This window comes from Oncorhynchus mykiss, chromosome 8, assembly GCF_013265735.2.
Source record: "Oncorhynchus mykiss isolate Arlee chromosome 8, USDA_OmykA_1.1, whole genome shotgun sequence".
NCBI classification, from domain to species: Eukaryota; Metazoa; Chordata; class Actinopteri; order Salmoniformes; family Salmonidae; genus Oncorhynchus; species Oncorhynchus mykiss.
Genome location: NC_048572.1, coordinates 52,904,948 through 53,022,529, shown reverse-complemented (window position 1 = coordinate 53,022,529; position 117,582 = coordinate 52,904,948). Strand labels below are relative to the sequence as shown.

General features: G+C 42.2%; 7 protein-coding genes and 1 long non-coding RNA gene across 18 annotated transcripts; 5 read left to right on the top strand and 3 right to left on the bottom strand.

Moving 5' to 3' along the window:
* Positions 1 to 383: 383 nt before the first annotated feature.
* On the top strand, positions 384 to 3,024 carry LOC110529119 (zinc finger protein Gfi-1). Its single transcript, XM_021611261.2, has 6 exons — positions 384 to 573; positions 831 to 1,019; positions 1,270 to 1,664; positions 1,805 to 1,942; positions 2,069 to 2,234; positions 2,410 to 3,024. Exons 1-6 carry the CDS (start codon positions 462 to 464, stop codon positions 2,586 to 2,588), a joined length of 1,179 nt encoding a protein of 392 aa, XP_021466936.2. The 5' UTR covers positions 384 to 461; the 3' UTR covers positions 2,589 to 3,024.
* Positions 3,025 to 4,425: 1,401 nt separating this feature from the next.
* LOC110530096 (zinc finger protein Gfi-1) lies at positions 4,426 to 7,352 on the top strand. The gene is made up of 6 exons (XM_021612908.2): positions 4,426 to 4,601; positions 4,859 to 5,047; positions 5,299 to 5,693; positions 5,834 to 5,971; positions 6,101 to 6,266; positions 6,441 to 7,352. The coding sequence occupies exons 1-6, from the start codon at positions 4,490 to 4,492 to the stop codon at positions 6,617 to 6,619; spliced, it is 1,179 nt and encodes a 392-aa protein (XP_021468583.1). The 5' UTR covers positions 4,426 to 4,489; the 3' UTR covers positions 6,620 to 7,352.
* A 106-nt stretch (positions 7,353 to 7,458) lies between these two features.
* On the bottom strand, positions 7,459 to 21,370 carry rpap2 (RNA polymerase II associated protein 2). Of its 4 annotated transcripts, none has more exons than XM_021612904.2 (12): positions 21,136 to 21,370; positions 20,077 to 20,134; positions 13,145 to 13,259; positions 12,775 to 12,873; positions 12,611 to 12,676; positions 12,410 to 12,498; positions 12,259 to 12,294; positions 10,903 to 11,986; positions 10,622 to 10,707; positions 10,296 to 10,376; positions 9,411 to 9,479; positions 7,459 to 8,153 (listed from the first exon to the last, which is right to left on the bottom strand). In XM_021612904.2, the coding sequence occupies exons 1-12, from the start codon at positions 21,176 to 21,178 to the stop codon at positions 7,970 to 7,972; spliced, it is 2,010 nt and encodes a 669-aa protein (XP_021468579.2). In that variant the 5' UTR covers positions 21,179 to 21,370; the 3' UTR covers positions 7,459 to 7,969. The 4 variants fall into 4 exon arrangements, with proteins under 4 accessions (XP_021468579.2, XP_021468580.2, XP_021468578.2 ...); XM_021612905.2 differs by having other exon boundaries at positions 20,086 to 20,134; positions 21,136 to 21,369; XM_021612903.2 differs by lacking the exon at positions 21,136 to 21,370 and adding an exon at positions 20,408 to 20,644 and having other exon boundaries at positions 20,086 to 20,134.
* Positions 20,861 to 22,931, top strand: LOC110530097. Its single transcript, XR_005052899.1, has 4 exons — positions 20,861 to 21,090; positions 21,543 to 21,720; positions 22,191 to 22,297; positions 22,613 to 22,931. It is a non-coding gene; the product is annotated as an uncharacterized LOC110530097 (long non-coding RNA).
* A 5,209-nt stretch (positions 22,932 to 28,140) lies between these two features.
* hfm1 (helicase for meiosis 1) lies at positions 28,141 to 54,334 on the bottom strand. Of its 4 annotated transcripts, none has more exons than XM_036985649.1 (40): positions 54,193 to 54,306; positions 53,209 to 53,313; positions 52,970 to 53,082; positions 52,435 to 52,720; positions 51,745 to 52,177; positions 51,557 to 51,598; positions 51,335 to 51,405; positions 51,119 to 51,251; positions 50,712 to 50,863; positions 50,036 to 50,113; positions 44,560 to 44,715; positions 44,058 to 44,258; positions 43,844 to 43,932; positions 43,694 to 43,737; positions 43,458 to 43,559; positions 42,101 to 42,246; positions 41,814 to 41,908; positions 39,719 to 39,852; positions 39,217 to 39,264; positions 39,020 to 39,100; positions 38,648 to 38,739; positions 38,366 to 38,472; positions 38,232 to 38,279; positions 37,907 to 38,004; positions 37,642 to 37,776; positions 36,652 to 36,737; positions 36,345 to 36,428; positions 36,008 to 36,165; positions 35,588 to 35,691; positions 35,201 to 35,410; positions 34,990 to 35,052; positions 33,296 to 33,420; positions 33,019 to 33,086; positions 32,598 to 32,704; positions 30,613 to 30,693; positions 29,938 to 30,405; positions 29,605 to 29,677; positions 29,327 to 29,432; positions 28,992 to 29,128; positions 28,141 to 28,869 (listed from the first exon to the last, which is right to left on the bottom strand). In XM_036985649.1, exons 5-40 carry the CDS (start codon positions 51,812 to 51,814, stop codon positions 28,803 to 28,805), a joined length of 4,059 nt encoding a protein of 1,352 aa, XP_036841544.1. In that variant the 5' UTR covers positions 51,815 to 52,177; positions 52,435 to 52,720; positions 52,970 to 53,082; positions 53,209 to 53,313; positions 54,193 to 54,306; the 3' UTR covers positions 28,141 to 28,802. The 4 variants fall into 4 exon arrangements, with proteins under 4 accessions (XP_036841544.1, XP_021468569.2, XP_021468570.2 ...); XM_021612894.2 differs by having other exon boundaries at positions 28,142 to 28,869; positions 51,909 to 52,177; positions 54,193 to 54,334; XM_021612895.2 differs by having other exon boundaries at positions 28,142 to 28,869; positions 51,909 to 52,177; positions 53,209 to 53,298; positions 54,193 to 54,326.
* Positions 54,335 to 54,706: 372 nt separating this feature from the next.
* LOC110530094 (zinc finger protein 644) lies at positions 54,707 to 73,529 on the top strand. 4 transcript variants are annotated; one of them, XM_021612898.2, is made up of 8 exons: positions 54,707 to 54,979; positions 55,628 to 55,729; positions 56,521 to 56,621; positions 65,227 to 67,786; positions 71,072 to 71,638; positions 71,801 to 71,926; positions 72,136 to 72,241; positions 72,507 to 73,529. In XM_021612898.2, exons 2-8 carry the CDS (start codon positions 55,684 to 55,686, stop codon positions 72,700 to 72,702), a joined length of 3,702 nt encoding a protein of 1,233 aa, XP_021468573.2. In that variant the 5' UTR covers positions 54,707 to 54,979; positions 55,628 to 55,683; the 3' UTR covers positions 72,703 to 73,529. The 4 variants fall into 4 exon arrangements, with proteins under 4 accessions (XP_021468573.2, XP_021468574.2, XP_036841546.1 ...); XM_021612899.2 differs by lacking the exon at positions 56,521 to 56,621; XM_036985651.1 differs by lacking the exon at positions 65,227 to 67,786 and having other exon boundaries at positions 54,708 to 54,979.
* A 9,311-nt stretch (positions 73,530 to 82,840) lies between these two features.
* On the bottom strand, positions 82,841 to 88,957 carry LOC110530091 (volume-regulated anion channel subunit LRRC8D). 2 transcript variants are annotated; one of them, XM_036985648.1, is made up of 2 exons: positions 88,414 to 88,957; positions 82,841 to 86,728 (listed from the first exon to the last, which is right to left on the bottom strand). In XM_036985648.1, the coding sequence occupies exon 2, from the start codon at positions 86,724 to 86,726 to the stop codon at positions 84,171 to 84,173; it is 2,556 nt and encodes an 851-aa protein (XP_036841543.1). In that variant the 5' UTR covers positions 86,727 to 86,728; positions 88,414 to 88,957; the 3' UTR covers positions 82,841 to 84,170. The 2 variants fall into 2 exon arrangements, with proteins under 2 accessions (XP_036841543.1, XP_021468568.2); XM_021612893.2 differs by having other exon boundaries at positions 88,108 to 88,956.
* Positions 88,958 to 105,092: 16,135 nt separating this feature from the next.
* LOC110530090 (transcription initiation factor IIB) lies at positions 105,093 to 116,163 on the top strand. Its single transcript, XM_021612892.2, has 7 exons — positions 105,093 to 105,230; positions 106,595 to 106,707; positions 113,815 to 113,948; positions 114,242 to 114,388; positions 114,564 to 114,693; positions 115,023 to 115,304; positions 115,618 to 116,163. The coding sequence occupies exons 1-7, from the start codon at positions 105,214 to 105,216 to the stop codon at positions 115,749 to 115,751; spliced, it is 957 nt and encodes a 318-aa protein (XP_021468567.1). The 5' UTR covers positions 105,093 to 105,213; the 3' UTR covers positions 115,752 to 116,163.
* The last annotated feature ends 1,419 nt before the right edge of the window (positions 116,164 to 117,582 follow it).

Here is a 117,582-nt window from a genome sequence, read left to right as displayed (position 1 = left end):
TGAGCCTTGTTGCATGGGCCATGATGAAGGGAGGGTTGGGGCTTAAAAGTCACAAATAGTCTAAATATTCCACATTATAGCCTAGTCAAGGGAAAGTTCCAGTAAGTTTATACCCATTTTAACCCGTCAACCACGGTAAAATATAAACCAAATACGATCATGTCATCTGATTCTGAACTAACGCAAATGTCACCTGCCATTAAAGGAAATAACTATGTGCTCTCTAAATGATGTTTTAGAAAATATAATAAATTGTGGTTTACAATCACAAACGGAGACCGTGGGGGGCAGTGGTCCCTTTGGCCACCTGCCTCACATGCTCACAAAACCTTGTAAACGCGCATGTGCCTTTTCAACCAATGGTGTTCAAATCTTTCCGGAGATAAAATAGGCGATGTGGACGGAGAGGATGTCATCACAAGTGACCAGGGACCTTGAGAGTCACGCAGCGAATAGTAACCATGCCGAGGTCATTTTTGGTGAAGAGTAAACGGGCACATAGCTACCACCAACCCCGATACCTGGATGATGAGTACATACAACTGGATACTAATGTATCCCTTATATGCGCAGGTGCGTCCATTTATGATGTTGCAGTGCTTTGAATAAATGTCATGCGTAATTGTTATCCATGAGCCTTTACGCACACAAGGAATAATTAGCCTACGTTTGTTATAAAAAACCTACCTGTAATGATACGTTTCTCATTTCGCTAAATTCGCGTGGAATGTATTATGTTTCACTTTAGAATTCACAACTACAATATAAATCTGAGACGGATATTATGAGCTTGAATTAAGTGCTAATCTTTGCTTTCTCTGAGACTGTAGAGCGCAAACTGCAGGTTGAGGGGAGCTGTGACGCGCAGGATGCTCATAACCATGGCAAGCGCTCCCCCGAGTCCTATCTAATGCGCACGGCTGACCTGTTATCCACCTCCCCGCTGAGCCACGAGGGCAACGTGTGCGACCGCTTCCCGGACTATGACTACTACTGGCGCCCTCCATCTGCATCACAAGGTCTGTATTTACAGTTTGTTGTGATGTCTATCTTTGCTCTGTCCTTGGTCACCATTACGCATATGCGCAATGCATCTCCAAACATGGTTATCTGAGAATGTCCCTCAGCTTTTAATATTTATCACTTTTCATCCTGCCCCAATGGGTTTTACCTGCACATTAAAAGGGTGTATTATTGAGTCATTATTGGCTATTTTTTGTAAACAGTATATGGAAACGTGACGACTCATATAGTCCAAATGTTTTCCAGATTCGGAACCATGTTTCACTCCGTCAGTAGACAACGCTCAACCTTTCGCCATTCCATTCCGTCCTTATGTATGGACTACCTACTCTGGTTCCAAGCTCAGGCACCTTGTGCAGCGAACATACCAACAGAATCTCTCCACAACTCTGGAGCCTGACACACAGATGGGTATCGATGGATCCGAGGATGGTGCCTCCAACTCCCCCATTTACGCACAGCGGGGCCCGCACACAGGATTTTACCGGGACTTTGGGTCTACGGTGTTCCCTACCTATAAAATGTGGGACTCCGACCAATTATACTCGGACCTCAAGGTCTCTAAGATCAAGTCTGAATCCGATCTCATCTGTTCCCGTATAGAGCCAAGCAGATCGTACAAATGCATTAAGTGTTGCAAGGTAAGACTATCCATACTCCTCCACCATAATGCATACTAAGGTAAATTGTTCGATTTGAATGAGATGGTTTCCACTAATAAACACATTCGGCATCAATATGGTAGGCTATTAACTATGATCGCTTTCATCTTCTCCAAAAGGTCTTCTCGACACCGCACGGGTTGGAAGTTCACGTCCGTCGGTCGCACAGCGGAGCACGACCCTTCACCTGTGGAATGTGTTGGAAAACATTTGGGCACGCAGTGAGCTTGGAACAACATAAAGCCGTTCACTCACAGGTAATTAGGGCTTAAATGCCTCCGTATTTGCTAAAAAAAAAAAAACGTAAACGAAACCTAAATTGTAGATGGAAACAAGTCGCACTCACATATACTTGACTTTCTCACATTTGACCCGATTCTCAGGAGAGGAGCTTCGACTGCAAAATCTGTTGCAAAAGCTTCAAGCGATCGTCCACGCTGTCCACGCACCTGCTCATCCACTCGGACACGCGCCCCTACCCCTGTCAGTACTGCGGTAAGAGATTCCATCAGAAGTCGGACATGAAGAAACACACCTTCATCCATACAGGTGAGAGATTACGCTCCCACGTTCATTATTTAAAAAAATGATATACACGGTTTTGTATTAGCCAATTATTCAAAAGTTTCTAAGTCAGACAATTACGAGAAGAATTAACAGCACATCAATATGGAGAGCTCAAATGGACACTTTCATAATGAAACTTGTTTGTTTACATTATCAGGTGAGAAACCGCACAAGTGCCAGGTATGCGGGAAGGCCTTCAGTCAGAGCTCCAACCTCATCACGCACAGCCGCAAGCACACGGGCTATAAACCCTTCTGCTGCGACCTCTGCGTCAAGGGATTCCAACGGAAAGTGGATCTGAGGAGGCACAAAGACACACAACATGGATTTAAATGAAAAACCGCGAACAGCAAAAATTGTGCTGGAGGATTGAGAAGAAAATAGGCTAATATGGAAGTAAATATGTCAAATTTCAGAGGAAGGATTAACGAATTAATTTGAATAGTATATGCAATTATGTCAATTTCAAAATACATTTATGCAATACTAGTTTTGTTATAGGCCAAATTGTCTTTAACATTTTACACAAAATACATGATTTAGAAGTGTTGGTTGTGATGCCCAACTAGGCATATTTATATTTGTGCTTAATCTTTTGTTTTTTTCCCTGGCAGAAGAAAACGATTAAATGCAATACTACTCAGCAATTTCATGCTTAGTAGGCTATTTGTGAAAATGTCACGTTCTGACCATAGTTCTTTTGTGTTTTCCTTGTTTTAGTATTGGTCAGGACGTGAGCTGGGTGGGCATTCTATGTTTGTCTATTTCTATGTTTGGCCTGATATGGTTCTCAATCAGAGGCACGTGTTAGTTATTGTCTCTGATTGGGAACCATATTTAGGTAGCCTGTTTTGTGGGTGGTTGTTCCCTGTCTTTTATGCACCAGATAGGGCTGTTTCGGTTTTGCCACGTTTTGTAGTTTGTTCATGTTAAGTGTCTCTTATTAAAGAACCATGAACTTCAACCACGCTGCGTTTTGGTCCTCCTCTCCTTCCCAGGAAGAAACCCGTTACACTGTGGGAGATGTTAGTTGTAACTCAAATTGCCCTGTCAAAAGAAATATAATAATCTAAGAGCGGTTAAGCAATTTCGGCTGTTGGGTATCGAGCATATGTTCCAACTTTACCTTTCTCAAGTTGTTCTACAGGTACAACCAACAACGTTATTTCATGGCCGAGAAATCGATATCACTTTGCTTTCAGGCAATCTTGAACACGAAATTCCTCGCAATGGTTTCATTTGAAGCGTTCTGATGTCTGAAATAGGCAAAATAACAACATCTCAGTTCACTCCGACTTTTGTTTAATCAGGGAGATCCTACTGAAATCATATTTGGGCCTTGCCATACATTGGCATTTGAATATTAAGAGCTTGAGAGGACATTTAGTTATTGACTTAGCCCTGTTCTGTTCAATGTTCTCTACCTATATAGTACTCTAAATACGCCAATTTAATGTTAAGTTAAAAAATAATACAAGATTAAAAATAATAGCTCACACTATTCAAAGCAATGAGGTTTCGGGAACTTTAAAGTCAATCTGAGTCATCTTTTTGCAGATAGAACCTTATATTTCCAAGCTTTCGATATGATACATTTGGACGAAGTTATTGGATCAATCTGGATGAATGAGCCAGCACGTTAACTGACGAAGGCTCTTGTAAGGGATACCTCATGTCCGAATCTACAGGCTGCTACATGGAGTGCGTCATTAACGGGATATCATCGCCGGTGAGCTCTGATTGGAGGAGGTACCACAGGATCCGTTTACGTCGACATGAGCCTTGTTGCATGGGCCATGATGAAGGGAGGGTTGGGGCTTAAAAGTCACAAATAGTCTAAATATTCCACATTATAGCCTAGTCAAGGGAAAGTTCCAGTAAGTTTATACCCATTTTAACCCGTCAACCACGGTAAAATATAAACCAAATACGATCATGTCATCTGATTCTGAACTAACGCAAATGTCACCTGCCATTAAAGGAAATAACTATGTGTTCTCTAAATGATATTTTAGAAAATATAATACATTGTGGTTTACAATCACAAACGGAGACCGTGGGGGGCAGTGGTCCCTTTGGCCACCTGCCTCACATGCTCACAAAACCTTGTAAACGCGCATGTGCCTTTTCAACCAATGGTGTTCAACTCTTTCCGGAGATAAAATAGGCGATGTGGACGGAGAGGATGTCATCACAAGTGACCAGGGACCTTGAGAGTCACGCAGCGAATAGTAACCATGCCGAGGTCATTTTTGGTGAAGAGTAAACGGGCACATAGCTACCACCAACCCCGATACCTGGATGATGAGTACATACAACTGGATACTAATGTATCCCTTATATGCGCAGGTGCGTCCATTTATGATGTTGCAGTGCTTTGAATAAATGTCATGCGTAATTGTTATCCATGAGCCTTTACGCACACAAGGAATAATTAGCCTACGTTTGTTATAAAAAACCTACCTGTAATGATACGTTTCTCATTTCGCTAAATTCGCGTGGAATGTATTATGTTTCACTTTAGAATTCACAACTACAATATAAATCTGAGACGGATATTATGAGCTTGAATTAAGTGCTCATCTTTGCTTTCTCTGAGACTGTAGAGCGCAAACTGCAGGTTGAGGGGAGCTGTGACGCGCAGGATGCTCATAACCATGGCAAGCGCTCCCCCGAGTCCTATCTAGTGCGCACGGCTGACCTGTTATCCACCTCCCCGCTGAGCCACGAGGGCAACGTGTGCGACCGCTTCCCGGACTATGACTACTACTGGCGCCCTCCATCTGCATCACAAGGTCTGTATTTACAGTTTGCTGTGATGTCTATCTTTGCTCTGTCCTTGGTCACCATTACGCATATGCGCAATGCATCTCCAAACATGGTTATCTGAGAATGTCTTTCAGCTTTTAATATTTATCACTTTTCATCCTGCCCCAATGGGTTTTACCTGCACATTAAAAGGGTGTATTATTGAGTCATTATTGGCTATTTTTTTGTAAACAGTATATGGAAACGTGACGACTCATATAGTCCAAATGTTTTCCAGATTCGGAACCATGTTTCACTCCGTCAGTAGACAACGCTCAACCTTTCGCCATTCCATTCCGTCCTTATGCATGGACTACCTACTCTGGTTCCAAGCTCAGGCACCTTGTGCAGCGAACATACCAACAGAATCTCTCCACAACTCTGGAGCCTGACACACAGATGGGTATCGATGGATCCGAGGATGGTGCCTCCAACTCCCCCATTTACGCACAGCGGGGCCCGCACACAGCATTTTACCGGGACTTTGGGTCTACGGTGTTCCCTACCTATAAAATGTGGGACTCCGACCAATTATACTCGGACCTCAAGGTCTCTAAGATCAAGTCTGAATCCGATCTCATCTGTTCCCGTATAGAGCCAAGCAGATCGTACAAATGCATTAAGTGTTGCAAGGTAAGACTATCCATACTCCTCCACCATAATGCATACTAAGGTAAATTGTTCGATTTGAATGAGATGGTTTCCACTAATAAACACATTCGGCATCAATATGGTAGGCTATTAACTATGATCGCTTTCATCTTCTCCAAAAGGTCTTCTCGACACCGCACGGGTTGGAAGTTCACGTCCGTCGGTCGCACAGCGGAGCACGACCCTTCACCTGTGGAATGTGTTGGAAAACATTTGGGCACGCAGTGAGCTTGGAACAACATAAAGCCGTTCACTCACAGGTAATTCGGGCTCAAATGCCTCCGTATTTGCTAAAAAAAAAAAAACAACGTAAACGAAACCTAAATTGTAGATGGCAACAAGTCGCACTCACATATACTTGACTTTCTCACATTTGACCCGATTCTCAGGAGAGGAGCTTCGACTGCAAAATCTGTTGCAAAAGCTTCAAGCGATCGTCCACGCTGTCCACGCACCTGCTCATCCACTCGGACACGCGCCCCTACCCCTGTCAGTACTGCGGTAAGAGATTCCATCAGAAGTCGGACATGAAGAAACACACCTTCATCCATACAGGTGAGAGATTACGCTCCCACGTTCATTATTTAAAAAAATGATATACACGGTTTTGTATTAGCCAATTATTCAAAAGTTTCTAAGTCAGACAATTACGAGAAGAATAACAGCACATCAATATGGAGAGCTCAAATGGACACTTTCATAATGAAACTTGTTTGTTTACATTATCAGGTGAGAAACCGCACAAGTGCCAGGTATGCGGGAAGGCCTTCAGTCAGAGCTCCAACCTCATCACGCACAGCCGCAAGCACACGGGCTATAAACCGTTCTGCTGCGACCTCTGCGTCAAGGGATTCCAACGGAAAGTGGATCTGAGGAGGCACAAAGACACACAACATGGATTTAAATGAAAAACCGCGAACAGCAAAAATTGTGCTGGAGGATTGAGAAGAAAATAGGCTAATATGGAAGTAAATATGTCAAATTTCAGAGGAAGGATTAACGAATTAATTTGAATAGTATATGCAATTATGTCAATTTCAAAATACATTTATGCAATACTAGTTTTGTTATAGGCCAAATTGTCTTTAACATTTTACACAAAATACATGATTTAGAAGTGTTGGTTGTGATGCCCAACCAGGCATATTTATATTTGTGCTTAATCTTTTGTATTTTTCCCTGTCAGAAGAAAACGATTAAATGCAATACTACTCAGCAATTTCATGCTTAGTAGGCTATTTGTGAAAATGTCATATTAATCAATTCCCATTCTATTCCAGCTTACATTAAAAATAGTGTGACAGTTATAATTTAACAAAATCCAATATACATTTTTAATGGCCCCTTATCTTTTGTAAAGATAAAGGCTTAAGTTCTAAAGTGCAGGAATCTAAACCAAACATGCTAAAATATATTCTTAATGAATAGTAGGCCTGTCAGTGAGTTGAATGAAGGTGGTGCAGTGGAATTGTCAATTGTTTAAACCTTCTGTATCAACACGTTCTTGAAATGAGCAAGGGAAAAAAAATGAATATACTCACACCCACAAAATTAACATTTTTACTCAAGGCCTACAAGCAAAATGCTTCAGAACTACTAGGCTTTATCTGTATGATCCTAAAATGTTTGAATCAAATACAATTAGTCACGCTCATTTCCCATTCGTGCGGCTACCTGGTCCAAACCAAATATTATCAGACACACGCTTTAACACACTTGGAACAAATGACATTACACTGCCATAAACTTCATGTTAAGGAAGTTGGGAGAAACAGCATCACTTTTATTGCACCATCCTCTTACAGTTAGGCAACATAGTCGACAACACATGACGTTTTTAGACAAAGTGTAAAACCTGAGTGTGATTTTATTTGGTTGCACAGGGTTAAACATTGGAGGCGTGTAAACTTTAAATATTTGATTTAGACATTTACAGCATCAGATTCACTGTATCAAAAGATTCACTCAACTATGCACTAGTGTAAGAATTTATGTTTGAAAACAAGTCTTGTCAGTGATACGGTATGCCTACACAGTCTTCATTTTAGGGAACTACAACATCAAGCACTGTATGTACATTGCCCGAGAGAAGACGAGTCATTATTTGACTCTTAATTTTCAATAACAGAACACAATCAACCAACAAATAGAAAACCGAAAAAGCAACCAAAATAAATATAAAGGATAACCGGACTGACTCCCCTTCCCCCACAGTTCTTATAATAGGGGACAATGTTGTCCAGAAGAAGAATAGACTTTCAGTGATTTGTCTGCCGTTTCTCTGTGTGCTCGTGTGGACAGAGCTCTGCGGTTCTGAGTAGCTGGACCAGGCTCTGCAGGTCCCGGTCCAGCAGTGGGAGCTCCTGCATCAGAGTAGAGAGGTAATCGACTGAGGCTGGCCTCTCCAGGGCCTCCCGCACCACTGGGGATACCTCTGATAACCTGCAAAACAAACAACACGGTCAGGGAAAAAAAACGAAGGCCTCTGTAGTAAAGAAGTAATAAGTACAATAATTCTAGATGGCAGTAACGGCTAACTTGACCATTTCAGAAATCTCATCAACAGCGAAATGCACGTTTTTCAAAGTTTAAGGGCACATTGACCAGGATTTGGGAGCGACTGGAAATCCACCGCATTGCCTTGTGAACAGGTATAATGCTTTACGGTGAGCTTATAGCGCAACGCAAGACGTGTTCATAAGAGTCTCTCTCGTAGGCGTCTTATTACGACCGCGTCTGAATGCTCAGGGCTAAGTAACAGAGATTGTGAGTCAGTCAACCAAACTGCGCCTGAGAGCAGCGCCACTTTCAAATCGTTGTGAGAGCCGTCAGTTTCGTCAGCATCTTACTCGATAGAGCGTGTTGCTTTACTAGTCAGCGACTACAGGACTGGATCAAGACCACTTTAGTAGATCAGGTAATATTAGATAGAGACGGCAGTCCCCCCCCCCATTTATTTTGACCTCTATAAAATCAAGGCTATAAAATCTCTCATCTCTGGGGGGGTGCACACAGTGGGTCTGCTAGGGATGGGGTGGAATGTTTCCCAGGGCCTGCCTGTGTGTGTGGTCCCTGGCTGGGGGGGAAATCAGGTGGATGAGGTAAGGCAGAGAGGTGTCTGTGTGTACACAAACGGGAGCAGCATGGAACTGTCCCACACAGCGCCTGCTAACGCCCTGCCCGGGGAAGTGGCGCACACACACACACACACGCCATCTGGCACAGGGCACACAACGCAAGGGAACGCAAACACTGTAGATTGGAGATGCCACACACACAAACCATATACTGTATACCGCACTGTGTGTGTAAATATCAAAGACCACCATAAACATGCAGGCGCACACACACGTAAACCTTTGCTTTGCTGCATCTATGAGGGCCTGTGTATGCGTTTTTCAGAATAATGTACACATTCTCTGCATATGTTGATAAATGAAATCATAGTTTAACAGGTTGACTTCCAGTTTGTTTGCGATCTATCAAAGAGGACATCCAAAATAACACACACACACACACACACACACTTCTCTGCAGTGCACCCCGGGCACACACACACAGAGATAAATCCCTCTAGGTAGAGTTTGTTGAGAGGGTGTTCCTTCAGGGATTTCTCTCTCCCTCCCTGGTTTCCTCTGTACTGATCCTAGGCTCTCCAGCTGTTCCTGCAACAGGACAAACACGGGAAGAAGCACTTACAAATGGAGGAGCACCACTGCAATCAGGGTCCACTCTGGGCCTTTGTGGATGATGTTGGTGTTTGTAAACCTGCCATGGAAATAAAAGAGACAATATAGTAAAATAAATAATCTATAAAACAGCACAGGTTTTGAGAAGCTGAAAGAAATGAGTACTGCCATTAGGCCTGACAACACTATGATTCTCCATTAAATAAAATAAAAACAAAGTCGAGAAATATCTGGCCTTTCCTTCAACTTGGCAGTCCAAATCACCAGTCCAACCATATGTCAGAGACAAAATCATACAGACAAAACAATTATAGTTGTTCGATATGACAGTTTGTTGTTGGAGCTCAGGGGGCCTGCAGGACTCAGGAGCTAGTGGTGAATTCCTGGAAACAGGCATCTTACTAAAGGTGTGACAAGTGGTATGCTATTCAAAAAGACAAAAACCTCTGAGCTAGAGGAAGTCAATAGCACTCTGCCAATCACTGCTTCCTGTTGACTGCACCTAAAAATCAGCCAATCCGACCCTAGTTAGTGCCCACGACAGGAGCGGAGTTCATTTCTGGCCCGTTTGGAGCTCCCCAGAAAGTCCACGCAGTTCGTGGAAGCCTTGATACCACATTACTTCTCCATAAATACCGTACTTACAGTGTCTCATAGTAGGAGTGCTGATCTAGGAACAGCCCCCCCCCCCCCCCCCCCCCCCCCCCCACCTGTCACATCATCTTATTCATTATGATCTAAAAGAGCAAAACTGATCCTAGATCAGCACTTTTACTTTGTTACGGTTTATGAATACATGCCCAGGTAAAATACTGACTGTACAACGTTCCAGTCTCCCAGACGCAGTCTGGGGACGTTGTAGAAGGTGTGTTAAAAAGGTCACACTGGCGCTGACCTGAAGGTTCTGACCAGCCTGTTGAGGTCACTGGAGACGTCAGTCATGGTGAGACGCAGAGGACCCACGATGTCTCTCAGGCTTCGGACCGCAAAGAGAAACAGACAGAACAACTTTGTTTACTTTCTTCATATGAGAAGACGCTAAGTTAAATTCACCAAGTTTAAAGACTGAGCTAGTCCTCTTCAATGCTTCTGTAATATTGCTGTTTGTCAATTGTCAGCACATCGGGTGACCATATATTCATCGCAGAAACCCAGTTCTTTGTACTTTGAAAACCGTTGCAGTGTTTTTATACACACACACACACACACACACACACACACCCTTTAGTGAGCTTCTCCACTGTAATCCGTTTCTGGATGAGGTGCTGGGCATGGGAGTCAACCAACGGGAGTGCCCCACCCTGGTTCTGGAGAGGAGGACAGGAATACAATGAGTGAGTGAGACAGACAGACACACAGAGACAGGGAGAGAGACAGGGAGAGAGACAGGACGATAGACAGGACGACAGACAGGAGTTTCATGTCACATCTCTCCAATGCTTATACAGAGTTCCCTCATCTGGACACTGGCAGTTGCTACAATACACTCCTGCCCCACTCACCTCTGAGTCGCCGCCTCTGGCATGTTGTTTCCCTGACACCCGCTGGACTTCCTTCGTCCCTTCGTAGAACTCCCTCACCCTCAGCCCCATCTCCTCTGTCTCCCTGCGTAGGGTGTCGTAGTCTGGGGCCGGGGCCAAGGGCCTTCCTGGACCCCCTTGGGAGTCAGTCTCACGTCCCTCCCCACCATCCTTCACAATGTCCTCCAAGTCATCTTCATCTAGCTCTTCTTCCTCCTCCTTCTTTGTTTCTATCAGTGTTTTACTAAAGTGGTCTGGGCCATATAGGAACTTCATAGTCTCCTCAGTCATCCATTCAGTGAAGGTCCTCCTTAGGCCTTCTAGAAGGTTCAGCCGGACCGAGACAGGTTTAGTCCCGGCTTCGTGGCCCTTGAGGAGCCCCCGGAGCCCCTGGGCTCCCCTTCTGCTCATGCCCACCTGTGTGATGTTGATGCCAGGCTGGGTGGGCTGTGCTGGGTCCCCCTGTGGACTGGGGTTTGGAGCTGGTTCTTGATTCTGTACACTGTAGGCTGTTAGTGCAGAAGACGTAGCTGTGGCTGGGTCTCGATCCTGTATTGTAACTTGGCTCAATAGCTCTGCAGCTTCCTCCATAGACTGGCCCTCTGGCGACCCTCTCTCTCCCAGGAAAGATTGCTGCTCACTCTGGTGGTTCGTATCTGTGGTGTGCTGTTGGCGTCCATCTGTCCCATTGCTTGGCTTCCTTTGTGCTTTCTGTGATTCTTCTGTATTCTCCTCCTTGTCTTCCGCCTCGTTTGTTTGTATTTGCTTGGGCACCGTTGTGTCCTTCCCTCCCGACCTTCTCTCCCTGTCCTCCCCCTCTCCAGGTTCCCTACCCTCCCCTTCGGCGGTGCGCTTGGGCAGATCGCCCCAGTGCACCCTGGGTCCCCGTCGCTGGGAGACCACGCTTGAGACAAAGTCGTGTTCTGCGTCGCTGTCGTCGCTGTGGCCGGCTGTAGGGGAGCGCCTGGGGTCCTCTGGGGACACGGAGTCCAAGGGAAGGGGGTTCTCCACATCGACCTCTCTGAGACGCCTCTCAGCCAGCCTCACCTCCTCTCCGGTGCTACCGCTAAACAGAGGGGGAGGGAATCCAGGGGAAGTCAGTCAGTCAAGCAAATCACTCAATCGATATATCAATGGTTCCGTAGTTAAAAAAAAAAAGGATGTTCACAGTCTGCGAATTACTACATTTTTATGCCGTAAATGATTGAGGAATGGATTTGATAAATAGATCGATACCTATCCATCCATCCAAACCTTCTAAATCAGTTGAATGACAGCTCCACATCGTATCAATTCATCCAGACTGAATGACATTGTGGGAAAAAGTTGTGTACTTACCCATCTCCTTTCTTCATTAATTTCACATCTGGGGGGCTGAAAATGACGAGAGGAGTTAACATTTAGGTCAAATTTGGACCTAAAGAAAAATGGCTGCCTACCTCAGCATATATATATATATCAGTGCTGAAGTAAAACAGTGCAGGCTTACCTCTCGTGCTGCCTCAGCCACAGAGGGCTCTTTGATATCTGCAGCTCAAAGGACTTGGAGGCTTTGTAGCAGAAGTTACTGCAGAAGCTCTAGGTCAGAGAGGGAAAGGGCCGCGTTTCGGTCTTACGTCAGTCACGTTCTTTCGCAGTGCTGGGCACAACACAGCAAAGTATCTGACTCTGTGTCTGACTGAGCACTTACCTTGCGTTCCGTGATGTCATAGACTTTATTGGTTTTGGTGGAAATTTTGAACTGTTGAGTGGAGACCTAGTAAAAAAAAAAAAAAAAAATTATACCTTTTGACCAATCATGAACTGGAAGGCAAGTAAAAAAGTAAAGCCCTTTAGAAATACACAAATCCTTACCTTGCCCAGTTTGTTTGAACAGACAGGATAACCGCACAGCTTCACAATGGACCTCTCCTCAACTGTGTCTTTGTAATTGGCAGTAGTGATCAACCTTGCCTGCAAATCAGACATTGAAAGGAACATCATGAACACATGGCAGATGCCCCACACCACCTCAAAATAACAATGCCGTGCTCCTCCACCAACTGATATCTATGGACAGTGACTGAATCTTTCCACGAGGTCACAGATCCTCTTCTAATTTACAAGACTGGAACCGCTCCAACTCTGCGTGCTTCATTCATTCGCGGTCACCGTCTTACCCACGGCTCGCCCTGCAGCATTGACCATAGGAGGTAGACAGCGTATTGACCTCCATGGTACTCACACAGTCAACCAGGAAGTCGTCTGCTACGCTGTCCTCCAAGAGACGCTCCACCACCTGCAGAGCCCTCTTCTCCAGATCCAGCTTCTCTCTCAGGGTCTCCCTCACTGCCTCTCTCCTGGGTTTAGGGAGACAGTGGTTCTACGCGGTCAGCGCCACAGTCAGAGAGACGCATTGGGGGGGGGTATGACCATATCAGAGACAAACACTGCTCACAAATGGGAGTCCAGCAACACTGGTAATGGTATTCAACCCCCCAAAATATGAAGACAACAGCAACCTTCATATGTTTGGGAACCACTGTCACATTGGCCTGAAATCCAGACCCGTTTTGCGCTAACATTCCACTCCTTGTACTCGTGTCATATTGACAAATTGTTTGGCATGACAAGGCGTGGTTTGTTCAGTGTCTTCAGAAAGTACTCACACGCTCCCCCCCCCCCCATGTTTTGTTGTGTTACAGCCTAAACGTAAAATAAGTACAATTGTGATTGTGTCCTGTCAAAGTGAAAATATGTTTTTAGAAATGTTTACAAATTAAAAGATGAAAATGTCTTGAGTCAATAAGTATTCCACCCCTTTGTTATCACAAGCCTAAATAAGTTCAGGAGTAAACATTTGCATAATAAATTAGATGGACTAACTGTGCAATAATAGTGTTTAACATGCTTTTTGAATGACTACCTCATCTCAGTACCCCAAACATACAATAACCTGTAAGGTCCCTCATTAGAGCAGTTCATTTCAAACACAGATTCAACCACAAAGACCAGGGAGGTTTTCCAATGCATCCACAAAAAAGGCACCTACTGGTTAATGGTTAAAAAAATTTAAAAGCAGACATTAAATATCTCTTTGAACACGGTGAAGTTATTAATTACACTTTGGATGGTGTATCAATACACAGTCACTACAAAGATACAGGCGTCCTTCTTAACTCAGTTGCCTGAGAGGAAGGAAACCGCTCAGGGATTTCACCATGAGGCCAATGGTGACTTTAAAACAGTTACAGAGTTTAATGGCTGTGAGAGGAGAGAACGGATTAACAACATTGTAGTTACTTCACAATATTAACCTAATTGACAGAGTGAAAAGGAAGCCTGTACAGAATAAAAATATTCCAAAACATGCAACCTGTTTGCAACAAGGCACTAAAGTAATACTGCAAAAAATGTGACAAAGCAATTAAGTTCTTGTCCTGAATACAAAGTGTTATGTTTGGGGCAAATCCAATACAACACATTACAGAGTACCACTTCATATTTTCAAGCATAGTGGTGGATGCATCATGTTATCGGTATGCTTGTCATCGGCAAGGACTAGGGACATTGCTGGATCTAGGGAATGATACCAAAACATGTCTGCATCATTGAAGGTCCCCAAGAACACAGTGGCCTCCATCATTCTTAAATGGAAGAAGTTTGGAAGCACCAAGACTCTTCCTAGAGCTGTCAGCCCAGTCAAACTGAGCAATCGGGGAGAAGGGCCTTGGTCAGGGAGGTGACCAAGAACCCGATGGCCACTCTGACAGAGCTCCAGAGATCCTCTGTGGAGATGGGAGAACCTTCCAGAAGGACAACCATCTCTGCAGCACCCCACCAATCAGACATGTATGGTAAAGTGGCCAGACAGAAGCCACTCCTCAGTAAAAGGCACATGACAGCTCACTTGGAGTTTGCCAAAAGGCACCTAAAGGACTCTCAGACCATGTGAAACAAGACTCACTGGTCTGATGAAACCAAGATTGAACTCTTTGGCCTGAAAGCCAAGCCTCACGTCTGGAGGAAACCTGGCACCATCCCTACGGTGAAGCATGTTGGTGGAAGCATTATGCCGTGGGGATGTTTTTCAGGGACTGTGAGACTAGTCAGTATCGAGAGAAAGATTAACGCAGCAATGTACAGAGAGATCCTTGATGAAAACCTGATCCAGAGCGTACAGGACTTCAGACTGGGAAGAAGGTTCAACTTCCAACAGGACAACGACCCTAAGCACACAGCAAAGACAACGCAGGAGTGACTTCGGGACAAGTCTCTGAAAGTCCTTGAGTGGCCCAGCCAGAGCCCGGACTTGAACCCGATCGAACATCTCTGGAGACCTGAAAATAGCTGTGCAGTGACAGACCTTGAGAGGATCTGCAGAGAAGAATATGAGAAACTCTCCAAATACGGGTGTGCCAAGCTTGTAGCATCATACCCAAGAAGACTTGAGGCTGTAATCACTGCCAAAAGTGCCTCAACAAAGTACTGAGTAAAGGGTCTGAAAATGTATGTATGTGAATGTGATATTTCAGATGTGCAAACATTTCTAAAAACCTGTTTAACCATTATGGGGTATTGTGTGTAGATTGACGAGGGAAAAAAAACAATTTCATACATTTTAGATTAAGGCTGTAACGTAACAAAATGTGGAAAAAGTCAAGGGGTCTGAATACTTTCTGAATGCACTGTAAATAACGAAAAGCAAAACATACAACAATCTCATGCTCACCCCTGATTGGAGGACCTCAACATTTTTTACACGTGTATATCAATTCCACCCGTCAGACAGCCACAGATCAACCCATCTTTCCCAGTAAATCATCATTCTACCATTTCCTTCTGCAATACATCCCTCCATTATATCACGGTGTCTCATTAGGGACTAGAACCTCCCCATCTGCAACATGTCTGCCCGAAATTGCCCCAAAAATCTATATTTTTTTTTACCCAAGAGCACAATATCTCTTGTTGACTGACTGTGGTCGTTCAACTCCCCCAGCAATACAGTTTGCAGGTCCAACCACACCCTGATATTATGGCATAACAACCATTCCTGGACCTGACTCCAAAAACAAGCCAGCGATGGACAGTACCAAAAGAGATGCTCTATTGATTCTGGTTCCACAAGGCAGACTCTGCACCGGTCTGACTGTTGAACACCCCATATACTGAGCATTATTTTTGTAGTGAAAATGTCATATAATAGCTTAAAATGAAAAGAGTGAATTGATTCATCGGTTGTTGCTTTGTATATCAGTTCATAAACCCGATGCCATGGTATTGGGGCAACTATCTTGAATTTTATGTGGCATAGTTGTTAACCCTCTAGACCGTAAGTGAAACTGATACATTTTACGATTTATATTAGTCATTTTAAGCCATTTATTTAAAGAAATATTGGTTGCAGACAAACTAATTAATTCCTTTTTCTAAGTAATTGCCTTTTCCATTTTTGTGACAGCAATGAGTTGGTTATAATTTTGAATTGAGCATACATTTCCATACACCTGAATGAATTGGTTGCATGACATAATTCTACCCTAGTTGTTTACAATGTCATTCATAAACATGATACCTTTTTTATACATTCTCTCCAAGACAATTGGTTTATCCTTTATCAGTACATCGGAGTTTAGCCATATTATTTGCTGTAATACAGATTAGAGTTAGACCGATTAATCGGAATGGCCGATTAATTAGGTCCGATTTCAAGTTTTCATAACAATCGGAAATCAGGCAATAATAACCAGAGGTCGACCGATTATGATTTTTCAACGCCGATACCGATACCGATTATTGGAGGGCCAAAAAAGCCGATACCGATTCCGATTATTGGAGGACCAAAAAAGCTGATGCCGATTAATCGGCCGATTAAAAAAATGTATATGTAATAATGACAATTACAACAACACTGAATGAACACTTATTTTAACTTAATATAATACATCAATAAAATCAATTTAGCCTCAAGTAAATAATGAAACATGTTCAATTTGGTTTAAATAATGCAAAAACAAAGTGTTGGAGAAGAAAGTAAAAGTGCAAAATGTTCTATGTAAGAAAGCTAACGTTTCAGTTCCTTGCTCAGAACATGAGAACATATGAAAGCTGGTGGTTCCTTTTAACATGAGTCTTCAATATTCCCAGGTAAGAAGTTTTAGGTTGTAGTAATTATAGTGATTATAGGACTATTTCCCTCTATACCATTTGTATTTCATATACCTTTGACTATTAGATGTTCTTATAGGCACTTTAGTATTGCCAGTGTAACAGTATAGCTTCCGTCCCTCTCCTCGCTCCTCCCTGGGCTCGAACGAGCAACACAACGACAACAGCCATCATCGAAGCAGTGTTACCCATGCAGAGCAAGGGGAACAACTACTAGAAGGCTCAGAGCGAGTGACGTTTAAAACACTATTAGCACGCGCTAACTAGCTAGCCATTTCACTTCGGTTACACCAGCCTCATCTCGGGAGTTAATAGGCTTGAAGTCATAAACAGAGCAATGCTTGACGCACAACGAAGAGCTGCTGGCAAAATGCATGAAAGTGCTGTTTGAATGAATGTTTACTCGCCTGCTTCTGCCTACCACAGCTCAGTCAGATACTTAGATACTTGTATGCTTGAATGCTCAGTCAGATTATATGCAACGCAGGACACGCTAGATAATATCTAGTAATATCAACAACCATGTGTAGTTAACTATTGATTATGATTGATTGTTTTTTATAAGATAAGTTTAATGCTAGCTAGCAACTTACCTTGGCTTACTGCATTCGCGTAACAGGCAGTCTCCTTGTGGAGTGCAATGAGAGAGAGGCAGTTCGTTATTGCGTTGGAGTAGTTAACTGTAAGGTTACAAGATTGGATCCCCCGAGCTGACAAGGTGAAAATCTGTCGTTCTGTCCCTGAACGAGGCAGTTAACCCACCGTTCCTAGGCCGTCATTGAAAATAATAATGTGTTCTTAACTGACTTGCCTAGTTAAATAAAGGTATAATTTTTTTATTTTTAAATAAATAAAATCGGCGCCCAAAAATACCGATTTTGGAATGTTATGAAAACTTGAAATCGGCCCTAATTAATCGGCCATTCCGATTAATCGGTCGACCTCTAATATTAACCAGGTGAAATTGTGTCACTTTTCTTGCGTTCATTGCACGCAGAGTCAGGGTATGTGCAACAGTTTGGGCCGCCTAGCTCATTGCGAACTAATTTGCCAGAATTTTACGTAATTATGACATAACATTGAAGGTTGTGCAATGTAATAGCAATATTTAGACTTAGGGATGCCATCCGTTAGATAAAATACGTAACGGTTCCGTATTTCACTGAAAGAATAAACGTTTTGTTTTCGAAATTATAGTTTCCGGATTCGACCATATTAATGACCCAAGGCTTGCATTTCTGTGTGTTATTATGTTATAATTAAGTCTATGATTTGATAGAGCAGTCTGACTGAGCGATGGTAGGCACCAGCAGGCTCGTAAGCATTCATTCAAACAGCACTTTCGTGCGTTTTGCCAGCAGCTTTTCGCAATTCTTCACGCATTGAGCTGTTTATGACTTCAAGCCTATCAACTCCCAAGATTAGGCTGGTGTAACTGATGTGAAATGGCGGGGTGCGCGCTAATAGCGTTTCAAACGTCACTCACTCTGAGACTTGGAGTAGTTGTTCCCCTTGCTCTGCATGGGAAATGCTGCTTCGAGGGTGGCTGTTGTCGATGTGTTTCTGGTTCGAGCCCAGGCGAGGAGAGGGATGGAAGCTATACTGTTACACTGGCAATACTAAAGTGCCTATAAGAACATCCAATAGTCAAAGATATATGAAATACAAATCGTGGAGAGAGAAATAGTCCTATAATTCCTATAATAACTACAACCTAAAACTTCTTACCTGGGAATATTGAAGACTCAAGGAACTTAAATGTTAGCTTTCTTACATGGCACATATTGCACTTTTACTTTATTCTCCAACACTTTGTTTTTGCATTATTTAAACCAAATTGAAAATGTTTCATTATTTATTGGAGGCTAAATTGATTTTATTGATGTATTATATTAAGTTAAAATAAGTGTTCATTCAGTATTGTTGTAATTGTATTGTTGTAAATTAATCGGTATCTGCTTTTTTTTGGTCCTCCAATAAATCGCTATCGCCGTTGAAAAATCATAATTGGTCGACCTCTAATACAGATGCTGCCTCTTCTGGGAGTATAAAATTGGAATTCTAACCAACTCTGTATAGCTTCAATTCAAAATAAGGACAAACTGCCTCCTGAGTGGCGCAGCGGTCTAAGACCGGCCGGGCACCTGCAAGCTGACTTCGGTCACCAGCTGGACGGTGTTTCCTCCAACACATTGGTGCACATTGGTCTTCTGGGTTAAGTGATTAGTGTGTCAAGAAGCAGTTGCGGAGGACGCATGGCTCTCGACCTTCGCATCTCCCGAGTCCATAGAGGAGTTGCAGCGATGGGACAAGACTGTATCTACCAATTGGATATCACGAAAATTGGGGAGAAAAAGGGGTAAAAAGTACAAAAATAAAATCAAGAAGGGGAATTGCAATAGTGCTAAGCACAGGCAAAATCCTAAAGGAAAACCTGGTTCAGTCTACTTTCTAGCAGACACTGGGAACAAATTCACCTTCCAGCAGGACTTTAACCTAAAACACAACGTCAAATACACACTGGAACACTTACCAAGATGACATTGAATGTCCTTCAGTGGCCTAGTTACAGTTTACATAAATCTGCTTGAAAATGGTTGTTTAGCAATTATCAACAACCAACTTGACAGAGCTTGAACAATTTTTTTAAGAATAATGTGCAAATATCGTACAATCCAGGTGTGCAAAGCTCTTAGAGACTTACCCAGAAAGACTCACAGCTGTAATTGTTGCCAAAGGTGATTCTAATGTGTATTGACTCGGGGGTGGGAATACTTATATACAGATATTTCTGTATTTTATTTTCAAACAATTGACAAAATGTAAAAAAACAAACATGTTTTGACTTTGTCATTATGCAGTAGTGTGTAGATGATTGATAAGAAAAACATATTTAATCCATTTTAAATTTAGGCTGTAACACAACAAAATGTGGAATAAGTCAAGGGGTATGAATACTTTCTGAAGGCACTGTAACTAGCATAAGAGACTGGTACCCAGGCTCACGTTAAATACCTTCTTGCTTCCTCTGCAGCGGCCTGTGCTTCTTTGACACTCTTCCCATCTGTCAAATAAGTGAAATTAGGTGTCAGTGCTCATATAAGGAAGTTGGCTGTATACTGTAATTTACCCATAAAAGTAACGTTAGCCAGTTAACGTTGTGCTATGGTTGCATTTGCAGCTTGCTAGCTAAATTAGCTAGAGCTACGTAAACACAACCGAAACGTTAGTTGAAAGAACGATAGCTTCGTTTCCATCACTTTTTGAGGACCCACAGAGACCCAACAATATCTAAACAGTGTTAATACCGGTCTGATGATATCTTATAAAAACAAACCCCTTTTGCCTGGTTTTGAAGAGCGAGCGACTCTTTTTCGTGGCTCGTTCTCCATGCTGGTAAAATGTTTTGTCACAGATAGAACAATGAGACAGATATTTCTCTGGATGTATTAATGTGAAGCATCCGGTTGGCGTTTCCACTAACTACCAAATATGGTAGTGAGTGGAAGTCCACTGGTGGGCAGTGGGAGACGATAGAACGAGATGGATTTTGGCCGGCATTCTGCAAATCTTCTCATCAACTAAACATTTGGTGTCAATACAGTTTTCGGTTCCCAAAACTAAAATCTGTTATGAACAGAACGGACTACGTTTTGTAGACTTCACCCTTTGCAAAAGTGTTTTTTATTAAATCGCGCTGTTTAGGAGTGCAAAGGCGAAGTGAGTTATTGCACACGCGCACTTCAGAGTAGGCGTTCCCTAACGGAAATATGCAGCTGTCACTAAAACATGCCGATTGGATATCGCTAGAGCGTGCTTGGCTCTGCCCTCCTCCTTGCTTGTTCTAGTATGCCCACTATGACTCATTTGTTCCCGTTGGAATCGACAAGCTGTGGTCTATCTTGGTTTAGTTATACAAATATTTGGTTTTGTGCTAATTTTTACAATAAACCGACAGCAAGCATCAGAGTCAACGCAGCAAAAACACATGCGATTTATTCAGTCTCAGATTATTGAAATGTAAGGAACAATTCCCCAAATTCATTAAATCGAGTAATACTTTACCATGGAAATAAGCCTGTAGATCCTTTGTAGCATTATGAAGCATTACAATAATTGAGGGATTTTACCATTCCTTCCTTGTTAATTTAGGATCTAAGACACTGTAACTCAGTGCAAGAGGCATCTTTCCCCCTCACATGAGTGTTTAGCGATGTTGTCCAGAGATGTGTAAATCATGACTCTTGAGTCCCCGCTCAGGCAAATTAGTTCCAGTCGAGCGTTGTGTAAAATGACTTGTCTCACGCGCCAGACTTCCTCCCCAGGCACGGATTCTCTGTATTGCCTATGTGCTCTGTGCAATAGCTTGGGGAAGACGTTAGTAAAGGACAAACCAACCTAACCCCCTTGCCATCGCTTTTTTTCTATTTTTACCCTCTCTCTCTCTCTCTTTCCCTATCCATCTGCCATAGCAAGCCATCCAGCATGACAACTATACGATTGAGGATTACGAAAAAGGATGCCTGATGAAGACCTAAGGGTCAAAACGTTGTTATAAATAAATATCACCTGGGAGCATGAGAAGCAGTGTGCAGCGTTTTCCTTTCTGTTTTCCAGGTTTTGCGTATTGTCATAGATTAGGAAAATAAGGTGAGCTGAAGATTGAACCAGACATCAATACCAGGTGTATTTATTTGGATGTATTGTGCCGCTTCTCTGGTTGTGGAAAATCTTATAGTTTGGGCCCTGAGGTTTTCCTGACCACATGATTTGACCAGGGAAAACTCTGGGCCACAATTATGGTATTGGCTGGAACCTGCTGGGTCCTCTGTTTTAAGATTTTGTTGAAGAAAGAGGACAATCTTAATCACCGTCTCGCCGCCATCACACACCTACTGGAAGTCTGTCTACATGTTATAACCATTATAAGTTATTACTCCAAACACTGGTCTAATATTGTTTTTTAGGATATAAAATGTAAATGTTTGCGAGCCTGGCCCCAGATCTACTGTATTTGTGATGTATTCCCACCATAGGAGTTGGCAAGACAGTACAAACAGATCTGGGATACATGGCTTAAGATTTGAATAACTGCTTCATTATTGTCTGTGATTGGTCAGGTTTGCAGTCCCAATGAGCTGCTGGTTGGCTTGCTTGAGCAGGTGGAGAAGACCCTGACTCCGTCGCCGAGACAAGTCTTCCTCCTGCTGCAGCCCACTACAGAAAGGTGAGGAACGGGATGGATTGTCTGAATGGAACATCCTCCATGTTGTTTGATATTCTTGATGATCCTCTCCCATACCTTATTTCCTACCACTTTTTAATCCACACATCCCTTACCCTACCCACTTTCTTACCTCTTTCCTACTGCAGCTATAATACCTTCCTCCTCACGTCCTCTCCTCTCTGACCAACCGTCCTACCCTTTGCCCCTCTTCACACTTCCCTATCTACTCCATCACTCTCTCCCACCCATTCCCCACCCTGACCCCTCTCTCTTACTGTCCCCACCTTTTCACCCTCCCCCTCTTCATTGTTTCAGCTGGGCAGCCCGGAAGGCCTCCTCGGTGGGCGTGGCTCTCGCCACCCTGCTGGGCCAGGTGGCCAGGCTGCCTGTGCCCCAGACCAAGGAACAGGAGGAAGACGACATGTTCGGCCCGTGCAGCTGCTGGTCGGCCCTCCTGGTCTTCTTCAGACCCTTTACGGGAGGCCGGGCCGAGCCGGCAGGCCGGTATTACCAACAGGACGCCCACGGTCAAAGAGGATGAGCTGAGGACAGAGACGCGTTCTATCTCCTAGAGATTAATGTACTTTGGTGTGAAAACTACAACTCAATCGCAGAACAACAGCGAAGGACCTTGTGAAGATGCTGGATGAAACGGGTACAAAAGTATCTATATCCCCAGTAAAACAAGTCCTATATCGACATAACCTGAAAGGCTGCTCAGCAAGGAAGAAGCCACTGCTCCAAAACCGCCATAAAAAAGCCAGACCACGGTTTGCAACTGCACATGGGGACAAAGATCATACTTTTTGGAGAAATGTCCTCTGGTCTGATGAAACAAAAATAGAACTGTTTGGCCATAATGACCATTGTTATGTTTGGAGTAAAAAGGGTGAGGCTTGCAAGCCGAAGAACACCATCCCAACCGTGAAGCACGGGGGTGGCAGCATCATGTTGTGGGGGTGCTTTGCTGCAGGAGATCCTGGTGCACTTCACAAAATAGATGGCATCATGAGGCAGGAAATTTATGTGGATATATTGAAGCAACATCTCAAGACATCAGACAGGAAGTTCAAGCTTGGTCGCAAATGAGTCTTCAAAATGGACAATGACCCCAAGCATACTTCCAAAGTTGTGACAAAATGGCTTAAGGACAACAAAGTCAAGGTATTGGAGTGGCCATCACAAAGCCCTGACCTCAATCCTATAGAACATTTGTGGGCAGAACTGAAAAGGCGTGTGCAAGCAAGGAGGCCTACAAACCTGTCTCAGTTACACCAGCTCTGTCAGAAGGAATGGGCCAAAATTCACCCAACTTATTGTGGGAAGCTTGTGGAAGGCTACCTGAAACGTTTGACCCAAGTGAAACAATTGAAAGGCAATGCTACCAAATACTAATTGAGTGTATGTAAACTGCTGACCCACTGGGAATGTGATGAAATAAATAAATGCTGAAATAAATAATTCTCTCTTATATTATTCTGACATTTCACATTCTTAAAATAAAGTGGTGATCCTAACTGATCTAATACAGGGAATTTTTACTAGCATTAAATGTCAGGAATTGTGAAAAACTTAGTTTAAATGTATTTGGCTGAGGTGTATACTTCTGACTTCAACTGTATTTATGGCCTTGTGTTTTAGGTTATTGTCTACTAAAAGGTGAATTTGTCTCGCAGTGTCGGTTGGAAAGCAGACTGAACCAGGTTTTCCTCTGTGCTTAGCTCCCTTTCCTTGTTATCCTAAAAAACTCCCTAGTCCTTGCCGATGACTCATAACATGATGAAGCAATCACCATGCTTGAAAATAGGAAGCGGTACTCAGTGATATGTTGTTGGATTTGTCCCAAACATAACGCTTTGTATTCAGGACCAAATTCAGTTCTTTGCCACATTTTTGGCCGTATTTAGTGCCTTATTGCAAACAGGATGCATATTCTGGAATATTTTTATTCTGTACAGGCTTCCTTCTTTTCACTCTGTCAGCTAGGTTAGCAATGTTGCTTCATCTTCAGCTTTCAATCACCGCCATTAAACTCTAACTGTTTTAGAGTCACCATTGGCCTCATGGTGAGATCCCTGAGCGGTTTCCTTCCTCTCCGGCAACTGAGCTAGAAGGGACGCCTTTATCTTTGTAGTGACAGGGTGTGTTGATACGCCATCAAAAGTGTAATTAGTAAGTTCACCATGTTCAAAGGGATATTCCATGTCTGCTTTTTAAATGTTTTACCCATCTACCAATAAGTGCCCTTTCTTGTCGAGGCATTGAAATCTCCCTAGTCTTTGTGGTTGAATCTGTTTTAAAATGAACTGCTCAACTAAGGGACTTTACAGGTAATTCTGTGTGTGGGGTACAGAGATGTGAGAGTCATTCAAAAATCATGTTAAACACTTATTGCACACAGAGTGAGTCCATGTAACTTTTTACTCCTGAACTTAAGCTTTCCATAACAAAGGGGTTGAATAATTAGACTCGAGACATTTCAGCTTTTCAGTACTAATTAACTTGTACAAATTTGAATATAAATATTCTCTGAAGGCAGTGTATGTATAAATCACAAGTCTGTCTTTCACTGTTTCTTAGATTCACATGGATGACATAGCTAAATAATTATTGTGGACAATAATATGCATTGACTTTACTAAATAACTATGGTGGATAATATTGTGAACAGTATACTTTGGGAAACAAGATGCATTATGACTATAAAAACAACTTTTTGTCAAAATGGAACTAAAAATAAGCTGGACTCAAACCTTCCACTATTAAATCATGTTATGTAATTACGAACTCAAACGTATTGATGTGAAAGTTGAATTGTATTTATGTTAACTATTTATGATTGTAAAATGTGAAAAATGTCAGATTTGTTTGAAATAAATACAATTTAAGCAGGACGATGACAACTGGAATAAACCCATCAAACCAACTCTTGAAGTTTGTAGTTGTCTATAAAAAAAAAAGTTTCTCAAAATATTTTGCTCTATATTTTTACTCTTAAGTGTAGAAACTATAAACGCAACATGGAACAATTTCAAATATTTTACTGAACAACAGTTCATAGAAGGAAATCAGTCTATTGAAATAAATTCATTAGGCCCTAATCTATGGATTTCACATGACTGGGTGGTCCACCCACTTGGGAGCCAGAAAAGGAATAACCCCCCCCCCCCTCAGACGATCCCGCAGGTGAAGAAGCCGGATGTGGAGGTCCTGGGCTGGCGTGGTTACACATGGTCTGCGGTTGTGACGTCGGTTGGACATACTGACAAAATCTCAAAAATTATGTTGGAGGTGGCTTATAGTAAAGAAATTAACATTTAATTCTCTGGCAACAGTTCTGTTGGATATTCCTGCAGTCAGCATGCCAATTGCATGCTCCCTCAAGTTGAGACATTTGTGGCTTTGTGTGACAAAACGGCACATTTTAGAGTGGCCTTTTTATTGTCCCCAGCACAAGGTGCACCTGTGTAATGATTGTGCTGTTTAATCAGCTTCTGGATATGCCACACCTGTCAGGTGGATGGATTATCTTGGCAATGGAGAAACGCTTGGGATCGTAAGAGACCAGCCACCCGGACAGCTGATCAAACTGAGGAGTATATCTGTCTGTAACAAAGCTTGTTGTGGGGAAATACTCAATTTGATCGGGTGGGCCTTGCTCCCATGTGGCTGGGCCTATGCCCTCTCAGGCCCACCATGGCCGCACCACTGCCCATTCATGTGAAATCCATAGATTAGGGCCTAATGAATTTATTTAAATTGACTGATTTCCTTATATGAACTGTAACTCAGTAAAATAGTTGAAATTGTTGCATGATGAGCTTATACTTTTGTTCAGTATAGATTGGTAAGTTAGCGGCCAGCTACCTAAACTTGTAATTATGTACAGGGGACCCCCATTGATTTTCACTCAGATGTTTTGAGCCCCACCTGTTTAGCTAAAAAAAAATATATATATATATTTGCATGTTATTTTGACATGAATACGTGTCACATATAAGTTTGCAAACGATGTTTTAAAAAAATGTAATAATTTGTTAATAAAGTCATATACACACATGGTTTCTTTGTTGCTTTCTTTAGTGATAGAGCTCCAAAATGCAGGTGTTTCAGCCTAGCTCAGTGCGTTTTGTGGTGGGGCAGCCAGCAGACAATACGGAGCGTAGGGGTTGGTAATGTTCTCTAGTTGCACCGCGATTGGCTCAGTGTTCTGTCACTCATGGGGACACTACGTCACTGCAAAATCTACGGGTAGAGCTCGAAAATTCATGCCCCTTGGGTGCTGCCATAGATTTACATTACAAGTGCCCATCCAAGAAGGCTCAAGGTCATTGGCCACAGATAAAATGTCAACATCATACTTTCAAAATCCTAGCTAGAGAGCTAGACAAGCAGTCATCATCATGAACCAAGTCGACAATCTACTGGCAAATCCTTTTCATATCAAGAGAAATCATATATTTGTTTTTTCTTTTGTACCTTTATTGTACTAGGGAAGTCAGTTAAGAACAAAATCCTATTTACAATGACAGCCTAGGAACAGTGGGTGAACCGCCTTGTTCAGGGGCAGAACGACATATTTTTACTTTGTCAGCTTGCGGATTTGATCTAGCAACCTTTCAGTTACTGGCCCAACACTCTAACCACTTGGCTACCTGCGCCCCGTATCGGTGCTCATTGGCCATTGGAAATCAGAAATTCAACAATGAGTGGTTTGGAAGGAATCAGTGGATAACTGTAAGCGTTGCAAAGCAATCACTAGCCTGCTATTCAGTGAAGTCTGGGTTTAAGAGTCTCTTTTCCAAGCTTAAAAGGATAAACATTCACATGCAACACCATGGGCCAGAAAATGTTAAATACATTTGCCATGCTGTCAATCCTGCATGACTTCTGCCATGTTCAAAACAACTGAAAAAATAGGAACAGGAAAATCTCAGACTTCAGTGAGTTCAAGACAACTGGGAACCCGGAAAAAACAAGCTCTGACTGGGAAAATAAGTTTTGAACAGTCATCCAACTCGGAATTCCAAGGGATATTGGGCTTCTTTTTAGAGCAACCTTTTCCCGGGTTCCCAGTTGTCTTGAAAGCACCATAAATCCAGAGAATGCCGGACTTTGATTACAAAATTTGACCACAAGAATAACTGCCGCGCCACTGTCCTGTTCAAGTGGGCACTGCACAACAAAGTCCAAAAATGTCTTATATGCTGCTGCAGAAATTATGTAATATGTGAAGGGGATATGTATACTGTGTTTAAGAAAGTAATACTAAGTATATGTTGTGTAGTAAGCTGTTAGTAGCCCATGTGCCTCACCCTAATAATTTGGTCCCTTTCCCCCTCACAACTTAGCCTACTGTTCTGACTTGGTGGTGCACATGTATCATATAGCCTGTTTTAGAGAAATGTCATCATCGAATATTGTAAGATACTGTCTTCTATACTGTCTTCTTATATGCCCCCTTTACTTATCCTACGGTTCTGACTTGGTGTACAGTGATAATTCTGTAAGAACGCCCCATGTTCTGAATTTTGTCACTGTATATTTCAAAAGTGCTGAAAGAATAGTTCTATTGACAACATCCGTCTTAGCTTGCTCATTAAAGTCTTAATTGAAATTACGTATAGCCTCTTATCGTTCCCTTATGCCATAGTTTGTACATCTCAATTGTCCGTAGAAACCACACTTGTTGCAAGTCAGCCATATCAGCTATGTTTTAAAAAAAGGCAGTAAATGAGAATGAATTAACTGTTTCGCTGCCAGACAAGGCTCCGCTGATGACCAGGTGTAGCAGTGGTAAGGATTCACTCCATTGTGCTGGAAAGAAAGCTCTGCTGTTGGGACAGGTTTATGTAGGCCTTAACAGTTTGTGGGCACCGTGTGTCACCGTCATAGTGCAATTAATGTATTGTTTAGTGTTGTGTAGTGGCTTTGCTGGCATGCATCAACAATAACAACAAAAAATAACATTTGAGTTTTCCCCACCAAGACTTGTATGCTAAAATCGCCACTGTGTACGAACAATCATGATCTGCCCAATTCTATACAACCATGAAAATAACATTCAAAACCAAATAATTCCTTACTAACTTCTACCCCCCCAAAAAACGAAATACCACTCGCCAGCCCCCCTACCACATTAAACTTTACCCATATCATGTGGAAACACTCCACTCATAGGATTGTCCACGCACACGCGTTTTTAAGGTTTGATACTTTCCTAGATGTCAATATAAAAATTATAATATTTAGATATAATCCCCTCAGACTTCCTCTGAATAAATATTGTGTTTATTCAATTAAGTACATAGATATATAATACTTTTTTGACCACCTGCTAATGATGATTGAATGTTCCTACTCCTGAATGATAGAAACATTTTCAAATAGGATCAACAGTAAATCTAACAGTTCATCTCAAACAGCAAACAGTATAAATAAAGTATAACATACACAGTAACATGAAACATTGTCATGGAACCTGTCCATACAACTATAAACACTTCTAAAATAGTCCATCAAATATACCCATGAATGCATCCACTTCCTTGCTGTTGTCCTCTCCCTGGAGCCTGCAATGATGAGGAATCATGCTATCTATCAATGATATAAAGTTAATGCATAATCTGCTTACAAGTTGTATTGATAAAAAGTAAAGGAAATGAACTATTCTTTCGCTATAGTTCCTCCTTACCTTTTGCCAGTCGCATTGCCATTGTTTGGGGTAGTCGTCTTTGAGAAGAAATCAAACTGTCCTCCCAGCGGAGCCATGCTTGTATCAGTCTGTTTTGTGAAGGAGGGTGCTTTCACAGAGGGTTCACTGAATGTCCTCTGCAGATGGAAAATATTACTTTTCAAATGTGTTTGGAAACAAATGGGCTAAAACATTTAAAATAATGTGGTTTGTGTAAAAACCTTTTCATTCAATATCATAACAGAAGCCTTGGCTTTGTCGTCAGTTTAATTTTGATGTCAGATTCAGCATTGAGATGAAGTCAACTGAGTTGCTAGGGGTAGTTAGTAACTCACTGTGGCCTTGTTGTCAGAGTGGCTCCAGGGAGCAGAAGCCTGGAGGTTATGTGGTCTGACTGAGAGACTAGTAACTGCTATCTGAGGAATAACTGGGGAGGTTGACCTTGGACACACAAATAAAACATGACATTTTACATTGATAATCATTTAGTTTAGGACACATTTGTCAAGTATTTACAGATATAGGATCTTAATTTGATATCGATTTAATTCAGTGTAATGACAGTGGTTTGACATCTTGTGACACAGTGAAGTTTGGTACAAGTAGAACTTACCTGAGTGGGGCACAGGACACAGTGAAGCGGGGTTTGGGTTGTACATAAGTGGATGGTAGTGGCGTTGAGTGACCTGAAAACACATGTCCATCATTTCATAATTAATTGAAGATCAGATTAAAATTACCAATCAAACTGTAATTGATGAACAAAGGGTTGGGGTCAATTCTATTTCAATTCAGTTAGTTCAGGAAGTAAAGTGAAATTCTGATTTCAATTCCAATTTTTCTTAATTCTTTTCAATGAGGAAGAATTGGAATGAATGTTTACTTCCTGAATTGACAGCATTTTAATTAAATTGACTCAAACCCTGGATGTTCTGTAGTAGAATACCTTTCAGCTTGTCACGGTCAATCCCCTGAGTGTTAGCTACAGTGGTGCATGATGTCTCACTGGCGTGAACTAAGTTGTCATCGTCAAAATCATCCCATTCGTCTCCCAGGTCAAAGGTCACGCTGGGGGTGTGTGACGACGAGAGGAAGCCACTGTCATCGGTCAAGTCTACGATGGGACTCGGAGAGTAACTCCTGCTCTGGCTTTGGGGAGTGCTGTAACCGCTAGTCTGGCTTTGGGGGGTATTGTGACTCTGGGTTTCCTCCCTACTCTGGTTTTGAAGGGGGAAATGACTTTGGGGGTAACCCATGCTATGGGTTTGGTGGGTGCTGTGGCTCTGTGGGTAACCCGTGCTCTGGCTTTGAGTAGTGCTGTGGCTTTGGGAGTAACCCATGCCCTGGCTTTGGGGGGTGCTGTGGCTGAGTGACCCTCCGTTGTATGCACTGGGTTTCCTCCACATTGAAGTGCCTGAAAACACAGATGTTGATTAATGTTGAGAGATGTTGATGTAAAATGTATGTCTGTTTGCAGTGTTTGAAGTAAGTAGTCTACTGGAAAATAATATGATGTGCATACAGTATTGAATCTACAAGGGAGTACGACTTGGAATCATGGGATGATTGTAAAAAAATAAAAATATAGTATGACATAGTTTTATTAACTGAGAAGTCCTACTTTGTGACTCTGTAGGGGTTTGTAGGGGTGGTTCCTCTTCTCCCATTGTCTGATATATGTCTTCCAGGTAGTCATTATACTCTGTAGAGAGATATCCTTTGAGTTACTCCTCTCAAGCGTCCATTAACCACCATTACTTTTCCACACTGCTGTATACTGGCAGCCCGCATGGCCCCTTTTTTGTCGATCAATTCCCCCCCCCCCCCCCCCCCCCCCCCCCCAAAATGAATAATTAATAGAAATATGTTGAGAGTAGATCTTAAAAGAAAATGACTAAATTAAAAGTGAAAGTTACCCAGTAAAATACTACTTGAGTAAAAGTCTAAAAGTATTTGGTTTTACATATACATGTACGTAAGTATCAAAAGTTAATGTAATTGCAAAAATATACTTAAGTATCAAAAGTAAAAGTATAAATCATTTCAAATTGCTTATATTAAGCAAGCCAGCTGGCACCATTATCAAATTGTTTAATTGTACAGATAGCCAGGGGCACAATACAACACGCAGACATAAATTACAAACAAAGTTTAGTGAGTCGACCAGATCAGAGGCAGTAGTGATGACCAGGGATGTTCTCTTGATAAGTGTGTGAATTGGACCATTTTCCTGTCCAGCTAAGCATTCATAATGTAATGGCTGAGTACTTTTGGGTGTCAGGGAAATTGTACGTAGTAAAAAGTACATTATTTTCATTAGGTATGTAGTGAAGTAAAAGTAGTCAAATATAAATAGTAAAGAGTTACAATAGTAGAATACACAAGGTGCAATTTTCGAAATTTGGTTGTGCATCAGCATCTTTTCTCTTGTTATGTCAGTCACTGAAAGCAAAGAAAATGTATACTGAACAAAAATATAAACACAACATGTAAATTGTTAGTTGCATTTTTCGTGAGCTGAAATAAAAGATCCCAGAAATGTTTCTCACATTTTGTGTGCACATTTTTTAAAACATCCCTGTTAGTGAGCATTTCTCCTTTGCCAAGATAATCCATCCACCTGACACTTGTGGCATATCAACAAGCAGATTAAACAGCATGATCATTACACAGGTGCAACTTGTGCTGGGGACAATAAAAGGCCACTAAAATGTGCAGTTTTGTCACAACACAATGCCACAGATGTCTCAAGTTTTGAGGGAGTGTGCAATTGGCATGCTGACTGCAGGAATGTCCACCAGAGCTGTTGGTAGAGAATTGAATGTTAATTTCTCTACCATAAGCCACCTTAAATGTTGTTTTACAGAATTTGGCAGTACGTCCAACTGGCCTCACAACCGCAGACCACCTGTAACCACGCCAGCCCAGGACCTCCACATCCGGCTTCTTCACCTGCTGGATCGTATGAGACCAGTCACCCGGACAGCTGATGAAACTGAGGAGTATTTCTGTCTGTAATAAAGCCCTTTTGTGGGGAAAAAATTATTCTGACCGACTGGTCCTGGCTCCCTAGTGGGTGGGCATGGCTGCGCCCCTGCCCAATCATGTGAAATCCATAGATTAGGGCCTAATGAATTTATTTCAATTGACTGATTTCCTTATGTGAACTGTAACTCACTAAAATCGTTGAAATTGTTGCAGGTTGTGTTTATATTTTTTGTTCAGTATAGATTGGTAAGTTAGTGGAGAGCTATCTAAACTTGTAGTAATCATGGTCAAATTACACACTGGGACACCCCCATTGATGTTGCTAGTTACTTTCACTCAGATATCGTATTAAAAACTCCAAATATTTCTCTACGCCCATGGCAAAATGTGTAGGATTGCAGGAAATGAACTGTAAAACATATATTTTTTTATCTCACTGTCGAGTTGGGGGGCCACTAAAAAGCTAGGGCCAGCTCTGACTGCATGTGTGGGTATGGATGAGGGTACGCAGACACACGAGCCACTGCGGCCCCTTATGATGAGTTCAGATTTTTTGTGGCCCCCACCCCATCAAAGTTGCCCATCTCTTCTCTAGAGGGATTCTGATACTAAACCTACCATGGTCATAGTTCTCAAGATATGCCATCTCTTGGGGCGTTGCAAAGTCCTCAGCTGATTCCACACTCTGTTGTATTGTTGAAGCGCCGTAATGATTACCTACAAACCTTCAAAACATTTTAAGAAAAGATGAGGAAAGTGTCAGATACAGTTTGCATTGGTAATCAATTAACTCTGGGCGGCAGGGTAGCCTAGTGGTTAGAGCGTTGGTTGCAAGTTCAAATCCCCAAGCTGACAAGGTACAAATCTGTTGTTCTGCCCCTGAACAAGGCAGTTAACCCACTGTTCCTAGGCTGTCATTGAAAATAAGAATTTGTTCTCAACTGACTTGCCTAGTTAAATAAGGTAAACACTTAAAAAATTTAAAAAACTCCAACCTGATGAACTGTATGTTTTGGATGTGGAAAAAGAGTGTATGTACCTACAAGCAGCAGGCGTATAAGAAAAGTGCTGAATGTTCGTAGCCCCAGTCCTACCACTCATTCTCATCTAAAGGAACAAGCAACAGGCAGACAAAACACAAATTCAGTTGACACATAAAACATTTAAAAAAGCTAAAACATGTCACGCCTTAGATTTCAATGCATGATTTATGCCAAAGTATGAATGAGTCTTGTGTGAGTCTCTTAAGTTAGAATTCAGCCCAAAGGGGTTATATTTTAAAGGACTGCTGCAGTTCTTGTCAGGTATTCTCTCACTTTGAGGCGTTTGACTGGAGTCTCCGTCAGTGTATCACTCCTGGTCTTCAGGTCTTGGAGGTAGGAGGAGAAACTCGAATGCTGATTCATAGGTCTCTTCAGAACCACCGGCACTCCATTTTGACCTGGGAAACATAATTAGGATATGAAAATACAGCGCCTTCAGGAAGTTGACCCCTTGACCTTTTCTACATTGTGTTGTGTTACAGCATGAATAAAAAATGTATTCATTTTACATTCTTTGTCACTGGCCTACACATAATAGCCCGTTATATCAAAGTGGAATAACTGTGTGTTTTTAGAAAAGTTTACTCAATATGTCAATAAGTATTAAACCCTTTTGTTATGGCAAGCCTAAACAAGTTCAGGTGTAAAAATGTGCTTAACAAGTCACATAATAAGTTGCATGGACTCACTCTGTGTGCAGTACGTGTTTAACATGACTGCTGAATGACTACCTCATCTCTGTACCCCACACATACAATTATGTGTAAGGTCCCTCAGTAGAGCAGTGAATTTAAAAAACAGATTCAACCACAAAGACCAGGAATGTTTTCCAATGCCTCACAAAGAAGGGCACCTATTGGTAGATGGGTAAAAATGGAAAAAAAGCAGACATTGAATATCCCTTTAAACATGGTGAAGTTATTAATTACACTTTGGATGGTGTATCAATACACCCAGTCACTACAAAGATACAGGCATCCTTCCTAACTCAGTTGCCAGAGAGGAAGGAAACCGCTCAGGGATTTCACCATGAGGGCAATGGTGACTTTTAAACAGTTACAGAGTTTAATGGCAGTGATAAGAGAGAACTGAGGATGGATCAACAATGTTGTAGTTTCTCTACAATACTAACATAATTGACAGAGTGAAAAGAAGTAAGCCTGTACAGAATACAAATATTCCAAAACATGCATTCTGTTTATGGCAAAGCAATTAAGTTATTGTCCAGAATACAAAGTGTTATGTTTGGGGCAAATCCAATACAACACATTAGGGAGTACCTCTCTCCACATTTTCAAGCACAGTGGTGGCTGCATCATGTTATGGGTATGCTTGTAATCGTTAAGGACTAAGCACAGGCAAAATCCTAGAGGAAAACCTGGTTCAGTCTGCATTCCACTAGACACTGGGAGATGAATTTACCTTTCAGCAGGACAATAACCTACCACACAAGGCCAAATCTACACTGGAGCTGCTTACCAAGAAGACAGTGAATGTTCCTTAGTGGGCGAGTTGAAAATCTATGTCAATTTGACAGAGCTTGAAGAATTTTGAAAATAATACATGGGTAAATGTTGCACAGTCCAGGTGTGAAAAGCTCTTAGAACACACCCAGAAAGACCCACAGCTGTAATTTCCACCAAATGTGCTTCTACAAAGTATTAACTCAGCGGTGTGAACACTTCTGTATTTAACTTTAAATAAATTTGCAAAGATGTCTAAAAACATATTTTCACTGTCATTATGGGGTAGTGTGTGTAAATCGATGAGAAAAGTGTTTAAAAAAATTGAATGTAATCAATTTTGAATTCAGGCTGTAAAACAACAAAATGTGGAAAAAGTCATGGGGTATGAATACTTTCTGAATGCACTGTACACTATAATACATTAATCAAACATTTTAATTATTCTAAGTGTCAATTGAGAAATGGAATGGACAGTTTTTGAGGACTAAAAACTTGACTCACAGCAGTCGTGGCCACACTGATCCTTGTTTTTGCAGAAGTGGTTACATTGTCTTTTGCCTGGAACTGGTTGTGAGGAACCGGAATTTCAGCGGGAAAAAAAAGATATTGCACATTTTGTTTCAAAACAAAAACAAAAACAGTCCTGTGAGTCTGCAAGTACAACTTAGTAATAGCTCAAAGCATTCTAATGTTTGGTGTAAAATCAGCCTACCCTTTTCTGTGGATGTGGAGTTTCTCTTCTGTGCCGTAGCCTGTGTTTGCTGACCTGTTGGCTGTGTTCTCTGTGTTGCACCCTGTGATCTCTGAGCGTCAGCCTGTGCTATGTGCATAGTGTCATGTTGCTCAGGTGTGAATGATTCACCTCCGTACCTCTTTGGTCCAGAGTAGAAGGCACTAAACTTCTGCTGAATGTCCAACCCCACTGCAGAGAGGAAGATCTCAGAGTAGTTAATAGAAGGAGGTGTATATTCTTACTTTTTACAATTATCACTGAAACAATTTAATTAGACTTAAACTGCCTTTTAGAAGTTTTATGTAGTTTGTACAAGTGTATTTTGAACAATGACAAACGTAAAATCCTGACAGTTAACTGCCTGACCGTATTCTGAGCTGATTAGATTCACGCTGATCTCCTCTCCTTTGAAGGCTTTCGCCACTTCGATCTTCTTTGACCAGTTTCCCGACTTCAACAGCATCAAGTCTCTGGATGAACACACAATACAGTCGCTCTCCCTTACATATTTCTTTCCCTTTCATGTTCTCCCTCTCTTCTGCTCTCTTTCCTTTACTGTTTTCCTTCTATAAGTGTATGACAGTAACATTTTACTTAAAGCCTGCAGGTACAATGCTTTATAACTTGTTATAAGCATGTATGACCCTTTAAAATGTTTTATAATACACGTTTAATATGTTCTGTCTCCACCTACAAGCTTTAGGTAAAGTGTGCCTCTATGCATGTGTGTATCAGGTCGTGTCTGTGTGTGACGACATTTCTGGAAATGCCAGTCCTAATCTTTACGTGAGTTTTTGCAGGAAGACCACGTTGTTGTCACAGTCCCCGATGATCATTGTGACATAGTGGTGGTCATGAGTGGTTCTCTTTGACAGTAGCTGTTCGTGGTTTTTCACATTCACAGTCACGACAATCTCTGCGGTGGCGATGTTGTATCTTGGAAGCTAAAACGTGAAAAATAAAAACGAAATTAAAGCTTGTGGGGGAGATGTATTCATTGATGTTAAATGATACAAGTATGGAAAATATTCTGCTACGTCCTGCTACCAAATATTTCTACAACGATTCACCTTGATGACCATTTCCGTTCAAACTACAATTCCACCAAAGCAAACATTTTTACCTGCTCCAAACTAACTTCATACTTGGGTAGATTCATGACAGCGTCTCTGATTTGGTTTCCAAACGGAGGATGTCTGTTGACAATCTAGAAAACATAAACGGACAACAAATATTTGCTTTTATTGTACGTGAAAGCACATTGTGACAACTGTCGATGTAAAAAGGTCTTTTAACTGACTGATTTGATCGAAAGCCGTGACACTGCATGTTGGTCTCAATGTCAATAAACCATTTGGAGATATCGAGACAAAAAGTGTTGTTTAATGACTTTTCTAGTTACAGTCATTCTCAGTTGATGCTATTCTCACCAGCTCCAGTTCCCTGGCGTTGGTCTGCTCTATCTTGTTGAAGGTGGTGAGCCCAGCGTTCACCATGGCCGTCGACAGAGACAACCCTGGATCAGATATCTGTGTTATCTGTGTTGTTACAGCCATATATATATAAAATGATATTATAAATAAAATCTCAGTTTTTAGCAACTCAATCTCAGTGTCATATGTCTATGGTTACAGCAATTTTCATGACTTTGATTTGTCTGGGAACAAAATCAGTTGGTCAATGGGTTTTTAAAAGGCTGCGGATGTGGCATCTGCATACCGACCATTTGATCTCAATCAGTTTGATGGCGATACGCATTTAGATCTTCTTGAGATACACCGTGTTGCTTCGAAGTAGCCTACAGTGTTGTTGCGAATGATGTACAGTGAGCGAATTCCGGAGCAGATGGCGTTAACAAACTGTAGCTTAGCCGACCTGTGTATTTTCCTAGTATTGGCGCGCTGTTCAGTATTGGCCACATGAGAGAAAATGCTTACAGTGAAATGCTTCCAGTCTTCCAGTAATGTTACACTATGCTATTATGTTGGGTTCTGTTATGTAGAATACTATCTTTATGTGACCTTGCAGACATTGATTCGGCTTTGATCTAGCTTGACTAAACAAGCCCCATTCGCCTGAGTAGCCTGTTCTCTGTGCGTGAAGTAGAGAATATATAAATGTGCAGGAGGAAAAAAAAAATGTCGGAACTGCAGCCACTCCATTTGTAAAAGGGGTGTCTGACAGTGGAGGCTGGTGAGGGGAGGAAAACTCAATGTCTGGAGCGGAGCGAAAGGACTGGCATCACACACGTGGAAACCGTGCGTTTGCTGTATTTGATACCATTCCATTATTTCGCGTCCAGCCATTACCACGAGCCCGTCCTCCCCAATTAAGGTGTCACCAACCTCCTGTGGTCTCGTAGCAACAGTAGGATAACCTACTACTGTTCTACAAGCATTGACAGTACTATGTCTCCTTACCTATTTTCTCCAGCTGCTTTGAGACGTAAGGAGAGTCCTCCCACAGCTTGGCCCTGAAGCACTTGGCCAGTATCAGGGAGTTGAGTAGAGCAGAGAAGCCTGTCTTGGAGCGCTGGTTCAGGAACTCTGCCAAGCCTAATGTAGTTCAAAACACAGACATTATCTTACTGAAGAGTGTTTTTCAAGCGTTGTCTATCAAGGTTGTCTATCAAATGAGGCTCAATGCTAATCATCTATTGTTAATGTGAAGTGATTGATTACTTACATCTGCTGATTCGGACTCCATTTCTGAAGATTCTCCCTGTGTCCTGTGCAAGTCCAAACTCTTGGATTGGAATGGAGCCAAACTGGGCTTGAATCAAACTGAGGGGGAAGACCGGTAGAGAGACAGAAGGGATGAATCTCAAAGGTCTTTCCTTGATTCCTCATGTGCCTAATTCCTCGTCTCCGCCTCAAGACGTAAGGGAGGAAAAGACCCAAGGTTCAAGGAAAGACTTTTGAGATTCACCCAAAGAGAATACATGGCCTTCTCCAATGTCACCCTCCATTTTCTCATGCTGGTACACTGTAGGGGTCTCTGCTTGACCTACCAGTTCACCTTCATCTCTTTGTTTTTGATCTTTCCCTCCATGGGATACCTGGATAAACAAAAGCCCAGATATCAGCATTTACACCATCTTCAGGGCATTTGATTGGAATATCATGTATTGAATTCCACTAAAACCTGATAGTGATCCTGTTCTTGTCCTTGTTCAACGTGTTCAGGGTTCTCTTCTCGTTCACTCTCAGCTGCACGTCAGTGAACTCTCTGCCCTTCACCATCAATTCTATCTGTGTGAAGAAGACCCAGCTTCCATTTGAGTGGAATACAGAATCTACTCAACTCATCTATTCAAATTTCCTGTGTAACAAACAACACAAACGCCACAAACAACACAATACAGACACTCAATATAAACAGTGTATGTGCATAATGAGAGACGCTACAGTGTTACTGTATACCTACCAGCTCAGGTAAGGTCTCAGTGCCTGTCACCTTGCTGAACTGCTTCATGGTGTCAAACGCAACACAGTACCTTGCCATCAGCCTGCCTGCCTCTGTACGGGATGAACACAATTACATGTCAAGGATATAACAGATTTCAGTTAACGGCTTTGGGATGCTGGAAAGCACATGCAAGTCTATGGGTCAAATGTCCCCTTCCCCTGATGAAATCCGAAATATGCCAAGATTAAGGAGACATCTATCTGTATCATTGAATAACACCAAACATGTACAGGGTTTGCACGTTGTTTTACACTTCTGACGATAAACAATGTAACAAACAGTAAATGGCCATTGTAGCCTCTTGAACCAAAATGGTCAGCCGCTCTCAACCTGTAGCTTTGATGTTAACATCCTCATCCATGGAGATCAGACCAATGGAGGCCAGGGAATTCAAGTTCTTCAGACAGAGCTCTGAAGCAGGATGGGGAGAGAGATTCTTCAGTCACACAAATGCTATCGTGATGGAGATATTCTGTCTTCTCAGATAAGAAGTCCATACAACAAAGACAAAAACAGCAATGCCACACCTTGCAATTTGGCTTCGATTCCACATCGGTCCAAGTCAGTGGAAAAGCCTGCATAAAAACGCACGGACAGTAAGTTGTTTTCTCCTCATGTACAGTACCAGTCAAGAGTGTGAAAAGCTGTCATCAAAGCAAAGGGTGGCTACTTAAGAATCACAAATATAAAAAATATTTTCATTTGTTTAACACATTTTTTGGTTACTACATGATTCCATTTGTGTTATTTCATAGTGTTGATGTCTTCACTATTATTCTACAATGTAGAAAATAGTAAAAATAAAGAAAAACCCTTGAATGAGTAGGTGTGTCCAAACTTTTGACTGGTACTGTATGTCCTCAGGTCTTTTGAGCAACTGTTTGACACTATGTTGTGAGATGTAAGCACAGGCTAATAACTGTAATGTAATAGACTAGCACCCATGATAATGCTGTATCCATGCTGTACATTTGCTGACTAATACTAATAGAGACCGGGGTCTGTCCAGTGTCTCTCCTTTTCCCTGACCATAGTGTCTGGGGTTCTTCAGAGCTCGGATGTAGAGGAAGCTGGAGCGGATCCAGTCCAGGGCCATGTTGACGTCTGAAATGGTGTGGAGGACAATCTCAGCGTTCAGGTGCTCCACCAGGTGGGTATGCAGGCTGAGTGGTCAAACAAAAGGACATCACCATCACCATCCTCTACACAAGTATCATATACAGTTGAAGTCGGAAGTTTAGATACACTTTAGCCAAATACATTCCAAACATAACGATGGTCATTATGGTCAAACAGTTCTATTTTTGTTTCATCAGACCAGAGGACATTTCTCCAAAAAGTATGATCTTTGTCCCCATGTGCAGTTGCAAACCCTAGTCTGGCTCTTTTATGGCGGTTTTGGAACAGTGGCTTCTTCCTTGCTGAGTAGCCTTTCTAGTTATGTCGATATAGGACTCGTTTTACTGTGGATATAGATATTTTTTAACCCGTTTCCTCCAACATCTTCACAAGGTCCTTTGCTGTTGTTCTGGGATTGATTTGCACTTTTCACACCAAAGTACATTAATCTCTAGGAGAACGCGTCTCCTTCCTGAGCGGTATGATGGCTGCGTGGTCCATGGTGTTTATACTTGCATACAATTGTTTGTACAGATGAAGGTGGTACCTTCAGGCGTTTGGAAATTGCTCCCAAGGATGAACCAGACTTGTGGAGGTCTACAATTTTTTTTCTGAGGTCTTGTGTCACGACCGTCATATGAATAATTGGACCAAGGCGCAGCGTGCGTAGAGTTCCACATTTTAATGATAGTGAAATTTCCAAAACAACAAAGATATAACGATCATACAAAACAATATCCCACATAGCAGGTGGGAAAAAGGACACACCAAGTATGATCCCCAATTAGAGGTAACGATATTCAGCTGCCTCTAATTGGGAACCATACACACACACACACCAACATAGAAATAGAATACCTAGTCACGCCCTGACCTAAAACACCATAGAGAACCCAGAGGGCTCTCCCAAAGGTGCGGACTTTGACCACAAAACCTGAAACTAGATGGGGAGGGTTAGGGTGGGCAACTAGCGTCGGTGGCGGCTCCGGTGCGGGACGTAGCACCCGCTCAGACCGCGGATCCGGCCATGGAGCGGGACTGGACACCAAAACAAATCTTGGGGTTGCCCTTGGGTTGTTTATGGCTGCGGACCCCGGCGTCGTCGCTGTCCTCCTTTACTCCTCGGCGACTCCCGCCAAGGAAGAGTCTCGCATCCACCTAATATCTCTTCCCATGACCAACTCTCCTTCACCTTCTGGGCAAGCTGCTTGGTCTTGTTTAGGTTGGATATTCTGTCACAATCGTCGTATGAATAATTGGACCAAGGTGAAGCATGAGTAGAGTTCCACATTTTAAAGATAGTGAAACTTCCAAAACATCAAAGATATAACGATCGTGAAATACGTAGCGCACATAGGCAATCATACAAAACAATATCCCACATAGCAGGTGTGAAAAAGGACAGCTGCCTCTAATTGGGAACCATACACACACCAACATAGAAATATAATACCTAGAAACCCCCTTGACCTAAAACACCATAGAGAACCCCGAGGGCTCTCTATGGTCAAGGCATGACATCTTGGCCGATTTCTTTTGATTTTCCCATGAAGTTAAGCAAAGAGGCACTGAGTTTGAAGGCAGGCCTTGAAATACATCCACAGGTAAACCTCCAATTGACTCAAATAATGTCAATTAGCCTATCAGAAGTTTCTAAAGCCATGACATCATTTCCCGGAATTTTCCAAGCTGTTTAAAGGCACCTTCAACTTAGTATATGCAAACCTCTGATCCACTGGAATTGTGATACAGTGAATCATAAGTGAAATAATCTGTCTGTAAACAATTGTTGGAAAAATGACTTTTGTCATGCACAAAGTAGATGTGCTAACCGACTTGCCAAAACTATAGTTTGTTAACAAGAAATTTGTGCAGTGGTTGAAAACGAGGTTTAATGACTCCAACCTAAGTGTGTGTAAACTTTCGACTTCACCTGTAAATTCATTTAACACAAAATTAAGTCGAATTAGGTTTTGGTGGTCTGTAAAAAGTAATGTCCCCATACCTGCTTTCGATGATTTCCGCTCCATTCATGAACTGCATGTACTTGTCTTTGGTTTGAGTCTTGGTCATGATCACTGCGGTCGCTGATGTATCAAACTAGAGAGGAGACATCGAAGGCAAAGCTGGAGATAGAGGTTATGCTTTTTGTGAGCGGTAGACAAACAGTTCACAAAGCAACTGAAAAGATGCAAAAAGGGCTGTTTTAAGACTGGGCACTTGTACAGTACACTGACGAGCTAAGCATGCTGGGAGTCTGGGGCTACTTGAGGGTTTGTCTGTGCTCCGTACCTGTGGCCGGCCTGCTCGGCCAATCATCTGCAGCATGTCGGCCTCGCTGTACTCCTCACAGGCGCCCCCGATGTAGTGCGTGGTGGACTTGATTACCACCAGATGGGCTGGCAGGTTCACCCCCATCGCCAGAGTACTAGTTGTAACTGAGACATTTCCCCAATAACTTCACACAATATTTATTTGGTATTTCATATTACATAAACATGTGCCATGACAATGTTAAGGTCAATAATGTTTCTGATCCTGAAGTATGGAGGAAGATTGCCGGTGAAGGATGCACTAAATATAGGCTGAGATAATGAAAAGCTTTTCTATATTTAGCCACATCCACAGTATATTTTGACACTAATCTTTATTAAACCCTCTCTACTGGCATGACTGTGACTGGTAACACATATGGCTGGCCTGTAATGGAGGATAGAAGGGTCGTTCCACGAATAGAGTACATTTTAAGTACTGTAACTTCATACAAAAAAAAACACAACTATTCATTTAATCTCATTTTAACATTCTCTCATAAATAGCAGATGTTCAACTTCATAAAAAACATGCTTTCCCGTCTCAAGGGGTTAAATTAAAGGACTTCAGTAAGTGCCATGAAACTAACTGGGTTGACCGTAAACAGGGTTACAGTTTTCATCTTCAACCAGCCATAATCCCCTTGTGAAGCTTGTTGTGTGTAACAGCTTAAAAAAAAGAAAAATATTTCATTTTTAAACATTTCTAGCCTATGGGAAGTGTTATTCTCTTATTCTCAGATTTCCACCACAAAACCCCAGAAAATTGCCAAAAAGAGGAGAACCAGCTTTGACTTATTCCACATTTTCCTGTGTTAAAGCCTGAATTCAAAATGGATTAAATATATGTTTTTTCCTCACCCATCTACACACAATACCCCATAATGAGAAAGTAAAACGTTTTTGAAATGTATGCAAATGTTTAGAAAATTACATACATAAATATCTAATTTACATAATTATTTACAGCGCTGAGTGACTCACCTGTGACTCATTCTGGATAAGTCTCTAATAAGAGCTTTGCACACATGGATTGTACAATATTTGGCAATATTTTTTCCCCAAAAATTCTTCAAATTGGTTGTTGATAATTCCTAGACAACCATTTTCAAGTCTTGACATACAGTTTTTACATAAATCTGCTTGAAAATCTGACTCGGCCACTCAGGAACATTCACTGTCTTCTTGTTAAGCAACTCCACTGTATATTTGGCCTTGTGTTGTAGGTTATTGTCCTGCTGAAAGGTGAATGAATCTCCCAATGTCTGGCGAACAGCAATTCAACTCTGTAACTGTTTTAGCGTGTACTCTACTCATGGAACGACGCAGATACTCACACAGCACAGGCAGGTCTCCCATGTTGAAGGCCTCCTCGATTCGCTTCCTGTCTGACACGTCAACTCCGGCGTGGTGGAAACCAACTCCAAACGACACCAAGTCTGGAAAAGAGAAAACACTGGGCTAGTAATTTCACATTTCTAACGCAAAATAGCTATATTCAAATCAATGAGCAATGTTTGCCTACATGGTACAGAAGAGAAGGAATATAAATGATTATAAACTCTCCACCGACCTCTGAGTTTTGAGTCCAGGAGAGAGTTTGCATAATTCACCAACCTGCAAACAGAGGATTCCATCAATTCAATCAGATCAAACTAAACAGCAGGACATGTGTATTGAATACCTGTAGATCTCTAAATAATGAAAAGGGAAGTAGCTCAACCTTTGTTTGTGCTCAATACTCATGATGAACCTGGCATCCTTGGCCAGAACAGTGGCCGACTGCTGGACTCCTTTCCTTGTTGAACAAAACTGTTAAAAAAATATATTAAAAAAAATCCTATGTGTGAAATATTAACAATGACAATACTTACTGAAACGTATAAATATGGTACTGGTCAAGTCTACATTTCAGAGACCCAAAGAGAGTTCCTCACAACAAGTGTTGGTTTCTGGTCCGAGTAGGTCTGGATGATGTTGGCCATCTTGTAGTTGAGTGACAGGTCGAACTTGAACTCAGTCTGGTTGCTGTTGCAGGGGAAACCCAGCACTACTTTCCTCAATTTCACCGGTCTGTGACTCTCATCCATCTCCAGACAAGTAGCAGGGTCTCTGTCGTCACACAGCCAGTCTGCTATCTGCCATGCCAAACCATTGAACCAGTAAGGAGAAGTAATTTCTTCAAATAAATGCTCCGTTTAATGATAATCAGTAACTAGCAATACTATTGAGCTCCTGCCTTTCCTATTTCCTTACTCTGTCTGAAGGAGACAGGACTGCGGACATAATAACAACATAACAAGACACGGAGATGCATGTGTCAGAATGGCAAATGATGAACAGAAAGGGAAAGAATGACTATAGTGAAGGAAGTCTCTTTAGAGTATTTGCATATGGCCAAAGTGTGACATCACCCCTCTTTGACCCTCAGCCACTTACATCTTTGGTATTGGGGATGGTGGCGGAGACGGCCACAAATCTCATGGATACATCCTCCTGAGGGTTCTCTGCTGCACGGTAGGCATGGACCGCCTTCATCCTGCTCACCACCACCTCTAGTGTGGCTCCGCGCATAGGGTCCTTCACCACGTGCACCTGGAAACACAGAGCCAAGATGGATTATATTTAGTTGTCAATCTAACACATGTATGACACAATAATAGACAGATATTAGAGGGCTTGCAGTTGACATACGATGCCTCCTGGCGGCCATTATTGGAAGACCACCGAATTAATTCCGTCAACAGACGAGTTGCTACCTCAATCTGCACGATAACAGTGCCTAAAACTAGTTGATTCATCACCACGGTCATTTTCTGTGGATTCGTTGGCTGCTCTAACAAGGCAGGAAAGACAACGGGGGAAAAATATGTTCCCCGCAATCATGCAACACAATTGGTTACGCCAATGAGATAAGACTCGAGAGCTGTCAGAAATGCGAAGAAACCTTTTTGCCCGTCAATACCTGAATCCAGACAGCTCTCAGTACAGGGTCTGCTACGATCATTTCATCACTGGTAAATCAAGTCTGACCAATTTCGAATTTAGTTTAGCTGTTATGCTATCCAGGTGTTAACAACACTAAGTTACCCAAAAGTAGCTAACTAGATAGCTTGTAGTCTAGCTATTAGCATGTGTAGTGAGTTTCACATTTTGGGGAAGCAATTTTTCACCATAGAAAGGCAGCTTTATAACAAGGGATTGCATGCCTCTATCATTGCATTTGCAGACTATTGTAAGTATTCTATTCCTAATGTGATGAGTAGATTGGATAGTGATAATTTAGGCTATAAATAAACGCTTAGCACCGGGAAAAAATGTGGCCTTTGATATACATTTGATGCAATTCTTCTACACTTTATAGGACTGGAGACATTAGCAGAATAGTATTTGATACGATGGCCTACTCTACTGACAACAGATCAAGAAAAACGACCTTGTCTCGAATGCAACCATGTAATCTAGAATATGACACTAATTTGACAAAAGCTTGATCCCTTCTAGCCATGACCATGAAAAGGGGAGATGCAAATTGTAACACATGACGTCCATATAGCTTGGAGGACAATTATTGACCAAAATAACTCCAAAATATTAATATGATAAACCAATGATATTTTGTTGAGAACTTTATTCATAAGAGGGAAAATGTGTGGACATTACATCATAGGACAGAGGTCTCAATGGGATAGGACAACCTGCCTTGTTGACTATTCGTTGTTCCATCCCAACAATAGATTTAATCTTTATGTGACACTAAAACACCTGAATGAATTAAACACAATCGAACAATTAAGAGCCTTGGTGGTATAGTTGACCTAAATAGGTGCTATTCTAACATCAGGGGTGCTTTTAATTGGTTTATGTACTACTGTAGGTTCACCAGCTGACCTCTTATCAAGAGCAGCATCAGCGTCTACTACTTTAGGAAACATCGCTCAGTTATACGAGATGGTTGCCATATGCTGTGCTTTGGACAATTTCAATTAATCCTGTTGTGTCATTTGAGTAGAGCGCCTTCTCCTTGTCTTCATGACAAAAGTGCCTCCTTAGACCATGTGGATATATAAAATGTCCTTTGGAGCGTGTAAAATACTATTGTTTATGATATTGTAAACATACTGTACTTTAATAATAGGCTGTATTGTTGTATGGGTGAAATTAAAAGTGTTGTCATCTATGCTTTGACTAGCCCCATTGAATTAAAAATATTTCTTATAGCCCAACTATTTTCTTTCTTTTACAATTTAAACACATTTAGCAGAGACAATGCAATTGCTGTGTAGCCACTCAGACCTTCTGGGAGAAAAGTATCTGGTATTGAACTTGGTGGTAGTAGTTGTGTGTGTTTGAAGTGAAGGATCCCATTACCTGCTTCCACCGAGATTACAAGGGTTGGATTTGCACAATGGTTGGATTTGCACAGCACAAGGCAAGTACAAAATTTAGTATAACTGATTAGCTTCATTCTTTGTCTACTGGTATTGTTTTTAAATTGAGAACTTAAAAATTTAAAACTAATTGGAGAGCTTATGACTGAACAAAAAGGTACTGTTAATTTGAGAATACAACACAAACAACACAAATTAGAGACATAGTCCCCTCTTTATTGCAGGATTGGGAACTGTGATTAATCAACATCGACACTAGTTATTCTTGAATAATAGTTAACTTAACAATTAAAACTTTAAACACTTCAAAGAATCAATACTATTTCATATAATTTCAAAGTGTACAAGTAAGCTAACTCATATGTAAAGGTTTGACATTTTAGTAACAAGCAGGCTATTGCTATTAAAGCATAATTTCAAGGGAACAAAAAAAAAGTCAATACCAGAAGTGGCTAACCTCGCTCAACTGACCCCTGATTTACTGGGTGAACAGACTTGTTCCAGGCCAGCAATAGCACACTTGATTTTTAACTAATTATGTTCGATACATTGATGCTGTGTTTATCGCTCTCTATCCCAGGCTGTTGTCCCCATATGCGTCAAGATGGCTACCATTGTCCCTGTACCAAAGGCAAAGATAACTGAACTAAATGACTACTATGCGTCAAGATGGCTACCATTGTCCCTGTACCAAAGGCAAAGATAACTGAACTAAATGACTACTCCCCCGTAGCACTCACTTCTATCATCATGAAGTGTTTTGAGAGACTAGTCAAGGATCATATCACCTCCACCTTACCTGTCACACTAGACCCACTTCAGTTTGCATACCGCCCCAACAGGTCCACAGACGTCCACACACTGCCCTATCCCATCTGGACAAAAGGAATAGCTATGTAAGAATGCTGTTCATCGACAACAGCTCAACATTCAACACCATAGTACCCTCCAAGCTCATTATCACGCTGGAGGCCCTGGGTCTCAACACCGCCCTGTGAATTGGATCCTGGACGTTCTGAGGGGCCGCCCCCAAGTGGGGAAAGTAGGAAACAACATCTCCACTTTGCTGACCCTCAACACTGGGGCCTCACAAGGGTGCGTGCTCAGCCCCCTCCTGTACTCCTTGTTCAACCACAACTGCGTGGACATGCACGCCTCCAACTCAATCATCAAGTTTGCAGACGACACAACAGTAGTGGGCTTGATCACCAACAACGAGACAGGCTACAGGGAGGAGGTGAAGGCACTCGGAGTGTGGTGTCAGGAAAACAACCTCTCACTCAACGTCAACAAAACAAAAGGAGATGATCGTGGACTTCAGGAAACAGCAGAGGGAGGACCCCCCGATCCACATCGAAGGGACAGCAGTGAAGGTGGAAAGTTAAGTTCCTCGGCATATACATCACAATCTGAGATGGTCCACCCACACAGACAGTGTGGTGAAGAAGGCGCAAAAACGCTTCTTCAACCTCAGGAGGCTGAATAAATTTGGCTTGTCACCCAAAACCCTGACAAACTTTGACAGATGCACAATTGAGAGCATCCTGTCGGGCTGTATCACAACTGCACTGCCCTCAACCGCAAGGCTGTCCAGAGGGTGGTGCGATCTGCATAACGCATCACCGGGGGCAAACTACCCGCCCTCCATGACTCCTATAGGAAGGCCAAAAAGATCATCAAGGAAAACAACCACCCGAGCCACTGCCTGTTCACACTGCTACCCTCCGGAAGGCGAGGTCAGTACAGGTGCATCAAAGCTGGGACCGAGAGATTGAAAAACAGGTTCTATCTCAAGGCCATCAGACTGGTAAACAGCAATCACTACCTCAGAGAGGCTGCTGTCTACATCACTGACCACTTTAATAAATGGATCACTAGTCACTTCATACAATGCCACTTTAATAATGTTTGCATATCTTACATTACTCATATCACATGTACACTACCGTTCAAAAGTTTGGGGTCACTTAGAAATGTCCTTGTTTTTGAAAGAAAAGCTAATTTTTTGTCCTTTAAAATAACATCAAATTGATCAGAAATACAGTGTAGACATTGTTCATGTCAAAACAGAAGAAAGTTATTTGTGTCTAGCCATTTTGAGCCTGTAATCGAACCCACAAATGCTGATGCTCCAGATACTCAAGTAGTATTAGAGAAGGCCAGTTTTATTTATTCTTTAATCAAAAATTAGCCGTTTCCAGCTACAATAGTCATTTACAACATTAACAATGTCTACACTATTTCTGATCAATTTTAACAGACAAATGTGCTTTTCTTTAAAAACAAGGATATTTCTACGTGACCCCAAACTTTTGAACGGTAGTGTATATACTGTATTTTATACCGTCTATTGCACCTTGCCTATGCCGCTAGGCCACCGCTCATCCATATACTTACATGTACATATTCTCATTCACCCTTTTAGATTTGTGTGTATTAGGTACTTGTTGGAGAATTGTTAACATCTGCTAACCATGTGTATGTGACAAATAAAATTGGATTTGAATCAGGTGTGTCAGTGTTGGGCTGAAACAAAAGCCTGCACACCCAGCAGGGTTGGCCTGCTCCAGTTGTAATAGGTTTATACATTGTGTGACAAATACTGTATTTTTGTTCACTAAATTTGCGAACATAGGTACACATATAATCCATGGTATACAAGAATGGCCCCTTATTCTCTTGGGACCATCTGCAGACAGGGTTTCACAGCTCTTTGTACCTGAGGACAGAAAACATTACAAAGTAACAGGGCGCATTATCCTCAAATTAGACAGCACTGAATATTATGTAGATATATCTCTCTATACTTAGTTTTTTTTTTAAAGCTGGGGACTGGAACTGGAGAATATGTTCAAAAATGTCCTCCCACAAAGGTACCTGCCCTATCCAGAGTAGCCTACTCTCCATTCTCTGACAGCAGCGACAGATAGCTAATCCTATTCCATGGCTGTTGGCTAGTTACCTCGCTACAAATACATTTAGAGTTCCAACAATAAATACATCACAATAGCTAGCTAACTAGATAATATGAAGTTAGCAAGCTGGTGACATTTAATTTTACTTAGCTAGCTATACAGTATGTAAACTTTTCTAACTAGCAAACATTACGTTAGCAGCTCATTTGAGTGACCCTGCACACTATGTTTCTGGTGCAAGCTAGCTAATAATACATCGTTTTCGATCATTTTCAAAATAGATTTACTTACTTGAATAGGTTCTCCCACTGCCTCCGTTTTCTGGGTCCTTAGACAAACTAAATAATGGGCAATATTCCCAAAGTTTCCGGTGGTAGCAAAACGCAGCCAGCCATGTGGACGATTGGAGGACTTCCATCAGACTGACTTTGGTCTTCCCAACATGACGCATCTGCAAGCCCTCTATAGATCACAATCTGTTAATAAAGAATGTTTCACTCTATCCAAGCTGTTTCAGAGTGTTATTTGGCCAAGTACTGAAAATAGTTGTAGTCCTACCGGAGGGAATTTTGAACCGAACATCAAATACTAAAAACGTATCTACTTGACCTCATCAATAAGGAAAAGCCGGACCAACTGCAGCAGGCAGTTATCCCTCCACTTCCTCGTCATGCTGTCCCATTTTTCCTGCGAGAAACAGAAATGTGTCTGTGCTTTATTTTGAACTGGTTAATAAAGTGTTAACCTTTTCCTGCAGTGGGTTAAATCTAGGTCACAGAGTGTTTATTGGTAGCCTTAAACAAATCTACAAATCTACTTTGAAACAAAAGTATACACATCACACATGGTTGTGGGCTTAAACAAACAAACACCTGTACCATGTCAGATATTGAGTTGAAATGTATTCCATTTTGAGCTCCCATCCCAATATTACAATTTAAATATACATCACAGAAGACTGAAATATAACAAAACAATTTGACATAGAAACACCAGATTTGTGTCTTTTTTTTTTTTTTTTTACTAATTATGAAAAATATTAATAAGAATCCACCCATGAGGCCACTAGGTAATTTGACTGCAGGTCGTGAATTGTCTCGATACAACTGAATTTATCCATCCTCACATCACTAACAAACCCCTATTGCGACATGGAAATCACATCTGCTATGGTCATAGGATCAGCCACTTCATTGCGCTACATATTACACACAAATAAAAATGTCCGCGGTGACAGGCTATACTACATACAATATACTGTACACTGGGATACGGTGTCACTCACAGGTGTGGTCATGATGATATTGGCGTCTTGAATCTCAAAGAAGTCGTCGATCTCTGTGTCTCCAGTCAGCTCCTTGCAGCTCAGGCCCAGAGGCCCAAATTTGTTCTTCCAGTCCTCAAAGCGCTGGCTGCATAGAGCTTTGATGGGGGCCACTGAAGACAACAGAAGCATTCTCAATCAATGCAGCTCATCATACAGTTTTCATTTTATAAAATGTTATCAATTTACATTTTTAACACGTAGAATGTATTGGTGTAGTCAGGTCATAAATTACTTACATGTCAGCAACAAACCAGATATCAAGACTGCATACAGGCTGTAGCATGAATCAGCTCTTAATGTCTTAATGTGCTTTTTACCTAGTGCTTTTGAGAAGGATACTAAGTACTGTAATTGGAGGGCCTTACTGTACACAGCTTTGACGTTTCTCCAGGGCTCTGTGGTCTCCATCAGTAGGCGGATGATGGCCAACTCGAAAAGCACAGTCTTACCAGAGCCCGTAGGAGCACAAGCCACAAAGTTCTTACCCGTGTATAGAACCTACAAAACATACATGGCTCATAAAAATGTCTCAAGGATACTGTTTTGCTGTTCTTAATTGGATGACAATTCTGAATGCTTACGTCATCTAGGGCTTTTGATTGAACGTAGTTGAAGTAAGGGAACTCTTTGAAGACCGATCTAAATTTAGCAGCTGTGTTCATTTGATTAAGGACACCCAACAAACAGCCCACAATTGTTCCTTAGATTTCATGTAGTCATCATCAAGCATGCATCAATCAAGTATTCATTAACTTTTCATTCCTTGTGTTATTACTGATGATAAAACAGATGCGAAAGGATACGGATTTCAGAGATTGGTCGGAGTATCCCAGGCCCAGAAGTACCTAATATGCAAACAAATCCATAGACATCTCATTTTATATTCGCACTGACAGTGGTAACCCAACCCCAGTCAAAATGGCAGATATTGTCCACCCCCTAGTGGTATTTTTCTGTCATTACAGCAAAGAGGGCATTGGGTAGCGCTCACCTAGTTTCACCTCATCAAGCTCTAACGAACAGTGACAGGCTGCAGCCATGACCATTACATCTGAGTACATTCTTCAGCTACAACACCTCATCATAGCAATATGTATATGATTTATATATATATAAACACAGACATGGTGTTGGGTTCAGTCTGTGCGGTACTACTTTGTATGTGAAGGGGTTGGGGTGTCATGGGGAGAACATGAGCCCTCTTGGTGCCCTTGTCCTGTGTCTTCTGTGGTGGTCCCCGGGCTGTAGGCGGTCCCAGATCGGTGAGGGGGCCGGAGCCTGCTGCCGACTGCTTTGCCAGCCGAGGCTCTGTCGCCATAGAAACCTGGTCGAAGGTTTGCTGCACTCTGGGTCGTGCCTGGTTGAGGCCTCTGATTGAGTTTGCACTGCTGTTCAACACCTGACCACTGGGAGGTTTGAACAAACTGTAACAACAAAGAGATTATTTAATTTATAGGTAGAGAGATCATAAGTGCTTACAGTGATATCCCACATATCATGATGTAACTAGTACAGCCATGTATTTGATAAAGAAGGTGCCATTTCAGAAGGGCTCTGACGGACGCCATTACATTTCAAAACAATAGTATCTGATAAAGACACATGATGGGGGACACTGACATTTACTATGTATTCTGAATGCACAGTATGCACCCTCATTAGTTTCACTTGAACGGCTTACCTTCTCCGTAGAGGTGGGCTTTGGCTGAACTCCAGAGGGAAATGTTTCTGCTCCAGTGCATGACCAGACTCATGTGGGGTTTTAGTTCGACCTCTAACCTTTGTGGTATCCTGGGATTTATTCATGAAGTCTTCCCGAGACCAAAGGACACACCCGCCCTGTGCCTCAGGTTCTTTTCTTCCATCACTGGTATTCTGATTTAATTTGTTATTCTTGGGAGTGAAACCATCACCGTCAGCTGCTCTTTTCAAAGGGGGAAGGAATTTGTTGGACTTCTGAGAGAAACCTGCATTGGAGATGGTCAGAAAGGGATTTGATAGACGACATGATAATGCAATGATTGACAGGAAGGGACATGACTTAAAACAAGACCCAGTTTAAGCCTAGTCTTGAACTAAAATTCCTTTTCAAAATATCATTTTCATTGAAAGTGCATTTTAGTCCAGGACTCGGCTTAGTCCGGGTCCGGGAAACTGGCGCTTACAGTATTGACTGAATTTACTCAAATGATTTAATCACTTCAAATGCCACTTACTGAATGATGAAAGACCCTCTGCCTCTTTCTGGATGTCCTGAGTGGCTGGGATCTGGGAGAGGGACAGAGGGGGTTCCAACTGCCAAGAACTCTGCTCTTGACAAAGTGGCTTTCTGGAGATGGGAGGAGGGCAGGAAAAGGGTTAAGCAAAGCTTAACATGGCTAGGAACTTTGCTCTCGCTAAATAGAAAATCTAGTGGGGAATTACTGTGGGATGCAGGTTGTTTCTGACGACTCACACTTTGTGGACAACTGGCCTCTCAAAGAAGAGGTTATCCAGGGACAAAGTGCAGTCTTCTGAGTCCAACATCTCATTAGGTCATGTAGGCCTATGCAACAGTCATCTGTAGAATTACAAAGTTAGACATAATCATGGTATACAGTGCAATCGGAAAGTATTCAGAGCAAAAGGTCTGAATATTTATGGAAATAAGGTATTTCTGCTGTTTTCGCTTTGGCATTATGGGGTATTTAATCTGTTTTAGAATAAGGCTGTGATGGAACAAAATGTGGGAAAAGTCAAGGGGTCTGAACACTTTCTGAACGCGCTGTATGCAGCAGACACCGGCAGGCATTTCAGGGCACCAAGGAGACAGACAATGTTGCCACAACAGGAAAGTCTTTATAGGTACTGCCTAGGTTTGCAGCAACTGGGAGAGATTGTAAGAAAGGTTAAAAAAAAAATGCCAGTAGCCTGACTAGACCTCATAAAATATCTTAATTGTAAACATACTGTAAAGCCTAAATGTTTTTTGTGCAAAGGCCTAAGGTGTTGAAACCCCTACCCCAGATCAACGCAAGATGGCAGTCTCTTGGTCAGGACTAGCAAATATCGTTACTAGTTACCACAGCCACAAAGTCATAAACCCCGCCTATTTCTACAATTTATCTTCTTAAAATTAGACTTTAAACCTAACCACACTGCGTTTGCTTATCCCTTATAAGGATATAAGACCAAAAAGCAAATTTTTGTTTTCATTAATTTTTACTTTATTTGTACTTTGTGGCTGTGGTAACTAATGGAAACCCCCTAGCAAGCTAACGTTAGCTAACTAGGCAGGCAAGTTGGCTCACTTTCATGTCGTTAAGCGACTTATATGACAAAATATACATGTGTATTATATGACCATAAGAATGACAGCCTGTTAATTCGTATTATATTTCAAACTGACGGGTGGCGTGTAAATAGATAATTCAAGTAAGTAAAATCATTTTTAGCCTACCTGTTTCGGTGGGGGTACTACTATAACTAACTAGTCTCGAGCCTAGACGCTGATGATACCCGCTCGAGGGAGAGCAATTATTTCTATAACTAAACCAAGATAGACCACAGCCTGTCGTTTCCAACGGGAACTAATGAGTGATTGTGGGCAGAACAAGAAACGAGGTGGGCAGAGCAAAGCACGAGCTAGCGAGATCCTATTGGCGCGTTCTAGCTCATCTGCATATTTCCGTTAGGGACTCTTCCTCTGTGAAGTGCGCGTGTGCAATAATTCACCTCGCCTTTGCACCCCTTATAAACAGCGCGATTTTTAAAAACGTAATCCACCTTGTTCATAACATATTCTTGTTTTGGGAACAGAAAACTGTATTGAGATAAAATGTTTCATCGATGAGAAAATGTGCAGAATGTCGGCCAAAATGGGCTTCCTCTCACTACCATATTTGGTAAAGAGTGGAAACGCCAAGCGGACGCTTCACATTTATACATCCGGTGAAATATCTGTCTTATTGTTATATCTGTGGAGATAGGTTTGCCAGCTCAGATTGATCGGCAACTTAAAACATTATTAGCATTTTTTCGTTTTAACACAAAAATAATGTATTGTAAAAATGTATTTCGAATCAAGCTGCTCGATAGACCGTTCGTTTATGTATTTGACAACTAGCTAAATATCTAAGCCATAGGTCTGCTGATCGATTGGTGTGCCGCGCGTTGCGGCTGCCTCCTGACACCAAAACGACTGGCAGGTTTCAAAACAACATGCATTGAGTGTTGGCTATACAAAGGTACATGAAGATTTTATGCGTTATTTGAATATCCTATATGACGATGAGTGAGGGAGGGGGGGTAGAATTAGTGGAAATATTACAACGTTTAACAGGTAAGAGCTCACAACCGTAGCCTAGCTGACACGTTACTACACAGCGAGGATAAAGAGGCTGTGTAATTTGTCTTGATTGCCAGTCATCTTGTGCTACTATGACTGTTGAGTAGCTAGCTATAACTGTATCCGCAAGGTGTTCACAAACCCAAATGTGATCCAGACAGAGAAAAAAATATACACATTGAATGGAAATTACCATCTAACATGTCAATGTATTCGATTTTAATAAAATAACCATTTCAAACCGGCTATCAGTAGCGTCCACCCAATCTTCTACCTATAATAAACTAGGTAGATGATCATCAACTCGGGATTTTTCATGCCGCCTATCTGGGACAAACCACTTTCACTTGCGGGGGAAGCTTATCACGGTGACAAAAGGTTTATGAAAGATCACGGAAGTATAATGAAATGATTACTTACATTGTGAATGTTATATTATATCCCTAGTTCTACACTGGAAAAATGTTGTGCAATTAAAAGGTGCACTCATTAATGCATTTGTGTCGTTCTTGTATTCCCTCTCAAAAAAATGGTTTAACCTACGTAGACCAAGGAAAATGGCGACTGTGAAATGGATGGAAGACGAAAGTGAGCAATAATTCAATGCAACGATTAAAGTGCATATCGTTTGCATTTACACCGTTCAAAGGTAACGTTTCAAGTCTTCTCTAACAATATTGTCACCTCTCGGTATTGCTCAAAAATGTCCGGCGTTTTTTGTGTGGTTTTGGTGGAGGTTTTTGTTTTGGTATGGACATTATGGACTGGGTAAGGTTAGGGTATAACAAGCGTCCAACAACAGGAAGATTTAAAGAGAAGTAAAGCACATTTGGATCTTTATGGGGCTCGAGGAAGACCACGATTAGTTCGCTATGTTGGTGCTCGAGTGTAAAGGTTGCGCTTTGCTTTGGCATAGCTGGGCTACAGTTCTGCAACGCATAGCTAGAAAGTTTACTATAGAATGCATAACTGTCAACTGCTCATCAACAACGTTACCCATCGGTCTTGAGTAAGGGGTGATCGATTAGCATTTTATAAGATATGTATTTTGACATTCATGCATTTATGGCTTACTTGACAGGTGTCCTTAGATAGGCATATTTAGCCCACTCATCGCTCACCTTGCTGTCGTTATGTACATGAAAAATTATATTTTTTTCTATTGAAAATGTATCTGTATAGATTGTTGTGGGGATTCAAACCCTCATGGGATGCTTACCAGGGGTGTATAGAGCCCCACAGTGCAGGTGTCATAATACCCAGAAAACCTAGCGGGCAAAGAGGGAAATTGTTTTTCCACCATTCATGGGGGATTTTAGAAACACTTAAAATAAGGTCTGTGTTTCGTGTAGGCTTACACTGGCGTGATGTTTTGATAACCATCTAAATCTCTCATGGACAAGGTGACTTATCAATATATTTGGGTCTATTTACTCTCAGATTCGAAATGCTCATTAGCATCAAAGAAGACATCATGCAAGACTACAGATCCCTGCAAGCTCCTAGCTGAATCATTTCTCGCTGAAACCTTTGCTAAACAGGTATTGTGTCAAACTTGCACAAGACAGTTCACAGCATTGTCAGTTTAAAGAAATCTTGCAAATGTATGAATTACTACTGTTGCCAACCGGCTCGTAACCCTTAACATGGAGGGAGACAATGCGGAGGTAAAACTATATACAAGTAACGGTGTGTGTGTGTGTGTGTGTGTAGTCGGTAGTGTAAGTGAGTAGATGCGTGCAACGATGGTGATAATGAGGAGTGCCAAAACAAACTAACACGAAGAAGCCCTAAAATGCTGCAACCAAAAATAAGCGTGTCTCCTCGGTGTATGGGGGGAAAGGTGTATTTATCCCTGGGACACACCCGAGCCCAGAGGTGTACCATTTCGCTGATGACCCTCCCAGCTCCGCACACCGACATCCTATTAAGAAAAATGACCAGAGAGAAAGAATTCATCACTCCTCATAAAACCGGGGACCACCAATGACACTGGAACACCACACCAATCAAAAAACTATAAATGTAAATATTCAACAACAAATATATATAACACCAACAAAATACTGCTCTAGTTAACCTTGTCGTCCCCAGACCTCAGCAACCTTTGTGCACAGGAAGCAACCTAAAAGAGGGGGAGGGGAAACGAGGACGACACAAAATAAGCAGTAGCTGGTCACGTAAATTACACGCATACGTCACAACTCTGGGACCACACGCAAAAGAAAATGCATGTCCACTGATCAATAGGACCAGACGCGTTCAGGAACAGGGTGCACGAGAGAGAGCGTCAGCAACGGCATTATCAGACCCCCTGCTGTGCCACACATCGAGATGGAATTCCTGTAAAAACAAACACCATCTCATTACCTCTGGTTAGGACACATCATAGACCTCAAGGTGAGAAGGTTATGGTCGGCGTAGACCACATTAGGTACAACACCCGACCTGATGTACACCTCAAAGTGTTGTAGCGCCCATATGAGTGCTAGCACTTCTTTTTCCACCACGGAGTAGTTCAACTGATAACAGTTAAACTTCTTAGTTTATTTTCAAACTGGCCTCTTAACACCGGACAAATCTGCTTGCAGCAGGACATGTGATTTGCAGAGGAATGAGAAATCCATGCGAGGAGTAACTAGCACTGGAGTTGGGGTAAGCAACCTCTGCGTCATCAAAAGCCTGCGACAGAGAGGAGACCATACTTAAACCCACTTAGCTTTCAGCAAATCTGTCAGGGGAGCGACTATGGTAGAAAAGTTCCTACTGAAACTATGATAATAACCAATCATTCCCAAGAAACGCATCAGTTGTAGAGGTTGGCGGTGGAAAAGTATCAATAGCTACCACTTTAGCCCGAACAGGACGCACCTCACCCTGTCCAATCACCTTACCAAGGAACGTAACTGAGCAAACTCCCACTTTGCCAAGTTGATAGTGAGGCGACCCACAGCCAGGCGGTCGAACAAGGCTTGAATACGGGACAGATGCTCCTAAAGTATCTGCATAAACCAATACATTGTCCAGATAAACAGTGCCCCCAACCAGACCGGAGACAACCCTATTCATAAGGCGCTGTAAAGTGGCAGGTGCGTTCCGCAGGCCGAAACTCATAACCAAATACGAGTACAGACCGAAGGGTGTAATAAAGGTAGAGATTTTGTGTGCCTTACGCGTCAGTGGCACCTGCTCACAAACTTTGCTACTCCGACCTGATCAACGCAGTCCTCCATCCGAGGAAGAGGAAATTAATTTTGCTTAGTGACACTATTTACCTTACGGTAGTCCGTACAAAATCTGTTTGTCCCATCCGGTTTACTGACCAAGATACAGGGAGAAGCCCAGCTGGAGAAGGAAGGCTCTGCAATATCACTCTCCAGCATGTACCTGATCTCAGCATCCAGACAACACTGTTTCTCTGAAGAAACTCTATAGAACCGCTGACGGATGAGGTCAGCATCCCCAATGCCAATATCGTGTTCCATCAAGTTTGTACGTGTCAGCGTATCAGAAAACAAAACTGGAAAACTCAGAATCAGACCGACCAACTCGTCTCGCCTATCAGCAGGTAGATGAGCGAGAAGGCTATCTAAAACATCCAGTTAGTGAATTTTTCAATCTACCCTGCAGTATGCAATCGTAGGGACCAGGGATGACAAAAAGCATGACAAAAAGAAGAACCTAGCGATGTAAACGTACCAAACAAAAGCTTGCCACCGTTGGACTCTGGATCAGTGGAAAAACTTTCTCTGGAATGCTGTATCATGCTTCACGATGTGGCAGTCCAGTGGAAGAATCTGGGTTTGGCAGATGCCAGGAGAATGCTACCTGCCCCAATGCATAGTGCCAACTGTAAAGTTTGGCGGAGGAGGAATAATGGTCTGGGTCTGTTTTTCATGGTTCGTGCTGGGCCCCTTAGCTCCAGTAAAGGGAAATTTTAACGCTACAGCATACAATGACATTCTAGACGGTTCTGTGCTTCCAGCTTTCTGGCAACAGTTTGGGGAAGGCCATTTCCTGTTTCAGCATAACAATGCCCCTGTGCAGAAAGCGAGGTCCATACAGAAATGGTTTGTCTATAGGTGTGGAAGAACTTGACTGGCCAGCACAGAGCCCTGACCTCATCCCCATTGAATACCTTTGGGATGAATTGGAACGCTGATTGCTAGCCAGGCTTAATCGTCCAACATCAGTGCCCGACCTCACTAATGCTCTTGTGGCTGAACGGATCAAGCAAAGTTCCAACATCTGGTTGAAAACCTTCCCAGAAGAGTGGAGGCTGTTATAGCAGCAAAGAGGGGACCAACTCCATATTAATGCCCCTGATTTTGTTATGAGATGTGTGATGAGCAGGTGTCCACATACATTTGGTCATTTAGTGTATTATGAGAGTTGTTAAGCATATGTTTACTCCTGAATTTATTTAGGCTTGCCATAACAAAGGGGTTGAATACTTGGTCACTAAAGACATTTCAGATTTAAATTTTTTATTTAATTAATTTGTAAAAGTTTAGAAAAACATAATTCCACTTTAACATCATGTGGTATTGTGTGTAGGCCAGTGACGACGAAGTGCATTTAATACATTTTTTTAAATTCACGCTGTAACACAACAAAATGTTGAAAAAGTCGAGGTTGAGAATACTTTCAGAAGGCACTATATATGAAATGTAATCCAACAAAATATCAAACATTTCTGTAAATCAGTTATTTTATTTACAGCTAGGCTAAATAACAGTATATTTCTTCTCCATTGTGAAAGTGTTTACAAATGCAAAAGTGAGCCTTACCTACAAAAATATAAACTCAACATGCAACATATAAGGAAGTCAGCCAATTGAAATAAATTCATTAGGCCCTAATCTATGGATTTCACATGACTGGGAATACAGATATGGATCTGTTGGTCAAAGATACCTTTTTTTTTTTTAAAGGTAGTTGCGTGGATCAGAACCAGTCAGTATCTGGGTTGACCACCATTTACCTCATGCAGCACGACCCATCTCCTTCACAGAGTTGATCAGGCTGTTGATTGTGGCCTGTGGAATGTTGTCCCACTCCTCTTCAATGGCTGTTCGAAGTTGCTGGATATTGGCAGGAACTGGAACACGCTGTTGTACACGTTGATCCAGAGCATCCCAAATTTGCTCAATGGGTGACATGTCTGGTGAGTATACAGGCCATGGAAGAACTGGGACATTTTCAGCTTCTAGGAATTGTGTACAGATCCTTGCGACATGGGGCCATGCTGAAACATGAGGCGGATGAATGGCACGACAATGGGCCTCGTGATCTTGTCACGGCATCTGTGCATTTAAATTGCCATAGATAAAATGCAATTGTGTTTGTTGTCATTAGCTTATGCCTGCCCATACCGTAACCCCACTGCCACCATGGGGCACTCTGACATCAGCAAACGGCTCGCCTACCTGACGCCATACACTTGGTCTGCGGTTGTGAGGCCGGTTGGACGTACTGCCAAATTTTCTAACACGACATTGGAGGTGGCTTATGGTAGAGAAATTAACATTCAATTCTCTGGCAACAGCTCTGGTGGACATTCCTGCAATCTACATGCCAATTCCACACTCCTTTAAAGCTTGAGACATACGTGGCATTGTGTTTTGTGGCCTTTAATTGTCCCAAGCACAAGGTGCACCTATGTAATGATCATGCTGTTTAATAATTTTCTTGATATGCCACACTTGTCAGGTGGATGGATAATTTTGGCAAAGGAAAATTGCTCACTAACAGGGATGTAAACATTTTAGAGAAATAAGCTGTTTGTGTATATGGAACATTTCTGGGATATTTTATTTCAGCTCATTAAACACGGGACCAATAGTTTACATGTTACATTTTATACTTCTGTCAAAAGTCAAACGTTTGGGGACACCTACTAATTCAAAGGTTTTTCGTTATTACAATTTTCTAAAATTTTCTACGAATAATGAAGACCTCAACTATGAAATAACACATGAAATCATGTAGTAACCAAAAAAGTGTTAAACAAATCAAAATATATTTTAGATTCTTCAAAGTTGCCACCCTTTGTCTTGATGATAGCTTTGCACACTCTCTCAATGAAGCTGGTCTCTCAACCAGCTTCATGAGGAATGCTTTTCCAACAGTCTTGAAGGAGTTCCCACATATGCTGAGCACTTGTTGGCTGCTTTCCCTTCACTCTGCGGTCCAATTCATCCCAAACCATCTCAATTGGGTTGAGGCTGGGTGATTGTGGAGGCCAGGTCATTTGATACAGCACTCCATAACTCTCCTTCTTGGTCAAATAGCCCTTACACTGCCTGGAGGTGTGTATTGGGTCATTTTCCTGTTGAAAAATAAATGATTGTGCAAACCAGTTGGGATGGCTTATTGCTGTAGAATGATGTGGTAGCCATGCTGGTTAAGTGTGCCATGAATTCTAAATAAATCACAGACAGTGTCACCAGCAAAGCACCATCACACCACCACCTCATGCCCCACGGTGTCCTTTAGTAGTGGCTTCTTTGCAGCAATTCGACCATGCCAAGTCTAGGTCTAAGAGGCTTTTAAACAGCTTCTACCCCCAAGCCATAAGACTCTTGAACATCTAATCAAATGGCTACCCAGACTATTTGCGTTGCCCCCCACCCCCTATTTTACGCTGCTGCCTCTCTGTTTATTATCTATTTATAGTCACTTTAACCCTACCTACATGTACATATTACCTCAATTACCTCGACTAACCGCTGCCCCCGCTAATTGACTTTGTACCGGTACCCCCTGTATATAGCCTCACTTGTTATTTTACTGCTGCTCTTTAATTATTTGTTTAATTTCTTATCTTTTTGGGGTATTTTTCTTACAAGCCGTTAACCAACAATGCAGTTGACCTGTCTAGAACCCTGTTCCACTAGCGGAACCCCTCGCAAACAGCCAATGAAATTGCAGGGCGCCAAATACAAATCAACAGAAATCTCATCAATCAAATTTCTCAAACATGCAAGTATTAGACACCATTTTAAAGATACAATTCTCGTTAATCCAGCCACAGTGTCTGATTTAAAAAATGCTTTACAGCGAAAGCTCCACAAACGATTGTTAGGTGACCACCAACTCACAGAAAAACCCAGCCATATTTCCAGCCAAAGAGAGGAGTCACAAAAAGCACAAATAGAGAGAAAATTCATCACTAACCTTTGATGATCTTCATCAGATGACACTCATAGGACTTCATGTTACACAATACATGTATGTTTTGTTCGGTAAAGTTCATATTTCTATCCAAAAATCTTATTTTACATTGGCGTGTTACGTTCAGTAATTCCAAAACATGCAGTGATATTGCAGAGAGCCACATGAATTCACAGAAATACTCATTATAAATGTTGATAAATTCAAGTGTTATGCATGGAACTTTAGATAAACTTCTCCTTAATGCAACCGCTGTGTCAGATTTCAAAAAAACTTTACGAAAAAAGCACAATGTGCACAGAATGCACTCCCAGGAATCGCAGTTCCACAATAAATGCTTGTTTTGTTCGATAATGTCCATCATTTATGTCCATTTATGTCCAATAGCTTCTTTTGTTAGGGCGTTTGGTAAACAAATCCAAAATCGCGTTCAGGTCCAGTTGGACGAAAAGTTCAAAAAGTTATACTACAGGTCGAAGAAACTTGACAAACTAAGTATAGAATCAATCTTTAGGATGTTTTATCATAAATGTCCAATAATGTTCCAACCGGAGAAATCCGTTGTCTGTAGAAAAGCAATGTAACGAGAGATGCCTCTCATGTGAAAGCGCGTGACTGAGAACGCGGCTGCAGGCAGGCCCCTTAGTCAAACAGCTCCCATCCGGCCCCCCTTCACAGGAGCAGCCTGAACCATAGTTCTAAAGAAGGTTGACATCTAGTGGAAGCCAAAATAACCCATATCCCACTGTGTATTTGATAGGGGTGAGTTCAAAAACTACAAACCTCAGATTTCCCACTTCATGTTTGGATTTTTTCTCAGGTGTTTGCCTGCCATATGAGTTCTGTTATACTCACAGACATCATTCAAACAGTTTTAGAACTTCAGAGAGTTTTCTATCCAATACTAATAATAATATGCATATATTAGCATCTGGGACTGGGTAGGAGGCAGTTTACTCTGGGAACGCTATTCATCCAAAAGTGAAAATGCTGCCCCCTATCCCAAAGAAATTTTAAGTAAGCAGTTCACTGTAATGTTTTCACCTGTTGTTTTCAGTGCATGTGACAATTTGATTTGATGAAAGCCTGATTCACACAGTCTCCTCTGAACAGTTGATTTTGATGTGTCTGTTATTTGAACTCCGAAGCATTTATTGGGGCTGCAATCTGACACGGAACCCAAACCAGCTGCGCGCGTGCGCCATCGTGCATAAATCAATTTTGCCCCCCCCACACTAAACGCGATCACGACACACAGGTTAAAATATAAAAACTCTGAACCAATTATATTAATTTGGGGACAGGTTGAAATGCATTAAACATTTATGGCAATTTAGCTAGTTAGCTTGCACTTGCTAGCTAATTTGTCCTATTTAGCTAGCTTGCAGTTGCTAGCTAATTTGTCCTGGGATATAAACATTGAGTTATTGTACCTGAAATGCACTGCACAAGGTCCTCTACTCCGCCAATGAATCCACACATAAAACGGTCAACCGAATCGTCTCTAGTCATCTCTCTTCCTTCCAAGCTTTTTCTTCTCTTGACTTTATTGCGATTGGCAACTTTCATAAATTAGGTGCGTTACCGCCACCGACCTCGTTCATCTTTCAGTCACCCACGTGGGTATAACCAATGAGGAGATGGCACGTGGGTACCTGCTTCTATAAACCAATGAGGAGATGGGAGAGGCAGGACTTGCAGCGTGATCAAGGTCAGAAAATAGAACTGATTTATATTTTAGCCCTTGGCAACGCAGACTCTCGCGAGCAGTGTGGGTGCAATAATTGAATAACAGATTTCTAAATGTATTTTGCAACGCTCGCCCACGCGACGCAGGCGGTTTGGTCAGCCTATGAGGTGCAGTTAACTCTAATGAACTTATCCTATGCAGCAGAGTGATCTCTGGGTCTCCCTTTCCTGTGGTGTTCCTCATGAGAGCCAGTTTCATCATAGCACTTGTTGGTTTTTGCAAAATTTGCTGGATTGACTGACAATGTCTTAAAGTAATGACGGACTGTAATTTCTCTTTGCTTATTTGAGCTGTTCTTGCCATAATATGGACTTGGTCTTTTACAAAATAGGGCTATCTTCTGTATACCACCACTACCTTGTCACAACACAACTGATTGGTTCAAACGCATTAAGAAGGAAAGAAATTCCACAAATTAACTTTTAACATGGCACACCTGTTAATTGAAATGCATTCCAGGTGACTTCCTCATCAAATCAAATTGTATTGGTCACATACACGTTTAGTAGATGTTATTGTAGGTGAACCGAAATGCTTGTGTTTCTATCTCCAAATGTGCAGTAATATCTAACAATTCACAACAATACACACAAACCTAAAAGTAAAACAATGGAATTAAGGAATATATAAATATTAGGATGAGCAATGTCGAGTGGCATAGACTAACATACAGTAGAATAGAATATAGTATATACATAGATGAGTAAAGCACATATGTAAACACTATTAAAGTGAATAGTGTTCCATTATTAAAGTAGCCAGTGATGTATATAGGGAAGAAGCTGGTTGAGAGAATGCAAAGTGTGCAACGCTGTCATCAATGCAAAGGGTGGCTACTTTGAAGAATCTTAAATATATTTTGATTGTTTAATACTGTTTTTGGTTACTACATGATTCCATATGTGTTATTTCATAGTTTTGATGTCTTCACTATCATTCTACAATGTAGAAAATAGTACAAATAAAGAACATCCCTTGAATGAGTTGGTGTGTCCAAAATGTTGACTGGTACTGTACATAAATACAATTGATCATATTTTGCAGCAGCTCTCAGAAGTAATGTTTTTTTTTGTTGCTGTGCACCAATAGCAGGCACCACTGGTGGTGGTAGAGAGTTCTTAAAGGAGAGGTACCATATTTGGCAAGTGTAGCCAGCTAGATGATTGATGGGCAAAGTAAACAACTTTCTGCTCTGTTTTTTTCTTTTTTTTCTTTCCTAGAGTTCAGCTGCAGAAATGTCTGATCTGACCGGTATTGATGAAGAAGAGAAAGATGTGATTGACCCTTTAGATCTCTTTCAAGATCTAATGACAAATCGGACGCCCTTGTTTATAGAAACGTTGGACAGACCTCCGACTTCTCCTCTGAGAGAAAATAGTGTCCTTGATGTTCTCTCAAACACAAATGTGTTGTCTGTGAATGGACCTTCTTCACACCAGGCCTTCGAATCAGATGAACTCAACAGCTTGTCAACAGAAAAGGAGGAGGAAAAGAGTATTACTCAGTTGAAGACTGTGCAGGACATTGACACTACAGGGATATGGGGTTTCGATGTAGAATCTTCAGAGAACTCAATGGATAATTATGAGGATCCCCTGTGCTGGGACCCTCAGAGAGAATTCATGCAGTTTCTGTGGGACGACCACGATGATTCTCCTGTGGAGGAGCCACCAACGGCAGATCCTCCCCCAAACAGCCAAAGGAGGAGGAAACGCAAAATGGACATGGTGGTCATGGTAGATCCCTCAGAGGAGCTGTTCTCTGATTTGAGCCTCAAGTCAACAAAGGACATATTTGATGAGGATCTAGAAGACCCTGTTCCCATCAACAAGGTCCAACGCTGCAAACCTCAATCACTGACAAGGAAGAAAGCACCGTATCCCAATGGAACTGTAGAGGCCATCAAGCAACTTATCTTCAACGCGCCTGCAAGAAATCCACATGAGACAAGCGTGGCTCACAGGCTTAAAACGCTGAAAGGGAAACCGCTCACTGACTCTTGTTCAGAGGAGGAGCCATTGTTTTTTCCTTGCACAAAGTGCAACATCAATTTCAAGGAGAAGAACCATTTGCACCGGCACATGAGGACTCACACAGATCCGCCCAGTCTGATCAACATTCCAAAGCCTTTTATATGCAGAGAGTGTGGACAGTCGTTCCGCTTTCGTAATTCTCTCCTTCGTCACATGACCATTCACCAGGAGAGAAGAGAGAGACTCATGGAGGAGATCAAGGGCATGAATGAATTGAAGGATGAGGGCACAGATGCAAGGCTACAGTGCCCCCAGTGCACTTTTGGAACAAATTGTCCAAATACATTTGTTCAACATGCCAAGACTCATGAGAAGGACAAGAGGTACTACGACTGTAAGAATTGTAACTATATGGCTGTGACTGTGTTGGAACTTGAGAGACACATGAACAAAGAACACAGTCTCTGTAAAAACCTCGACGAGCCAGATAAACCCAGAGTGTTTAGGTCAAAGGAAGATAAAACACCTCATTCCTACTCCTGTAACCATTGTTCTTATGGCACATCAAGCAAAAACATCTTCAAAAATCATCTTGAGATTCGTCATAATCAGACATACGAGGAGAATGACGTTTTCCAGAGTAGAGAAAGAAATGAGGATGCACAATCACCTTCTGAGAAGCACTTCCCCATTAGGAAACCCACAGTAGTAAATTCATTTGCTTCAGAGCTGACATCAAAATTATCTGTGAAAAAACTGGCTTTCAGAAAAAGAACAGATTTGCCTTGTGATTCAAATGACATTTCTGATCTTTTCAAAAAGGATAAGGTAGTTCACAGAGCGCAAAGAGGCTTCAAGTCTCAAACCACAGAGTCAAAACTTGACAAGTCAATAAATCATCTATTGTCTCGACAAAGACGTGACAAGCAGAGGAATGAAAAAAATGTCACCACAGGTTTTTTTTTTGTCGAGGGCACAAATGGTGATCATGATTTAGGACGAACATTGTCAGGGATTTCAGAAAATCCAAATTCTTCTTCAAATGGCCACAAACATTTATTGGCATCTAAGTTGGAGAATAATATCTTAAATTCTGGCTGTGATTCCAGTTTAAGGGAAGGTAATAGTGCAGACCTCAACCGCAAGCATGTCTCTAAACTTGTCGTAGAAATGCCAGTTAGGAAAAAATCTCCTTCCAAAAGAAAAATGTCCACCCCTTATCGCAATACCGTTGACCAGGACTCTTACTTAATTTTACCAAAACATTTGCAAAGCCAGAAAATGCAAAATATGGTGGAGGTGATGGAAGACGGTGATAATAATGATGTCTTCCAGTATAGTGATGGCACAGATGCCAACAATAAAATTCTCGCTAAAAGTGAAATCAAGCAAGAGAAACCGTACATTGGTAATTCCTTTAGCAGAGGAATGTCTATGAAAGGAGTCCTTGGAACCTCTGAAGACCTGTCTGATAAAGGTCAAGACAGGAATTATCGGCAGAAGCCTGTTGTCAAGGAAGAGTGCATAGAAACACAGGTTTTTGGAGAGAACCTTGCGCCCAACTCAGGGCCAGTAAGTGAACCCTTTTTAGATGCTGATTTGGAAGGGGGTGGGGAGCGGAAGACCTGTCCTTACTGTCCTGCAGAGTTCGAGTCGGGTGTGGGATTATCCAATCACGTGAGAGGGCATCTGCATAGAGTTGGACTGAATTACAATGCACGCCATGTGGTATCACGAGAGCAGGTGGCTTCTCAAGACAGGAAACCTCGCATCCGTCGAAAGATGGGTGCAATACGACTGAAAAAAGGTACTATTTTCCATTATCTTTTTCCTTTATTTTTCTAGATCTAAATAAATGTAGCATTGGGGAAAAAAATCCATAAATCCAGCCATAGAGAATAACATATCATCATCAAAAAAAAAGTGGTTTATAACATGCACAATTAGAAGCATCAATCTATATAGATCAAGCGTGACTAAATTCGAGCCCAGTAACTTTGCTCACCGCATCCTCCTTCGATTGTCTCGTCTCGGGTGCCACGAAAAGCCCCCACCTGCTGATCTGCACGAAGTGTGTACGTGCCACTGGCAATGTACTTTGCTGGACATGCTAGCTGTTCTTGGTGGCGCATCATCACTTCAAACGCATTCCGTCGTGGTGTTATCGGTTGGCCTACTACTACTGGTAGTACCGGTAAAATGTAAGTTATGAATCGCAAATCAACGTACAGCTGACACACTTCGATTTCATCAATAACATTTTACTTCAATTTGGTTGTCCAAAATACTATCAGCTTGCACTGCGTCTTTGCTGATGAATGCCCTGATCTCTGGCCAGTCAATTGATAAAATTACATTGTTCTATTAATCACTTCTAATAGATCTGAAAATGATGCAATAACCATGAATTTAACCGACTGTTTATAATGAGGGACGTCCCACGTTTAACCTGGACACAAATAAACTCAGCAAAAAAAGAAACGTCCTCTCACTGTCAACTGTGTTTATTTTAAGCAAACTTAACCTGTGTAAATATTTGTATGAACACAACAAGATTCAACAACTGAGACATACACTGAACAAGTTCCACAGACGTGACTTACAGAAATAGAATGTGTCCCTGAACAAAGGGGGGTCAAAATCAAAAGTAACAGTCAGTATCTGGTGCAGCCAGCTGCATTAAGTACTGCAGTGCATCTCATCCTCATGGACTGCACCAGATTTGCCCATAGGCAACGTTGTTGCCAGTGATGTCTGGTGAGGACCTGCCTTAAATCAGGCCAACAAGCCCTCAGTCCAGCCTCTCTCAGCCTATTGCGGACAGTCTGAGCACTGATGGAGGGATTGTGCATTCCTGGTGTAACTCGGGCAGTTGTTGCCATCCTGTACCTGTCCCGCAGGTGTGATGTTCGGATGTACCGATCCTGTGCAGGTGTTACACGTGGTCTGCCACTGTGTGGACGATCAGCTGTCCGTCCTGTCTCCCTGTAGCTCTGTCTTAGGCGTCTCACAGTAGGGACATTGCAATTTATTGCCCTGGCCACATCTGCAGTCCTCATGCCTCCTTGCAGCATGCCTAAGGCACGTTCATGCAGATGAGCAGGGACCCTGGGCATCTTTCTTTTGGTGTTTTTGAGAGTCAGTAGAAAGGCCTCTAGTGTCCTAGGTTTTCATAAGTGTGACCTTAATTGCCTACCGTCTGTCAGCTGTTAGTGTCTTAACGACTGTTCCCTAGGTGCATGTTCATTAATTATTAATGGTTCATTGAACAAGCATGGGAAACAGTGTTTAAATGCTTTACAATGAAGATCTGAAGTTATTTGGATTTTTACGAATTATCTTTGAAAGACAGGGTCCTGAAAAAGGGAAGTTTCTTTTTTTGCTGAGTTTATTTTCAGAGTAGCTTCCCCAACACCGCTAAATGTATTATTTTGCCCAAGTTTATCATAGGACATGAACAGAATGCATGAGTGATTCGTATTTCCTGCAACTTTCTGAAGAGGCAACGAGTATGCTCCTGTGTGTGTGTGTGTGTGTGTGTGCGCGCGCGCAGTACGCATGTCTAACACTTTGTATAGCCATTAGCGATGATGCTAATGAAGACAGTCTTCTGGTAGATTGATAGGCTTTCCCAAAAACCTTAGCCTATGTTTACCTGGCAGATTTATATCAGGATTATTTTCATCAATCTAGTGGCTATTTGTTTTTCAAACTCTACCATCACATGTGCACTATAAAAACACAGCTTAAAAACAGTCTCTTGTTCATTGCATGCTTGAATTAAAGGGTAACTACACCCAAAAATACATTTCTACGATTTTTTGCAGCCCTCGAAAGTGGACTCCAATTTTGTTGTTTTTCTAGTAAAGTGTGATTTTGAGAGCGAAAACCTGAAAAAATGGGAAAACAGAAACCTGTAAAAACAAGAAATGGAATCGGACAAAAAATAAATAAGATTTTATAGGGCCCTACCTAATAATAATTTTAAATACAGTTAGGCTATGTTAAATCAGAAAGATATAATACTTAAGACTGATATAACCCTTTTATTTGTTCATTTGAACCTTTAATACATTTTTCAAGATAATGTGGGCTATTTTCTTATTTTTTCATTTTTAATAAAATACATAATTTGAAGAACAAACATTGTGGCAATGCATATATTGCAGTAAAACTGTAAATAAGTGAATTTAAAGAGATTTTTTGAGGATTTTACATTTTGTGGTTGTGTCTTCCAAGTTGTTTCCGCGGGTCGCATATAGCAAATTTAGCATGACACAAGCTGAATTAAATGTAAAAGGCATTGAAAATAAAAAGCGTGGGGTACACATGTTGTTAACATTTCACAGAGATACACTTGTTTTTGTGAGATGTCTTTGAAAAATAACAGGAACATTGCATTAATATGAACGGTGTATACTAAAATATGAAAATACCACGTCTTGTTTCAAAATCATCATCTAGCTTACCTTTTTATATATTGTTTTATGTCCTCCGGATTTGAGAAGAAAGATGACGAGTTCAACGGTGAACCTGTCTGTAGCCTTAATTCTCACACAGCATCCAGCCTAGCTGATGCCATGCTATTTTCCTGATATATGACCACTTTTTTTTCTCTGTTTTCCATTGATTTAAGCACCCTAATTTTGACCCTTCTATAAGGGTAAAAACTCCAATAAGTTTTTAATGGATTATGATAAGAGACATGAGGTTTGGACCATTTGTTTTCTTAGAGGATTATCTACACAATTCACATGTTATTTGAACCATTGTTCAAAAGATGCGTTTTTGATTGGACACCCTACACTACACTGAACAAATAAATTAATTTTGCTGTGTATTTTGGATGGAATCAAGACATTAGAATGTACCAGAGGCCACCAAAATAGAGCTCCTCCGGCAAAAACTCCTCGCCTCCCGGCACAGGGAACCTGGCTGGTTACTTATCACATTTGGCTAGCTACTCTATGTACTTGTGGAAAACATTACTCAATAATTTGTTTTTTAATTTTGAATTGGGATGGGAACTCATTTCCTTGGCATACAAAGAATGTTTTGACCAATTATTTATGTTGTGTTGCTATGTTTTCAGCACCCAAGTTTGGGTCTGAGGGCGCTCCTGTCCGATGGCACTCCTGTCCACTATGTGGGGACTCTTTTGATAATAAGACAGGGCTATCTAACCATGTTCGGGGCCATCTGAAACGGCTTGGAAAATCCATTGCCACGAAGTCCAAGTCCCCAATGTTGTTGCTCCGGGAGCTGATGCGTGACAAGAGAGAGTTCCAGAGAGCTCTGCAGATTCTGGGCAAGAAACGGATCCCCTCCCATTCCAGAATCCCCTCAAAGCAGGTCACCTCTAATCACCTGACACCCTCTAAACGGAATCCCATTCAGAACCTCTACAACAATGCCAAACCACTGGTGCCCATGTATACTCTATCAGGGGAAACATTGGATAAACAGGCAGAGACTAAGTTGGAGGTAAAGGGTTCACTCTCGAGTGCCTTGATAGGAATTCTGAAGAAGAGGAAGTGTCAGGAGGACTCAAAGTTGAGGACTTCATCTCAAACGGCAAGAAGCGCCCTGGCAGTTTCCTCCACCAGCGAGTACGGTAGAGGAGCACAAGTCAACTCAACACTCTCAAACTCTACATCGGGTGAGACCAAGGCTAAATGTAAAGTTTGGAATAAAGGGCTGTTAACCAAAGACAAAATGTTAGCATGAAAGATGTGAATGCCAAATGGATTACGTTTGCGTGCAAAACCATTCCCGATGTGGTCAAAAATGTGACCGATTTTCATTCAATATTGTTTCACAGAGAAAGGTGAATTCAACAGGAAGGTGTGTGTCCATTGCAAGGCAACCTTCCATAGCGGTGTTAGTCTGTCCAATCACTTGCGGGCATACGCAAAACGAAAGAGCACTGCCTTGCTGGAGGGAACAAGTAAGTGCCTTCGCATCATCAGCGGCACATGTTCACAAAGTTACATCACTACTGCACATTTCTTACAGCCTTACTACTGTACAGTGAACACAATGATTTCCTTAATGTCACTGCCTCACACAGACTCCCTGCGTAAGTGCACACATGGTCACCGGTCAAGACTGAACTTACCTGAGCCTATTGCTCTTGCCCTGTTCTTAATGTTTCAGCGTATGACTGTAAACAAAGGAGGCAGAGATCAAGGCCTGGTTCCAAGAAGAAGATGTCCCCCACTCTGCCACACGCACCAGAGGAGATGTATAGGCTAACCTGCAGGTACTCTGTACCTCATCTTATATGCCACAAAGTTTGACCACATACTGTATGCCATTGGTGGAAATTGTATTATTAATTTACATTTTTACTACTCAGATTTTAAGTTGGGGCGAAGCTCTATTCAATGCATTATTTGTTGTGATGCTTTAAAAGGAATGTTAAGCTGACCAAAGATATTTGATTTCAAAGAGTTGGTTGAAGCTTCTACTGTCTTTGATGCCCACTTCTGAATGAGGGGGTCTTACTATGTTTGGATCCTCTGCAGATTCTGTGACCTGGTCTTCCAGGGCCCCTTGTCGGTCCAGGAGGACTGGATAAAGCATCTACAAAGGCACATTATGAACGCCAGTGTCCCCCACACAGGAGCAGGCATGAGGGAGGTCACCTCACTGCCTAGGAACCCGTCCTACCCCACCTCTGACAGACAGACCCCGTCACTGGCAACTCACACTGCCTCCTAAGCCAAGGTTTTTAAAAAGTATATATTTTGGTTCAGCTGAGTGTATGTGTTTGAACATTGGATGTTCCTTCAGTTTTATACAATTGAAGAAAAAAATGGCCACTATTACAGCACACAATTTCAGGAGTTTGACTACCTAATCTCTTAAAACACATTTTTATTTTTTGGTATATTGTTACATTTTATCAGCATTTTAAATGTCCCATGTTAGGAATATGATTCCATGTGGGCTGACTGTTTTCTTTGTTTATGCAGTAATGTAGTGGGGAAGCCATTTCCAATAGAGACAACTCTTACCTCAGATTACTGAATTCTCTGTCCATTTGGTCCAGTTTGGGAGCACCCTTTCTCTGTATAATAATATATTGACATTTATGCTACACACGAAAATGGGACGAATACAATCCTCTTCTGTATTCAAATCATATTGCTACCATTTGTTTATGCGTGGAGGGGGTTCTGGGTAAAAAAAAATGGATAGTCATCAACTAATCCTCAGGCAGATTTCCTATCAATATCGGTAAGTATGGCGTGTGAGTTAATCACAGAACATAAGGTTCAAAACATGGATTAATTTTTTTTTGGGGGGGTGAGAGTCACAAACAGCAGTTATCAGCATATTAACTCAAACTCCTAAATTAATAGGGTTTATCAGTCACAGTTTGTGTTCTCGATAATGCAGTCACAGTGTGGATTGTTGCTGCCTTCCATGAGTAACTCACCTGTATTTAATGTTTTGAAATAATTTGTTTAAATGTATATCATACCGATATTATGCTGAAACAATTTTTTGATGTTCTAAATAAAACAATGGTTTTGTCATCTGGATTGACCTGTTGGTGTTTTCTTTAGCAGTTGCCAACTGTTGTACTGGACAAAAATATAAGCGCGTGTTGGTCCCATGTTTCATGAGCTGAATAAAAGATCCCAGAAGTGTTCCATACACCAGTGGTGTAAAGTGCTTAAGTATAAACTACTTTAAAAAGTACTACTTAAGCAGACTCACTAAACACAAATGCTTCGTTTGTAAATTGGGAGTGTGCCTCTGGCTATACGTGCCGTCTGGTTTGCTTAATATAAAGAATGTGAAATGATTTATACTTTTACTTTTGGTACTTAAGTATAGCTGCGATGCTAGTCGTGGCAATTTCGCTGTCTACATTTAACACAGGCAGCCCTATTCTTTTGCCCAATTATTGGATAAGTATCTGATTGGTCAAAATACCAATTAGTGCAGCATTTCTCAAACTCGGTCCTCAGGACCCTAAGGTGCACACGTTTTGGTTTTAGCCTTAACACTACACAGCTGATTGAAATGATCCAATTTTGATGATTAGTTGATTATTTGAATCAGCTGTGTAGTGCTAGGGCAAAAACCAAGGACCGAGTTAGGGAAACCCTGAATTATCGGCAAAATGATCGTTATTAGGCTGCCTGTGTAAACGCAGCCATTGATGGAAAGATTGCTGTCATTCATTAACTAGGGGCTTGATTCAATCCGTAGCGCTGAAGATTTGCGCTACTCTGCATTAAATAATATATTGAAATAATTTCCAACTGAAGAAAAAAAAGTCCACAGTTAAAGATGGGTGTTCTTGCATGAAATGTTCCACATAAAACAAAATGACTACAAGTCCCAACTACTTGATATCTAATGGATCTTTCACACTCAAGTAAAACAGGTATTCTGTATTAGTTTAGGATAAGCAAAGCGGAGATGTTGTTTCCTACCATCACCACCTGGGGGAGGCCCGTCAGGGAGTCCAGGACCCAATTGCACAGGGCTGGGTTGAGACCAGGGCCTTATTAAGCTTAATGATAAGCTTGGAGGGTATGATGGTGTTGAATGCTGAGCTATAGTCAATGAACAGCATTCTTACATAGGTATTCCTCCTGTCCAGATGGGATAGGGCAGTGTGATGGTGATTGCATTGTCTGTGGACCTATTGGGGAGGTAAACAAATTGAAGTGGGTCTAGAGTGTCACTCTAGTGAGTCTAGAATGACAGGTAAGGTGGAGGTGATGTGATCCTTGACTAGTCTCACAAAGCACTTTATAATGACAGAAGTGAGTGTTACGGGGCGATAGACATTTAGTTTAGTTACCTTTGCATTCTTGGGTACAGGAACAATGGTGGCCATCTTGAAGCATGTGGGGACAGCTGACTGGGATAGGGAGAGATTGAAAAGCAAGCAAGACGTCGGTGTCCGTGACGTGGCTGGTTTTCCTTTAGTAGTCCGTGATTGTGTGTATACACTGCCACATACACATACACACATCTCGTGTCTGAGTCGTTGAATTACGACGCCACTTTGTCTCCATACGAACATTTTGCTTGTTTCATTGCCTTGCAGAGGGAATAACTACACTGTTTGTATTCAGCCATATTCCCAGTCACCTTTCCATGGTTAAATGCGGTGGTTCACGCTTTCAATTTTGTGCGAATGCCGCCATCTATCCACAGTTTCTGGTTAGGGAAGGTTTTAATAGTCACAGTGGGTACAACATCCCCTATACACTTCCTTATAAACTCACTCACAGAATCAGCGTATACGTCAACATTATTCTCTGAGACTACCCGGAACATATCCCGGTCCGTGTGATCAAAACAATCTTGAAGCGTGGATTTCGATTGGTCAGACCAGCGTTGAATAGTCCTGAGCACGGGTACTTCCTGTTTGAGTTTCTGCCTATAGGACAGGAGGAGCAAAATGGAGTCATGGTCAGATTTTCCGAAAGGAGGGCGGGGGAGGGCCTTGTATGCATCGCGAAAGTTAGAGTAGCAGTGATCCAGTGTTTTTCCAACACGAGTGCTACAGTCAATATGCTGATAGAATTTAGGTAGCCTTGTCCTCAAATTTGATTTGTAAAATCCACAGCTACAATAAATGCAGCCTCAGGATATATGGTTTCCAGTTTGCATAAAGTCCAATGAAGTTCCTTGAGGGCCATCATGGTATCGGCTTGAGGGGGGATATACACGGCTGTGACAATAACCCAAGAGAATTCCCTTGGGAGATAATATGGCCGGCATTTGATTGTGAGGAATTCTAGGTCAGCTGAGAAAAAGGACTTGAGTTCCTGTATGTTGTTACAATTACACCATGTGTTGTTAATCATGAAACATACACCTCCGCCCTTCTTCTTCCCGGAGATATGTTTATTCCTGTCGGCACGACGCAATAAGAATCCCGGTGGCTGTATCGACTATGACAGCATATCCTGAGAGAGCCATGTTTCTGTGAAACAGAGTATGTTACAAATCCCTGATGTCTCTCTGGAAAGCAACCCTTGCCCTGATTTCGTCGACCTTGTTCTCTAGAGACTGGACATTAGCGAGTAATATACTCGGAAGCGGTGGGTGGTGTGCGTGCCTCTGTCTTTCTCTTTTCCAGCGGCGTTGTTTTGGGTCAACCTCTGGAATCAGTTAAAATGCCCTGGGTAGTTCAGACAAAGGATCCGCTTCGGGAAAGTCGTATTCCTGGTCGTAGTGCTGGTAAGTTGACATCGCTCTGATATCCAATAGTTCTTCCCGGCTGTAAGTAATAACACTTCAGATTTTCAGGGCTAACAATGTAAGAAACAATACAGAGAAAAACTAAACACTGCAAAGTTTCCTAAGGACTAGAAGCGAGGCTTTTCAGGCTTTGTAGTTAGGTAGGGTAGGGTTGGTATACAGAAGATAGCCCTATTTGGTAAAAGACCAAGTCCATATTCTGGCAAGAACAGCTCAAATAAGCAAAGAGAAATGGCAGTCCATCATTACATTAAGACATGAAGGTCAGTCAATCCAGAAAATGTCAAGAACTTTGAAAGTTTCTTCAAGTGGAGTTGCAAAAACCATTGAGCGCTATGATGAAACTGGCTCTCATGAGTACCGCCACAGGAAAGGAAGACCCAGAGTTACCTCTGCTGCAGAGGATAAGTTCATTCGAGTTACCAGCCTCAGAAATCAGCAATTAACTGCACCTCAGTCTGCAGTCCAAATAAATGCTTCACAGAGCTCAAGTAACAGACACATCTCAACATCAACTGTTCAGAGGAGACTGCGTGAATCAGTCCTTCATGGTCAAATTGCTGCAAAGAAACCACTACTAAAGGGCACCAATAATAATGAGAGACTAGCTTGGGCCAAGAAACACGAGCAATGGACATTAGACCAATGGAAACTTGTCCTTGGGTCTGATGAGTCCAAATTTGAGATTTTTGGTTCCAACCGCTGTGTCTTTGTGAGACGCAGAGTAGGTGAATGGATGATCTCCGCATGTGTGTTTCCCCCTGTGAAGCATGGAGGAGGAGGTGTGATGGTGTGGGGGTACTTTGCTGGTGAAACTGTCGGTTTTATTTAGAATTCAAGGCACACTTAACCAGCATGGCTACTACAGCGATACGCCATCCCATGTGGTTTGTGCTTAGTGGGGCTATCATTTGTTTTTCAACAGGACAATGACCCAACACACCTCCAAGCTGTGTAAGAGCTATTTGACCAAGAAGGAGAGTGATGCATCAGATGACCTGGCCTCCACAATCACCCGACCTCAACCCAATTGAGATGGTTTGGGATGAGTTGGACCACAGAGTAAAGGAAAAGCAGCCAACAAGTGCTCAACATATGTGGGAACTCCTTAAAGACTGTTAAAATATATTTTGATTTGTTTAACACTTTTTGGATTACTACATGCTTCCATATGTGTTATTTCATAGTTTTGATGTCTTCACTATTATTCAAATGATGGGTCCTTGCTGCAGTCGCTAGCTGCAGCGAACTGAAAAGAGTAGTGACCCAGGGATGCGTGTGCTTTTGGGACCTTTTACAGAATGTGACTGGCAGAACTGATGTTGTATGTGGAGGATGAGGGCTGCAGTAGATATGTCAGATAGGGGGAAGTGAGGCCTAAAAGGGTTTTTATAAATAAGCATCAATCAGTGGGTCTTGCGATGGTTATACAGAGATGACCAGTTTACAGACGAGTATAGAGTGCAGTGATGTCCTATAAGGAGCATTGGTGGCAAATCTGATGGCCGAATGGTAAAGAACATTTAGCCGCTCGAGTGGAACCTTACCTGCCGATCTATGAATTACTTCTCCGTAATCTAGCATGGGAAGGATGGTCATCTGAATCAGGGTTAGTTTGGCAGCTGGGGTGAAAAAGGAGTGATTACGATAGAGGAAACCAAGTCTAGATTTAACTTTAGCCTGCAGCTTTGATATGTGCTGACAGAAGGACCGTCTAGCCATAATCCCAAGTACTTGTATGAGGTGACTACCTCAAGCTCTAAACCCTCAGAAGTAGTAATCACACCTGTGGGGAGAGGGGAATTCTTCTTACCAAACCACATGACATTTGTTTTGGAGGTCTTCAGAACAAGATTATGGGCAGAGAAAGTTTGTTGGACACTACGAAAGCTTTGTTGTAGAGCATTTTACACAAAATCCGGAGAGGGGCCAGCTGAGTATAAGACTGTATCCTCTGCATATAAATGGATGAGAGAGCCTTCTATTACCTGATCCATGTTGTTGATGTAAATTGAGAAGAGCGTGGGGCCTAGGATCGAGCCATGGGGTACACCCTTGGTGACAGGTAGTGGCTGAGAAAGCAGATGTTCTGATTTTATACACATCACTCTTTGAGAAAGGTAGTTAGTAAACCAGGCCAAAGACCCCTCAGAGACACCAATACACACAAGAATGGAATGGTCTACCGTATCAAAAGCTTTGGCCAAGTCCATAAAAATAGCAGCACAACATTGCTTAGAATCAAGGGCTATGGTGACATCATTTAGGAACTTTAAGGTTGCAGTGACACATCCATAAACTGAGCGGAAACCAGATAGTATACCAGAGAGAATACTGGAGACATCAAGAAAGCCAGTCAGTTAATTCAGTTTTTCCAACACTTTTGATAAACAGGGCAAAATAGAAATAGGCCTATAACAGTTGGGATTAATCTTGATCTCCCCCTTTAAATAAAGGATGCACCATGGCTGCCTTCCAAGCAATGGGAACCTCCCCAGAGAGGAGAGACAGGTTAAAAAGGTCAGAGATAGACTTGTCGATTAGAGGGTCAGCATCCTTAAAGAAGAAAGGGTCTAAACCATCTGATTCAGATGTTTTTTGTTGTTGTCAAGTTTAAGGAGCTCCTTTAGCACCTCGGACTCAATGACCGCCTGCAGGGAGAAACTTTGTAGTGGGGGAAAAAGAGAGAGGAGCATCGGGGATAGTCGCATTAGAAGGGGTGGGAGGTGAGGAAACGTTGGATGGGCAAGGAAGCATGGTTGAGTCAAATAGGAATCCTGACTTTATGAAGTGGTGATTATAAAGCTCAGTCATGTGCTTCTTGTCAGTAACAACCACATCATCAACTTTAAGGGACATGGGCAGCTGTGAGGAGGAGGGTTTATTCTCCAGGTTTTTAACCGTTTTCCAGAACTTCTTGGGGTTAGACCCACAGAGAGAGAACTGCTCCTTAAAGTAACTAACTTTGGCCTTCCGGATAGCCCGAGTGCACTTATTTGTCATTTGTCTGAACAAGAGCCAGTCTGCCTGAGTATGTGTGTGCTGAGCCTTTCGCCAAATGCAATTCTTGAGGTGGAGTAACTCTGCAAGACCACGGTCGAACCTGGGACTGAACCTGTTTTTAATTCTCATTTTCTTTATGGGGGTGTGTTTGTTAACAGTATCACTGAAAATATCAAAAAAGAAGGTCCAAGCCTCCTCGACAGAGGATCAAGCTGATTCTATACCAATTTACAGAAGCCAGGTCATGAAGAAAGGCTTGCTCTTGAAAGTCTTTTAGCAAGCGTCTATGACAATTCAGGACAGGTCATTTCACTGAGGAGTCATTACGAACACAGGCTGTAAAGCAGTGATCACTAAGGTCATTACAGAAAACACCAGATCTATCAGGATTATTTGTGAGGATAACATTGAGGAGAGTAGCCTTTTCTGGGGTTTTGGAATCATACCTTGTGGGATTGGTAATAATCTGAGAAAGATTGATTAAGTCCCATTGCTTTAGGACTTGTTAAGGTGGTTTAAGCATGTCCCAGCTTAGGTCACCTAGCAGGACAAATTCAGATTTAGTTTAAGGGGCCAGGAGAGAGCTTAGCTCAGGTACAGGCCGGTGCTGATTATAGTTTACGTTAGCTAACTGGCCATTCAATAACTAGCTAGCTAACAGTTAATGTTATTGCATTAATTATTTTTTCTGGCATATTTGCATTTAAAAAACAAAACAAAAAACAATCAACATCTTTATCAACTACATGGCTATTAAGAATTTTTGATTAACTAGTTAACAACATATTATGTGCCCAATGTCCCTTCAACATCCTAGTCGCGGTCCAAAGCATTACGGATATTCATATTTCTATTCCATTACTGTCTCGTTTACGTGGCTGCAGGTGGCTAAAAGCCTAGCAAGCTTTCCTCGTGCTACAAATAAACTACATTGGACAACACCACTTTCAATTTCTCCCTGCAGGAGCAAGGAGGTGGCAGAATAGAGATCATTTTTCTTCTTCTGTGTATTTTTTAAGGCCGCTGGCAACCAACTTTAAAGTGCATTACCGCCACCAACAGGACTGGAGTGTGGACCAGAGGTCTAAGCAGCATAGAGACAGACAGAGAACACATTTTTATATCTGTGCCATTTATAACATCTGTGAAAGCACTGGCAGGGGAAAATACGGAAGCTTCTCATTCCTTTAAAGCCAACTCTAAGTGTGTGTTCATCTGTTTTGTTTAAGCACTGTACCAGACTCCATCTAACCATGGTCTCTGCTGTTGGCTGTAATGTCAGAAAAACACCTTTTAGAGTACTGTAGTCCCTAAATCCAGTGTTGTAAAACATGTTGTTCTTCTTGTCACACAGGAAGCATTGAAGGAGGAACTGGTTTGCCCGAAGCTTCACAATTTCCTCGACTTGCGTGCCTCTTCAAGCTGCTTTAAAAGCCCAACCACATGCTCTCAAAATGAATACTGCCAACTCTACATGGTTCTATTCCAAACACAGGCCATGCAAATTAATACATGTTCCTTTTCTGTTGGTAGAAGGCTTACAGAAAATCAACTCAAAATGAACTTGCATGGCCTTTATGTAGAGCAGACGGGCAGATACTGATGCATTTATTGTGAATGATTGTAAATGGGAGCTAGTGACCGAGGCTAAACCAAATATTGTAAACTCACAAAAAACACTAAAGTGATTGAAGTTCAGATCGCAAGTCTATATCTGAACATGATTTGGCAAGCCATATTCTCAGCTTGAGGGTCCTGATCCAGAGAGTCACTGTAGATACAAGATTCGGTTACATATACTGTACCTGCTATGAACTATTGAAAATGACAGAAAAGACATATGTAATAATAAACAACTACCTTAGCTCATCTGGCTCCTCAGCGGGTGCATCCTTTCCATGACGGGCAGCCTCACTGTAACACAGAAAAATACATTACAGTTGATTATTGACTCTCCCTGACAAGTTGTTTAATAAACTAGTAGTTAGCTAGTTTAGGGGTAAGCTACGCTAGATAGGCCTACCTTGCAGCTTTTCTGATGATGGTCTTCCTGCCAGGTTTTGGGGTGGACATCCAGGTGAACACAGAGTCGGCACAACCTGCACCTTTAGCATCCGTTTCCCACTTATGGTCTTTAAAAAGGAGTCCACAACAGTGTTTTGAACACACTTTGGTTGTTGTCAATTAACTCTGTAGGGAAATATTGATCCAGTTTAGTTATCAAGCATTATAACTTGCTATATTGGTTAGAGATGCAAAAATAGGTACTAAGTACCAATGTTAGAATTTCTCAACTAACTGGTGGCTGTGTTGTTAGCCTGGCTGGACAGTAGATATCTAGCTAACTAGCTAAGCTAACTAGCAACATTAAATTCAAAAATCTTAACTTACCTTATAATGTGGCCTGACAACTCGCTTTATTTTCACCACTCATTGGCGTCGGGTTTTGCACAGTCTTTGGGGAAACTGTGAAAAGTTAATTCTCTGCATGACTTCCTCCTTTTGTAGGAGTTACATCCAGGGACACAGCAGTATGACTTTTGACTATGTTGCCTAGGTTTCCGGCCTCTGTTTCCCACCCTGGTCCTCATTTTCATTTAGCCGGAAGTGACATGTCGTGTGAATTGAGGCATTTTCTCCATTTTAAAGTAGTCCATTTTCTTTTTCACGATTGGCTGATCCCTCCCGATGACCTAATTGGACATGACTCCAACAGGGTCACCAGGAGGGATCAGCCAGTGAAGTTGTAAGTCCCACCCAGCTGACTACATTAAAATGATGGAAGCCCTCAATAGTACTATACATGTTACAACGGCCTTATGGCCACTAGAGGCCTCTATCATTCTCTATGGGTGGATGGGAGCAGCATATCTGTGGCTTGCTTTTAATGCCATTATTAGCTACAATAAAGTGTAACCGGGTGCAGCAGCAAGCAAATGTCCAACAAAGTGCTGGAGTTTTTTGCCATCCTCCTTGAAAGGAGATGAAGAAAGTCACACACAAAACTCAACTTGACTATGATATTGAATTACCAAAGTACTGGCAAGATAGTGTTCTCAGCAAAGCCTGAATTGATCTCATCTGCCCTGTTGTCAGAGTTACAGGCAATAACTTTGAGATTGTATTTCAAAAGATGCTTTTTTAATTCAAATTTCCTTATTGTTTTGGCATGACATCATCCTTAAAGATGTTGTGTACATTGTACCTTTGCTTGATCAAGGAAATTCAGTTAATGTAATATATATATATATATATATATATATATATATATATATATATATATATATATATATTAGAAGTGGTGTACAATATCACAGTAAAGCAGCATTAAGCAGTCTCACAAAGTAAGGCATAGGGCTGTTGTAGAATCTGTCAGTCCGAGATGAATCGGGTAGATCTGCCACTGACATGGGCTCTCATCTGAGGCAGACATTTGTTGTCATCCTGGGATTTTGCAAGCTTCTGTGCAAAGGACTCCAGGGACTGCAAGGCCAGGTTGCACATCGTTGGCTCTTCTCAAGTTGGTTGTGTTGGTGGGCTGTGAGACCTGGGTGCCATAAATAATGTCCAATTACCATTGAGAAATGCGTTGAAACAGAGAGTGACAAGAACTGGAAAATTTTATCTAAAATCTAGTTTTATTGTGCCATAAATTAACGGACTTTGAGCGTATGATCAGTAATTTGGTATGGTGGCAAATGTGAACAGTTCATGTACAGTACAGAAATACATAGACAAAAAGCAATAACAATCTTTGTCCCATTGTTCTCTCCCTTTTGTCAAACCTCATCCCTTTTCAATCACACATCTTAAAACAAAACAAAACAAAAAGTAGGTTTTGTATGGTCTGTGATAGGCGAGTGTAATCCATAGAAAACATTCAACAATCTATGAGAAAAGCAAATATTGTTTATGCAAAGTACTCCCAATTTCAAGCGTAATCCCCAAGAGGAGGTAAAAGTTCAGACTCTATCTTTTATTCCCCCAGTGAACTTAGTATGATCACATAGGCAAGACTGTGCCGAAGAAGTTCTAAACAGTTCCCAGTAGACTGAGGATCCCCCCCCTCTTATCAACACACGACAACTGTCACTCCGCTGACAGACCAATGTCTCGGCTGCAGGACGTCATCGAAGCAAATGAATGAAACGTTATTTAAACAAAAGTGAATTACTACTGAAAGGAGAGCATTTGTTCTCTCATTGAATGGTGATGTGAATAATGACAGTGAATGTTTAGGCAAACATGCTGTTTGGGCCTTTCTTATTAAAGCCCTCACTGAGAAATAGCAGCAGTTAAGGTTGAAAAGCTATTGCCCATGGTTAACATTATACCTGAGTAGCTAATACAATATATATTAATAAGTCAGAAATTCAATTCCCGTTAACAATATTATGCAATAATACCCTAGGAAGCAACTGAAAGCGTTTTTAAAATCCTGAACATTCTTAAATATTTGAACAAAAATACTACTTTGAAACGATAAATGCAAAAAGTCATTATGTGATTATAGTGCTCTGCAGTCTGCATTCTCTCTCACTTTATTAAGTTAAAAGGGTCAAGGAACAAGCCATATTGTGAAATGTATAATCAATAAAACGTGGTTCAATACCCTGTGAAAGTAACCACCACTTCCGCTTTACTTCCGGGTCATGTCCCCATATCTTTTCAATGGGCTTGAAGTTATATAATCAAATTCGTGAAAACAGGGTCCTTTAAGAAATACATCAAATCATATTCATGTTATGGATGAATTCACTTCTGCCAGATGCCTTTTATGAAATATTTGGCTTGAAGACCATTGTGCCAGGTTTTTGCCCAAAAGTTCAAAAACTGCTACTTCCTGGTGAACAATATCTTAATTTCATGGCGTATTGCTTCAGTGAGTTATAATATACATTTCAGTTAGTCACTGTACTGTAAGGGTTTGAAATATCAGAGATTATAAGCTATAAACCACTCGCAAAGGACACATTGGTCTCCCGACTGATGCTCTCCTTTACTTCTATGGGTAAAGTGTCAAAAAGGTGGTCCTCGACAATGAGGCAGTTTTTACGTAGAAGGCGACAGTTCCCCAGTAGCGAGGGAAGGCGGTCCAGACTGTTTCCCCTCAGCTCCAGCTGAGCGAGCTGCACCAACTGACCCACTGTCTCAGGCAGGGTGATGAGGCCATTGTTGCTCAGACACAGGACCTTCAGCTTGGTGCACCTGAACAGCTGCTTGGGCAGCACCTCCACCTTGTTTGCATTAATGGCGAAGTGCTGGAGGTTCTGCAGGAGACCCACGTCCGGCGGGATCACTGTGATGGAGTTCTGACTGACGTCCAGGTACCTCAGCTTGGGGAGGTGGAACAGCGCCGGCGGGAGTATCTCCAGTTTGTTGTGCGAAAGGTGAAGTGACTCCAAACACTTGACTTGGCCTATGGAGGCTGGAATGGTGATGATTTTGTTGTGCCACAGTTTGAGGCAGGTCAACCTCTTGAGGTGCTGAAAGCTGATGATCTCCTCAATGGTGCGAATGTTGTTGGATTTGAGATCCAGCTCTTGAAGGTTGGTTAAGCTGAAAATAGCATGGGGGATCCTCTCCAGCTCACAGTTGTGCAACTCCAGATCGGCAAGGTTAGTCATCTTCTTGAGGCTGTTCAGTACCAGTAGTTTAGTACCATCATTGTGCACTACCAGTTTGATCAGGTGTGGGGACAGCTCAGTTAGACTTGAAGGCATCTTGGTGAGGTTGCTCTTCAGGTACAATGTCTTGAGATGTTTTAAATCTCGCATGGACTCTAGTCCTATCATTTTGTTGTGTTCTGAGCTTAAATTCCCTACCAAGTTAAGCTCCCTCAAACTTCTCAACAAATAAACCCAAGTGGGGATCTCAGCGACATCTGTGAACTTGACATGAAGGCAGCGGAGGTGGTCACGGAGAAAGACAAAGGCTGTCTGCTCAACTTTGGCAGGGCAGTGGCAGAGGTGCAGCTCATGCATACTGGTCATTTGGGAAATCTTTGCCGAAAACCTGACCTCAGGAATTAGTTCTAGTTTAAGTATTTCCAGGTCGGTGAGATCAAACACTGCATTGGGGAGACCAGAGAGCATGAAGAGGTGGAGCTCCTGCTGGTCTTGGGCATTTCGGGTCACAAGCTGTCTGAGCTTCTCAAATGTCCACTCGTGGTTCAGACTGATCTCCCTCAGCTTGTTCTCGCTGACCTCTGAGAGGAAGACACCAAACCGTTTGGAATACAGCTGGTCGTACTGATCGACCATGTGTAGGAGGAACGCAAAATCGTTCTTCACGTCAGGAATGTCACTGAAGCTACTCTCCTCTCTGACTTTCTCAAATGAGTACTCTTTAAGGGGGCGCCTGAAAAGCCAGTGGAGGGAATACAAGCAGACCATCCCATAGATCAATATGAGGGCCATGTAGCTGAGGAGGAGCTTTCTCAGCATGAACGCCATGTTGTGGGTACAAAAGAACTGCTTATACCCAGTTAAGTGTTTGATGTCGGGCTCACATTTGTGGCGAAAGTTGATGGCAGCCATAAAGGTTGACGTATATGACAGAATCAAAATGAACTTGACCGTTTTGACCACGGTCTGAGCTACGTAGAGCTTGTAGATGAAATCGCTGTCCTCCACATGGGCACGGAATTTTCTCACCTTCTCAAAAAGAGCCTTGGCCTGCTCTCCATCCTTCTTGTCCAGGATAGTCATACTTGGTGCCTCAGCAACATGCGTATCTGCTGAGAACTTGACTCCTGCATTCCCAAGCATAGGAGTAGATGTGTTGGCAGCATTTTCGTCTTTATTTTCCTGTGATAACTCTCTCGGTGCGGAAGTGGTGCCAGTCAGTCTCTGCTTGTTCTCCTCAGAATCCTCACAGGCTGTCTCGGACAAAGCCTTTGTAGTCCATGGAGACTCAAAGCACCGTCCGAGAATGGACACAAAGTGTTCAATCTTTGAGCTTGTCTTGGGGTATTTGAACCAGAAGTTACTACTGACCATAAGCACAAGGGTGTGGATGAGGGTGAGGTACGGGAAGTACTTTGAGTACCAGGGCAAGGCAACATGGTAACACATTTGGTTGACAAAGATGTACTGCTGATAATCTAAGTTGGTTCGGATCCCTGTGGGCTCAGGTTGCTGCATTTTGCTCTCTTGCTTCACAACGATGGGCTGGGTGTTGTGGATCTCATGTACTGCACTGTCTGGTAGATCTTTAGTGGGCATTGGTGTAGCAAGCAATGTTGTCATACTAACTGCTGATGAGGTGGTTTCTTGCTGACATTGGGTTGTGCAAGAGTTTGGCCCTGCCGCCGCCTCCTCCGCTTCTTCCAGGCAGGGAAGGCACGCCACCTGGTCCTTTGTGATCTGCATCGTCATGGCGAAGATGGACAACATGAGCATGACCACCCCCAGGTAGTCCATGAAGACGTCCCACCATGGTTTTAGGATGCGGTAGGTCGGCTGGGTGTCATTCAGCGATGCTAACTCAGTGATGGTAAACATTCCTGCAATGGAAGAAGACCGGGTATTTAGCTAGTATGGAAAGCACTTCTTTCTCAACCAATCTAATTAGAAATAAATAAAACAAGCACTTCAAATGTGTGTTTTTGTTTGGAATCAAATCGATTTTTGTTGGTAAATGTTTGTACTTGGTATGGTTATAAAGGTTAAAAAGGTAATAAAGGTTGACAGCATTATGTTTTAGAACTAAATTGAATGGCTCTCCATGAGAAAATGGCATATAAAACACAAAACGGCATGAGTAATGACATTGGCATATTACTCTCTCTCATGCATCTCTATAGAGAATTTGAAAACATCTGATGACAAAGCTTAGAGTCTACATCTGGGCCAGACTAGTTATGACATGTGGAAACTGGAATGACAAAGGTTCCTCTAATGTTAGTCTACAGACTATTGCAAGTCATTGAGAAGATTATAATACTGGTGTGCCCTTTTAAGAAGCAATGGTAATTGTGCCCAGATTCAACATGTGGGAGCACTTCCTTCTCTGAGCCTTTTCCCCCACGGTAAAAAAAATAAAAATGTTTAAAATTGTTTTATGACAGTGAATATACATTGCCCAAACTAGGTAGCCTAGATAATGATCACTACTCTTAATATTTATAACTGTTACAACACTATTAAGAGTTATTTTATGGCATACACTTTTCCTTACCAGTATTCTAAAACAAATATGGTAGCTTTACCAACCAATTAAACGTGATGATATTTGGTTTCATTCATAATTTCCTTTCATAGTTGAACTAAAGAATGACAGTAATATCAATACATATTTTGATGTTATAAGGCTAGTAGCCTATAGGCTTTATTTATAGCTACAGTATAATATGAATCAAAAATACTTTAAGGTGACATCCCAGTAAGAGGAAGCCATCATTAAAGACGTTTTGCATTTCATAAAAGCAGAAGATCTGTAGGTGAGAGCGTGTGGTTGACCGTAGAGACAGCCCTGGTCTAAAAAAAAGAGAAGAGCAGAGAGACCAGTTGTGGAATACACCTAGGCTACTGATCGAACATATCATTTCATTTGGGAAATATAAACCATTAGACACATGTTAAACTCTTGAGATTCTTCTAGAGATCTTGCGCATTCATTTTCCTGTTGCTGTCTGACTCTGAGGTCAGGTGACTTGCTGTAACGTGGGGTAAACTTAAACTGTAACTCAACTGCAGCATGTGCCCAGAGTTAAACATTTACAGTGCGTTCCTTAACAATTTATATTATCTTGCCACTTGCAATAGCCTAAATAAACTACCCTGGGATAACCGCACAGTATGACAATCAACATCAAACAAATATAAATTAGGATTTTACAGTTTTTACAGCGTGGTAAATGCGAGAAAGAAATATCATACTTACTATCTTGTTTGACGTTATCTCTTATCAATTTGATTTCCGGCACTACATTCCACTTTTATGGTCAAGACAGTTCCTTCCGACGGTTCAGATCAAATAATTAAACCATCATCTATGGAATAACGCTTGTGACCAAGAATATTATGTTCGTGACAGTGCGAATGTCAGCACCATTCTCAATACCCGCGGTTCTGCATTGGCTACCTGATAAACACTAGCTACGTGAATAATATGCGCAGAACGTCTGCCTCCGTACGCATGTAATTCAAAGTAAAGGATAGTCCAACTTTAACATTAAAGTGCTATTACCGGCGTTTATGAGATGGTGGATGCCACAGATCAACGTCCTAAAGACACAACGTGCTTCTCTCAGATGCCACCAAATTCGAGAAAGGCCTAATAATGAAAACTAGGGCACCACCTACTCTACTACGACTTGATCGAATGTTTCTCCCGCGTGAACATTCTGTTACAATATAACTCATCCGGAAACTTTGAACTGTAACCATCTGTTCAGTAACTATGTAGCAATTACTACTTTTCAGTCTGTAAATGAATACATTGTATCCGGCACATCATATCTGCTGCCCCAGTAACAATCCTTGCGAGCTCTCGTCCTGTCTGTCTGTAGTTAGGCTAGATAGCCAGCCTAATTGTGAAATATGAAGACGTTAGGAATCTAGAACCCTTTTGGTGTAACTCGCTATCGACTGAAGTCATGCTGGATTTCCAGCTATGTCTGGATTTGGTTGCTTGCTTGCACCGGTGCACTGCACACGGTTGAGGAAGTGTCTCTTGAGTATGGTACAGGTTCCAACCGGTCCAGGCTAGATCATGTAAAAAGAGTGGGCTACCCTCCTCTCAACCCTTGTACTCTCAGAGGAAGTGAATAAAAACAAGTCCATGGAGTGCCAGGCAGGGGCGGACTGGGACAAAAATTCAATCCTGGCATTTTAGCCACACCAGCCCACATCACCTTACAACTTTTATTTTACCAGTCACCGGTGAAACATAGTCCTACTCCTTTTTTGACCAGCTCATGTTTAAAATACATACAACATGTAAAAACATCACTGGAGATACAACTCCAAAGTGTTATTTGATATTACATATAGAGCCAACATATTAAGGAACTGTATCTTTCTGTTTAGTGATAGATTACATTTGGCTCAATATACCTTTTAAAAGCCTAACTACTTATATTGAAAGATAAATTCCTGGATTTCATATATGTCCCCCCTATCCTTATGGGGCTCCCGAGTTGCACGATGGTCTAAGGCACTGCCTCTCAGTGCAAGAGGCATCACTGTAGTCCCTGGTTCACATCCAGCTGTGATTGGGAGTCCCATAGGGCAGTGCACAATTGGCCCAGCATCACCAGTCATTGTAAATTAGATTTTGTTCTTAACTGACCTGCCTAGTTAAATAAAGGTTAAATTGACATTTTAAATATTGTCCTAGCTCACTCATTAATGTCTTAATCGAAATTACGGATTGCCTCTTATCTGTCAATTGACAGTAGAAACCACATTTGTTTAAGCAAGTCAGCCATATCAGCTATGTTTTTTAAAGCTGAATGAACTGTTTCACTGCCAGACAAGGCTCTGCTGATAGCCAGGTGTAGCTGTGGTAAGGATTCACTCCATGGTGCTGAAAAGAAAGCTCTGCTTTTGGGGCAGCTTTATGTAGGTCATAACAGTTTGTGGGCACCGTTTGTCACCATTATAATGCAATTTATGTATTGTTAACTGTTTTTATGTGTAGTAGCTTTGCTGGCATGCATCTAAAAACAGTTTTTTGAGTTTGCCCCACCAGGATTTACTAAAATTGCCACTGAGTACCTGTTAAAAAAATAGTAAGCAGCTCAGGTCATGTAGGAAAAAAACAGGGAGGCAGCGCACAGATGTACTTCCAGTTGTAATATTTTGGCTCAATATTATATATTCAACAGTAATTAACCCTTAGGATATATATATATATTTTCAACCTTTATTTAACTAGTCAAGTCAGTTAAGAACAAATTCTTGTTTACAATTATGGCCTACCAGGGAACAGTGTGTTAACTGCCTTGTTCAGGGCCAGAACGACAGATTTTTACCTTGTCAATTCGGGGATTCAATCAGAACTCTTGAAATGTACTGCAACAGAATTCAGAACATGGGCCATTCTTACAGTATTCTCCCTGTACACCACGTCAGAACCATAGGATAAATGAAGGGGGCATGTTATGCCTAGTGAAATAAAGGTTAAATAAAATCAAATTAAAATACATGCAGACAATGAAATCTCTTACAATGTTCAATGATTACATTTCTCTAAAACAGGCTATAGGCTATATGTGCACCACCAAGTCAGAACAGTAGGCTAAATTATGAGACCAAATTATGACCAAATTATTAGGGTGAGGCACATGGGCTACGAACAGCTTACTACACAACATACATTTAGTATTACTTTCTTAGCTACAGTGTACATATCTCCCTGGCATAACATAATTTATGCAGCAGCATAAAATACATTTTTGGACTCACCTTGTGGTGCTGTGCTCACTTGAACAGGAAAGTGGTGCAGGAAAGTGGTCCTTCTTGTGGGCAAATTTTGTCATCAAACTTTGTCATCAAAGTCTGGCATTCTCTGGATTTATGGTGCTTTCAAGAACACTTTGATGAATCATGATGTCAGTGATCTTGAGGTCGTAGCTCTAGAAAGAGGCCCGGGTTCCCGACTTGGAATTCCGAATTGAATGTCAGTTCAAAACGTATTTTCCCAGTCAGAGCTAGTTTTTTCCCGAGTTCCCAGTTGTATAGAACGAGGCAGAAGTCATGCTGGATTGACAGCATGGCCAATGTATTCAACCTTTTCTGGCCTATGGTGTGTTGCGAGTTCATTTTTATCCTTTTATGCTTGGAAAAGATAACCTTAAACCACACACCCTCTCCACTGACTACAAGAAGAAAACCAGCCCAGTCACGGACCAGGATGTCTTGCTCCCAGGCAGACTAAATAACTTTTTTGCCCGCTTTGAGGACAATACAGTGCCACTGACACGGCCTGCAACGAAAACATGCGGACTCTCCTTCACTGCAGCCGAGGTGAGTAAAACATTTAAACGTGTTAACCCTCGCAAGGCTGCAGGCCCAGACGGCATCCCCAGCCGCGCCCTCAGAGCATGCGCAGACCAGCTGGCCGGTGTGTTTACGGACAATTTCAATCAATCCCTATACCAGTCTGCTGTTCCCACATGCTTCAAGAGGGCCACCATTGTTCCTGTTCCCAAGAAAGCTAAGGTAACTGAGCTAAACGACTACCGCCCCGTAGCACTCACTTCTGTCATCATGAAGTGCTTTGAGAGACTAGTCAAGGACCATATCACCTCCACCCTACCTGACACCCTAGACCCACTCCAATTTGCTTACCGCCCAAATAGGTCCACAGACGATGCAATCTCAACCACACTGCACAATGCCCTAACCCATCTGGACAAGAGGAATACCTATGTGAGAATGCTGTTCATCGACTACAGCTCGGCATTCAACACCATAGTACCCTCCAAGCTCGTCATCAAGCTCGAGACCCTGGGTCTCGACCCCGCCCTTTGCAACTGGGTACTGGACTTCCTGACGGGCCGCCCCCAGGTGGTGAGGGTAGGCAACAACATCTCCACCCCGCTGATCCTCAACACTGGGGCCCCACAAGGGTGCGTTCTGAGCCCTCTCCTGTACTCCCTGTTCACCCACGACTGCGTGGCCACGCACGCCTCCAACTCAATCATCAAGTTTGCGGACGACACAACAGTGGTAGGCTTGATTACCAACAACGACGAGACGGCCTACAGGGAGGAGGTGAGGGCCCTCGGAGTGTGGTGTCAGGAAAATAACCTCACACTCAACATCAACAAAACTAAGGAGATGATTGTGGACTTCAGGAAACAGCAGAGGGAACACCCCCCTATCCACATCGATGGAACAGTAGTGGAGAGGGTAGTAAGTTTTAAGTTCCTCGGCATACACATCACAGACAAACTGAATTGGTCCACTCACACAGACAGCATCGCGAAGAAGGCGCAGCAGCGCCTCTTCAACCTCAGGAGGCTGAAGAAATTCGGCTTGTCACCAAAAGCACTCACAAACTTCTACAGATGCACAATCGAGAGCATCCTGGCGGGCTGTATCACCGCCTGGTACGGCAACCGCTCCGCCCACAACCGTAAGGCTCTCCAGAGGGTAGTGAGGTCTGCACAACGCATCACCGGGGGCAAACTACCTGCCCTCCAGGACACCTACACCACCCGATGTTACAGGAAGGCCATAAAGATCACCAAGGACAACAACCACCCGAGCCACTGCCTGTTCACCCCGCTATCATCCAGAAGGCGAGGTCAGTACAGGTGCATCAAAGCTGGGACCGAGAGACTGAAAAACAGCTTCTATCTCAAGGCCATCAGACTGTTAAACAGCCACCACTAACATTGAGTGGCTGCTGCCAACACACTGACTCAACTCCAGCCACTTTAATAATGGGAATTGATGGGAAATGATGTAAAATATATCACTAGCCACTTTAAACAATGCTACCTAATATAATGTTTACATACCCTACATTATTAATCTCATATGTATACGTATGTACTGTACTCTACATCATCTACTGCATCCTTGTGTAATACATGTATCACTGGCCACTTTAACTGTGCCACTTTGTTTACATGCTCATCTCATGTGTGTATGCTGTACTCAATACCATCTACTGTATCTTGCCTATGCCGCTCTGTACCATCACTCATCCATATATCTTTATGTACATATTCTTTATCCCCTTACACTGTGTATAAGACAGTAGTTTTGGAATTGTTAGTTAGATTACTTGTTGGTTATTACTGCATTGTCGGAACTAGAAGCACAAGCATTTCGCTACACTCGCATTAACATCTGCTAACCATGTGTATGTGACAAATAAAATTTGATTTGATTTGATTTGAATAACAGGCTAACGATTGCTTTGCAAAGCTTGCAGTTAGCCACTGATTCCTACCCACATATCGTTGTTGAATTTGCGATTTCCAACTTGTTGTGTAATGTTTATGTCCAATGGCCGATGAGCACCGATATGTTTTCGCTATAATTTCTCTTCATATGACAAGGAATGAAAAGGATTTGCCAGTAGATTGTCGACTTGATTCATGATGATGACTGCTTGCTAGCTAAGATTTTGAAAGTATGATGTTGACATGATCAGTCCAATCAAAGTTACGGTAGATATAATGTGATTTGACGTCATTTTGTCTGTGGCCCGTGACCTTGAGCCTTCTTGAATGAGCACTTCTAATTTTAAATATATGGCAGCACCCAAGGGGCTTGAATTTTCGAGCTCTCACCATTTTTTTGCGGTTTTGCAGGTGATGTAGTGTCCCCATGAGTGACAGAACATTGAGCCAATCATGGCGCAACTAGAGAACATTACCAACCCCTACGCTCCGTATTTTCCGCTGGCTGCCCCACCAACACCACAGAAAGCACTAGCTAGGCTGAAACAGCTGCATTTTGGAGCTACATTACTCAAGAAAGCAAAAAAGAGACCATGTTTGCATGCAGCTTTATTAACACAAATATTTGTTTCTACATTGTTTGCAAACTGATATGTGACACGTATTAATGCCAAAATAATATGCAACCCCACCCCCAAAAAATGCCCCACCTGTCCTGAATGACGGTTCACCACTGCAGGTACTGCAGGAATGTCTACCAATGGCATGGCATGTCAATCTTTTTGTAAGAAATTATTACTGGTCACATTTATTAAGTATTTCTACATTATAAAGAGCACTTACTTTAGATTAAGGACTGCAAAAAGTGAACACACAATTTATAAATGCCCTGTTAAATGGTTTATTATGGACCTTTGAACTACCTTGTTACCCATCCGGTACTATTAGACAAAGAAGAAAACAAATGCCTACTTTATTAACCAAACACTTGCCTCCTCTCATAACATCACCTCATACCCGCTCTCCTCTCCGTTTCCTTGATAAATCTGCCACCAGGCTCCGGGACCATCAGACACATCACCACACCACTCAACCTCACCGTGGAGTCAAGAGAACATTCCCTTCTTCATCCTTAGTGCACCAGCTCACAAGATCATCCTCGGCCTCCCATGGCTCCAATGCCATAACCCTACCATCTCATGGTTGAGGATGAAAATCACAGACTGGGCACCCGAATACCGGAGGACCTACTTTCCCATCCCCGGTGGTTCTATGTCGGTTGAGAGTCCTGTGGTTGCTCCTCAGCCCAACATCCCGGAGGTATACCAGGACCTGCGGGAGGTAATATGCAACCGACCTGCTTGCAGGCTTTGCGCCCTCGCGCAGACACATCTACCCTCTGTCGGTGGCTGAAACCAAGGCCATGGAGGAGTACATCCATGAGGTGCTCCAACAGGGATTCATCCGCACGTCCACCTCTCCTGCATCTGCAGGCTTCTTTTTCGTGTCAAAGAAGGATGGAGGATTACGCCCATCTATTGATTACAGAGCTGCAGAGTGCATACAATCTCATCCGCATCCGGGAGGGGGATGAATGGAAGACAGCTTTCAGCATGATATCTGGTCACTATGAGTACTTGGTGATGCCTTTTGGCTAAGCCAATGCTCTCTGTGTTCCAAGCATTCGTTAACGAGGTGTTCCAGGACATGCTCGGATGCCAGGTGGTCGTGTATATCGACAACATCCTGGCCTACTCTGCTACCTTGGAGGATCACATCGCTCACGTCCGAGTAGTTCTGGAATGCCTCCTGGCCAACCAACTATATGTCAAGGCAGTGGTGCCAATTTCATCAGGAAGCTGTTTCCTTTCTAGGCTACCAGATCAGGCTGCAAGGAGTGATGATGGACGTTAAGAAGGTAGATCTGGTCAGGTCATGGCCAGTCCCAACCGCCATAAAGGGGTTACAGCGGTTTTTGGGGTTTGCCAACTTCTACCACCATTTCATCAGGAACTTTAGCTCCATCGCCTCTCCTCTCATCTCTCTCCTCAAGGGTGGTCCCCATAGGTTGGTGTGGAGTCCAGCAACTGACAAGGCCTTCCGCCTACTGAAGGGGCGTTTCACCTCCGCCCCATTGCTCAAACACCCTGATCCGACGCTACCCTTTGTGGTGGAGGTGGACGCTTCAGAGGTGGGTGTGGGGGCTGTCCTTTCTCAGTGACAAGGTAATCCACAGAAATTTTATTTTTGTACATATTACTCTAAGAAATAATCCCCTGTAGAGAAATTATGACGTTGGCGATCGAGAGCTCCTGGCAGTGAAGTTGGCATTAGAGGAGTGTAGACACAGGTTGGAGGGTGCCAAGGACCCATTCGTCATACTCACCGACCATCAGAACCTGGAGTACATACGGACAGCGAGGCGGCTGAACCCGTGCCAAGCAAGGTGGGCCCTTTTCTTTACTAGATTTGACATCACACTGACCCAAAGCTAATGCCCTGTCCCATCTCTACGATTCAGGAGGGGGTCCTGAATGCACCCATAATTTCTCCCTCTCGGGTCATAGCCCTTGTGGTCTGTGACGTGTGGTTCAGGCGCGCAGAAGTGTGAAGCGATGACCACGTGAGACTCCAGTGCGCCGTCCACTGTCAGAAGGAGCAGACGGATTGCCACCGCAGTAAGACTCCCTTGTTCCATCTTGGTGATCGTGTCTGGCTCTCCACCAGGAACCTCCCACTCTGCCTGCCCTGCAAGAAGCTGAGCCCCCGGTTTGTGGGGCTGTTCAAGGTTCTCCGGAGGGTCAACAAGATGAAGTATAGATTACAGCTCCCCAGTGACTATCTTACCTTCCTTTCATGTCTCCCTTCTCAGGCTGGTGGTTCCTGGTCCCCTGGCTGAGTCACTCTCTCTCCTTCTGTGTTTGTCATAGAATGATGCCAGGACTAGTTTATGAAGATAGATTTCCAGCGTTGTGCTTTGTTTGACAGTGCTGCGTGACAGGCCTTTCAGCAAATGAAATAGACAGGATATAGGCAGGGCTTTCCAGCCTGCAGTGGCTATGTAATGTAATTTGACACCAGGGTCAGTCATTACTACAGCTCATAAGACCCACTCGCTGGCTGAAGAAACTGATATTCAGAAGAAAATAAACATTTAAAATACACAGTCCCTGAATTGACCTTTAACAGAGATTATTTAGCAAATATTATGCATTAATTCAGTGTTTCATTGTAATACATAATGACTTGTATTTGATAAAAAGCAGTAGCACTGTATTTAATGTCTAATAGATGGCTATTGGCGTATGTGTTATAAAATCCAATCTAATGACTTTTTAGACTATTGCTAGTTAGTGCCTGTCATATGCATTTCCCTGAATCCCGCCTTCCCTGAATTGAGCGTTAATTAACAATTAAGTGTTAATTAGCCTACTGTTTCACACGATATACAGCCACAATATTAACTGGCAGCAGTAGGCTAAGTCTGTGTCAGTGTGTCTCTTTTTTTCTGTTTTCTCCCTACCTCGACTGTCTTCTGCAGCAGCAGCTGGTCTGTCGGTGCTAAACCTAGATAATTTCTCAGCGCAGACAAGGTTCTTGGACCAGCAGAACCAGAAAAAAAAGAAAAAAAGTGGGTTACAAAAGTGGGAGTCAGAGCTGGTCTCTCTGCTGATGCACGTTTGAATTTGAATGTGAATTTTTGCACCACCTTAGCTCAGCCTATCAGAAAACTGGGCCAGCCATTCTTGGTAGGTGGGGAGGGGCAGCCATTGCCCAATGATCAGACATACTCAAATATATTATTATGACAGAGAAATTGTAACGACAACAAAAAATCTGCATATAAAAAATTGTGTCCCTTAAACTTTTTCTTACATTTGTATTGTTATTGTTTATTACAGGGGCACAACTTTGGTTTTAGAAGTGGGGGGACATAACAAAACAAAAAAATTGTCGGATAAAAACAGCCTACCCGATGCTCGGAGGCGTCCGCATGGTCCTAAAGCACACTGGTGCCTCGTTTTGTATCACATTCCAATGATAAAACTGGGGGGGACAAAAATGCAATTTCAGAATGTGGGGGATACTGTTATAACATAACAAAGAGAGAATTCTACAGTGACCTGAGATGGATTGTGATTAACAAACAGCAGAGATCTGATGCCAGAACTGTATATAGTGGCAGACACACAGAAGATACATTTTACACTATAAGCTAGTGGCAAAGCCTATACATTTTTGAGATACCCCTACCCAAGGTAGAACAAAACAAACATATTTGTTCACATCTCTAATGTCTCCCATTTACAAAATGGATTTGCAAAAGTGGTTAAGTTGATCGATATTGTGATACACCCCTTACCTCTAGAAGTGCAGAATAATTTGCGGCTTAAGGGGGGGATGGGCCAGAAACTCATGAAACCCGATATTGCAAGCTCTGATATAGACAGTTGTCTGTCCCACATACACAAACAAACAGCATTAGGATACCTTACTGCTTCTTGGAAATATAGACCTGTAAACACAGAGATTCAATAGGTGGAAATAGCAACTATTAATAATTGTGTAGGCTTAACATTTTAGTAGCTGATTTACTGACAGCTTTCCAAGTCAAATGTGCTCTTATTCAGTGTTGTATGGTCCTGCCTGACAAAAAATACAGTGACTATTGTAATCGGGGGGGGGGGGGGGGGGGGGGGGTGAAAGAGAGCGTTAAATTTGGGCGACAAAACAATGAATTGCTCATTTTCAACTTGAGGCTTATTTGAGCGAGAATAGAAATTGTGTAATGGTTAGGTTGTTTACAAATGAACTGACATAAAGTGGACGACTGTGCACGTTGTCAAAGAGATAGAAGACTCATCGTGGATATAACCTGTTTTAGCATATGGACCAATATGGCTGTCATACTACCATTTGATGGAGGTCAAATCACATGTAAATATGAATTTTTGTAGATGAGAAGCATTTTTAATCATGCCCATAAAAACTGTTTTGGTGTAAATACATTTTTATTCTGAATCCATTATGGCCAACATAATTACACTCAAACACCCGTGCCAGCATATAAATTGCCCCGGTTAATTTAGTATTGTGTTATTCTGTCTTTCAAAATGTTTCAAACGGCTCTTGGTTTAACTTGGACTATGAGTGGTACCGCCATGCCACTGTTGGGTTTGAATAGCTGAAGCCAACTAGTTGTTCAATGTGTGTTCATGTTTTTTTTTAGGATACAAGCGAATAGCAGAGTAACCAAGTTACAGGAAAGCAACCTGTAATACAACAGTCAGCCACTCTAGTAGCGTATACAGAATGTACAGCTCTAACATCTCCCCTCTTTTCCCCACTAAGTGTGCCAGGTGAATTCTAAGTCTTTGAGGTGAGCAAGACATGAGTGTGTCCTAACAGGTCCGAGGAGACACAGTAGCCAGTAGTGGTTGTAGTTCAGGTGCCTTACCAGGTTGCACAGTTAACTGGTCATTCTGGGCAAGCTGCAGCGAACAAGGGCAGTATCCTTCCTGTATGACTGACGGGGTATTCAGGGCTGTGTGGTGATCAGTTTCCATTTCTACAACAGTTGAGTGCAGGCACTCAGCAGGTGCAGCTTGCATGCCAACGAGACCCATTTACTAAGTGGAATGTTATCTTAGCCTGAATTATGCACTGGATACACCAGTAGTGGAATGGTTGGTTGTCTGGTTGTGAAGGAGAGAATGTGAAAGGGCTGTCACAAACAGACCTGCCCTTGGATCTTTCCAACACCTAATGGACCTGTGTTTTTTTAATGCTGAATGTGGTAAAAAGTTGTGGTGTTCACGTGCTACATATTCCTGTATAATAATTTTTAAGTCAGGTAGGATGATTAGTTGGGCGATATTTACGGTGGGTAGCTAGCTGGCTGTGATTACTGTCTGGGGCAGGCCCAGCAGGAGATAAGGAGAATGACAGAACCTGTGAGGGTGACCTAGAGGTTACTTAGAGTGTAGGTCATAGACCATGATTATGAGAGACGTGGCACAGCTCCACACATATACATTTGAAGATGATCCCTGGGAATCGATGGAAAGTAAAGGGATTGCAGAGGAGGTGGCGGAACCGATCGAGCATGGTGCACAAAGACCACTCATCACAGTCAATCCCCACCATACACGATCACATACAGCAGCTTTGTTTATGTTTGACCATCCTCAGGGGCCTTTTGCTCATCAATGACTGTCAGGTTGTGTTGGTTTATTGTAGTGAACACCTGCCTTATGCGCTTGTCATCATGTGTAGTTGCGTCCAACCTATACCAATAGGTCACCAAGTCAACAACTCCAGGACAGACAGTCAGGATCGTGGAATTATTATTTTGTCATTTTTAAAAATGTGCCTACTCAACGCAAACAGCTTAAGAGTGCACCGGAACATCGCAATGCGCATTACAAATGCAGTGAGCCAGAGGAAGGTAATGTTGAATTCAGGCAGCCGTACTGGACTAGCAGTGAATCAAAGCTTACTTCTAAATAATGAGGTTACTTTAAGAGCCCAATCCTGGAGGCACAAGTTATACCACAGTTGGTGGTACTGCAAGTTGCAGTGCTAGGTAGTGTGTCCAGAGTTCTCTTTCCTTGATCCTCAAAGGCTCGTGACTTGGAATGCATGGTGTTGCCAAGCAATCTGCTGCCTTTTCTACAGTATATCTAGACAATGGTGTGTGAGTGTAATTATGGTAGGCCTATTGGATTCCTAACATAGTTGAATTACACAAAAATAGTATGAAGTACACAAGTACGGTACACACATCTAAAAGATGTCTCTCATTTAAATATACAGGAAACCATATTGGATTTGGGATGCCATAATGGATTTGGAATCAAATCTGTGGGGGGCTGATGTAATTGCAAGAGGCTGAACATATTACATCCACAGAGAAACCTTTGACTGTCTCAGACCACTTGTGTAACTGTATGTATTTGTCAGGCACAGCCGTACAGCACTGAATGAGAGATCATTTTGACTTGAAAGGCTGTCTACCAAAAAATGTAAGCTTACAGTCTTGAACTCAGGTGCATCCTTTTCCATTGATCATTCTTGAGACGTTTCCACAACTTGATTGGAGTCCACCTGCGGTAATTTCAATTGATTGGACATGATTTGGAAAGGCACACACCTGTCTATATATGGTCCCACAGTTGACAGTGCATGTCAGTGCAAAAACCAAGCCATGAGGTTGAAGGAATAGTCCGTAGAGCCCCCTGAGACAGGATTGTATCGAGGCACAGATCTGGGGAAGGGTACCAAAACATTTCTGCATCATTGAAGGTCCCCAAGAACACAGTGGCCTCCATCATTCTTAAATGGAAGAGGTTTGGAACCGTCAAGATGCTGGCCGCCCAGCCAAACTGAGCAATCAGGGGAGAAAGGCCTTGATCAGGGAGGTGACCAAGAACCCGATGACCTCTAGAGTTTCTCTGTGGAGATGGGAGAACCAGAGCGGGGGTGAAGGTTCACCTTCCAACAGGAAAACAACCCTAAGCACACAGCAAAGACAACGCAGGAGTGGCTTCAGGACAAGTCACTGAATGGCCTTGAGTGGCCCAGCCAGAGCCCGGACTTGAACCCAATAGCTGACTACTTGTATTTCAATTTTAGCAATATCAGAGCATGCAATGTTGGGTTACATGAGCTGTAGCTTGTAATGAGGAGCAACCAGACGTTGCACTTGACACATTTATGAAATTGCTTATTCCAGTTATTAATAAGCAAGTACCCGTTAAGAAAATGACTGTAAAAACTGTTAAATCCCCTTTTTCAATGTATTTTTATTTATCCGTTATTTTATCAGGTAAGTTGACTGAGAACACGTTCTTTTACAGCAACGACCTGGGGAATAGTTATAGGGGAGAGGAGGGGGATGAATGGAAACTTGGACCCTTGGATTGAAAAACTGTATGGTTGAGAGGGATGAGGAAAAAGGCATGGCATATATGTCTGGCACCCCAACTGATTGGCAAATGTACTGCAAATTAAGAAATCATGTGACTAAACAAAATTAAAATAAACTATACTATGAATCAAAGATAAATGATATAAATAATGGTAGTAAAAAGCTTTGGACTACTTTAAATTACATTTTTGGGAAAAAGCCAACTCGGCTCTTGGAGGGAAGTTAAAGTCATTCCTCTACCCAAAAATGGTGAAGCCCCCTTTACTAGCTCATATAGCTGACTAATCAGCCTGTTACCAACCCTTTGTAAACTTCTGGGAAAAAGGGTGTTTGACCAGATACAATGCTATTTTACAGTAGACAAATAGACAACAGACTTTCAGCATGCTTATAGGGAAGGACACTCAACAAGCACAGCACTTACACAAATGACTGATGATTGGCTGAGAGAAAATGATCAAGTTAATGTGGGGGGCTCTCTTGCTAGACTTCAGTGCAACTTTCGACATTATCGAGCATAGTCTGCTGCTGGAAAAACTTGTGTAATGGATTTACACCCCCTGCTATAATGTGGATAAAAAGTTACTTGTCTAACAGAAACATAGAGGGTGTCCTTTAATGGAAGTCTCTCAAACATAAACCATGTAGAATCAGGAATTCCCCAGGGTAGCTGTTTATGCCCCTTGCTTTTTTCAATCTTCACTAACGACATAAGTAAAGCCATTGTGTCTGTGTATATGGATGACTCAACACTATACCCGTTAGCTACTACAGTGACTGAAATGACTGCAACACTTAACAAAGAGCTGTAGTTAGTTTCGGAATGGGTAGCAAGGAATAAGTTCGTCCTTGTCACGGTCGTCCTCCTCTTCATCTGAAGAGGAGAGGTGAAAAGGATCAGAGGACCAATATGCGGCGTGGTAAGTGTCCATGGTAAATCTTTAATCAAGAAAGTACTGATCACCCACAAACAAACAGTGCAACCCAGGCTACCTAAGTATGATTCTCAATCAGAGACAACTAATGACACCTGCCTCTGATTGAGAACCATACTGGGCCGAAACATAGAAATACCCAAATCATAGAAAAACAAACATAGACTGCCCACCCAACTCACGCCCTGACCATACTAAATAAATACACAACAAAGGAAACAAAGGTCAGAACGTGACAGTCCTAAATATTTCCAAAATTAAAAGCATTGTACTTTGGACAAATAATTCACTAAACCCTAAACATCAACTACATCTCGTAATGAATAATGTGGAAATTGAGCAAGTTGAGGTGTCATGGTCAAAAATATTGATACAACATCAGTTAAGATGGGGAGAAGTCTGTCCATAATAAAGTGCTGCTCTGCTTTCTTAACATCACTGTCAACAAGGCAGGTCCTACAGGCCCTAGTTTTGTTGCACCTAGACTACTGTTCGATATTGTGGTCAGGTGCCACAAAGAGGGACTTGGGAAAATTGCAGTTGGCTCAGAACAGGGCAGCACGCTGGCCCTTAAAAGTACATGGAGAGTGTTCACTGCTCATGCCAGCAAGCAAGCTAAAGGTTGCATTCCCCTGCTCAGACGTTGCATGCATTAACCAATGGTTGCGTGCCACGTCATCGTCCGTCATTAACTGACAGATTGCTATAACATATGATGTGGTTGGGCAAAGATGCGCCCAATCAGATGGCTCTGCAGCGCATCTGTGTGACCTCATTCACCCAAAAAGGCTCAACCAATCACCCAATGCAACTCATGAATAATAATGACTTTGCCTCTGGCTTTCTTACAAAAGGACATTTTGCATACAGGGTTGTGGTCATGGTCACAACAATGGAGAATCGGTGGAGCTGTTGTGTAATGAGGACCGGCCCCCAGGGACAGCAGCAGACGTACGGACGTACCCACCACATGTTCTTAGCAACCAGGTCATGTGTTGACAAAGAGCTGAACACATAGTAAATTACTCAAAAGCTTGAGATCCCTCCTTCCCTTACCAAAGAAAATCTCATATTACAACACCCTTCACCCATCAGCCCTTGAGGAACACCTGAGGCAATCATAACAGTTAATGATTTTATGTGCTGTCTGGAAAGTGCATACATCATAACTACCTAATTAGTAGCCTAGTCCCTCCTGAATTTGCATGAACTTCCCAGATGAAAACATAATCTCAGACACACCTCTTTCCATGACAATTGATGACTAGTAAGCACGACATGTCCCCAATCCCAGTATACCAGATTGTAATATTATAAGTAATAATTCCAAGTGACTACAGCTACAGCCTTATATTCACGGGTTACTGATATGTCTGTGCATTTTCACGTCTGAATCAGTAATCATGGCTGATAAAGAATGTCAACAGCCTGGGGTGGCTCAGGTGGGGAACAGTCAGTTGATGTAGGCTGATGTAAGAACCAATGGAGGCTGCTGAGGGGAGGACGGCACATAATAATGGCTGGAATGCAATAATGGCTGGAATGCAAATAGTCTGGGTAGCCATTTGATTAGCTGTTCAGGAGTCTTATCTCTTGTGGGTAGAAGCGGTTAAGAAGCCTCTTGGACCTAGACTTGGCGCTCCGGTACCACTTGCCATGTACTGTCTAGCTGTATGGTGTTCTGTGGGACTCATTGAGAGTGTTGTTTGTGTTCATCAGTGCAGATGAGATAATAACCATTGTGCTCAGATGGGACTCAGGGACTCACACCACACAGTGCTGGCAGCATTACCCACAGTTGGATGAGATTGCTCACCAGGATGACGCATCACCATTAGTGTGACATCATCACTAGTGTGTCACTAATGTGTCACTAGTGTGTTGCTTGCATCAACCAATGGTTGCGTGCCACGTCATTGACTGTGTCATCGACTGACAGATTGCTATAACATATGCCACGTGGTTGATCGTGACAAGCACGTGAACAATGTGATGTGGTCAGCTGACACGTAAAATACGTATCCAGGCGTCCTGGTGTTGTAAGATCTGGCAGATCTTGCCTTTCCTTTGAGAATCTCAGATATTCAGAGGAATGAATCTTTACATAATTGATATAGATTCATTCTGTACGTTAATTCATCATGAGACTTGAGTACAATAATGATGTGATTTAGTATTTAGCATTTGAAAGCCTGAAAGAGCCTTTAATAATGGCCGTATCTGACATTTCTGGATTTAGCTCCACCTGCTGTTGTCTTACAGGTGAAAGGAGAATAATTATATTCACCTCCTACTAGTCTTCAATGTCATTGGACATCGTGCAATTGAATAAAATATGTGCTGCTGACAAGGCTTGTTTATTTATGGCAATGTAATCCATTAATCAATGTAATCCAAACAGCTCAAGGTGCATGCCACAGTCATTGTAATACAGTCATAAATGATTTGTGAAACATTTGATTTCTCTTTAAATTCTCTGTCGTCCAACCAGAGATTTTGAGGTCAATAGTACAGGGGTTGTGTCGGTGAGAGAGAATCAAGGCAATACAGTCCGAGACTAGCACGAGGATAGGGACACAGGCTGGCACACAGAGACAATGCCGCCTCTGACAGCTTCATAGACAGGCCTGTCTGCTACGGCTCCTACAAAGTGAGACTGCTGTATTGGCTGTTCAGAGTTGAGTCAGTTTGTTGAATGGGGTTAAGTAAGGTTATGTCACTACCATTGCTGTTTGAGCACGTTTTCCCATGTAGGCAACACGGTACACATAACCCAGCATGGAAGTGCTTTTTTTCTTTAGTGGCTGGCAAGTGAAAATATTAATCTCTGATGGAAACAGGGCTGGGGGATTTGTTCCAGCTGCCCAGCTTGAAGAGGTGTTGGCTAGTATTCATTGCAAAAATAACCCAGCATAATAAGATTACTTTTTCTTTATAAAGTTTGAGAGACACAAACACACAAAAATCCACAAGTTTGTTTAAATGGTTTCGCCTTTTGGTTACACTTGATTATCTTTATTCACTTCCATGTTATGCTCAGGGAGTAAATTTGATCAATTTTGAAGTGTCAAAAGCATTGATCTGTGACAGTATATTATACTTTTGCAAGTAGTCTATTTCCGGTCCTCATATTTTAATCGCTTTTTTAAGTTTGAACCTTTTGCCCTTCCGTCATCATTTAACCACGTGGGCCGAAAAAAATACATATATAAAAGGTAGAAGAAGCCATTGTTCGCGTTATAAAGAAGTAGCTAGCGAACATGGCATCAACAAGCCGGTGTGTACAATATGTATCCCAAGCTGTTTTCTGTGTTTTGCATCAGTGTCTTTTCATATGGGAAAGTGAAAGTTATTGATCAATGGGTGGTGATGGCGATTAACACGGAGAGACGCTTGTTTCTAAGTGTTTTCCATCATAGCCGCCGGAATGTCCATTACTGACTTTTAGCTAACCTTCGCTAGCCTACCAAAAACACTAACGTTATCAAAACACAATTTTACACATTGTCTCGATCGTATATCATGTCAACTTGATCATATTGTTTGTAAACATCCGTTATAACGTTAGGTAGCGCAACATGGTATCTAACTTCCAAATCATGATGCAAACGCGAGTGTCAATAAGCAATGCTTTTAGGGATGGGTGATGTCGCAACTTCGCAAGGTGATGTTGTCTGGCCAGCTCAGCTGGCTAAATCCAATTTGCTAGCTACATTAATGTATTTACAGTAGCCGAGTGTCAACGGACACCTAGACAGTGATTTAATCATGAGAAGTCATTCAGCCATTGAATAGAAAATTGTCACAAGGACACGGCAAGTTGATTGGGTTGTTTAACCAGCAATTTATTTCACTGGCTGTCTCAAAATATCTTGTTTTCACTTTTCACTAGCCAAAGGTTGCCACCAAGTCCGTTATCTAAATGTTATGTTTTGGTATTGTAGAACCGAATTGGTGTCGAGGATGATTTTCGGAAACGCTGGAAGCCCATTTTTTGGGTCCCATTGTCCAACGTTTTTTGGCCACATCACCACAGAATCATAATTTAGTTTGGAAACTCATTTACATTATGTTGACACAATCGCTGCAGTGGCTTTCTGTATTAGTCTTGTAGTATGCCTACTCCCCAGTCCATTTATCTTGCTATGCATATACATATTCGATCAATAAACAAGTAACATAATGACTGGTGTTGATGCTTGTGAACAGTTACTGTTGTAAACCAGGCAGCCATAATTGCTTTTGCAACATTGTATGTCATTTTCAGAAGTGCCTTTTGTTTTTATATTATTAAAGGTAAATATGATCCTCATATTTCTCAGATTAAAGGAAAGACAGTCTGGCATGCTTCACAATTTGTGTACAATTTTAAACGGCCTATAAGATTTCCCTATCATTATCATAATTTGCCAACAAACTAAACAACATACTTCCTCACCTTGAGCAGTGTCAATCGGCTTTATCAACTGTGCAGTGTTCACTGAAGTGTATAGAGTTAAGTAGTACCATGTCCTTGGCAGTAAACCAGCATTATGGAGATAAGTACAATCACACCCAGTGCTGGGTTATCTCTCACGAGGCAGGGTCAAAGGTAAGAGGTCACTTGTTGGCTGACCTCTGGGATCTATTCTTTACTTGCAGTGGAGACGGCCTGGCCCTTCCTAAGGTGCAGTGCCCCAACCACCCAGACGCCATGCTGGTGGAAGACTACAGAGCAGGGGATATGATCTGCCCCGAGTGTGGCCTTGTAGTGGGTGAGTGATAGGCTGCACACACATAGCATATGTTTTACTATCCTTGCGGGGACCTAAAATGTATTTCCATTCAAAATCCCTAACCCTTATTGTAAACCTAAACCTAACCCATAAGCTTAAAATAGCCTTTGTCGCCATTGGGATGTGGGAAATGACCCCATGAGAGAGAATTATCCTTGTTTTACTATCCTTGTGGGGACTGTTGGAGATTTCCGGTACCCATGAGGATAGTAATACACGTATGCACGCACGCACGCACACACATCTGTCAACAGACTGTCACAAAGCCTTATCTGTATGGATGAGGTCTTTGCAGTAGGTAAATAGCGTAACATAACATACACAGAGGCCTTAGGTGCTTTATTTTCTCTAATTTGCTTTCTTATAACCAACAAGGACTTTTGAACATCGGATCAGCAGTTACTTACCCCAATTCCGGCTTCAACTGTGACTCATCTGCCCTGGGCTCTTTCTGTAATTCTGACCCAATTTTCAGGGGGAACCCAAGAGAAATTGCCAGTGTTAGATGCATGTTAGGGGAAATCCTGGCGAGATTAAGGTGAAAGGAAAACCGGCTACCTCTTCCCTTCATTCTATTGGCCAATTGATAATAAGATGGATGACCTCTGATCACGGCTCTGTTACCAACGGGACTCTCGAACCTGCAATATTCTCAGCTTTTTTCCCTCGAACCTGCAATATTTTCTGCTTTTTTAAAACATTGCTTTCGGACAAGACCCCCCATGGCTATCCAATTCGATGGATTCTCGATTAACCGAGCGGACAGGACAGTAGAGTCAGGGAAATCGAGAGGGGAGAGATGAGCCTCTTAATCAACAACAAATAGTGTTCTGACTCGAGCTCAGTGGTAGTCTCGACCCATTGTTCACAAGTCTTGGAATACCTGATTGTCAAATGCCCACCTTCTACCTCCCGAGGGAGTTTTCAGCTGTTATCGTGACTGTTGTATAAATTCCACCTCAGGACATGAAATCTAACAAGCTGGCACTTAACCAACTGTATGAGGCTGTAAACAAGCAAGAAAACTTACATCCGGAACCTGGCTGCCTTGCTAATTCCGCGTCATTAAGACATGTGATGCCCAACTTCCATCAACATGTCTCCTTTGCCACTAGGGGCGATAGTCCTAGACCACTGTTACTCTACCCACAAGCAAGCATACAAAGCCCTCCCTCGTTCGCGATTCGGGCAAGTCAGATCATGACTCCTGCTTCCTTTTTGCAAGCAGAAGCTCAAACAATACCCATGACTCGTTCCATTGAGAAATGGTCATCAGAATCAGAGATTATGCTACAGGATTGCTTTGCAAGCGCTGATTGGAATATGTTCCGATACTCCGCCTATAACATCGATGAGCTAACCACCTGTGTCACTGGCTTCATAAGGAAATGCATTGGCGACATCCCAACAGTGAAGGGTCGCTGCTTCCCCAATCAAAAGTCCCTGGAGTAACACAGAGGTTGGCGTTAAACTAAAGGACAGGGCTACTGCACATAGAGCCATCGCAGACAACCCTGATGCTACGGCTGAGGACAGGAACAAGTGCAAGAAGTCCCCTACGACCTCCGTAGAGTCGTCAAACGATCAAAAGGACAATATAGGAATAAAGTGGAATCAGATTACACAGGCTCCGTCGCATGTGGCAGGGGCTACAGACCGTTACGGATTACAAAGGAAGACCCAGACGTGATCTGCCCAACGATGCCTCTCTACTAGACAAGCTCAACGCATTTTATGCATGCTTCGACAATAACAACACCATACCGTGCGTGAGAGTCCCCACCGAACCAGAGGACTGGGTGATCTCACTCTCTGAGGCCGACGTAAGGTCTTTAATCAAGTCAACACTCGCAAGGCTGTGGGGCCGGATGGTATTCTAGGGTGCTTTCTCAGAGCATATGCAGATCAACTGGCAGACATATTCACAGTAATTTTCAACCTCTCCTTGTCCCAGTCTGTAATCCCCACATGTTTTAAGATGGCCACCATCATTCCTGTTCCCAAGAACTCTAAGGCTTCATGCCACAATGACTACCGCTCTGTAGCACTCACATCTGTAATCATGAATTGCTTTGAAAGGCTGGTAATGGCACACAATAACTCGATCATCCCAGACACCATAGACCCTCTCCAATTTGCATACCGCCCAAACATATCCATAGACGACGCAATCTCAATTGCACTCCACACTGCCCTCACCTACCTAAATAAGAGGAATACCTACTTGAGAATGCTGTTCATTGACTACAGCTCAGCATTCAACGCTATTGTCCCCTCCAAGCTCGTCACCAAGCTTAGGACCCTGGGACTGAACACCTCCCTCTGCAACTGGATCCTGGACTTCCTGACGGGCCGACTCCAGATAGTGAGGGTAGGCAACATCACGGCTGCCACACTGACCCCACGGTGACCCTCAACACCCCCTGTTCACCCACGACTGCGACTCCGACATCAAGTTTGCTGATGACACGACGGTGGTAGGCCTGATCACTGGTGGCGGGAGGTGGTCAGTGACCTGGCAGTGTGGTGCCGGGACAACAAACTCTCCTTCAACGTCATACTGATAACAAGTTCAAACAGGTGCCATTAATACAGGTAACGAGTGGAGGACAGAGGAGCCTCTTAAAGAAGAAGTTACAGGTCTGTGAGAGCCAGAAATCTTGCTTGTTTGTAGGTGACCAAATACTTATTTTCCACCATAATTTGCAAATAAATTCATTAAAAATCCTACAATGTGATTTTCTTGATTTTTTTTCTTCTCATTTTGTCTGTCATAGTTGAAGTGTACCTATAATGAAAATTACAGGCCTCTCATCTTTTTAAGTGGGACAACTTGCACAATTGGTGGCTGACTAAATACTTTTTTGCCCCACTGTATCTACCTCTATCACTCCAGTATTCCTACACGTTGTTTGTTCTACATGGTATTGGAACTGACCTTGTATATAGCGCTTACTTTCTCGTTGTCTTATTTATTTTCTTTATTTCTTGTGTGTTTTTGTTCTTCCTCGTGTTATTTGTTAGTACTACATTGATATTGATCGCTGGATTGTTGGGTTTAGAAAGGCATTTCACTGTACTTGTGCCCGTGACATTAAAACTCGAAACTTCTGGGCCTACACTTCTACAGACACAGTCCTAACCTCTAGTTCAGGGGAATGATGTGTTTGTACTGTTGTTTGTGATGTGACTTGAGCAGCAGGGCCCTTACAGATGTCCTCCAGCGATTTTTGAATTGTTCATGTTGAAAAGATATATCCCAAGTATAAATACAGTAAAGTACACACAAGAAAGGGTAAAAAAAAAGAAATTGGGAGCAGAGGGGGACTAAAGACCTGTCACATAGCTAGAGTGCATAATACCAGGAAATGATAGAAACATAACATCATGTCAAAGATGCAATAGAATCAAATCTGTCCACGCCTCCCTTAGACGGCCTTGGAAAAGCCACCCTAGTTAGAGCAACAGATTGCATTACAGGGCTCTATCTGAACGTAACAGTCCTATGGGACTCCCATTTTGAGTCCCATTCGGAAAGTATTCATACCCCGTTATAGCCTTTTTTCTCAAATGGATTAAATTGTTCCCCCCACTCTCATCAACACAATACCCCATAATGACAAAGCAAAGACATGTTTTTAGATTTTTTGCAAATGTATTAAAAAAAAATGGAAATATTACAGTTACATAAGTATTCAGACCCTTTACTCAGTACTTTGTTGAAGCACCTTTGGCAGCGATTACAGCCTACAGAGTCTTCTTGGGTATGACGCTACAAGCTTGGCATACCTGTATTTGGGGAGTTTCTCCCATTCTTCTCTGACACTCTGTCAGGTTTGATGGGGAGCATCACTGCACAGCTATTTTCAGGTCTCTCCAGAGATGTTCGACCAGGATCAAGTTCCTGGCTTTGGCTGGGCGACTCAAGGACATTCAGACTTGTCCCGAAGCCACTCCTGCGTTGTCTTGGCTGTGTGCTTAGGGTCGTTAACCTTTATTTAACTTGGCAAGTCAGTTAAGAACAAATTCTTATTTTACAATGACTGCCAAACCCTCCCCTAACCCGGATGACGCTGGGCCAATTGTGCACCACCCTATGGGATTCCCGATCATGGCCGGTTGTGATACAGCCCAGGATCAAACAAGGGTCTGTACTGACGCCTCTAGCACTGAGATGCAGTGGCTTAGACCGCTGCACCACTCGGGAGCTTGGGTTTTCATCAAGGATCTCTCTGTACTTTGGTCCTTTCATCTTTCCCTCGATCCTGACTAGACTCTCAGTACTTGCCCCTGAAAAACATCCCGGCAGCATGACGCTGCCACAGCCATGCTTCATCGTAGGGATGGTGCCAGGTTTCCTCCAGAAGTGACGCTTGGCATTCAGGCTAACGAGTTCAATCTTGGTTTCATCAGACCAGAGAATCTTGTTTCTCATGGTCTGAGAATCCTTTAGGTGCCTTTTGGAAAATTCTTGTGCCTTTTACTGAGGAGTGTCTTCCGTCTGGCCACTCTACCATAAAGGCCTGATTGGTGGAGTGCTGCCGAGATGGATGTCCTTCTGGAAGGTTCTCCCATCTCCACAGAGGAAGCCTAGAGCTCTGTAAGAGTGACCATTGTGTTCTTGGTCACCTCCCTGACCAAGGCCCTTCTCCACCGATTGCTTGGTTTGGCTGGGCTGCCAGCTCTAAGAAGAGTGTTGGTGGTTCCAAACTTCTTTCATTTAAGAATTTTGGATATCACTGTGTTCTTTGGGACCTTCAATGCTGCAGAATGTTTTGGTACTCTTCCCCAGATCTGTGCCTCAACGCAATCCTGTCTCGGAGCTCTACGGACAATTCCTTCGACCTCATGGCTTGGTTTTTGCTCTGACATGCACTGTCAACTGTGCGGTGTGTGCCTTTCCATGTCATGTCCACAGGTGGACTCCAAGTTGTAGAAACATCTCAAGGATGATCCATGGAAACAGGATGTACCTGAGTCTGATGTACCATTTTTTTCTGAGGTCTTGGCTGATTTCTTTTGATCTTCCCATGATATCAAGAAAAGAGGCACTGAGTTTGAAGGTAGGCCTTGAAATACATCCACAGGTTCACCTCCAACTGGCTCAAATTATGTCAATTAGCCTATCAGAAACTTCTAAAGCCATGACATCATTTTCTGGACTTTTCAAAGCTGTTTAAAGGCACAGTCAACTTAGTGTATGTAAACTTCTGACCCACTGGAATTGTGATACAGTGAATTATAAGTGAAATAATCTGTCTATAAACAATTGCTGGAAAAATGACTTGTGTCATGCACAAAGTAGATGTCCTAACCGACTTGCCAAAACTACAGTTTGTTAAAAAGAAATTTGTGGAGTGGCTGAAATACACGTTTTAATGACTCCAACCTAAGTGTATGTAAACTTCCGACTTCAACTGTATGTATATTATGGTGTGTGTATAGATATTATGGTGTGTGTATAGATATTATGGACAGTATATGAATGGAAAAGTTGTGTTACAGCAGTAATTATATAGGATGATCATTGACTAGAATACAGTATATACATTTGAAGTGGGTCAAATAGTATGTAAACATTATTAAAGTGACGTAAAACAGTGCGCACGTGAACGAGCGTTATAACTCTGCCGGAAAATCGCCCATCATTTACCTGTTATGGTGACAATAACGCCCTTATTTGCTGTATACTTTGGTATTAGGACGACATAGTGTCTAAAGGAAATAGCAATGGCGAACTTGATCAAATGTCTTTGGGAGGTGTCGGCAGAATGTTTCCTTTTGAAGTGACATTTGTTGTATCCTTTCTGACCGTTCCTGAAAGACAAAAACAATTGGAAATTGTTGCGGACCTGTAAACAGATCGCTTGAATTCAGTGATGTTTTGCATTTTCTTTATCCCGAACAGATGGTGCATTCGGGAAAGTATTCAGACCCCTTCCCCTTTGCCACATTTTGTTACGTTTCAGACGTATTCCAAAATGTATCAAATAAAAACATATCCTAATCTACACTCTGAATTATAAGTGAAATTATCTGTCTGTAAACAATTGTTGGACAAATTACTTTTTGGACAAATTACTTTTGTCATGCACAAAGTACATGTCCTAACCGACTTGCCAAAACTATAGTTTGTTTACAAGAAATTTGTGGAGTGGTTGAAAAATGAGTTTTAATGACTCCAACCTAAGTGTATGTAAACTTCCGATTTCAACTGTAGTTACTCTTCTTATTTACATTTATTAAGTGTTGGCCCTGGTCCCAGTGTCACTGAATACCGCTTCCCTTCCTAATAGTGAATATCCTCTTCTCTTTTTGTCACAAAAGGAAAGACTTAAATAAACAAAATAATGCTTCCACCAAGTTATTTTATTTAACAAGGCAAGTCAGTTAAGAACAAACGGCCTACCAGAAGGAAAAAGGTGTCCTGCGGGGGGACAGGGGTGGGATTAAAAATAAAATAAAAATACAGTACAAAACACACATCACGACAAGAGAGACACCACAACACTACAAAAAGAGAGACCTAAGACAACAACATAGCATGGCAGCAGCACATGAAAACACAGCATGGTAGCAACACAACATGGTAGCAATACAACATGGCCCAACACATGGTACAAACATTATTTTGCACAGACAACAGCACAAAGGGCAGGAAAGTAGGGACAACAATACATCACGCTATTATGCTATGATGGTGAAATCAATACAGTGGGTGCTTGATGTTTATCGCTTTTACCTCCTTTATGTTTTCATGTAAGTGCTCAAGGAGATAAAGTAAGGTAAATGTGGAAAGGAAGTTGTTTAAACGTATTTGAGCTTAGCCCCATGTAGATTTTTATTTAACCTTTTTTTTTTAAACTAGGCAAGTCGGTTAAGAACAAATTCTTATTTACAATGACGGCATAACCCCGGCCAAACCCTAACAAGGACGACGCTGGGCCAATTGTGCGCCGCCCTATGGGACTCCCAATCACGGCCGGTTGGGATACAGCCTGGAATCGAACCAGCGTCTGTAGTGACGCCTCTAGCACTTAGACCGCTGCGCCACTCGGGAGCCCAGTAATGTGTGTGGTTTCCCAGGTGACAGGGTGATTGACGTCGGCTCAGAGTGGAGGACCTTCACCAATGAGAAAGCCACCAAAGACCCGTCTAGAGTGGGCGACGCCCAGAACCCACTCCTCAACGGGGGAGACTTGACCACCATGATCAGCAAGGTAAGTACACACATTGGCCATCCTACTTGGCGCCACAACTGGCACAGAGGCCCTGCCACCTAGCTATAGTCACCACTTACAGAGAAAGATGCTTAAAACAATTTTTATGTTCGTGGTCTTAGTGGCGCCAGACAAAGAAATTCAATGAAAATAAAATATCTGCTCCTCTTTTTTTGTGTGATATGGCCTTCACCAGGTTCCATAGGTTTCCATAAGATACTTAATTGTCGTAAGATTTACCAGGTAGTAAGTCTATATCACTAATGGTTCCAACAATTCTGTTGTCACCATAGGGAACAGGGGCGGCTAGTTTTGACGAGTTCGGCAACTCCAAGTACCAGAACCGGCGGACCATGAGCAGTTCAGACCGTGCCATGCTAAACGCCTTCAAAGAGATTACCACCATGGCCGACCGGATCAACCTACCAAGGAATATCATAGTGAGTCCCGTTCTCTCTTCTACTTTCAGTTGTTTAGCTTTTGTGGAACCTAGTAGCTAGCTAGCTAACTGATTCATCTATTTCCAAAACTCAAGTTCTTTAGCAGGTTTTCTCTGAACTAAACTATATGATTGTTCACAGCAAACTGAGGGTAAATGTTGTCTTTGACCCACAGGACCGAACAAATAACTTATTTAAGCAAGTGTACGAACAGAAGAGCCTGAAGGGGCGGGCCAACGACGCCATCGCATCAGCCTGCCTTTACATCGCCTGCAGACAAGAGGGCGTGCCTCGGACGTTTAAAGGTGAGCTCCTCTAAAGAGGATGTTTAGAGCATGGAATTACATATCGAATCATCTATATCATCTATGGTTTTAAGATCATATTAGCATGTTCCAAGCAACGTCTTAGAGTGAGTGCTTGTGCTGGTTGTTTCGGTTGCTACAAATCTTAAATCAAGACTTCACGGTTATGAAATATACCTGGAATCGTGTTCATTAGGCACCAAACAGAGGAAAACTGACTGAAACAGGGATTTCTATTTTCGTTTTCAAATGTTCTCTCTTGCATGTCTTATTAAAACGTCCCGGAAGGTTTCACTAATGACTCCCTTGTTGTCATCCATGCCCCGCAGAGATCTGCGCCGTGTCCCGCATCTCCAAGAAGGAGATCGGCCGCTGCTTCAAGCTGATCCTCAAGGCCCTGGAGACCAGCGTGGACCTCATCACCACCGGAGACTTCATGTCCCGCTTCTGCTCCAACCTGGGCCTGCCGAAGCAGGTGCAGATGGCGGCCACCTACATCGCCCGGAAGGCCGTGGAGCAGGACCTGGTGCCCGGCAGGAGCCCCATCTCTGTGGCCGCCGCCGCCATCTACATGGCCTCCCAGGCCTCCGCTGAGAAGAAGACCCAGAAAGGTGAGGTTGTGGGTGGGAGGATGGTGGAGATAGTGGTGGTGGTTGTCTTTTTAAGGTCTTCTTGATGGGCTGAATCTGAACTATTTGTGTTTGTCTATAAACTTTAAAACACGGTTCAGTACATTTCAGGCACGAAGAACAGCACAACAGTGTGCCGTTTGTGGTCCACACGTGTATTTCTGACTTGAGAGCTCACACAAACTGTTTCTGAATGTTGGGGAACTCATATTTCTGAGAACACAATTATCACCAATGGTCTGAAGACTTAAAGCACCAGTAGTCATTTCTGCAAATCCTCTTCCTTTTTGGACAGAGATTGGAGACATCGCCGGTGTGGCAGACGTCACAATCAGACAGTCGTACCGACTCATCTACCCCCGTGCAGCTGACCTCTTCCCCCCGGACTTCAAATTCGACACCCCTGTGGACAAACTGCCCCAGCTGTGAAGACCCACTCGCCCCGATGACACTTTAAAGGTTATTTTTCTAGTTTTTAATCTATTAGCAATTTTTTTCCCCTTTGTTAATTAACTTAAGACTTCAGGCCATTGTGAAGGCACTTTTTGCAGGAATACAGACAAGTACAGGACACACATTCCAATACTTAAAAAAAAAAGAGATTGCAAACTGTACTTACAGTATTTCATTTGAGTGTATATATACTGTATATATGTCCAAGTGGGAAAATGTAATTGGTGCTTGCAATATTAGGCTGGTTTCATACTATATACATTTTCTTTTGTAGGAAATGCAGGTTCTATTTTGTTAGCTTGTATTAAGTAAATCAAATGCTTTTCTGAAAAGCGTGTTGAAAACCTCATGCATTGATTAACATTAAACTTTGTTTACAGAATTGAGATTTTTTCTGTGTGCTGACTCTTAATACTGCTTATGTACCATTTGGAGTGTTAAGAAACTTTTCTGTATTACTAAGCTGAAGTTCCAGTACATTGAGTACATTGATCAGTACCTCTCTGGACTTCGAGGACAGCCCAAGTTCATTTAGTTTCAGCTAGTCTCGTTCCCACTGCCTGGTGTACAGTTGTGGGCCTAGCATAGCAAATAAAGCAAGCGTTCAACACACCATTGCATCTTTAAAAAAAAAACATATTTTAAGGGAGTCAAAGGTCATCTGGCTTTCATTACATCACGTATTTGCAAAGTTGAACATGACTGAAGGTTACATTGTAGCTTAATAAGGGGAACTTGCTTTCAATGCTTCTCCTGGATTAATGAAGATAAATTAGTGCCAACTACTTTTCTGCCAGAGGTGTAGATACTTATAAGACAGATCACATTTTAGTTATCCACTTACCTTGACTTCAAAGGATCATGCACTGAACAAAAATATAAATGCAACATGTAAAGTGTTGATCCCATGAGCTGAAATAAAAAATTCCAGAAATGTTCCATTATTTCTCTCAAATTTTGTGCACAAATGTTTATATCCCTGTTAGTGAGCATTTCTCATTTTGCCAAGATAATCCATCCACCTAACAGGGGTGGCATATCAAGAAGCTGATTAAACAGCATGATCATTACACAGGTGCACCTTGTGCTGGTGGCAATAAAAGGGTGCTGAGGAGTATTTCTGTCTAATAAAGCCCCTTTGTTGGGAAAAAACAAATTCTGATTGGCTGGGCCTGGCTCCCCTATGCTCTCCCAGGCCCACCCATGCCTGCACCCCTGCCCAGTCGTGAAATCCATAGATTAGGGCCTAATTAATTTATTTCAATTGACTGATTTCCTTATGAATTGTAACTCAGTAATATCTTTGAAATTGTTGGATATTGCATTTATATTTTTGTTCAGTATAATTCCATGCTATTTCTCAAAAGCCAGACCCAGCTTGGTCTGAGTTGTAATCCTCGTTTATACCTGGCGCTAATATGTATCCTTTGTCCTGATCTTGTCCACATTCTCATTGTGCCCATATTTTCACATGGTTGAAGCCTATTAAAATGTGTCTCATATTCGTCCGCTGACAAGTTCCTGGTTCATCCCTGTATGCAAATGATTTAACAGCTATTCTTTCAAAATAATATTTGTTTAAAGAGATATTGACGCCATAAGTCGATGGTGCATCCTGTCAATGTTTTTAGAAGACGGAATAATTATTTAAATGTTTTCACCATCTACACTTGTAAGATATCAAGGCACAATACATGCCTGACTACCTCTGGGGGTGGCAAGGAACATCACAATCTGATCAAAATGTGTCTTTTAATCATCTACACCCCCATCTGAAAATGTGGGCACAATCAGAATGGAGGACAAG

What these genes read in the sequence shown, in the direction of transcription:
- LOC110529119 (XM_021611261.2), top strand. Translation starts at nt 462, where the DNA reads ATGCCGAGGTCATTTTTGGTGAAGAGTAAACGGGCACATAGCTACCAC. An exon ending in TGTATCCCTTATATGCGCAG is followed by an intron (nt 574 to 830) that starts GTGCGTCCATTT and finishes CTGAGACTGTAG; the next exon opens with AGCGCAAACTGCAGGTTGAG. An exon ending in CCCTCCATCTGCATCACAAG is followed by an intron (nt 1,020 to 1,269) that starts GTCTGTATTTAC and finishes AATGTTTTCCAG; the next exon opens with ATTCGGAACCATGTTTCACT.
- LOC110530096 (XM_021612908.2), top strand. Translation starts at nt 4,490, where the DNA reads ATGCCGAGGTCATTTTTGGTGAAGAGTAAACGGGCACATAGCTACCAC. An exon ending in CCCTCCATCTGCATCACAAG is followed by an intron (nt 5,048 to 5,298) that starts GTCTGTATTTAC and finishes AATGTTTTCCAG; the next exon opens with ATTCGGAACCATGTTTCACT. An exon ending in AATGCATTAAGTGTTGCAAG is followed by an intron (nt 5,694 to 5,833) that starts GTAAGACTATCC and finishes CTTCTCCAAAAG; the next exon opens with GTCTTCTCGACACCGCACGG.
- rpap2 (XM_021612902.2), bottom strand. Translation starts at nt 20,462, where the DNA reads ATGGAGAACGAGCCACGAAAAAGAGTCGCTCGCTCTTCAAAACCAGGC. An exon ending in TGGCTGAGGCAGCACGAGAG is followed by an intron (nt 12,295 to 12,409) that starts GTAAGCCTGCAC and finishes CGTCATTTTCAG; the next exon opens with CCCCCCAGATGTGAAATTAA. An exon ending in CCAGAGGCGGCGACTCAGAG is followed by an intron (nt 10,708 to 10,902) that starts GTGAGTGGGGCA and finishes CCTCCTCTCCAG; the next exon opens with AACCAGGGTGGGGCACTCCC.
- hfm1 (XM_021612894.2), bottom strand. Translation starts at nt 53,279, where the DNA reads ATGTTGGACTCAGAAGACTGCACTTTGTCCCTGGATAACCTCTTCTTT. An exon ending in CCAACCCCTTCACATACAAA is followed by an intron (nt 51,599 to 51,908) that starts GTAGTACCGCAC and finishes TTTGCATATTAG; the next exon opens with GTACTTCTGGGCCTGGGATA. An exon ending in AAAGAGATGAAGGTGAACTG is followed by an intron (nt 38,005 to 38,231) that starts GTAGGTCAAGCA and finishes CTTCCCCCTCAG; the next exon opens with TTTGATTCAAGCCCAGTTTG.
- LOC110530094 (XM_021612898.2), top strand. Translation starts at nt 55,684, where the DNA reads ATGCAACGATTAAAGTGCATATCGTTTGCATTTACACCGTTCAAAG. An exon ending in TGCCTTGCTGGAGGGAACAA is followed by an intron (nt 71,927 to 72,135) that starts GTAAGTGCCTTC and finishes TTAATGTTTCAG; the next exon opens with CGTATGACTGTAAACAAAGG. An exon ending in ATGTATAGGCTAACCTGCAG is followed by an intron (nt 72,242 to 72,506) that starts GTACTCTGTACC and finishes GATCCTCTGCAG; the next exon opens with ATTCTGTGACCTGGTCTTCC.
- LOC110530091 (XM_036985648.1), bottom strand. Translation starts at nt 86,726, where the DNA reads ATGTTTACCATCACTGAGTTAGCATCGCTGAATGACACCCAGCCGACC.
- LOC110530090 (XM_021612892.2), top strand. An exon ending in TGACCACCATGATCAGCAAG is followed by an intron (nt 113,949 to 114,241) that starts GTAAGTACACAC and finishes TTGTCACCATAG; the next exon opens with GGAACAGGGGCGGCTAGTTT. An exon ending in ACCTACCAAGGAATATCATA is followed by an intron (nt 114,389 to 114,563) that starts GTGAGTCCCGTT and finishes TTTGACCCACAG; the next exon opens with GACCGAACAAATAACTTATT.